The 144,179-nt window shown below is 48.0% G+C and overlaps 3 protein-coding genes across 4 annotated transcripts; 2 read left to right on the top strand and 1 right to left on the bottom strand.

Annotated features, from left to right (window-relative positions):
• The first annotated feature begins 44,054 nt into the window (after positions 1–44,054).
• On the top strand, positions 44,055–61,137 carry LOC116953143 (glycoprotein-N-acetylgalactosamine 3-beta-galactosyltransferase 1-A-like). The gene is made up of 3 exons (XM_032973032.2): positions 44,055–44,489; positions 46,947–47,617; positions 57,832–61,137. Exons 1-3 carry the CDS (start codon positions 44,315–44,317, stop codon positions 57,985–57,987), a joined length of 1,002 nt encoding a protein of 333 aa, XP_032828923.2. The 5' UTR covers positions 44,055–44,314; the 3' UTR covers positions 57,988–61,137.
• Positions 61,138–61,376: 239 nt separating this feature from the next.
• Positions 61,377–76,838, bottom strand: LOC116953093 (uncharacterized). The gene is made up of 3 exons (XM_032972934.2): positions 76,716–76,838; positions 64,861–65,292; positions 61,377–63,400 (listed from the first exon to the last, which is right to left on the bottom strand). The coding sequence occupies exons 1-3, from the start codon at positions 76,757–76,759 to the stop codon at positions 62,521–62,523; spliced, it is 1,356 nt and encodes a 451-aa protein (XP_032828825.2). The 5' UTR covers positions 76,760–76,838; the 3' UTR covers positions 61,377–62,520.
• Positions 76,839–79,982: 3,144 nt separating this feature from the next.
• Positions 79,983–128,201, top strand: RABL6 (RAB, member RAS oncogene family like 6). Of its 2 annotated transcripts, none has more exons than XM_032973335.2 (17): positions 79,983–80,445; positions 85,789–85,953; positions 89,373–89,507; positions 96,450–96,497; positions 99,566–99,618; positions 100,493–100,578; positions 103,215–103,355; positions 103,789–103,894; positions 106,909–107,012; positions 107,706–107,919; positions 109,031–109,163; positions 112,060–112,210; positions 112,642–112,842; positions 114,067–114,382; positions 116,711–116,903; positions 119,195–119,256; positions 120,834–128,201. In XM_032973335.2, the coding sequence occupies exons 2-17, from the start codon at positions 85,821–85,823 to the stop codon at positions 121,098–121,100; spliced, it is 2,343 nt and encodes a 780-aa protein (XP_032829226.2). In that variant the 5' UTR covers positions 79,983–80,445; positions 85,789–85,820; the 3' UTR covers positions 121,101–128,201. The 2 variants fall into 2 exon arrangements, with proteins under 2 accessions (XP_032829226.2, XP_032829225.2); XM_032973334.2 differs by having other exon boundaries at positions 79,986–80,445; positions 85,793–85,953.
• Positions 128,202–144,179: the final 15,978 nt, after the last annotated feature.

Genomic DNA, 144,179 nt, shown 5'->3' with positions numbered 1-144,179 from the left:
CAAGGCAGCTGGGACCATAGTCTCCAAGAAAACAATTGTTAACACACTACGCCGTGAAGGACTGAAATCCTGCAGCGCCCGCAAGGTCCCCTTGCTCAAGAAAGCTCATATACATACCCGTCTGAAGTTTGCCAATGAACATCTGAATGATTCAGAGGACAACTGGGTGAAAGTGTTGTGGTCAGATGAGACCAAAATGGAGCTCTTTGGCATCAATTCAACTCGCCGTGTTTGGAGGAGGAGGAATACTGCCTATTACCCCAAGAACACCATCCCCACCATCAAACATGGAGGTGGAAACATTATGCCTTGGGGGTGTTTTTCTGCTAAGGGGACAGGACAACTTCACCTTGTCAAAGGAACGATGGACGGGGCCATGTACCGTCAAATCTTGGGTGAGAACCTCCTTCCGTCAGCCAGGGCATTGAAAATGGATGGTGGATGGGTATTCCAGCATGACAATGACCCAAAACACACGGCCAAGGCAACAAAGGAGTGGCTCAAGAAGAAGCACATTAAGGTCCTGGAGTGGCCTAGCCAGTTTCCAGACCTTAATCCCATAGAAAATCTGTGGAGGGAGCTGAAGGTTCGAGTTGCCAAACGTCAGCCTCGAAACCTTAATGACTTGGAGAAGATCTGCAAAGAGGAGTGGGACAAAATCCCTCCTGAGATGTGTGCAAAGCTGGTGGCCAACTACAAGAAACGTCTGACCTCTGTGATTGCCAACAAGGGTTTTGCCACCAAGTACTAAGTCATGTTTTGCAGAGGGGTCAAATACTTATTTCCCTCATTAAAATGCAAATAAATGTATACAATTTTTGACATGCGTTTTTCTGGATTTTTGTTGTTGTTATTCTGTCTCTCACTGTTCAAATAAACCTACCATTAACATTATAGACTGATCATTTCTTTGTCAGTGGGCAAACGTACAAAATCAGCAGGGGATCAAATACTTTTTTCCCTCACTGTATCTATTTGGTGTTCGAACATCTTAACACAGAAATATAGGTAAAGACCGATTCTCAAGCAATGGCTTTTGAGTGTTTTATTTAGTTTTTTTCACAATTGGGTGCAGGAGTCAGAGGAGAGGGGAGGAGGCGTCGAGCTCCGTTGGTTTCGCGAGGCCCGGAATGTGCGGGAGGTTGTGGGGCGGGAGGGTCGCTGACGCCGCTCGCGCGAGAGCAGAAGGTGATGAGTCGCGAGTGAGGCGAGTTGGGTCAACACGCGGAGCCGAGGAATCCGGTAATGCGAGAGACGGCCCGCGAGTGTGGCCACGAAGGGTTATGAGCAGCAAGGGCAGCGACAGAGGGAGCGGAAGACAGGGCCAGGTCTCAGGTAGCCCGGGGCCGGTGGCACACACGCACCCCCCGCCCGTGTTCAGTACGTGGGAGGTCAGGCGTGAAAAAAAAGCCTGCCTCGCTCGGCTCTGCTGTTTTTGCCGCTGTCTGTATGTCGCTAGCTTCTCAAGGCGCAACGTCGCCGAGAGAGCGAGACTCAAGCGAGACTCGCTTGACAAGACTTGCTCTTGGTGTCACTCTACAGACTCTGGTGAAGCCGTAAAAAAAACGTCGCTTGGCACATTCCGAGCCGTCACAGGGCAGCGAGCTGGATCCAGCCTCCTCAATTCATACGCCAGGGATCGCTCCCTGAATTTGAATAAAGTTGTGGTGCCACAGCAACGGTGCAACCCCGCCGGCGCTGCCATCCCCTCGAACCCCTCCCCACGAACGCACGCACACCCCCACTACAACAACAACAACCGCCATTCGCCACTAAGTGGCGGTGACGTCACCACGACGCTTGTGCCAGGCCATGTGCACCTTGAGGCCACGTGAAGTGTCGAACGCCTGCTGACAGGAGGTCACGGGGCAGACCCAGGTGCCACGGGTCGACTGACTAAGATGACTGGCTGATGCAAGACCTGCGCCCCCTACTGTGCCAACCTGTGCTTTAGCCACCCGGCGCTCCGCTCGTTGTTGTGAGCGTTGCTCCTCCACCCTCCGTTGTTGTTGGAGGGCGACTGCCTCCAACTGCCCAGTAGCATCCTTCACGAGCCTCCTCCACAGAGGCCGATCTTGACACCGCTGGTACCAGTCATTGGCAAGTCCACTCAGCTCCACGTCCTCCTGTACCACATCACTCCATCTCTTCTCTAGCCCATGCCGCGCCCGATTAGCCCCCTCGATCCGGCCAAACAAAAGCTGTTTCGGCATGCGGTGGCTGGGCATGCGGGCTACATGACCCAGCCAACGCAGCCTTGTCTGCCGGAGGAACTCACTGATGGGACCTTGCCCAGATCTTTCAAAGATTTGTGAGCTCCTCACACAATCCATCCTGGTTAAACCCAGGATGGATTGTAGGCAGGCTAGCCTAAATGTTTCTAACCGGCGAAGATGTTCCATTAGGGGGGTCCACGTTTCGCAAGCGTAGAGAAGGGAGTGAATGCCCGTGGCCGAGAAGACCTGAAGCTTAGTGCAGAGCGGCAGACCAGGTAGCTTCCACACAGCGTTACGCAACCGATGAAAAGATATTGCCGCTCGACTGATTCGGAGTGAGACCTTTGTTGATCAGCCTCCCATTATATCTAAACCAAATGGAGATTCCCCCAGTACAGCTATTGAAGGCTTCACGAACTACGTGGTCAAAATAAATGTTAAATAATGTGGGAGCCAGAGGACATCCCTGTCGCACCCCAAGGTGTACAGGGAATGGCTCTGACTCCCAGCCACGTAGTTTTACCCGGGCCCGCTCACCATCATGAAGGTCCTTAATGATCGTGAGCAGAGGGTCAGGGGACTCCAAAAGCACGAAGAACAACCCAGAGCCCAGGCCTACTGATGGTATAATAGGCCTTGACCAGGTCAATAAAGCAGAGATGTAGGTTTTGTTGGAATTCCCTACACCTCTGCTGTAGCAGACAGACAGAAAATATGGCATCTGTGCAGGACCGCCCTTTCCTGAAATCGCATTGGGGCTCCGCAAGCCTCTCCTCAGCGTGCCTGGCAAGGCGATGTTGAATAATCCTTGCCAGGACCTTTCCCGGCACACTGAGGAGTGAGATGCCCCTGTAGTTGTTACAGTCTGTGCGGTCCCCCTTCTTAAAGAGGGGGACCACCAGGGCATCCTTCCAATCCTGCGGAAGCTGTCGAATGGTCCAGACTGTTGTTATGATGTCATATAGGACAGTCTGTGCACAAACGCCACCCTCCCTCAGCTTTTCGCTTGGGAGATCATCTCTACCCGGTGCCTTTCCTGGTCTCAGACTCCGGATCGCCTTCAGTACTTCCTCAACAGATGGCACCTCAGCCAGCCACTCACAGGGGGTGACTTCTTCCAATATTTGAGGCACTGCAGCCTCAGCAGGGTCATCCCCACTTTGTGCCACGATGTTTTCCTGGCTGAGAGATTTCCCCTCCCCCAGGACCTCAGAAATGCTCAGAAAATTTGCAAACCTGTTCCTGGGGGTCGGAGATTGGATCACCGTTTTTCCCCCTAATGATGGTAATAGGTGTGGCGCTGCAGGTTACTTTTTTGATGGAGTTAAATAGAGATTTGTGATCGTGGGCCACTGAGGCAGACTCCATCTCCTCAGCAACCCGCGACCACCACCAATCCTTGCAGCGCCTCACGGTTCTCCGAACCTCCGAGCGAAGGTTGCGGTAATCCTCCTCATTCTCTGACGTGGGATTCTGTGGCCGATGACAGTGGGCCTGTCGCTTTTCTCAACCATCCTGAACACGTCCTTTGTCAGCCATTGCAGCTGCATGAGTCACAGTCCTAAACCTCGCCCATTTACCTTCGACATCAGGAGGAGTGGGGGACGATGCCAACCCCAGCCGCAAGCGATGATGAAATTCTCGCTTGAAACTTTCATCAGATAACTGAGACCAGGCCACTTTAGGTTGGAATGGGGTCCTGGGTGTACACCCACCACCGGAGTGGAAGAATGGCAGGCGCATCTTACAGATGACTAGTCGATGGTCAGAGGGCAGATCAGCTCTACGGTAGGTCCTGGTGTCAAGGACATGGGCTCGCATCCGCTGGTCTGTCACTATGTAGTCCAGCAGATGTTCTTGCTTGGACCCGGCATGCATCCATGATGTTGTGTGGATGCGCCGATGCCGGAACAGCGTGTTGGTAATTACAAGCCCATGGGCTGCACACTACACACACACACGCACCCACATAGGGTCTCGTGAGGGGGGGGGGTCACCCTAGCGGGGATGTCCCACAGTTTCCCAATGTCAGGAGATTGGCCGACGCCCCCAGGCCAAATTGCATTGCGGCCCCCGTGAATTGGCTTAAAATTGTATGGGCACAACGAAGCTCACCGGGCTAACCGCAATAAGACACTCACAGCACGGGGAAGGGGCCATGGGGGGGGGGGGGATATTACGCGGGCAGTGCAGACGAGGAGGTGGGAGGGAAATTCCTGGACCCACTGCAGATGTGTATTCCGTGGGTGGGGAGAATGGATGCGTAGACAATGAATCGAGGCATAATGGGAAAGCAACGCTCCAGGTAGGGGTGGGGCATCAGTTTATAATCGAAAGGTAGGTGCCCGATTGGCCACGCAGGATTACACCACATAACCCTGGATCTTTGGATTCCGAGGGCATAAAAGGAGGGGGCGGAAAACGTTAAGGGGTTCTCCTCCAGCCGTTGAGCTGCCTGGTTCGACTCCCAGCTGCTTGCAGCATCCAAGAGACGCTGGAGAGTGCTGCTACAACTCGAACCCAGGCAGAGACCTCTCGGATCCTCGTCCCTCTGACTCCCACCGCGTCCGTGCGACACCATGAGTGTGTTTGCGAGGTGAGAAGTGAGGGAACACCCAGGGATTGAATAGGGATAGGATAGGCGCTGCTCGCAGACTATTTACTCCGGGCCGCACAGGGCTTTCTATAGACGCGCCATTAATAAACTTCAGTTCAGAAGATCGGTGTAGTGTGATTTCTGTGTGTGTGGGTGAACTTCGGTGTAGTGTCTGTGATTTTTGAGTGGAGCGACTGCGTGCGGGGCGGGGTGCGTGAGAGAGCGAGTGTGGGGCTGCAGGGTGTCAGCACGGGGTTGGTGTGTGAGGTGCACATCAATTATCATCTATACGACCGTCATTGTTTATTCGGGTTTTCGTTCGAGTGTGTATAAAACGCGCACCTGCTGTGCCACGTGAGTGATTAAGGTGGGGGTCGGGGTGTGCTAAATCCACTTTGTACCGTTTGCGCGTAGATTAACATCTCTATGACCCCGACCGCTCCCGTGCGTGTTTGCACAGCGCGCTTTACGCAGCGCGTTTACACAGTAGAAATAGCCTGAACAGCGAGACGTGCACCCAGGGTCCTGCCGCAGGTCACCTCCTTCTTTTCGTGTAGTATCTGTTTGCACAGCGGATTAAGGCTGATCCACCGGAGGGTAGGTGTGCATATTCATACAGCCGCTGTTTCTTTTTAGTTTACCTTAGCATTGCGGGCACACGAATTAGGGCTTAGCCACTAGGGGGGGGAGGGGCGTGTGCATATTCATATGGCTATTTTTAGCGCTAGCCATGGTGGGAAACGTGCACCTGCCCAGGCACGCGCGTACGTGGGGAATGTGTGGAATAACTCCTAGCGGTGGTGAGCCAGCCACTTAGCCATGTCCCTCAGAGAGGGCGCTGGTGCGGGGGGGCCGATCATTTGATCGGCGAGGGCCCGGCGAGAAGTGGCCGAGGAGGAGGGGGGAGTGGAGGGGGTGGATGTCCCTCCCTGCCCGCTCACATGGAGCGGGGAGGTGGGCATCAGGCCCCACAAAGTCCTCGTGCCGGAGATTCGCTCCATTTGCCGCTCATCGCGGTGGACGGCAACGCATTTATTTAAAAAGTTATGATCTGTCACTTGGGAAGTCAAGCAGCTGCCTAATCCAAGCAAAACACTTTGGCAATGCTCACTGCCATTCATTCTTACCTGGCCTGCGACACTAAAAAGAGTCCAACTGCCAGTTTTATGGGTGTATTTAAATGCAAGTAGTTTACAGCTATAACTGAAGCAGAGTTACGGCTACGATAATTAAACTAAATCGATGCACCTATATCGTAGGATTCTTGGCCTGCCTAGGCTTAGTTTAACCCCAGAGTGCCAACTCGTCCTTCACTTTTGGAAGGGTTCCTCTTACTCCTGCTTTTAGTATTGGCTGAAGGGAAACTACTTCTACAGAAGCATAGCATGTGCAGTTTCGCTGATGCACGTTATTGCTTTACTACGAGCTTTTATTGTGGACACAACAACACTTCCTAGGCTCGGGCTTCGATTCTTGATGCTTGAACTTCTTCTCTCAAACAATTCCTCCCCTTTGCACAATCCCCTTTTATATCCCTCGAGCCCCCTTTCTCAAAGGTTCGCTCACCCCATTTCCCTCAGCCAATCCGCCTTGCCCTCCTTCTCTAATGGTTGTCCACCGTTACCCTGTCAGTCCACCCTAGTCAATTTAACCAATCATCTTTAAGGCCTCCCTGCACTAATGAGAGGCCTTTAACACACATCCTGACCATCCGTTTGCACACGTAGCATGTCAGGTAAGTGGTCTGTGGTTTTTGGTCTTTACACGTGTATCATTCACGATACTGGATTCCATGTTAGGCCAACTTCCAATGTCCACTTTTTTCCTCATGGCGTTCACTGATAGAGGTTGGGGCATTTCAGCTTCACGATCACTCGAGTAGAGATGGGCAGTTGGAAATGTTTCAGTCTGACTCTCCTGTCCTGGCCACCGCCCCTGTGACAGCAGTGGCCTCCTCCAGGTTCACTGACACCATGGAACCATGGGTTCACATTGCAAAGACCGCAGGCCTTGCTTAGGAACGGGTTCATTCACTTGTCCTTCCAACCATGATTAGCACGGCTGGCTACGTATGGTGCGAAAGAAGTTCAACATACACATACATTCCTGTTTATCACATCGATGCCAATGTCTCTCTTTGCATCAGTATGGATGTTGAACTTCTGTATTCACCTCAGACAGGTGCTGTATATCTGTCTATCTATCTAAAATATAAAAAAATACTATACAGGTGTAGTGACATATAATGGGTCACTACGGCGCCTTGCACCAGTTACTGGTAGAGAGGGGAACTGGGAGTGTAGTAGCGCTCCCTGCCAGCAGGGTATGCTATGTCATGGAAAAGGGTCCCTAGGGGGCATGGTTCTGGTGGCTAGCAGAGAGGGGGCATCTGAGGACATAGCAGCCCGATTGGCTGGCAAGGGCACGTGACAGGACAGGGTAAGAATGTGGGCAAAAGGTGACAGAAGGGACACGTGTATGGCCCAGAATCTTCTGGTGAGTTCCAGAAGGGGGCGTGGCCGAGGGCGGAGCCAGGCCAGGTTGGGGGGCATAAAAGGAAGGTCCTGGGGTCTCATCGAGCTGGAATGGAACCCGCCGTGCTACGTCTTCTCCTCGGTCTCCGGTCTTCATGCTCAGCATTGTGGGTCAGGCAGTGTGCCGACTGACCTCACCCGTTTATATAGTTACCCCGTGGTGGTTACTAGCTATGTAGTTACCCCATTGCGGTCGTAGAATGAACGTGTTGCCTCCTGAATTAGTGTGTCTCTCAAGTGAATCCACTACATCTGGCGTCAGAAGTGCTTAAAATAATTATTAGAGACTTCTAGTGTAGCGCGATGCTGACAAGAAAGAAGCTTCTCACCATGGTGTCCTCGGACTAGGAAGACAGCGGGAATGTGATTCCCCAGATAGCCATGGAGAATTTTCAAAAGGCGGCTCTCCCGGCGGAGCAGCGGGAGGAAGTCGACATCTCCGTGCTGCCGTCATCGGAAAGAAGGCGCTGGATGCGCAGTGCCCGCCTTGCTGACTTGTTGTCTGCAGCAGCAGCGCTGGTGGCCGAACTCGACATGGAGGAGCCGGAGGTAGATGCAAGAGTGCCGGAGCCGCGTGTGGATAGCCCCGCCTCTGCTGGTTTCCGCGCGCGGGAAGCAGGACAGCTTCAGCCTGCCTCCCGCCAAATTGTATTTCCCGCCTAACTCGCGGGGGGAAGTGCCATCCCTTAAGAAGCGGCTCCCCTTTGTGAGGGAATTTACAGTCGCAGGGGGTGACTGGGCGGTGTTTCAGCGGCAATTTACCACCATCTGCGACCTGGCTGGATGGACTGAGGTGGAGGCGCTACTGGCATTCCCGACCACCTTGGATCACGACGCCTTGGCGGTATTCTATGCCATCCTGCCCAAGGACAGAGTGACTTTGCCGCAAGCCTTCAGCCAGATGGCGGCCATTTTTGACCCTTTCGAACAAAGCGGTCCTGGGCCTTATGCTAGTGGGAGCGCAAACTATAGTTAGAGGCGACCATGAACCCTTTATCCAGGTGCTGAATGCTGGTCTGGGCGCCACAGTGATACAGGTGGGTACTGTCCTGGCTCAGGCGTCAGCCGCGTGTTGCGAGGCACCCAAAGGGGGGACCGCCCGAATTGAGGCTGCTGTAGAGCGTGGAAGGGGGATAAATAAATCTTGGATGGATGCACTCTGCTTCGGGAGCCCTGATTTATCTAGTGAACAGAGGGCCGAGTTGCGCGCACTTCTCAGATAATTTTCTGATACATCTCCACATTTATATGGGTAGCGCCGCCCCCATTCACCAAAACCCGTATAGATTCAGCCTGAAAAAGAACCATGTTCGACAGGCGGTTGACGAGATCTTGGCTGCGGATATAATTTCCCCGTCTAACGGTCCGTGGAGGGCTCCCATTGTCCTTGTTAAGAAGCAGGATGGGAGTTTTTGCGTGGATTTCCAAAAGCTTAATAAGATTTCCGTGGTGGATGTGTAACCACTCGCATGGATGGACGACTCATTGGACGCCCGATTGGGTGGGCAGTTCTTCTCCACAAAGCGATGATAGTAAGACACAAACCCTGCAAAACTACGCACCTCCCCCACCAATGTGGGGGTTGGCCATATGCGCACGCAAGCAATTTTGTCTGGGTCCGTGGCTATCCCAGATTTGCTAACGATGTGCCTCAGGTACCGAACTGACCTTTGTAAGAGACTACATTTCGCGAAACCTCTTCACGTCCTTATGACAAAGGGTCCATTTGTCATGCTACGTGACGGCCTGGTCAACACTCCCCCCTTCGGTACCCCGATTTTTTGTTGCCGTTCATCCTGGATGCAGACGCCAGCGATACCGGAATTGGCGTGGTATTATCTCAGGTTGTGGATGGGGTGGAGATTGTCACTTTAAGGAAGCCGAGTACTGTCCCCCGCCAGAGCAGTGCTACTGTGTAACATGCCGAGAGTTACTGGCCATCGTTTATTTTGTTCAACAATACCGTCCGTACCTTTATGGTAGAAAGTTCGGGGTACGCACAGACCATACGGCTCTCCAGTATGTACTGTGGGTCGAACAGCCATCCGGGCAGCTCTCCCGGTGGTTGGAGAACCTTCAGGATTACTCGTTTACAGTTTCCTATAGGAAAGATGTTCGCCACTGTAATGCAGATGCGCTGTCACGACTTCGCCAAAGAACCAGTGTGCATGTCTGATCGGTTCCGGGCGTTGTAAACCCGCGGAGACAGGATTATATCACCCTGTTGTGGCGTCGGTGGACGACCTACCCCCCGATATGGCCGACATGTGCGATAGCACTCTTGGCCTACTTCGTGGGAAATAAGTATTTATTGGTGGGGGTGGAGTATCTTTCGCTTTGGCCAGTGGCTTGGCTGCTGCCAGACCAGTCGGCTGCGGCCATCACTGAGGCTTTCTTTCATGGGTATGTGTTGGAAAAGAGGGCCCCAGAACGCCTCCTTACTGAGATTTTTCGTCGAAATTGTTGAAGGAGGTGTGTGATTTGTTGGGCTCTAAGAAGGTTCGGAGTTCACCTTAACACCCCCAGATTGATGGGATGGTGGAACGGTTGCATAGGACCCTGAAATCTATGTTGTGTCAGCAATTTAATGAGGCACAGTCTGACTGGGACTTGCACGTTCCTGGTGTTCTCGCGGCCTATAGAATGGCCCCTCACGCTTCTACTGGGTTCTTGCCGTTTTTACGTATGTACGGGAGGGAACAGGACCCCCCCCCAAAAGAAGTCCAATTGAATATGGAGCTGAATAAGAGGAAGATTGTTATACCGGGCCTTATGCACCTTACGATTAAGTGGTTATCGGAAGCGAGGGAGGTATACCGAGGGAATTCGGCCATGCGGCAAGGTGCTAATGAAAGGCTGGTGGGGCTCCGGGAATCTGGAACCAAATATAAACTGGGGGATAAGGCTTGGCTGCACTTCCCCCAGGGTCCAGTGGGCACATCCCCTAAATTGTATAAACCATGGCAGGGCCCAGTTGAAGTGATTGAGGTAAAAAGGCCACAGGGTGTACTTATCCAGTTTGGTGGCAGGAATTGGTACATACACTCGTCGCGGCGAAAACCGCATTTCCGCCATTACCCAAGGGCCGGGTGTCTGATGCGTTCGACGAGCTGGGGCGTGCCAGAGCGGATGTTGTTTCTTCCGCCCACAGGATCCTAGCACTTTACACCCCTGGAGCCACTGGTTGAGCCAACCGGATGCCAACCGAGGAGAGCGGAGTCGCCGGCACCCACTCCTTCTTCTCCTGTTTTTTCTTCTTCCCGGGAGGGGCCGCGCCCGTTAGGCCATCTTCAAGTCGTCCCCGGGAAATGCTCCTGCCCCACCTGGGGGTCCGGCAATGAGGACCCGTTCAAAGTCCATCCATTTTAAATGATCCTCCTCCAGCGTCATATTTATCCCAACACCGTCTGTCGGAATATCGCATACACGAGCCAGATTGTGTTGCGGGTTGAACTGTGTCCTTACTGTGCTCGTGGGTTGTGGTGTGCTGACGGTTCATGTACATAGTTGGAGGTTGGGGTTATTATGTATGTTCGCGGAATTTTTTCAATAACTTTTCATGGTGTTCCTCAGTAAATGTACATATTGCTCTTGCCGACGGTTACCGTTTATTTCATTGTTACTATTGGAAATTGTTGTTGAGGCAGTTCGTCTTGTTGTTTGAGGTATAGTGGTCAGCCGGGACGGCTGAGTTTTACAAGGGGGGGGGGGGGTGATGTAGTGACATATAATGGGTCACTATGGCACCTCGCGCCAGTTGCTGATAGAGAGGGGAACTGGGAGTGTTGTAGCCCTCCCTCCCAGCAGGGTATGCTATGTCATGGAAAAGGGTTCCTGGGGGGCATGGTTCTGCTGGCTGGCAGAGAGGGGGCATCTGAGGACCTATCAGCCTGGTTGGCTGGCAAGGGCACGTGAAAAGACAGGGAAAGGATGTGGGCCAAAGGTGACAGAAGGGACACGTGGTGTATGGCCCATAATTTTCTGGTGAGTTCCAGAAGGGGAAGTGGCTGAGGGCAGAGCCAGGCCACTCTGGGTGCTTATAAGGGATGTCCCAGGGTCCCATGGAGGCTGTCTGCTGGAATGGAACCCGCCGTGCTACGTCTTCTCCTCGGTCTCCGGTCTTCATGCTCGGCATCGTGGGTCAGGCAGTGTGCCGACTGACCTGACCCATTTATATAGTTACCCCGTGGTGGTTACTGGTTTTGTAGTTATCCCGTTGTGGTTACTGGTTATGTAGTTACCCCGTTGTGGCTGTAGAATAAACGCGTTGCCTCCTGAATTAGTGTGTCTTTCAAGTGAACCCACTACACAGGTGTCACTTGTATAACGCGCGACGTGGGTTCCTGAAAACAGCGTGCAAGTTGAATAGCGGTGTGAAGCCTATCTTCACATAGACATACGCATTATACAGGGGTGTTGCGTTCCCGAAGAAAAGTGTACTAACCTGTTATTTATTTATTTTATCCCTAAATTTACTTAATACGTTCAGATGTAATACTTGATGATACTATTACAAAAATACTTAATATAATAATATAATCGCCCAACATTAACTGTGATTAATATGATGAACGCTGCACTTCCCGTCGTTTTCATGCAGGGGCGCTGTAAACCTACGCACCCCATGCATTAATGACGGAAGCGCAGGGACAGACGTTCGGTTACGTTGAAATCGATCTGCAGACGGCGGTCTTCTCGCACGTCCATCTTTATGTCGCCTTATCTCGATTCCGCAATCCCAACCGAGCCCCCAGCAAGGACATCTACTTAACGACGAGAGAAAATTCACACAAGATGTCGTTTTCAATGAAGTCTAACAGATGTAAAATGATATTTATATATAAACAACTTTCTCTATCTGTCTATGATGAATATGATGAACGCTTGAGAGAGAGAGAACGAGGCGATTCGGTGTTGATTCCCAGAATCGACTTGGCCCCCACCGACACGACTTTGCCATTTGTCTTGCGATGACGACAATTTCCCATTCTCCCCGCATACGTTATCGCAAGGACAGACGTTCCATCACGCTGGTAAACGCACAACTTTATCTATCTTTCTATGATTAATACTAGGTCGTTGGGGGGCGACGCAGGCGCCCCCCAACAACCTAGTACTTAATGAGGAGCTTAATAACAAATAATAATTAAGATTAAAAAGAGTACTGCTTAAAAAGATTGCTTAATAAGGAGTAACTTGAAAAGCTTCTTGAACGCTTCTGCAGGCTGCTTCTACTCAGATCTCGGAGGGCTGCACTCAGTCTATAACGCTGGGCGTAGCCGTGTATGTCTGTGTGGATGTATGTGTGTGTGGATGTATGTGTGTGTGTATGTCTGTGTGGATGTATGTGTGTGTGGATGTATGTGTGGATGTCTGTGTGGATGTATGTGTGTGTGGATGTATGTCTGTGTGGATGTATGTGTGTGGATGTATGTCTGTGTGGATGTCTGTGTAGATGTATGTCTGTGTGGATGTATGTGTGTGTGGATGTCTGTGTAGATGTATGTCTGTGTGGATGTATGTGTGTGGATGTATGTCTGTGTGGATGTCTGTGTAGATGTATGTCTGTGTGGATGTATGTTTGTGTGGATGTATGTGTGTGTGGATGTATGTGTAGATGTATGTCTGTGTGGATGTATGTCTGTGTGGATGTCTGTGTAGATGTATGTCTATGTGGATGTATGTGTGTGTGGATGTCTGTGTAGATGTATGTCTGTGTGGATGTATGTCTGTGTGGATGTATGTGTGTGTGGATGTATGTCTGTGTGGATGTATGTGTGTGTGGATGTCTGTGTAGATGTACAGAGGGAAAAAAGTATTTGATCCCCTGCTGATTTTGTACGTTTGCCCACTGACAAAGAAATGATCAGTCCATAATTTTAATGGTAGGTTTATTTGAACAGTGAGAAACAGAAGAACAACAACAAAATCCAGAAAAACGCATGTCAAAAATGTTACATATTGATTTGCATTTTAATGAGGGAAATAAGTATTTGACCCCTCTGCAAAACATGACTTAGTACTTGGTGGCAAAAACCCTTGTTGGATTGAGAGGAGGTCAAATACTTATTTCCCTTATTAAAATTCCGCATGAAGGACAAAAAACAAAGTCTGACTGTCCCCGTGCTCGAACGAACTGCTCTGTTAGTGGCCCTGAGACGGGGGTGGAAATTCCTCATTCTCATGGCTGGGGCCAGGCTTTCCACGGGGCAATCACTATTTTTCCTTTGTCAAAGTTATTTACAGCACTTCATCTTAACTGAAAGAAAATCAACTTGTACGTTCGTATAAACACTATTTAATGAACAATATCAACCATGGCCTCTTCACTGCTGGATAAAGGCCTCGCCATGCAAAAGATTCATCAAGCTCTTGCGCACGAGGTGATTCCATCACTCCGCCTCATCGGTAGATGTCCTCTTGGGCACATTTCACACGGTGTAGGATATTGAACGTGACCCATGTTAACAAGCATGTCATTACGGTTTGCTTTGTAATGAATTCAATTGAAGTACAGTGCTTAGAAAATGTAGTTGGTAGTGCATCCAAAATTAGGTTAAGTGGTTCTTGCATTGCAATTTGATCATGCTGACGTGAGATTGAGTCCTGGCCACGGCTAACATCAGTGGCCAGCGATAATTGATGCAGCGTTACTCTCCCACCACCGCTGTTCCACGCCATCACATCTGCCCACACTGACCAGCATGGTGAAGTATAGTCAGCCATCCCCATGGGTTGACGCATTTCTATATACTTTTTAATCGCATACAACAAAGACCAATCTACACCGTAGATCTGCTGGGTGTTTCTATTATCATGTGTGGAATGCTGTGGGTGTGCGTATGCATACCAAGGTACAGTGAGGGAAAAAAGTATTTGATCCCCTGCTGATTTTGTACGTTTGCCCACTGACAAAGAAATGGTCAGTCTATAATTTTAATGGTAGGTTTATTTGAAAAGTGAGAGACAGAATAACAACAAAAAAAATCCAGAAAAACGCATGTCAAAAATGTTATAAATTGATTTGCATCAAATACTTATTTCCCTAATTAAAATACAAATCAATTTATAACATTTTTGACATGTGTTTTTCTGGATTTTGTTGTTGTTTTTCTGTCTCTCACTGTTCAAATAAACCTACCATTAAAATTATTGACTGATCATTTCTTTGTCATTGGGCAAACGTACAAAATCAGCAGGGGATCAAATACTTTTTTCCCTCACTGTACGTTGAACCTCTCCTGCACCGTACGTATCTAACTGTGCTCATTGGAGGTGCGGGTGAAGGACAACAAACTCAACACAAAAAGGACTTTTAAAGAAAGGAGTTTTCAACCTGGATGATTTAAAAGTGCATATCTCCAGTGGCTTCTTAATATTGGAAGGAAGAAGAACGTTCCAGACGGCCGCAGAAGTGCGCGTCTGAAAGCGCTGCGCGATGCGGTGACCGTCTTTGCTCGATGGCTATGAACACCTGGGGAATCACTCTGGAGTCAGGAGCTGTGTTTGGATGCCAACTTTAAATCCGATGTCAAGGCATATACTTTTTACCATTTGATGGATATTTTCAAACGGAGATACACTCTGTGAGCTGAGATGCCGTTTCGTGCCGTGGATCTTTCTCGGAGAGATGGCTGTGATGCGATACTTCCTTTTGCTGGCCGCCCCACTTCTGGTTCAAATGCTGTGGGTTCAATCGATCCTTAAATTCACATTGCCGCTTTGATGACTTCCCCTCGTGGTTTATTTAACATCCGCCGTTGGCACTCCATTCTCAGAATTGCAGCCTCAGATCAGCGACTTTTGTAGCTTTTCTTGGCAGTTCCCAGAGGTCATCTGGAATGCGGAGAGGGGTTAGCAAGAGAGGGAACTCCGGTGATCTGCTACCTCCCCCACGCCACTGGACTCGATTCCAGGCCATATCAGGAATGCTGCTGGCACGACACAATCGTTCAAATCTAGTTGAACAAAAATACAAAGTTATTTAAACTATAAACTATTTTTTTTATTTTACCAAGTAATGCCCCACTGAGCTATGTATCTTTTTCAGATGCGATTTGGGCCACAAATGATAGCTGAATGAAGTGGCTAATCACGTGGAGATTAATAGCAGCCAAATACTCTGAACACGTGATGTGATTCTAAATATGAAGAGAAAAAACTGGAGAACCCGGAGAAAAATCCACACGACCAGAACATGCAAATATACAGCAGGGGTCGGGGTTGGGATCGAACCCACGACTCCTGTATACCAGGCGAGGTAGTTAACATCTCGCCACCAGGAAAGCCACACTGAGGTGTGGGACTCGTTTTCAGGAGGGTCTTGATGCAGTGGAGTTCGCATTTTAAAGATATTTTAATCCCATTAATGATGAGCTGTGATTATTATTATACGAGCGTGAGGAAACCGGAGCACCCGGAGAAAACCCCACACCTTGCACGAGGGGGGCAACGCTCTATCACCCCCGTGCAGATTGCAACAGATATCGATTAGTCCACTCGCTATACCGCCTTCTCCTGGCCAGCCAGGCTACGGCACCTCCTCGATACCCACGGGAAGGGAGTTTCCCAACATTTGTGTAATCCACCAACCCTCGCTGCCTACACCACCTCGGAAAGTTTATGACTTCTGACAACAATAACGAAGCAATTAGCCTCATTCGCATTTGTCTCTGCACGTGACGCATTCAAGCATGTTAACACATACCAGAAGAAGGTGGAGCAGAAAATGTGTTCATGAACCCATCTTTGGTGACTCTCGAGTGCCATAGCCCTGGTGCGTGTGGGTTTTCTCGCAGAAACCCTGTTTCCTCCTATAGACAAAGCGTGTGCTAACAATACATTTACGAAATATTCCAAGAAGGCCCAATGAGAAAGCGCGTTTTGAAACTCCTAGACAGGACATCCGTCGTAAAAGGACACTGCAGGATTGTTGTCAGACAGAGAGACAGGCAGACAGAGAGACAGACAGAGAGAGATGATCTGGTTCCGTCTGTAAAAGATGTGATTCCAGACATACAGTACCCTGGTGTCTACAAACTAAGTTGCCTCTGTGGTAGTAGTTACATTGGAGAAATCAAACGCCATTTCTCGGACCGCATTCGTGAACACAAAGCAGACCTTAAACACGGTAGGACCAACACCTCGGCCGTGGCAGATCATTGTTATAATTCAGTAGGCTCACATGACATTGACTTTTCCAAGACAGAGGTTCTTTGTAAGCCATCTGGCTACCATGAGAGATTCGCTCATGAGGCTATCCACATATACAAGCACAGAGACAATTTCAACCGAGAAGATGGATTCTGGCTTAGCAGTCATTGGAAGGATTTGATAAACCATTTCAGGTCTTAATTGATTGTTCACGCTTACGGTGGCTTTCAGACAGCATACATTAATTTTTCGTCTCCCCCCTCCTCTTTTCAGAACATAGATGGACTCGTCCTTCTAAATAAACTGCCAAATCGCTGCGCGTGGCGCTGACGTTTTTATAAATAAAGAAATACACCGTTTAAAAATAAATAAATTAATGCAAACCGACACTTCTTTCAAATGTTTCTTGCCGTTGGTTTTTTCACACCTGATGACGACCGTTTGTGTTATGGTCGAAACGTCGTGAGAATTTTTATTGTTTTTTAGATATTTTATTATTTTATTGTTTCCCTTGAACGTGACTTTACCGAAAGAGCTAAGAATATTCTACAAACGAGTTTCACTGTCAACGTTTAGTGCTGCGACAGCTGTGTGAGCTGGTCGTCTGTGTTCGGCAGACCCAGGACTGGCAGAGCGGTAGGGGTTGATGGCGGTAGGGGTTGATGGTGGTAGGGGTTGCTGCTGGTAGGGGTTGCTGGTGGTAGGGGTTGCTGCTGGTAGGGGTTGCTGGTGGTAGGGGTTGCTGGGGGTAGGAGTTGCTAGTGGTAGGGGTTGCTGGCGGTAGGGGTTGCAGGTGGTAGGGGTTGCTGGTGGTAGGGGTTGCTGCTGGTAGGGGTTGCTGGTGGTAGGGGTTGCTGCTGGTAGGGGTTGCTGGTGGTAAGGGTTGCTGGCGGGAGGGGTTGCTGGTGGTAGGGTCTGCTGGCGGTAGGGGTTGCTGGTGGTAGAGGTTGCTGGCGGTAGGGGTTGCTGGTGGTAGGGTCTGCTGGCGGTAGGGGTTGCTTCTGGTAGGGGTTGCTGGTGGAAGGGGTTGCTGGTGGAAGGGGTTGCTGGTGGTAGGGGTTGCTGGTGGTAGGGGTTGCTGCTGGTAGGGGTTGCTGGTGGTAGGGGTTGCTGCTGGTAGGGGTTGCTGGTGGTAGGGGTTGCTGCTGGTAGGGGTTGCTGGTGGTAGGGGTTGCTGGGGGTAGGAGTTGCTAGTGGTAGGGGTTGCTGGCGGTAGGGGTTGCAGGTGGTAGGGGTTGCTGGTGGTAGGGGTTGCTGCTGGTAGGGGTTGCTGGTGGTAGGGGTTGCTGCTGGTAGGGGTTGCTGGTGGTAAGGGTTGCTGGCGGGAGGGGTTGCTGGTGGTAGGGTCTGCTGGCGGTAGGGGTTGCTGGTGGTAGAGGTTGCTGGCGGTAGGGGTTGCTGGTGGTAGGGTCTGCTGGCGGTAGGGGTTGCTTCTGGTAGGGGTTGCTGGTGGAAGGGGTTGCTGGTGGAAGGGGTTGCTGGTGGTAAGGGTTGCTGGTGGTAGGGTCTGCTGGCGGTAGGGGTTGCTGCTGGTAGGGTTTGCTAGTGGAAGGGGTTTCTGGTGGTAGAGGTTGCCGGTGGTTGGGTCTGGTGGCGGTATGGGCTGCTGGTGGTAGAGGTTGCTGGTAGTAAGGGTTGGTGGCAGTAGGGGTTGCTGGTGGTAAGGGTTGCTGGCGGTAGGGGTTGCTGGTGGTAGGGGATGCTAGCGGTAGGGGTTGCTAGCGGTAGGGGTTGCTGGTGATAGGGGTTGCTGGCGGTAGGGGTTGCTGGCGGTAGCGGTTGCTGGTGGTAAGGGTTGGTGGCAGTAGGGGTTGCTGGTTTTAGTGGTTGATGGTTGTAGGGGTTGCTGGTGGTAAGGGTTGCTGGCGGTAGGGGTTGCAGGTGGTAGGGGTTGCTGGTGGTAGGGGTTGCTGGTGGTAGGGGTTGCTGCTGGTAGGGGTTGCTGGTGGTAGGGGTTGCTGGGGGTAGGAGTTGCTAGTGGTAGGGGTTGCTGGCGGTAGGGGTTGCAGGTGGTAGGGGTTGCTGGTGGTAGGGGTTGCTGCTGGTAGGGGTTGCTGGTGGTAGGGGTTGCTGCTGGTAGGGGTTGCTGGTGGTAAGGGTTGCTGGCGGGAGGGGTTGCTGGTGGTAGGGTCTGCTGGCGGTAGGGGTTGCTGGTGGTAGAGGTTGCTGGCGGTAGGGGTTGCTGGTGGTAGGGTCTGCTGGCGGTAGGGGTTGCTTCTGGTAGGGGTTGCTGGTGGAAGGGGTTGCTGGTGGAAGGGGTTGCTGGTGGTAGGGGTTGCTGGTGGTAGGGGTTGCTGCTGGTAGGGGTTGCTGGTGGTAGGGGTTGCTGCTGGTAGGGGTTGCTGGTGGTAGGGGTTGCTGCTGGTAGGGGTTGCTGGTGGTAGGGGTTGCTGGGGGTAGGAGTTGCTAGTGGTAGGGGTTGCTGGCGGTAGGGGTTGCAGGTGGTAGGGGTTGCTGGTGGTAGGGGTTGCTGCTGGTAGGGGTTGCTGGTGGTAGGGGTTGCTGCTGGTAGGGGTTGCTGGTGGTAAGGGTTGCTGGCGGGAGGGGTTGCTGGTGGTAGGGTCTGCTGGCGGTAGGGGTTGCTGGTGGTAGAGGTTGCTGGCGGTAGGGGTTGCTGGTGGTAGGGTCTGCTGGCGGTAGGGGTTGCTTCTGGTAGGGGTTGCTGGTGGAAGGGGTTGCTGGTGGAAGGGGTTGCTGGTGGTAAGGGTTGCTGGTGGTAGGGTCTGCTGGCGGTAGGGGTTGCTGCTGGTAGGGTTTGCTAGTGGAAGGGGTTTCTGGTGGTAGAGGTTGCCGGTGGTTGGGTCTGGTGGCGGTATGGGCTGCTGGTGGTAGAGGTTGCTGGTAGTAAGGGTTGGTGGCAGTAGGGGTTGCTGGTGGTAAGGGTTGCTGGCGGTAGGGGTTGCTGGTGGTAGGGGATGCTAGCGGTAGGGGTTGCTAGCGGTAGGGGTTGCTGGTGATAGGGGTTGCTGGCGGTAGGGGTTGCTGGCGGTAGCGGTTGCTGGTGGTAAGGGTTGGTGGCAGTAGGGGTTGCTGGTTTTAGTGGTTGATGGTTGTAGGGGTTGCTGGTGGTAAGGGTTGCTGGCGGTAGGGGTTGCAGGTGGTAGGGGTTGCTGGTGGTAGGGGTTGCTGGTGGTAGAGGTTGCTGGCAGTGTATAAAACAGGAACCCGAGGCTTTTGGAGATTGTCTCAGCCACAAGGACGATGAGGAATGCAGCCAAGAACAGGAGACATGGACCATGAGTAAGAGGATTGGGGAAGCGAGAGAGACGATGGCTGTTGCACTGAGATGGCTTCGCTAAATATGGCATGGGCATCCCCTAGGTTCACTCAGCCTAAAATACATGTTGTAATTGGTGCAGCGGTGTTTTCAACATCAGCACTGGGAGAAGACAAATGGGGCTTCAAGCCACCTGCCTTGACATGCATTGTTGACTTAAATAGGCGCTCGCTAACCCAACCCTGAGGTCCACACATAGCTGCGAAATCTTTTTTTGTCTCTGCACAAACAAGCAGAGCACCCCATCCCCAGCCCCCCACCACCCACATCTGGGCCACACAATGGGCACCGCCAAACTGAGCGCCCACCAAACATGGCGTGAGCCACGTGCCCGGGCACCATCCCCGCTCTGGCCGCAGTGCGTGGTGCGGGCGCGCGGGCGGGAGGAGCGGGCGGGAGGAGCGGGCGGGAGGAGCGCGCTCTCTGTCACGGAGTTCGACTCGAACGATCGAGTTTCAGCGAATCCCGAAATACACCGTGCCCCCTCCCTGCCCTCGTTCCAAAGGCTGAGCCATGGGAGTGGAGCGATCCACCAAGAAATGTTTTTCTAAATTTACAGCGGACGTGACACATACCTCTCTAAATAAGACGAACGAGTGGAGCCCATTGGCTAGTAGAGCATCTGCAACACAAACGGGTTCCCAGCGCAGCCTCCAAATGCACAGACTGCGCCGTGTTGCTAAGCCGAAGGGAACGTGAACGTTTTGCCATGGTGGCGAGATGTTAACTTAATCGCCTGTTATACAGGATGCTGTGGGTTCGATCCAGACCCTGACGCCTGTATATTTGGAGTTTGCGTGTGTCTCTCCCCGTGGTCGTGTGAATTTTTCTCCAGGTCCTCCAGATTTTTCCTCCACATTTAGAATGAACAAGCGTTTTAGAGTATTTGGCTGCGATACATTTCCACGTGATGATAAGCCACTTCGTTGAGCTGTCATTTTTGTCCAGGTCACATCCAAAATGAGCTGTATAGCTCAGTGGGACCTTACCTGGTAAAATAAAAAAAATAGTTTTAGTTTACAAAATAATGTATCGATGTAGAGAGTGAGATCGCAATTTACGAATTAAAGCGTTATTTTTACCGGAAATCCTCAGTGAGCCTCTCGGTGGCTTTTCAGGAGGGCACTATTCTAGAGTATGTCAGTCTGTCTATGTTGAACTTCTTTTGCACCGTACGTAGCCAACCGTGCTCATCGGAGGAGCGAAAGAGACGCTGCCGATCGATGCCTTCAGTATTTCAGCATTTGGAGTAAACAAAGTGTCTGCGAGAAGAACCTTGCAAATTATTTTTTCTCCACGCTTATCCAGGGACACCTCACTGAGTCTCCAAATCTTTAGCAGGACGGTCTTGCAAAGGTTTTGTAGTAGAGGGCGATGTTGCTGCCGTGTAATCTCAATGGGGAGTTATTATTTAGCAAATGTATCGGCATTGGGATGTTTGGCCAATACTAGGTACAGTCTGTTTTCCTATAACACTGCGTGTTTTCATAACGTGAATTGGATATAACGTGATTATTAACGTATTAGGGAATACATTTTTTATAACGCGGATGCAAATTGGACATAACACGATCGGGTGAACAAAACGACGTCGCTTGAGTAAGAACGGGCGGTCGAAAGGCTGCCTCGGCGTAGCATAATAACAAGGCGGGATGCTGCTGGATGCTTCTAGATACTACCCATGCGCCTTAGTATTTGTTCAGCCCACGTACGCATCTCACGTGTTATCGAGGACTGTGCTTTATCCCTATATTATTTATTATAACACCATTTTTCCATAACGCGGTGTTTTTCAGGAACGCAACTACAATGTGTTATATGAGAGGAAACCGGACATCCTTGAAGGAGCCAGGTAGAACAGAGGGGATAACTACAAACTCCACGCAAAAAGGCAACCGAGTCGGGAATCAAACCCAGGGCCTTTTTCTGCGAGGCACGTGTGTTCCCATTGCGCCATCCTATTCACAGAATTTGCAGAAAACATGTCTGGCAAATCTGAATCCTAAACATTTGCGTAAAAAATCACTGTAGAGTGTCCTTTTATTCGCGTTGTACTACTTGCCTTGAAGTATACCAACACTCGTTATTGCTTGCAGCATTTGCCCACTGTCAGCCCTAAAGTCTCTTGAAGTTTCTGGAAAAGTTGATTTACCCACGACACAGCATTCCATTTGGACTCAGCGTCTTTCTCAGCCTCTGAGGCATCTATTCAAAAGAAAAATAAGAGCAAAAAAACTTCAGGTCATTTCCCCAAATGTTTGGTGTGGGACACAAACAAATGTAGAAACGTAGGTGTCCATGTGGTACAATCGGATACAGTAGATGTGTAGTGGAGTAATGTGGTGCCACAGCAGCGAAGCTGCTCCGTCGGAGCTCTGCCTGCAACTGTGATGCCGCAGCAGCGAAGCCGTCCTGCCGCCGCCGTGGCCACGACGCCGCCACCTCCGAGTGAAGGGGCCGACGCTGCTCTTCCCTCACCACCGCCCACATGAACACACACACACACCCACATAGAGCCCCGAGGGGAGGTCACCTGGCCAACAAGTTTTCACCCAGAAGCCCTCTCATGGGACCAAACTTCACAGTTTCCTGCGACCAGGAAATTGGGCGACCTCCCCCGAGGCTAATGTGCACCGCGGCGCCGTGACTTGGGTTGTAATTACATGGTCACAACGGGGCTGCTGAGCCACCGCGGATAGAAAACACCCACAACACGCACGGGTCAGCAGGCAGGTAGGGGAGGACGGAGTCACGAACGGCGGGAAAAACAGGGCCGGTCCTCTGATTGGTAGGACAGATGCGCTTGTTTAGAGGGTGAAAAGCGGACGTCTGAGAGAGCACCGGTCCGGGGAGAGTGGTGGGAAATCCGAGCCACCTGATTGGACGGGAGGCCAGCGGATCAGCGCCGATTTATCTTTGATGTAGAGGACAATAAAAAGAGTAGAGAAGGTAGGGAGAGTTAGTTCGTGTTCTACTCAAGCCAGCGCTCGGGGCCGTCGACTTCCCAGCCACTCGAACGTCCATGTGACGAGTCGAAGTGCAGCGAGGATCCGACCCAGCAGCTCCGTACGAGTCAAACCGTGAGTACCCGAGAGTGAGATATTGAGGCCATTGTGAGATTTTCCTAGGAGAGTGATTCCGAAGAGGTTGGACAGAATGGGTCTTAGACCATCGGGAGATAGGTTAGACCTGCCCTGCTGACTCAAAGTGACTCGGGTAATTTAGCCTCGGACTCGCTGAGAATAAACTTTTGGGGATCAATAAACCTTGTCGTGTGGTTTCTGCGAGGGTGGAACGGATGCATGTTTGTGTGTGTCGTTGTACCCTGTGTTTGTGCGTGAGTGTGTATTTACCCACGTGTTTGCGCTCGCCCATGTGTGTAGCTCGTGGTTAGCATGTGCGTGTGATGAACGGCGGCGGACTTGTACAGGGGTATGTGAGATTACTCATACGCCCTTTCGTTTAACTTTAACGTGTGCTTGAGGCTAACGGGCGGCGTACACGCGAGATTATTCGTGCGGCCTTTGTTTAGCGTGTGCGTGCGGTGAACGGGCGGCGTACCCGTGAGATTGTTCATACAGCCCTTTAAATAAATCTCCGAGACAACCTCCCCAATTGGCTGCGCGTGTGCGAGTGACGTCTCTGCCCTCTGATCCCCGACCCTGAGTCCCGCGCACGCGATTGGTGTGTGGCACAGGAGAGGAGCGACGTCGGATTTCGAGTGAGTAGGTGTGAGTGAGTGTGCGCAGACAATGTGTAAATTGATCCCAGGTGGCTAAGCGCCAGCCACGAATCATGTCCCGAGGGGCCGCAGCGAAGAGGGGGGAGTCGGTGAGCAGTAACCCTCCCCAGGACACGGAAGAGGGAAGCAGTGGATCCCAAGTGAGCGAGGAGCCGGGGGTCAGCCTCCCCGACAGTAACGCGTGCGGGGGTTTTAAAACAGTGTGCACGCATGTGTGAGCTGCGGACAGTGAGGTCACATCAGGGCAAACAGGTGCTGCGACAGAAAGCAACGAGAGAGAGACGACCAATTAAGATGCACAGCAGTGATTGGCTGGTTGCAAATGCAGGCGCGGAACAAGCGCCAGGTTGGCGAGAGATTGAGGCGATAGCAGCGGAAGCCACGGGCAAGAGGCGACGGGAGGACGCCAGCTTAGGGCGTTTAATGAGGAGCAGAGGAGTTGAGTTGGTTGGAGTGAAGAGAAGAGTGAATGCAAGAGAAGTCCGGGACCCCGCTCTCCACACCGCGTCCTCTCCAGTGGTAATGGCTGATCCTCCACTGGAGGCAAGGGCGAGGTTGGAGAAGCGAGGGTAGACAGGCTAGCAGTAGAGAGGCTAAGGGAATTCTAAGTGTGAGTGCGCGAAGGCTAGCAGTAAAGAAGCTAGCAGAGTATATAGTGAGAGGCTAGCAGTAGAGAAGCTAGCATAGTGTATAGCGAGAGGCTAGCAGTAGAGAAGCTAGCAGAGTATATAGCGAGAGGCTAGCAGTAGAGAAGCTAGCAGAGTATATAGCGAGAGGCTAGCAGTAGAGAAGCTTGCAGAGTATATAGTGAGAGGCTAGCAGTAGAGAAGATAGCAGAGTATATAGTGAGAGGCTAGCAGTAGAGAAGCTAGCAGAGTACATAGCGAGAGGCTAGCAGTGGAGAAGCTAGCATAATATATAATGAGAAACTAGTAGTGTAGAAGCTAGCAGAGTGCATAGTAATAGGCTAGCAGTGGAGAGGCTAGCAGAGTGTACGGTGGGAAGCTACCAGAGTGTGTAGTGATAGGCTAGCAGCGGAGAGGCTAGCAGAGTGAGAGAGAGCAGGCTAGCAGCGGAGAGGCTAGGAGAGTGAGAGAGCAGGCTAGCAGTGGAGAGGCTAGGAGAGTGAGAGAGAGCAGGCTAGCAGTGGAGAGGCTAGGAGAGTGAGAGTGAGCAGACTAACGAGCGGAGTGAGTGAAGCATGGCAGGCAAGCAGAGCAAGCGAAAGAGTTACAACGGAGATACGTTGTGTTGAACGTGAAGAGTTCTCCTCTTCTGGTTTCTTTCGGTAAAGTCACGTGGAATGGAGATAAAATCATAACAAATATGTTATTATTTTTATAATTTTATTTTATCTCCATTCAACGTGACTTTACCGGAAGAACCCAGAAGATGAATCCCTGCAGTCATGAAAGCTTTAAATCGAAATTTAGTGAGGAGTTCTGTTCGAATAAAGTGACACAGGAGAAAAACAAGAAATTATCCGCGTGAAATAACACCACTACAGATGTAACCCAGTGGTTTTTACCCTGGGGTGCAGGCAATCCCTGGGGGTAAATGATGCCCTTTCTGGGGGTGCGAGGCATGGCCAGATTTTTGTTAGAAGGTAAATAATCTAATCACAAATTAAGCACGGGCACACAAGTACAACTACTTTGTTTCATCAAACCCTATGTATTTATTTAAATTATTTTTGACTTAAAGCTTTCGTGACTGCAGGAATTAATATTCTTGGGTCTTTCGGTAAAGTCATGTAGATAGGTTCAAAGAAAATAACAAAAAAATAACAAAAAACTATGACGTTTCAATCGCAACACAAGAGGTCGTCTTCAGGAAAAGGGGGGTTAGCTTCCAAGGCAAACTGTTTACAAGGGTTTGAAATGGGCGTAGCCCAAATGTCAGGAGCCAATGATAATGTAAGTGGTGGGCAGCCAACCCGATGGTGATTGGTTTTCCACCAATCAAAGGGCTGCCAGGTGAAAATTAGCATATTAAAGAGAGATTAGCATCATAGGACCTCCTTTGCCAGTGTAGTGTTGTAATTACGGACGAATAAACTTCTTTATGAGACACTCTGGTTATTGTCTTCCGACACGGTCCCTAACATACAAGGGGTATACGGTCCCCTTACCCGATACCTAAGGAGGTATGGCCTCCAGACTTGGCGGGACCTACTCATGGGTTACCCGCTAACCTAACGTCCTCCGGCTGGACCTAGGGGAGGCTAACTGACCCGACCACTTGGGTCTGTGGGTCCTGACCACTGGTTACACTGAGCCTCAGCCCTTAGAAGGGCTGCAAGGCTTGGTTCCAGGGTCCTATCTATCTTCAGCCCGGGCTTCGTGTGGAGAGAGAACAGAGCCAGAGCTCTCAGCGCTCTGGCTTTTATACATGTTCGTGGCTGTCTCCGTCCAAGCCACGCCCCTTCTTGGAACCTTCTTATTGGCCCTCACGATCCGTCGTTTCGATGCGCTTTCACCTCTATCAGACCCCGGGAATTTTCCTAGCAGGAACTGCCGTTTGGATCCGCTCTCACTTCTGTTTGCCCCCGGGAATTTCCCTAGCAGGAACTGCTATTTGGATCCGCTCTCACCTCTGTTTGACCCCGGGAATTTCCCTAGCAGGAACTGCCGTTTGGATCTGCGCTCACCTGTGTTTGACCCCAGGAATTTCCCTAGCAGGAACTGCCGTTTGGATCTGCTCTCACCTCTGTTTGACCCCGGGAATTTCCCTAGCAGGAACTGCCGTTTGGATCCGCTCTCACCTCTGTTTGACACCCAGTGGTACTGCAGATTACTGAATGGTGAGTGGCGATCACCTCTACACCAGTACCAAAATATGATAATATGTTTTTCCCCTTTTTTGGAAACAAAACAAGTGTTAAGATGGTAAAACAACTGAAAACCTTTTACAAGGACTCATGTGTGCATTAACCACAATGCTTGTGGTCGGAATGCAAAAGAAATACTCTGATAATATATGCATTGTCCTTAAAACTGATTGGTCCACACCAGAGACAGCTTTCTTTTGAGCCTCGTCTCAAACGGTTTGAGACCAGAGGACGCCAAACGGCGTACAGCTCAAAGACAATGCACTATCAAAGTAATGAGAGCTCGGGGTGAGCATCTACATCATGTTTGCATTCTGACCACAAGCATTGTGGTTAATGCAGACATGATTCCTTGTAAAAGGTTTCAGTTTGGTGTTTTAACACCTTAACACCTGTTTTGTTGCCAGAAAAAAGTGGAAAAACCTATTATCAGAGATTAGCATGTGAATGGCAGATCGCAGTGTCGCAACCAAAAGGTCGGCGTGCGAAGTGACTGTGAAAGCGCAATATTGAAATGGGCGTAAAGCACAACTAACATCGGATGGTGGTAGGATGGGAACATCATAGCCAATTATGACTTAAACAGGTTGATAACGTCCTTCCAATGATTGCTCAGTTTGTACCCATCTTCTCGGTTGAAATTGTGTCTGTGTCTATATATATGGATGGCTTCATGAACGAATCTTTGTTGATAGCCAGTGAGCTTGCAAAGTACCTTCGTCTTAGAGAAATCAATTTTGTGTGACCCCACCACATTAAAACAATGATCAGCCACGGCCGAAGTATTGGTCCTAACGTGTTTCAGATCTGCCTTATGTTCACGAACATGGTCCGAGACATGTCTCTTAGTTTCCCCAATGTAACTACTGCCGCAGACACAGATTAGTTTGTAGACGCCGGGGTATTGCATGTCAGGGATCACATTCTTCACAGATGGGATCAGATCACGAATTTTATGTACTGTGTTCAATCGAACCTGGATCTTGTGTTTGCTCATGATTTTGGAAATCTTTTTAGTGACCCCTGGTATGTATGGCAGGGTGATGGTTTTGATTGGGTCCTCAGATGGTTCTTTCTCAATGGTTGGGGTGATAGCTTTACGGATTGTGTTGTCTGAATATCCATTCATCTTGAGAGCTTGGTGTACGTGTTCCAGTTCACCACTTCAATTACCAATGGCTGCTGACATTTGGGCTTAGCCCATTTCAAACCCTTATAAACAGTTTGCCTTGGAAGCTAACCCCCCTTTTCCTGAAGAAGACCGCTTGTGTTGCGATCGAAACGTCGTAGTTTTTTTGTTATTTTCTTTGAACCTATCTACGTGACTTTATTGAAAGACCCAAGAATATGTATATTTTTTACGATTGAGAACCAAAGGGGTGCAATGCTGCAGTAAAGGGTTAAGAGCCAATGGTTGTAATCGGAATTGCGCGAAACATCCCCGATGCTGTAACATTCGCTAAAAACCACTCGATTGGGACTACATACAGCAGCAGCATCGCCCTCTCTCCTGTCAAAGCGTGGCAGGACGATCCTGAAAAAAAAGAGTCTTGAGACTCGGCGAGGCTTTCCTCGAGAAATGAGCGTAATCGTAGTGATTGAATGTATATACGATGACAAACATATAATTCTTATGACATCATATTTGATTTGGCGCCCTTCAAAACCTCCGCACGTCGACTCTGCACTGAAGATTCCTTTCAAAAACAAAACACGAAGACATTTTTACTAAACACGAACACATTAACTTGGAGTAAATGGTTTGGGTTTGGGGCACATTGAATTTACATTGTGGGTCCATGCTTATACCATTATTCCGGCAAACGTGGGCATACGTAGATGGGTGGTCAGTGCAGAGGCGGATCTATCAACCTTACAAGGTTGAGAGGAGAGGTCCTGACATTTCAATCTTTTAAATAGAGCCCTTGCATTAATAACATACAAATGTAATATATTATCAGTGGTAAATATCTCAAGCCATATTTCGCACCCTCCTCCCTGTGAGGAGCATTCCAGCCTCGACGTTCATCTCCCGTTTACAGCCCTGCGGAGCCGCCAGCGTGGAATTTCCACATTCCTATGGCGGGGAGGGTGAGTCTATTCATAGAACCCCTTGTTGACTTACACCACAAAGCGATGCCCATAATATCGACGAGCCACCTGGCACAGCCTTCTCTCGAATGTGTGCCAAATATAATCGTTCTCTCCCTTCTAGAACACGACGCGAATTTGTACAAGCCCCCCCGCAACACTCATGCCCTCGCTCACTCAGGACTGTCCATGTTTTTGACGCCATAGAATATTGCGTTGGCGAGTTGTGCGTCACCAAGGCTGTGTCGGTTTCACCTGCCGCAGACCACGCATCCGGCCGGGTGGCTCCGCGGCAGAGCAGCGGCTCGCAATCGACAGGTTGAGAGTTCACATCCTGGTCGGGGGTTTATCTCAGCCCATCGTCCCATCGGGGGTCAATAGAGTAGGTAGCACTTTTGTGGGGAAGTCGTTACTAGTGCCGTATGGACAGACTGAGCCCCGCCATGGAAATGTGGATTTTTCACCACTGGCTTAATGTTCATTTGAGAACATTTACTTTCACTGGATTCGTCCAGTAGCAAAATAACAAAGCAGACAATTCGCATCCTTCCAAAATCTGTCCCTACAAAAAAGACTTTAAATGTTTTTTACACATTCCATCAGGCACGCGGCCTTCTGAGAGTATGTAATTTCAGCAACACTCATTCAACACATCACTCTTAAGCGGTTTCGTATTGCAGTATCTCATCAGCAAAGTCAGGCTCGCTTGAATGAATTGTGGTGAACTGTGAGATGGGGCGCCGCGGTGGCGAGATGTTAACTCCCTCGCCTGGTATGCAGGAGGTCGTGGATTCGATCCCGACCCTGATGCCTGCTGTATATTTGAAGTTTGCATGTCTCTCTTTCTGTGGTCGCGTGGATTTATCCCTTTCCCTCCACATTCAGAAATATGAGTTCAGAGTAATTGGCTGCTATAAATTTCCACAAGTCACATCATTTGTGGCCAGGTCGCTTCTGAAAAAGAGCATTACAGCATAGCTCAGTGGGCCTTCTTACCTGGTAAGCACAACTAGTTTTATAGTTGAGAATTCCACGGTGTTAACATATAAGGCAAAGGGCCTTCAGTGTGTCGGGTGGCCAGTCCGTGGGATTACGTGCCACTGGGTGTCACTAGTGGTTACAAGAGGCACACGCGATACCTGTACAGGGCCGTCTTTGTGTTACGCGAAACGCACGCTTGTATACACACGCACACCGTCCGCGGAGGTGACCGGATGCTCACGTGAGCCACTCCACCATTATCCGTTGTGCTGCGTGCGTCGGATGCCACGGTGAATTGACGAAAGCAGTGGAATCAAGTGCGCAAATAAGCGTGAAGAGTTGCGCTGGGAGACACAGCATGGAGAGGCACGCGGATCATATTCCAGACGCGAATTTGAGAAATCGATTTGATTGTTGAGATGAATGAGCAGAAATTGCGCAGGACGCGTGACTCTGCACAGGGATGGGCGTCGGCGATACTGGAAATGGAGTGGCAGCGATGAGGTCGGCTCATGCGCAAGAGCGACACGAATTGTGGTGGCATCGCAACACCCATCAGGGATGTTGACGGTAGGAGGCTTCCTCCAGCGGTTGATAGACCACGGCTATTGCTGGGTTCAGTGCGCTCCGTGGATTGATTATAACCCCGCTGTTGCTGCTGCTGCCCAGGTGGGTGACAAATAACACTCGCGGCAAGCATCCAGGTGAGTCTCTCCGTGAGTACCCAGGTGAGTCTCACCGTGAACACACAGGTGAGTCTCACCGTGAGCATACAGGTGAGTCTCACCGTGAGCATACAGGTGAGTCTCCCATTTAGCACCCAGTTGAGTATCCCCATGAACGCCCAGGTGAGTCTTGCCGTGAGCGTCCAGGTGAGCTCCCCGTGATTGCCCAGGTGAGTCTCCCCGTAAGCACCCAGGTGAGACTCCCCGTGAGCACCCAGGTGAGTCTCCCCGTGAGCGCAATGGTGAGTCTCCCCATGACCGCTCAAGTGAGTCTCGCCGTGAGGACCCAGGTGAGCCTCTCCGTGATCACCCAGATAAGTCTCCCTTAATCACCCAGGTGAGTCTCCCCTTCAGCACCCAGGTGAGGCTCCCCTTGAGCGCCGAGGTGAATCTCCCCGTGAGCACCCACGTGAGTCCTCTCCGTGAGTGCCCAGGTGAGTCAGTGAGCACCCAGGTGAATCTCCCTGTGAGCACCCAGGTGAGATTCCCTGTGAACGCCCTAGTGAGGCTCCCCGTGAGCACCCACGTGAGTCCTCTCCGTGAGGGCCCAGGTGAGCCTCTCCGTGAGCGCCTTGGTGAGTTTCCCTGTGAACACGCAGGTGAGTCTCCCCGTGAGCACCCACGTCAGTCCTCTCCTTGAGTGACCAGGTGAGTCTCCCCGTGAGCGCCCACGTGAGTTATCTCCGTGAGTGCCCAGGTAAATCTCCCCGTGAACACGCAGGTGAGTCTCCCCGTGAGCACCCAGATGAGTCTCCCCGTGAGCACGCAGGTGAGTCTCCCCGTGAGCACGCAGGTGAGTCTCCCCGTGAGCACGCAGGTGAGGCTCCTCGTGAGCGTGCAGGTGAGTCTTGCCGTGAGCATCCAGGTGAGTCGTCGGGGAGGGCTTTAGGAAACCAACAACTCGTAAATTACATTGTGCGTCTTTAGAGGGAGGCGACGTTTCGGTCAAAAAACCTTCTTCAAAGCATATGAAAAATGGCCCATTTACCCGACACGCTGTCTTTCATATATTTCATAGCACACAAAGAATGTTCCTTTAAGGCTACAGTGCGGCTACTGACCGTCAATCTAGCAGCAGCACCAAACAATGTACACCCAACCAAGTGACTCGCGAGCACAGACTGCTGACGAGCACGAGAAGAATGTAAGCCGCGTGGCCTGGCATGCGAACGGGTGGGGTGCGAGAGCCGTGCGTGTGTGGCTGCGCTTGAGTGAGTGCACCACAGCGGCGAGCTGTTAGCTACCTCGCCTGGTGTACGGGATGTCGTGGGTTCTATCCCAACCCTGACGCGTGCTGTATATTCGGAGTGTGCATGTTATCCCCGTTTTTACTTAAATAATAATAATATAGCAGTAGTCTGAGTGCACATGTCTGGACCAAACTGTGCTTACAGTTCTGGCATATCTGTGAACGCGCACCCCGTGACTTGGTTGAACAAAATTATTTCCTCCCATTAAATGGGTATTGAAGGGGTTCGTCTGTGAGCCAGTGGTGGAAACTAAACTATTTTTAATATTTTACCAGGTACGGGCCAATGAGCTATGTAGCTTAACACGTAGGCTTTCGCGACCAATATTGTTCATAATAAAGTTTTTTGGGTTAGATCGCGTTATTTATAAATGTGTCGTAACCCTCCACCACCCGACACGGCCATATACACATACTAATTAACGGATTACTAACATAGCATATAATCACTAACACACATTACAACTAATTACTAATCTACAACTCATTACTAATCATAACCAATGACTGATTACTAATCGATTATATAATTACAATACCCCCCCCCTCCGCCTATAATCACTGCACCTGATATGAGTTAAATGATGACGTCACCCTGCTGCTCTATATAAAACCCAGAGCAAGCGAGGGCTTTACCGTTCTGGCGAATTGCCCGATGATGCTGGATGTATTTACCAGCGAAACGTCGTACTCAAACTGTAAATGTTGTGGATTCACTCTTCAACACACCGGTGGGTATAAGTAGTGACTTATGTGTCTTTTGTCAACGTGACACTTTTTTGCTGATTGGCCGTGTCGGGTGATGGAGGGTTACGACACATTTATAAATAACGCGATCTAACCCAAAAACCTTTATTATGAGCTATGTAGCTCTTTTCAGAAGCCACCTGGCCACAAATGATAGCCCAAAGGAGTGGCGCATCACGTGGAAACGTACAGCAGCCAAAAACTCTCAAAGCCTGTTCAGGAATGTGGAGGGAAAAATACCGGAGGACCCGGAGAAAAATCCACGCTACCATGGGGAGAACATGCAAACTCCAAATAAATTCGACATTCCTACGGTGGGGACAAGTTCACCCATAGGGCAGTCCACTGTTGACTTCCTCCACAGAGTGTTACTCATTTTATCGACGACGCGGTCGTGAACTTAGCTCAGCTGTCCGAGCAAGAACTATGGTCAAATGATAATTACAGGAATGACGTGAACTCGTAACGAGTCGTCGCCACACGCTAGTGGCTCACTCGTAGAGAGGACGACTCAGGGGTGCAGCCATGCGGTGATGAGCCGGCGCCATATGCCCAAGCTCTGCTGTTCTATACAGTGAGAGAAAAAATTATTTGATCCCCTGCTGATTTTGTACGTTTGCCCACTGACAAAGAAATGATCAGTCTATAATTTTAATGGTAGGTTTACTTGAACAGTGAGAGACAGAATAACAACAACAAAATCCAGAAAAAACGCATGTCAAACTTGTTATAAATTAATTTGCATTTTAATGAAGGAAATAAGTTTTTGACCCCTCTGCAAAACATGACTTAGTACTTGGTGGCAAAACCCTTGTTGGCAATCACAGAGGTCAGACGTTTCTTGTAGTTGGCCACCAGGTTTGCACACATCTCAGGAGGGATTTTGTCCCACTCCTCTTTGCAGATTTTCTCCAAGTCATTAAGGTTTCGAGGCTGACGTTTGGCAACTCGAACCTTCAGCTCCCTCCACAGATTTTCTATGGGATTAAGGTCTGGAGACTGGCTAGGCCACTCCAGGACCTTAATGTGCTTCTTCTTGAGCCACTCCTTTGTTGCCTTGGCCGTGTGGTTTGGGTCATTGTCATGCTGGAATACCCATCCACGACCCATTTTCAATGCCTTGGCTGAGGGAAGGAGGTTCTCACCCAAGATTTGACGGTACATGGCCCCGTCCATCGTCCCTTTGATAAGGTGAAGTTGTCCTGTCCCCTTAGCAGAAAAACACCCCCAAAGCATAATGTTTCCACCTCCATGTTTGACGGTGGGGATGGTGTTCTTGGGGTCATAGGCAGTATCCCTCCTCCTCCAAACACGGCGAGTTGAATTGATGCCAAAAAGCTCCATTTTGGTCTCATCTGACCACAACACTTTCACCTAGTTGTCCTCTGAATCATTCAGATGTTCATTGGCAAACTTCAGACGGGTATGTATATGGGCTTTCTTGAGCAAGGGGACCTTGCGGGCACTGCAGGATTTCAGTCCTTCACGGCGTAGTGTGTTAACAATTGTTTTCTTGGAGACTATGGTCCCAGCTGCCTTGAGATCATTGACAAGATCCTCCCGTGTAGTTCTAGGCTAATTCATCACCGTTCTCATGATCATTGCAACTCCACGAGGTGAGATATTGCATGGAGCCCCAGGCCGAGGGAGATTGACAGTTATTTTGTGTTTCTTCCATTTGTGAATAATCGCACCAACTGTTGTCACCTTCTCAGCAAGCTGCTTGGCAATGGTCTTGTAGCCCATTCCAGCCTTGTGTAGATCTACAATCTTGTCCCTGACATCCTTGGAGAGCTCTTTGGTCTTGACCAGACATGGGCAAAGTACGGCCCCCGGCCCGTATACGGCCCGTTGGGCTTTTTAATCTGGCCCGCCGAACTTATCCAAATATTATTATTAAAATAAATTTTACCTTTCTCCTGTAATGCCCCCATTTCCCCATTAGATGGCGCACTTTGACCGGGAGTTACGGCATGTTTTTGTATTGTTCATGTTCGTGCAATTTATTATATTGCCTTGCAAATAAATGCTTTGCTACCAGTTAAAGGCCAAATCCTTTCATGTAATAATTTTTACACGTCATTTATATTAGTTCACACAAACACTCCATCCATCTGTTCCTGGCCCGGCCCCTCTGTCAAATTTTAGAACCCATTGTGGCCCGCGAGTCAAAAAATTTGCCCACCCCTGGTCTTGACCATGGTGGAGAGTTTGGAATCTGATTGATTGATTGCTTCTGTGGACAAGTGTCTTTTATACAGGTAACAAGCTGAGATTAGGAGCACTCCCTTTAAGAGTGTTCTACTAATCTCAGCTCGTTACCTGTATAAAAGATACCTGGGAGCCAGACATCTTTCTGATTGAGAGGGGGTCAAATACTTATTTCCCTCATTAAAATGCAAATCAATTTATAACATTTTTGACATGCGTCTTTCTGGATTTTTTGGTTATTCTGTCTCTCACTGTTCAAATAAACCTAGCATTAAAATTATAGACTGATCATTTCTTTGTCAGTAGGCAAACGTACAAAATCAGCAGGGGATCAAATACTTATTTCCCTCACTCTATATATTACGATGTTTCCAGTCAATTGTTGAGCGCGCGTACGAGTGGAAGAAAACCAGAGCACGCGGTAAAAGCCCACGCGTGCGAGGAGACAACACTCGATCCCAGGGTTCGGCAACCAAAATAAAAAGAGCCGGTTTTTTTTCTAATTCGGTAAAAAAAAATCCTCAATATGCACTGTGTGGTGCATAACGTCACGAAGCAGTCCTTAAAGAGCCTCATGCGGCTCCGGAGCCGTAGGCTGCCGACCCCTGGTCTATCTCATACAGATGTGTTTTGCTGTACCGCACTTTCTACAATGACCCGCAACGCATTGATAGGGCTTCATTCAGCAGTAGACTGGCCCACACGTGTCCATGTACTCGTAAAGGCACCGCTGTAATGCCCAGGGCCAACCTTGGCAGTGGGTAACGTACTGCGAGACAGCGCCCCCCTCCCATTCTTCCCTCGCGCGGCCAGGACCCGCATCGCCGGTAAAAAAGTGAGAACCCAAAAAACCCCAAATCGTTTATCAGCCTTTTAACATGCTCCCCGGGGCTTGCAGTGTTTCCATCATAGACCAAAGCCAAACGTATTTCTCAAGTCAGCCTACAGGATAGGTCTACCATCATCAAACACCGCGGCGCACCCTGTGATGAAGTTCAACTCGGCACACGACGAATCAGTTCCGGCCACCCTCCCCCCCACGCAACTGGATGCAAAACTGTGTTTTGTTTGCGACTCGCTCACTCGGAGAAAAAAAAACTGTATCCAGCACTGCTGCATCCAGCTGCTTCGGTGTCGATCACGGTTAACACGGTTGAATTAAAATCCGGAGCTCGCCGGTTCGATCATATCTTACCGGCCTCGCAGTTGACACAATTAGTTTAAGTTGGTCAAATAATTCCCCCCCCCCTGCCCGCGCCTGTGACCACACCGCAGTCGAGATGGTGGACGCACAGTCGGATCGGCAAGTTGCGTGTGGTGGGAATAAAATTGTGGGTCCGCCCACCTCTTTCAAGAACGTCTGGTCGACGCGGAAAAGTAGGCCAAATACCCATCGAGAGAAACTCTCTTGAGCTCCCTCCATTGGGGTGGGGGGGGAAGCCTTTCCACCATGAGTGGCGAGAGAGAACAATTGTAACTCTTTTTATTTCGCCAGGTAAGGCAAACTGAGATGTGCACCTTTTTTTCAGAAATGATTTGGTCATCACAAATGATAGCTCAACGGAATGGCTTGTCACGTGGATGTATATAGCAAGCAAATTATCTAAAGGCGTGTTTGTAAATGTGGAGGGAAAAACCGGAGGACCAGGAAAAAAATTCACGCGACCACGAGGTGACAGACAGACACACGTCAGGGTCCGGATCGAACCGCACCCTCAACCTTTATTGGTAACCAAAATGTCACGACTGAGCGACAGGTGGAACCGGAGTGGATGTGGGGGCAGCAGCAGCAACAGGTGACCGCAACCTTTGAGATGGTGATTTGGCCCATTAATGCGCTGCAGATCGGAAGAACGATAATCCAATGTAAATGTCACGGAGTCATTCTCGTGCTCACCAGAACTAAGCTTTCTCACAATGCCATGTACTGCATCAGAGACATTTCATAGTTTAACTTTTACTATAGCACGGTTGGTTACGTACGGTGCGAAAGAAGTTCAACATACGTATAATATAAACTAGCAGCCCGCACGTCCTTCGGACGTGACCGTCCGTCTCTCCCTCCAGCCAGCCAGCGAGCAAAACTTTGATTGCAAATGTACTGTGGCATGGTTTTCGATGGAGTTTCACGGGCACCCTGCGTGGACTTCAGAGCGGATGGGGTGGCGAGGAGTGACGTCATCACGCACGAGCCCGGCGCCGTCGTGCCGTGCGGGTGACGTCATCGCGCTGATGTGCGCTGTGACGTCACCGCCGCTCACCTGCCCGCGCGCCTGGAATCCAGCCAAAGCAGGTCAACAATGAGGCCAGCAACAATAGGGGCATACAGTAATGATAAGTTTATTTAGTAGTATCCTTTGTGATATTTGAAAGGTGTGTTTGTTACCCAATAGCTACTGCAGTATTAAGTAACTATTCATATGCCGATTTAACAACGTAGAAATATTTTTTTAAAAATCCAATACTTATCAGACCCCATGGTGTAAAGTGCAGACTCCAACTCTTATTATCCACTCTCTATATATGTTGCTATTAAGGACCATTGCCCGAAACGTCGCTTATTGTATTATTTTGAACGGCCGCAGTGTCATTGACGAGAGTGCTGTAGGGTTCCGTGATACTGACACCGCGTTCGTACAGAGAGTGTAGCCTGAACAGACTGTTGGGGCAAGTGCTGTGAGCGAGTAGCAGCACAAACAAATGCCGGGTGGCTGGCCATCACCACGCCCGGCCGCCTTTGTCTCCCTAGAGTGACGATGTTTTTACACAGCCCCACCAGGTAATCATTTGAGGCCGAGTCGACCTAGAAGGAGGCCCAGGACCGGCTGACACAATCGTCACTGCTGTTGGTTGTGATCGGGAGTCGAACTTGGGTCGCCGGGTTCTCGTCGCGCAGCGCGCTAACCGCTACTACACTACCGCTCCCCCACCTACACACAACAGGACTGTAGAGTATATCCACAGTTTATATGAATAGCCATAGTGATCGCAACTGTCATGGCATCACACACAGCCGCCTTGAGCTGCTGCACAACCACAAACTCCGCTTTAAATTGGGCCTCATCCACCGCAGCAGGGGTCACGGAGTGAGGGCAGCAGGGGTCGCGGGGTCTGGGTAGCAGGGGTCACGGAGTGAGGGCAGCGGGGGTCACGGAGTGAGGGCAGCAGGGGTCGCGGCGTCAGGGTAGCAGAGGTCATGGCGTGAGGGCAGCGGGGGTCACGGTGTGAGGGCAGCGGGGGTCATGGCATGAGGGCAGCGGGGGTCACGGAGTGAGGGCAGCGCTAGACGGGCACAGACGCGGGCTCGCCATCAGCACCCTCGTAGTGACCACCACGTGCACAGCCACCATGGTTACCTCCGATTAGCTCGGTTAGCTACTTAAGGTACGGAAGAAGTTCAACAGACTCTACATACGTACGTTACTCTTCCCGTGAACTCTACGCACCGATGCTTCGTTCACCCACGTTGTGGACTTGGTCTACCACAGACTGTTTCTTGTCACGCGTTCACTCCCGACTATAACGACGTTGACAGTGCTGTTTTCTGCTGGCCGCTTAACTGTTGGACTTTTTTTGGCTTCTTGTACTTCAGGAAGCGCGTTTAATCAACTGAACCCACGGAGAGCAATTTTCGTCGATTTCCTCCGCAGCTCATTCAAGTGGCACAGCCGTGATTCATGAACTCTCAACAACCGGTTGGATCCCACCCCCCCGTCAACGTGACATTTGAGAAGGCGAATCGAGCAAATGGGAGAGAGGGAGAGACAACAAAGTGAGATTCGGACGGGCTCCACAGCACAGAGGCAGTTTCGACGCAAGAGGTCAACCGCGGAAACGTTTGATTTTAATAGGTGTTTTGCATAGGGGTTTGTTTTTGCCTTGTACGGGTAATCGCATGAAAAGAAAGACAAACCAGTAAAACCGGTTGGCCGAACCTTTAGACGTGTCACTCCAGATGAATACTCACCATGACGTGCTCATCGTATTCTAAACTGAGACACGAAGGGAGCTGTCGCAAAGGTCACCCCGCTGCACTTGCAGCCCAGAGTACGTAGGTTCGATCCCGTGTCTGGTTCCAGCAATTGAAGCAACGGTGTACATTCCGCTCGTTGCATTCACGAGGAATATCCCACTCGGATTCTATTACCGGGCCCTGACTTTAGGAAAGACGGTTACCGTTTTGACAACCACGGCGGAATCCAGAAACAACCACCTTTTAACAAACACATTATTGGTGATGTAACTGCTTTGGCAATTTCGCAAAAGCGCAACTTTCACAAATTGAACACATTTGCCAATAACGCGGTGGCCTTAGCCGTTTAAGTAACAACAGCGGGGAAGAACAGACCCTGTCGACTCGAGGACTGAGGTTGGCCAAACCCGAGCTCACCCTCGATGACTTTATCCTTCAGTGGACGCCGATACAACCAGACCAGTGGTGTGACCATGGCTACACGCGTGGGCCCTTAGCTATGCCAATCTGTTGGTATAAACTTTAGAATAACGCATTTCCACCAGCACACAGGCACCAGACCTGGCTTTTTTGTGTGGAAGATATCGATTGCTGCATTGGCATTGTCTCTTGCTCCTAAGATGAACTCAATGCCTTCATTCAGTTTGTCTTTTGTTATTAACAAAGTGACTTTAATTGCCAAATGGAAATTGTGAACAGTCTCTCTTTACTGGACATCAGACTGTCCCATTGAAGGTGATAATCGAGCCACAGCTGTGTCATGCAAACCAACAGGTTCACACTGCTTGCTGCCTGCTCTATGCATCGTCGCACCCCGCCCACACCAAGAGGGCATTCAAACACCGTCACGGTTTCTCCACCTGCGTTGCTTGTACAGCAACGATGAATATAGTCACGAAGCCAAAGAGGCACTCTTCACTGCACGTAAACACCCTGATGAAAAGAAGCAGTGGACAGGGCCTAGCATCGGGCCTCCTCGGTGGAGCATGAAACAGCTGTGCAACCGGTCGACCGCAGACACAGGACGCGGTGACAGTTGTTCTGACATTGCCACCCCGCAAACCTGGCTATCGAAAAGATTAGCCTCAACAATTTTCCAATCTTAAGGAGCTCCGCGAAAGTATTCCAGCAGGCGGGATGAGTACTTCCATCTCCCGAAGGAGTGTGGACAGACCACAAATAGTCGCGAGTGCTCACGGCTACTGCGGCAGCGTAAGGTAACGCTGCATCAAGGACCATACATGCTCTATCTACTGCTATCGGGCTGTGTAGGTAACCACACAAAGCGGAGTGCTCTATCTACTGCTACCGGATTGTGTAGGTGCCCACACAAAGCGGAGTGCTCTCTCTACTACTGCGGTGTGGAAGGAGCCGCACCGAAAGCCACGAGGGTGCGACCTGCCACTCGGCTGTGCAGAAAGGAGACCTCGGGCCACGAGTGTTCTATCCACTGCTGGAGTGGGAGACTCCACACCGAGGCCTCCACGCCTGCTGCACTCACCGGAGTGAGGAGCTGTGGTTGTGTGCGCGCGCTGCCAGGGACTTTGGCGTCACGGTCACAGTTTAGTCCGCACCGCAACGGGCAACCACGAGGCTGGCTCACAGGAGAGTTTGGGACGCAAGGCAGCGCATGCTGCGCTGTTCGCGAAATTGTACTCCGCGCGACTCAGTGGGCACGAGCCCATTTTGCTGTAAACCATTGTTCAGTTATTGCATCACGTGTCATATATATATTCATGTTTGTGTTGATTAATTGAATTCACGAAAGTTGGTGACTTCATTGCCAGTTCATCACCAGACGTGTATTCACTCTGACCTTGCTGAAGGTCAAACGGTAGGCTGGTGCGATAAAGTCCACGTCACGCAAGACCCTTACTCAGACGTGGTGTTGACCAACTTGCCGCCTGCTATAAATTGACTGTCGTACGTGAATCCGCATTGATAACGGATTCACAGAAACTCGCTGAGGCTCAGGAGCTTTGTGGTGCCACGACCACGAAGCAACTCTGCAAACGCGGCAATCCCCTCCCGGCCCCCACACTAAACACACACCCACATACAGCGCACCCACGTAGTGTCCTGACGGGGGGGGGGGGTTGCTTGGCACATCGGGTTTTAATCCAAAGGGCCCCTAGAGGGAGAGTCCCACGGTTTCCCAGTGCCAGGAGATTGGCCGACCCTCACAGGACAAATTACATTGCTGTGCCCCTAAATTGGCTTAAGATTTATGGGCGCAGAACGAAAAGGTTCACTGGGCCAACCGCAATGAGTTACTCATGACACTGGAAGGGGCGGAGGGTGGAATATTAGGCCGGAAGGGCAGACCAGTGGGTTAGAATTAATGAGCACGGGAGGGCAATGGGTGAGGGTCCGCAGCAGCAGCAGACCCCGTGGCCCTCCATGTAGACGGCGCAGGTGAGCGCGCAATTGGCTGCGTGGTACAATGACACCCTGGGCCTTTGAAGTTTAGAGAATAAAGATAGGTGCCCCGGGACGGTGAGTTAAGTTGTCTTCAACCTCCGGGCAATCCGGGGTCCCTCACTGCCGTCGTGCCTCCTCGAACCGCTCGTAGCATCCGTGTGATGCCAGCGAGTGCTGCTACGAGGCAGTGATAAGCGAGGGTTTCGCTCGTCATTCTCCCTCCGACTCTCACAGCGTCCGTGGGACACCATGAGTACAGCTATGAGGTACGTGGTAGAGCGTTTGTGTAACTGGGGTCATAGGCAGTTAGGCTAGGCTCTCCTCGCGAAATATTCCCCCTTCAGGTCGCGGGTATTTGCGCCGTTAATAAACTCTAGTGTAGGGTATTTGCACCAGAATATTGGTGTAGCGTGATTTCTGTGTGAGGGCAGAACCTCGGCGTAGCATCTGTGATCTGTGTGTGGCGCGTCTGCGTGGAGAGACGGTGTGCCCGGCGTGAGCGCGAGTGCAGGTCTGCAGCGAGGGGATTCGTGTGAGTGTGCACGTGAGGTGCGTGTACTGCAGCACACAGAGCCGCCGTCGTTTGTCGTTTGCGCGTGCTTGTGCTCGCGTGCGTGTTTACACAGCGCGCTTTATGCAGTGCGTTTACACCACAGTAGAAATAGCGTTAACGGTGAAGCGTGCCCCATAGCCCTGTCCCAGCCGTTCCTTTCCCGCGAGCATTAGCCTCTGTTTGCACAGCGGATTAAGGGTTATCCACGGTGGGGGTGCATATTCATACCGCCGCCGTTCCTTTTGGCTGGCGCCAGGTCTTTGAGGAAACAACGCGCTTGCAGGGGCGTGCGCATGCACGCCTCCGTGTTCGTTCGTGTGTGGTAGGGTACGTGTGCGTGGGGGAGATAACCCTAGGTGGTGGTGAGCCAGCCGAGTAGCGATGTCCCTCAGAGAGGGCGTTGGCGTGGAGGGGTCGATCACTCGATCGGCGGGGGCCCGGCCGCCTGGGGAATAGAGGGGGTGGACGTCACACCCCGCACGCTCACAGGGAGCAGAGAGGCGGACGTCGGCCCCCACAGCTTCAACCTCCCGAATCGCATCACAATCAACTCGCCACATCTTCATCTCTGGTGGGAACGAGACGAGAAGGTGACATCTGCCTCGCATTCAAGATGAATACCGCTCAGCCGCCACGGCTGAATGGACACCTCACCCTCACTAACCATGTAGCTTTATTACTGAGCGCGAGATAAACCTTATCCATTTGTTCTGTAGTAATGACGCAGAGGCAGGTCTTCAAGTAAGTGCTTGCGCCGGTTTATTAACAAGGGTTGGTGACAACTTCCACCAGAGGTAGGTGCCCTACACTCGGTCCTTCACGTGGACCCTCGGTTTTGTCTGTCCCTAGCCTCGGCTATCTCTTGGGCTCTCTCACTCGAGTCGGATCGGGGGTTCAGCCAACACCGACCGACCGACCGGGGAGAGCGGCACCTTCCACGACTACCGCCGGCTTCTCTCCACACTCGCTGAGCTCTATCCCTGGCTGTCTCTTCAACCGCTCTCCATCCCGGGCTCCCACAACGACCCCGCTTTCGTCACACTGCCCCCCTTAAGTACCCCGAGGTGACATGACGTTATCGCACCGCACAGCACGTATGGGGCCGTCTATAAATGACGTCACGCGATTTTATACGATTTTTTTTACCCCCCCTTTGTCACACGGCGTCACAAAAAGTAAGACCCCCCCTGAATTATGACGTCCCAAAGCTCTGCCCCCCCCCCCAAATAATATATAAAACATGCTTCAAATCGCTTTAAACTATTGTCATTGTAGTGCGTATTTAATGTGGCACCGCACTCTGATGTTGTAGGAGAAAACATTTATTAAAAAGTATATTTAAGTAGAACGTGCTGTCTATATTTATTTAAAGTTGCGCATTTTGATGTGACGTCACATTTCTCAAACCCCCCAAGTGCGTGACGTCATTTATGGACGGCCCCTATGACGTCACGTCTCCATACTACTCTACACATTTGTAAGGGATCTGCGAGCCACCCTCACGCACCATGCAGACACGACATCTCCGCTCTCACGACACCACGCACCAATCATTTTGCACAGTCACACAAAGTCACTTTAATATGTTTTCTTGTTCATGTTTTTTGTTTGTTGCGGTTGCACCCGATTCAAGAGCCGAATGGCTCACAGGGCTATACCAAATAAATGAAAACTGCAAAAAAATCACACGCGCGGGAATGCGCGGTACGGGGGTCAGGGGTTAAAGGGCAGTGACGTCACCCGCGCCAGGCGTGCCCGCCGCGGCTGTGTATTGGGAGCGGAGATGGAGGGGTTAAATGGGGCTGTGGGACCGTGTTCGGGGTTGGTCTTGGAACCAGTGTTGCGTGCCTTGGTGCAACAAAGTGCTTTAACCATTCTACGACTCCTCTTCACATGTATAGAGTCGTATATACGGGCGACCTCCTGGGACACATTTGTTTTGTCGGTAACATTGGACGGCAAAGGATAAAAGACACTCAAATAAACCTAGTTTTAGATGGGTTGTATGTACTGTACGTTAAACTTATTTCGCACTGTACGTAGCCACCGCGCTAACCAGAGGTGCGGGGGAAGGACAACAAACTAAAACCACAAAGCAGGTCTAAAGAAATTAGTTTTCAATCGCGATGATTTAAACGTTTGAGATACATTCCTCTACCTTGCCGGCAAGGAATGTAAATATTTGAAAGTTCCTTTGGTCCTTCAGAGCCTCTTGGATTCAATTGAAATAATTATTGATCCCAGGAATGGTCCCCACCCGTTGGACAATGCTGCCCGTGGTTAGAGTGACGTTGATAATTAAAGACCACACTCCCACATGTGTAAGCAACATATTACAATTCTACTTTTAATACAAATCAGTTTATGCAGTAATACATGTTTGATTATTTAAAGGGTTTGTATGTTACTAGCTACTGTTTAAATAACACATTACTACACCAATTTTAACAACTTCATCAGAAAATACCAAAACATGTAATTCTTACCATGGGCCCATGGTGTAAATTGCAGTCTGCAACTTTAATCTGCTTTATCTCTCTGGCCTCTCTACATGTTATGAAGAATGGCCCTTACTTCGTATGTACGTTGAACCGTCTTTCGCACCGTACGTAGCCAACAGTGCCAATCGGAGGTACGAAACAGCGCCTCTTACAATTCTACTCACGAACGTGCCCAATGGTTTGTTGTTTGTTACCCCGTACTCATTTTTTTTAATAAACCTTCTCATCTCAACTGTAAGCGTGATTGATGGCATTTGACGATTCCGTCAAAGCAAGTCGCGGATCGCCCGAAGCGCGACCTCCTCCAGCGCGCCGCAGAGGAGGCGCCGCCTCCGCGCGTGCGACGGAGCGGGGAAGGATCAGGGAGGGAGGCGATCGTGCTTGCTGCTACTGCTGCTTTGATACGCTGCTATTGCCGCTGCTGTTGCCGCTCCTGCTACTGTTGCTGCTGCTGCTACTGTTGCTACTGCTATTACTACTGCTGCTGCTGCCGCCGCTCTCGCCCTGTTGAGCCATGTGCGCGCGGGACGCCCGCAGACGCTCCTGGCTGTTGCTCGCCCTCGGCTGGCTCGGCGGATTCTCCTGCTGCTACTTCTTCTCCGTGCACACGAAGAGGTGGCGGCACGCGCAGGCGGACGGCCGTCGCGGCGGACCCCTGGGCCACAGCCTGGAGGCGTCGAGCCGCTACGGTGAGCGACAAAGATGATTCGCTCGCCCGCAACGACCACTGCTGGACATCACAGCTCACCATGGCTCGGGCAATCAAAAACGCCGCAGTCGGTCTCATCGTAGAGGGTAACTCTGGAATAAACGATGACTAATTATACTTTCAAAGGTGTTGGGAGAGTAAACTCACGACATTTACGCTTCGAGTAACTCTGGCTTGTCCGCCCAATGTGGCCTACGTGTTAAACATGATAGCTGTAATTACTGGCGAAACGTCGTATTCGAAGTGTAAATGTTGTGGGTTTACTCTCCAACACACGGGTGTGCTGAACTAGTAACTAATTGGCGCGTTTTGTTTCCGTGACAAACCTTACTCAGGCTGTGTCGGGTAGTGGCGGGTTTGACGACACATTTGCTACTACTACGTGTTAAAAAAGACTTGAATTGGTGTGTGTGTGGGGTGCCTACCTACAATCACCATCTACGAACACATCCTGTTGTTTACACTTACATTTATTTACACTTGTTTACACTTCCAACTATATTCGAAGCTTTCGTGACTGCAGGAATTACTCTTTGGTTCTTTCGGTAAAGTCACGGGGAAAGAAATAAAATAATAGAATACGACGTTTCGATTGCAACACAGGCAACCATCATCAGGTACAAATGAATGAGAAAACAAATATAGTAAACTTGGAAATATAATGCAATACAACACAGAGAGTCGGCGAACACACCAGTCAACACCCTACACCTGGTGGATTGCGTTCTTCCAAAGATTGCTAAATTTGAGACAAAACATAGATACGGAGACAGACAGACATGCATACAAGCAGAGAGACTCACACAGAGACAGAGACACACACACATAGGCACACAGAAAGAAGTCTTTGTGTCGAGGCCTTAGAGAGGGGGGTGGGGCAGAGGGGGAGTTTAAATTAAATATTTATTTCTACGTACACTTACATTTGTCTACACTGTTGTTCACACTTGCCTACACACATTTTTTTCACCCACTTTCTCGTTTATGAATCTAGACTTCTCAATCTGAGCAGTGAACATTTTTTTCCCCCAGCAAATCAGGATAGTGTGGGTTGCAGTCACTCGAGGATGAACGGGGTTCTCAAGTGGAGTGTGCCCATCGTCTGAGCACAGTCGATGTTGATTGGGGAAATTTTAATCAAATAAACTATTTTTTATTTTACCAGATAAGGCCCACTGAGCTGTATAGCTATTTTTCAGAAGCGACCTGGCTCAAGCGACCGATCACAAATGATAGCTCAACGAAGTGGCTTATCATGTGGAATTGTGTAGTGTCAACGATTCAGAGACAGAGTTTCTAGGAGGCACTTTCTTTATTAACAACTTCCACGGTCTCGTCCACACACTCTCCACAGTAGCTTAGCCTAGCCTGTACACAACACTAGCCGTCTAACACTGATGGCGCTAACTGAGATAGCCAGCTACTATCCTTCGTAGCGCAATATCTAGCGGAGACGTTTAGCGACGACGGCGACGAGACGACAGAAACGACAAGACGAGTCCACTCCCAGAACCGGCAGCCTCGAGCCCCCACTCTCGGCTCCTTTTATGCCTGGCTCCGCCCTGACCGCGCTTCCCTTCTCGAACCCGCGAGCAGGTTCCAGGGGCCTCCAGATAGGGTCCTCCGTGAACCTTGCCCTAGTTCCTCTGCTCTGCCAACACACCCCGGCACGCCCTCACCGGCGTGTGTACTGTCTGTCCACTAGTTGCCTCTGCTGTCCACCAGCCAGCGCTATTACACTATAAATGTATAGCAGCCAAATACTCTAAATGCAAGTTTCTTAATGTAGAGGGAAAACCCACTACTACCATATAAACTGCTTCTTCGATTTACATCCAATATATTTGTCGTCGCACCTTTCAGGAACGCATCCCCAACAAACCGGGGCATTACTGTGTGTGTATATATATAAACCTTTACTTTGAAATGCAATAGATACTTTTTGCGGGGAATATTAAGTGTCCTAGTTTGGACATGAGCCTATTGAAGAGACTACAGAAGTAGCTGTGCAGTGTTACCTTCCAAGGCCGTGGCGTCCCCTGCTTGCTGTGAGAGTAACCGAATGAACGATGCCGCGTCTCACGAGGCAATAGAAACACTCATTGAATGCAATTGATGGTGTTACATATTTAACTTCGTGAATGTCATGTTGGATGTTTACAATACTTCCTTAATTCAGTAGAGGTCAACTGTCGGAGTGATGGCTCACGAACACGCGCATGCATTATTGAGCAGTAGAGCCTGGGGTCATGTCAGTCTGTGTCTGTTGCCAACTGGAATGGTTCTAGTTCCCTGCAGCATTGTCTGCTGCAGCTATAGACGTTGGCCTCGTGAGTTGATGGGAAATTCACAACTTTGAATCCGCACGGCGATAAACGAAGGCTTAAAATCACGTTGCGCGTGGACTTACACGCACGATGTCTTTCTCTGTTCGCAGGCCTAGACAACTCCACCGCGGAAGCGCTGAGCAAGAGAGTGCGCCTGCTGTGCTGGGTCATGGTCGATCCGAAGAGCGCCCCGGAGAAGATCCCGCACATCAAGGCATCGTGGGCCAAGCGCTGCGATGTGGCGCTCTTCATGAGCTCCCAGGCGGATGATGTCTACGGCACCATCGGCTTGCGGACGGAAGACGCCGCGGGCGGCAACCAATACTACAGAACCATTGACGCCTTCAAGTACGTTCACCGGCACCACCTCCGCGACGTTGACTGGGTGCTCAAGGCCGAAGATGACACCTTCATCGTCGTTGAGAACCTGAAGCTCCTGCTATCCAATTACTCAGCGGAGCAGCCCATCTTCTTCGGACGGAGATTCAAGTACTTCGTGAAGCAGGGCTACATGAGCGGGGGCAGTGGCTACGTGCTGAGCAGGCGTGCGGTGTCCAAGCTCGTGGAGGCCGTCGAGATGAAGGCGTGCGACGACGAGGCGAAGGCGGAAGACGTGGGCATCGCTGCATGCTTGGAAAAGATCGGGGTGGTGGCAGGGGAGTCCAGGGACCTGCTGGAGAGAGAGGCGTTCCACGGCGTGTTCCCGGAACAGCTGCTCACCTACGAGCAAGTTGGCCAACCTTTCTGGTACAGAGACTACTCATATCATCCGCTGAAGCTGGTGAGTCATGCACCGCTATTGTAATGGTGAACGAAAGGGTTACTGAACTCATAGCGATAATCATTGTCGATAAATCTTGTTCTTTCATATGTTGTGTTGCAGTGATAGTCAACTGACTTTTGTAACGGTAACAAAGATCACATATGTGTATGTATGTTGAACTTATTTTGCACCGTACATAATCAGAGGTGCGGGGGAATGAGAAAAAATATATACACACATTTAGCAGTTCTAAAGAAATTCGTTTTCAATCTAGATTTAAAAGTTAATTGTTCCTAATATCGAAAGAGCTTTCCAGATGGCCACAGAAGAGCAACTGAAAACGCACGATACTGTGACCGTCTTTGTTCGATCGTTATAAAGCAATATCTTGTTTTTTGGCCATTCAACAGTGTTGGTAGTTAAGCTGGTGGATCGTCTTGGTGCCGCCGCCTGATGGTTTGTTCCACTCTACAGTAGGAGGTGAAACCGTCTTTTATTTTATCCTTAGAAGATGAGTGAATCAGCCGTGCAATATCCGGAGTTTACGGAGCAGCGAGAGGCCAGGAAGCGGTTTGGTTGAGTCGCCCGACGAGGTCTTTTTTAACCACCTGTATGTCCCGCCATTCCGTACGCCATTGTTGTCGAAAAGGTGGCACACTGATCATTTTTCCAGTCAATAGTTTGAGTTGCTGACTAGAAATGGCGACGGGATTTAATGCGACCAAAAATGGTGACAGGCTTTTAGGTGACCAGAAATAGTGATGGGATTTTAGGCGACCAGAATTGGTGATGGGATTTTAGGCAACCAGAAATGATGGGATTTTATTTCGACCACATATGCTGACATGCTTTGAGGCAACCAGAAATGTTGACGGGTTTTTTTGTCAACCTGAATTGGTGACGGGATTTTAGGTGAGCAGAAATTGTCACGGGAATTTAGGCAACCAAAAATGGTGACAGGATTTTGTGACCAGAAATGGTGACGGGATTTTATGCGACCAAAAATGGTGACAGGCTTTTAGGTGACCAGAAAGTGATGGAATTTTAGGCGACCAGAATTGGTGACGGGATTTTGGGCAACCTGAATTGGTGACGGGATTTTAGGCAACCAGAAATGATGGGATTTTATGCGACCACATATGCTGACATGCTTTGAAGCAACCAGAAATGTTGACGGGTTTTTTTGTCAACCTGAATTGGTGATGGGATTTTAGGCGAGCAGAAATTGTCACGGGAATTTAGGCAACCAAAAATGGTGACAGGATTTTGTGACGAGAAATGGTGACGGGATTTTACACTAGAGAAATGGTGACGGGATTTAGGCGAGCAAAAATGGTGATGGGTTTTTTGGCGACTTGGATTGGTGACGGGATTTTGTGACCAGAAATGGTGATGGAATTTTATGCGACGAGAAATGGTTATGGGATTTTAGATGACCAGAAATAGTGACGGGATTTTAGGCGACCAGAATTGATGGGATTTTAGGTGACCAGAATTGGCGACAGTATTTTAGGCGACCAAAAATGGTTATGGGATTTTAGGCGACCAGAAATGGTGACGGGATTTTAGGCGACCAGAAATGATGGGATTTTATGCGACCAAATATGCTGACAGGCTGAGGCAACCAGAAATGGTGACGGGATTTTAAGCGAGCAGAAATTGTGACGGGATTTTAGGCGAGCAGAATTTGTGACGGGATTTTAGGCGAGCAGAAATTGTGACGGGAATTTAGGCAACCAGAAATGGTGACAGGATTTTGTGACCAGAAATGGTGACGGGATTTTACACTAGAGAAATGGTGATGGGATTTAGGCGAGCAGAAATGGTGATGGTTTTTTTGGCGACCTGAATTGGTGACGGGATTTTAGGCGAGCAGAAATGGTGACGGGAATTTAGATGACCAGAAATGGTGATGGAATTTTATGCGACCAGAAATGGTGACGGGATTTGAGGCGACCAGAATTGGTGACGGGATTTTAGGCAACCAGAAATGATGGGATTTTATACGACCAAATATGGTGACAGGCTTTGAGGCAACCAGAAATGGTGACGGGTTTTTTGGCGACCTGAATTGGTGACGGGATTTTAGGAGAGCAGAAACGGTGACGGGATTTTAGGCGAGCAGAAATGGTGACAGGATTTTGTGACCAGAAATGGTGATGGAATTTTATGCGACCAGAAATGGTTATGGGATTTTAGATGACCAGAAATGGTTATGAGATTTGAGGCAACCAGAATTGGTGACGGGATTTGAGGCAACCAGAATTGGTGATGGGATTTGAGGCGACCAGAATTGGTGATGGGATTTTAGGCAACTAAAAATGGTGACAGGATTTTAGGCGACCAGAATTGGTGATGGGATTTTAGGTGACCAGAATTGGTGACGGGATTTTAGGCGAGCAGAAATTGTGACGGGATTGTAGGCAACCAGAAATGGTGACAGGATTTTAGATGACCAGAAATAGTGACGGGATTTTAGGCGACCAGAATTGATGGGATTTTAGGTGACCAGAATTGGCGACAGTATTTTAGGCGACCAAAAATGGTTATGGGATTTTAGGCGACCAGAAATGGTGACGGGATTTTAGGCGACCAGAAATGATGGGATTTTATGCGACCAAATATGCTGACAGGCTGAGGCAACCAGAAATGGTGACGGGATTTTAAGCGAGCAGAAATTGTGACGGGATTTTAGGCGAGCAGAATTTGTGACGGGATTTTAGGCGAGCAGAAATTGTGACGGGAATTTAGGCAACCAGAAATGGTGACAGGATTTTGTGACCAGAAATGGTGACGGGATTTTACACTAGAGAAATGGTGATGGGATTTAGGCGAGCAGAAATGGTGATGGTTTTTTTGGCGACCTGAATTGGTGACGGGATTTTAGGCGAGCAGAAATGGTGACGGGAATTTAGATGACCAGAAATGGTGATGGAATTTTATGCGACCAGAAATGGTGACGGGATTTGAGGCGACCAGAATTGGTGACGGGATTTTAGGCAACCAGAAATGATGGGATTTTATACGACCAAATATGGTGACAGGCTTTGAGGCAACCAGAAATGGTGACGGGTTTTTTGGCGACCTGAATTGGTGACGGGATTTTAGGAGAGCAGAAACGGTGACGGGATTTTAGGCGAGCAGAAATGGTGACAGGATTTTGTGACCAGAAATGGTGATGGAATTTTATGCGACCAGAAATGGTTATGGGATTTTAGATGACCAGAAATGGTTATGAGATTTGAGGCAACCAGAATTGGTGACGGGATTTGAGGCAACCAGAATTGGTGATGGGATTTGAGGCGACCAGAATTGGTGATGGGATTTTAGGCAACTAAAAATGGTGACAGGATTTTAGGCGACCAGAATTGGTGATGGGATTTTAGGTGACCAGAATTGGTGATGGGATTTTAGGCGAGCAGAAATTGTGACGGGATTGTAGGCAACCAGAAATGGTGACAGGATTTTGTGACCAAAAATGGTGACGGGATTTTATGCAACCAGAAATGGTTATGGGATTTTAGATGACCAGAAATGGTCATGGAATTTTAGATGACCAGAAATGGTGACAAGATTTTAGCCAACCAGAATTGGTGACGGGATTTTAGGCAACCAGAAATGACAGGATTTTGTGACCAAAAATGGTGACGGGATTTTATGCGACCAGAAATGGTTATGGGATTTTAGATGACCAGAAATGGTTATGGGATTTTAGATGACCAGAAATGGTGAAAGGATTTGAGGCAACCAGAATTGGTGACGGGATTTGAGGCGACCAGAATTGGTGACGGGATTTTATTCAACCATAAATGGTCACAGAATTTTAGGTGACCAGAAATGACGGAATCTTAGGCAACCAGAAATGATGGCATTTTATGCGACCAAATATGCTGACAGGCTTTGAGGCAACCAGGAATGGTGACGGGTATTGAGGCAACCAGAAATGGTGACGGGATTTTAAGCGAGCAGAAATTGACGGGATTTTAGGCGAGCAGAAATTGTGACGGGAATTTAGGCAACCAGAAATGGTGACGGGATTTTATGCGACCAAAAATGGTGATGGGATTTTACGCGACAAAAATAGTGACAGGATTTTAGGCGACCAGAATTGGTCACGGGATTTTAGGCGACCTGAATTGGTGACGGGATTTTAGGTGACCAGAAATGTTGATGGGATTTTAGGCAACCAGAAATGATGGGATTTTACACGACCAAATATGCTGACAGGCTTTGAGGCACCCAGAAATGGTGATGGGTTTTTTGGCGACCTGAATTGGTGACGGGATTTTATGCGACCAAAAATGGTGATGGGATTTTACGCGACAAAAATAGTGACAGGATTTTAGGCGACCAGAATTGGTCACGGGATTTTAGGCGACCTGAATTGGTGACGAGATTTTAGGTGACCAGAAATGTTGATGGGATTTTAGGCAACCAGAAATGATGGGATTTTACACGACCAAATATGCTGACAGGCTTTTAGGCACCCAGAAATGGTGATGGGTTTTTTGGCGACCTGAATTGGTGACGGGATTTTATGCGACCACAAATGGTGATGGGATTTTAGGCAACCAGAAATGGTGACAGGATTTTGTGACCAGAAATGGTGATGGAATTTTATGCGACCAGAAATGGTTATGGGATTTTAGATGACCAGAAATGGTGACAGGATTTTAGATGACCAGAATTGGTGACGGGATTTAAGGCGACCAGAATTGGTGACGGGATTTGAGGTGACCAGAATTGGTGACGGGATTTTAGGCGACTAGAATTGGTGACAGTATATTAGGCGACGAAAAAAGGTTAAGGGATTTTAGGCGAGCAGAAATGGTGACTAAGATTTTAGGCGAGCAGAAATGGCGACGGGATTTAATGCGACCAAAAATGGTGACAGGCTTTTAGGTGACCAGAAATAGTGATGGGATTTTAGGCGACCAGAATTGGTGATGGGATTTTAGGCAACCAGAAATGATGGGATTTTATTTCGACCACATATGCTGACATGCTTTGAGGCAACCAGAAATGTTGACGGGTTTTTTTGTCAACCTGAATTGGTGACGGGATTTTAGGTGAGCAGAAATTGTCACGGGAATTTAGGCAACCAAAAATGGTGACAGGATTTTGTGACCAGAAATGGTGACGGGATTTTATGCGACCAAAAATGGTGACAGGCTTTTAGGTGACCAGAAAGTGATGGAATTTTAGGCGACCAGAATTGGTGACGGGATTTTGGGCAACCTGAATTGGTGACGGGATTTTAGGCAACCAGAAATGATGGGATTTTATGCGACCACATATGCTGACATGCTTTGAAGCAACCAGAAATGTTGACGGGTTTTTTTGTCAACCTGAATTGGTGATGGGATTTTAGGCGAGCAGAAATTGTCACGGGAATTTAGGCAACCAAAAATGGTGACAGGATTTTGTGACGAGAAATGGTGACGGGATTTTACACTAGAGAAATGGTGACGGGATTTAGGCGAGCAAAAATGGTGATGGGTTTTTTGGCGACTTGGATTGGTGACGGGATTTTGTGACCAGAAATGGTGATGGAATTTTATGCGACTAGAAATGGTTATGGGATTTTAGATGACCAGAAATAGTGACGGGATTTTAGGCGACCAGAATTGATGGGATTTTAGGTGACCAGAATTGGCGACAGTATTTTAGGCGACCAAAAATGGTTATGGGATTTTAGGCGACCAGAAATGGTGACGGGATTTTAGGCGACCAGAAATGATGGGATTTTATGCGACCAAATATGCTGACAGGCTGAGGCAACCAGAAATGGTGACGGGATTTTAAGCGAGCAGAAATTGTGACGGGATTTTAGGCGAGCAGAATTTGTGACGGGATTTTAGGCGAGCAGAAATTGTGATGGGAATTTAGGCAACCAGAAATGGTGACAGGATTTTGTGACCAGAAATGGTGACGGGATTTTACACTAGAGAAATGGTGATGGGATTTAGGCGAGCAGAAATGGTGATGGTTTTTTTGGCGACCTGAATTGGTGACGGGATTTTAGGCGAGCAGAAATGGTGACGGGAATTTAGATGACCAGAAATGGTGATGGAATTTTATGCGACCAGAAATGGTGACGGGATTTGAGGCGACCAGAATTGGTGACGGGATTTTAGGCAACCAGAAATGATGGGATTTTATACGACCAAATATGGTGACAGGCTTTGAGGCAACCAGAAATGGTGACGGGTTTTTTGGCGACCTGAATTGGTGACGGGATTTTAGGAGAGCAGAAACGGTGACGGGATTTTAGGCGAGCAGAAATGGTGACAGGATTTTGTGACCAGAAATGGTGATGGAATTTTATGCGACCAGAAATGGTTATGGGATTTTAGATGACCAGAAATGGTTATGAGATTTGAGGCAACCAGAATTGGTGACAGGATTTGAGGCGACCAGAATTGGTGATGGGATTTTAGGCAACCTAAAATGGTGGGATTTTACGCGACCAGAATTGGTGATGGGATTTTAGGCAACTAAAAATGGTGACAGGATTTTAGGCGACCAGAATTGGTGACGGGATTTTAGGTGACCAGAATTGGTGACGGGATTTTAGGCGAGCAGAAATTGTGACGGGATTGTAGGCAACCAGAAATGGTGACAGGATTTTGTGACCAAAAATGGTGACGGGATTTTATGCGACCAGAAATGGTTATGGGATTTTAGATGACCAGAAATGGTTATGGAATTTTAGATGACCAGAAATGGTGACAAGATTTGAGCCAACCAGAATTGGTGACGGGATTTTAGGCAACCAGAAATGACAGGATTTTGTGACCAAAAATGGTGACGGGATTTTATGCGACCAGAAATGGTTATGGGATTTTAGATGACCAGAAATGGTTATGGGATTTTAGATGACCAGAAATGGTGACAGGATTTGAGGCAACCAGAATTGGTGACGGGATTTGAGGCGACCAGAATTGGTGACGGGATTCGACCATAAATGGTCACAGAATTTTAGGTGACCAGAAATGACGGAATCTTAGGCAACCAGAAATGATGGCATTTTATGCGACCAAATATGCTGACAGGCTTTGAGGCAACCAGGAATGGTGACGGGTATTGAGGCAACCAGAAATGGTGACGGGATTTTAAGCGAGCAGAAATTGACGGGATTTTAGGCGAGCAGAAATTGTGACGGGAATTTAGGCAACCAGAAATGGTGATGGGATTTTATGCGACCAAAAATGGTGATGGGATTTTACGCGACAAAAATAGTGACAGGATTTTAGGCGACCAGAATTGGTCACGGGATTTTAGGCGACCTGAATTGGTGACGGGATTTTAGGCAACCAGAAATGATGGGATTTTACACGACCAAATATGCTGACAGGCTTTGAGGCACCCAGAAATGGTGATGGGTTTTTTGGCGACCTGAATTGGTGACGGGATTTTATGCGACCAAAAATGGTGATGGGATTTTACGCGACAAAAATAGTGACAGGATTTTAGGCGACCAGAATTGGTCACGGGATTTTAGGCGACCTGAATTGGTGACGAGATTTTAGGTGACCAGAAATGTTGATGGGATTTTACACGATCAAATATGCTGACAGGCTTTGAGGCACCCAGAAATGGTGATGGGTTTTTTGGCGACCTGAATTGGTGACGGGATTTTATGCGACCACAAATGGTGATGGGATTTTAGGCAACCAGAAATGGTGACAGGATTTTGTGACCAGAAATGGTGATGGAATTTTATGCGACCAGAAATGGTTATGGGATTTTAGATGACCAGAAATGGTGACAGGATTTTAGATGACCAGAATTGGTGACGGGATTTAAGGCGACCAGAATTGGTGACGGGATTTGAGGCGACCAGAATTGGTGACGGGATTTTAGGCGACTAGAATTGGTGACAGTATATTAGGCGACGAAAAAAGGTTAAGGGATTTTAGGCGAGCAGAAATGGTGACTAAGATTTTAGGCGAGCAGAAATGGCGACGGGATTTTAGGCGACCATAAATGGTGAATGGATTTTAGGCGACCAGAAATGGTGATGGGATTTTAGGCGACTACAATGAGGGCGGCGAAGATCGTCACAAATCGTGGGTTTCCATATCACCTTTTTGCCGCCTCTTGGCGCAAACGTGGAGCGACGATGTTTGACCACACAGAAAGCCACGTTGCTGTGCGTCGATTGGCGGGCCCCCGCGATGGTTTGCGACACATCCAGAGTTTAGTTCGTGCGTTGCCACCCCACAATGGCATGCAAAATGTGGCCGTCTAAAGCAGTGCTTCTCAACCGGGGGCATGCGGGGGGGGTACATGGCAGTGTTCCAGGGGGTGCTTGAAGTGATGCATTCAATTATTTAATACGTGAGTCATTGGTGAATAATCATGTATGAATCTGCCAATATAACTGCAATAAAATTTTAATACATATGGTAACCTAGACCGATATAAAAGAGCTTTCTCAACTCACTGATCGTCAACAAAGTTGCTTCTAAGAGTAACCAACAAGCGTGGACAAATTGCGTCATGCATGCTGAGCGTCCATTGAATTTTGTATTCGCTTACAGTTACTTAGCTAGTTAGGATACCTCACAAAATAGACCATTGGTTAAAATATTGATGTTCATTATTCATACATTTACTTATCATGTATGAATAATTAACATACTCGGTTAAAACACAATTTAACGAGGGGGGGGTACAGCAGTAGCCCAACAAGGTTGAGAAGCACCACCTTTCAGGACTGGAGCGATTGCTCCCCAGAGTGGACAGTGTCTGTCCTCGATTTGACCTTGGCAATCATCCTCCGGAGACGTTCTTGTCAAGTTAGGATCCAGCCAAGGGCGATGACGAGGTCCGTCGGGTGTCGGTTTGTGACCTCGGTTCGTTCCAACTCATACTTTTAGGGATGTCTGTGCGCACCAACTGCTTAGGTGGAAGGTTGACGATCATATTTTTGTGTTTTTGGTTGGGAGAGAAGTGAAAAAAGATTCCAATGTTGTGAGAACTTCATTCTGGGTGGCCTTGAGGTCTGGCAGATTGAGATCGGTGCTTCGGGCAGCCGATGTCCGATCAGTGGCCGACACAGATGAGCACGAGAACACGACAGGCAGGTCACGGTCGTGTACCCGTTGACTAGTGACGGTGCAAGCACGGACTCTTGCGGGTCGAGGGGCGGCTGGATGGGTTCCCTACGTAAGCGGTTCTTAACCTGGGGTGCATGCATCCAATAGGGGTGCGAGATGCCCTTTTTGGGGGTACGAGAAATGCCAGATTTTTTTAGAAGGTAAATCACCTAAACAACTATTTTGTTTCATCAAACCCTACGTATTTATTCACAATGTAATTTTTTTTTACGATCGAGAATCAAAGGGGTGCAAGGCTGCAGTAATGTTGAATAACCACTGCAATGAGGACACCAAACCTGCGGCGGTTCGTAAGCAGCGCAAGCAGTGACTTCGCATCGAGTGCTTCTTGATCAGAGGGAAAGCGTTGGAATGGGGAACATTGGGGAGGAGAGGCCATGGAGGACGGTGAAAACAGCGAGTGATCTTCAGTAGGTCGGGAATTAGATTGGGAGATAGATCTGAGGGTTGGAATTCTGTCATTCATTTGCCAAGTTGTCGAGTATTCGATTTGCATTGGATTTGTCATCATATACTCACGCGGACAATGTTGATAGCTACTGCGGTGATGCATGGAAAGACAATCAGGGAAAATGTATGTTATTCGGAAGTAAGATTAACTTGAATATTGGCAAAACAAAACCAAAGTGACTAATTATTTCCTCTTATTTCTGACAATAAAAGTTTAAATAATTGGAAATCTGTACATTGATACTACTGCATGGTGTTTTTTTTGTCACAAATACAACCTCATAGGCCACGATTTTTTTGTATTTAAACAGGTAAGCGCCACTTAGCAATGTAGCTCTTTTTCATAAGCGACCTGGCCACAAACGATAGCTCAACGAAGTGACTTACCATGTGGAAATGTATAGTAGCCAAATACTCTAAACGCACGTTGATTCTAAATGGAGGGAAAACCAGAAGTACCTGAGAAAAATACACGCGACCACGGGGGGAGATACACACGCAAACTCAAAATATACAGCAGGCGTCCGGGTCGAGGTTGAACCCACGACCTCATGCATACCAGGCGAGGTAGTTAACATCTCCTAGCCACCGTGGCGCCCTTACATCGCGAGAACCGCCGTTTGACTGTGTTCCGCCGCGCCTCCCCGTGGCTCGCAGGGTCCCGACTGCTGCTCGGACTTCTCCATCTCGTTCCACTTCATGGCGCCGGAGTGGATGTACGCATTCGAGTACTTCGCCTACCACCTGCGCCCATACGGCTACCAGCATCGCCCCACGCCCATTCGCAGAGATTATTTGTGGGACTCGTATTAAGAACTCTTTATGTGAAAGTAATCCGTGATCAAGCGGCGGAACTGCTTTTTGTGTTTAGTTTGTTTTCCTTTCCACCGCGCACCTCCGATTAGCGCGGTTGGCTACATACGATGTGAAAGAAGATCAACATACATACATACACACATAAAGACCCATACACCCATATGCAGACCCATAGTCTCACACAGAGACCCATAGACTCACACAGACACCCATAGACTCACAGAGACCCATACATCGAAAATCATTTCTTTAGAGCTTATTTTTGTGTTTAGTTTGTTGTCCTTTGCCCACACCTCTGATTCGTTTGGTTGGCTATGTACAGTGCAAAAAAAGTTCAACATACATACGTTGATTGCATACATTGAAAATACAGATTTGGGACGTCATCTTTTTCACCGCAGACCAAATCCGGACATGTTTCTCAGTCAGCATGGGGTCTACCAACACTGTGCAGTATTCTTCAATAACGTTAAACACAATACCGGTACCAGATCTCAGCACAAATCAATTCTTGCCACCTGAACTGAGACACCAATTCCCCCACTGCCAGCCAGGTGGCAAGCCTACAAACAAAACCCTAAATACAGCGGAACAATTAAAATCGGTTTTGTGGCGGTGGGGTAAAAGCGAAATTGTAGCTCGGCGAAGTAACTTTTGAAAAAACTATTTTTACAAAAGACTGAAATTGTTATCAGATGTAGTTTCACTGCCTCAATTTAACACACAGAGGACAGTCAGGGGCATTAATTGGGGACTTCGTTAGCAGCGGGCGGTTGCGTGGAGGGAGCCAATTTTTGCTACTGTGCGGTGGCATCAGAAAGTCACCAAACTGCCATATGACAAAACGCGCAGGCGTAGAGAGCCGTGGCCTTGCACGAACATTACGTTAACACCAAGCAGGGAGTGGCGGCACACGGACCCTCCACCCTGCAGTTTGGAGGCAACGGTTGGTGGATCATGCAGAGATTTTGTTGAGTTTCCAAAACTGGCAGGAGTTGCAAGGTGGCAAGTGGGTTGACGAAGCAATCTTTGCAGGCGATTTAGTGTTGTCCCCCGGTATGCGGAGGGTTTTAGGGCACCGCAGGTTCCTTCAACATGCAAACAACATTCCTGAATAGCTGCCAAATGTCACGATGCAGAACCCTCCTGAACAACAGCATTGGGACTCACCGATGCATTTCTGGATGAATAAATGACATCGTGATTCGGGTACAAAACCTACAAGAGCACGCCCAGTGTATAACTCAGATGCACAAGGGAATCAAGGACTTGTCATGTTCTCAGCCGAATATTAATGATGAATTCTTAAAGAGATGTAGAGATGTGCCTCCGAGGTGAGAGCGCCGAGCCGAAGTTGTGGAGCTCCCGGGTCAAAATACGGTTTACAGCCACCTGTGATTAAAGCACGTTCTCAAGTTGCGTCCCATGCTCTCAGCCCAGTCAACAATGGAAGCATAAAAAAGCCATCGTGTTAAAAACATATTTTGAACTAATTTAGATAAATTCCAGCCACGAGATCACAATTTTATTTTACTGTCGTGCAATGAACAACACCATAGCAGCGTATGGGAAAATGCAATCCCGTGGGTGAGCGGGGTGAAGTAGCTGCTACCTGCAGGGTTTAGAGGGGCTTGTGGGCACGACCCTCACTGGGGGTCGCGCCACTCTGCAAGCGTGTGAAAAGCATTGTTGCCTGACGTGATGCCAGTAAGCAAGCAGGGAATAAAACTTGGAAAAAATGAACAACGCTTGCATGCACTTAGGGAGGTTAGTTAAGTATATACCGAGGTTTTACTGTGACGTTGCCATTGCACTGCATCTGTGGGCGCCAACGCATATAGAACCGTGTGTTACGCAGCACTTGTTTGGAAAACGCTTGTGGTGTAAGGGCTCTAAATAACGCATCAACCTCGATTATCTTTTTAATTAAGAATATTTTACAAAGTACTTCGGTGTGCAAGCATTTTGGCAGCTTTGAAATCGCAAATATTTGCTGCAGCAAAAGACAAATTACTTCAAACCAAACGACCGTACTTGCCGAAGACAAATCAGGGGAATGCCTGCCGACAATCACCACAGGACGCATCGGCCATCGCTTTAAGGCATCCAGTTGCCCTTGGAAACACTAACACAGACTTCTCAACACGTAGCAGCAGCAGCCGCAGTAGCAGAACGCAATGACGTCCTGTGAACGGATCGTCCACTCCCACCAATTTTTAGAATGTATACGATTGTTTCCGATGACGTTTGTCGACTACGTTCCGGAACGTTCGGCGACCAATGGGGGAATCCATCCAGTGGAGGCTGTCGGAAGACGAGTCCACGCGATCGTCTGCCACGGTCAGCATTTCCGCAGACGTCCAGAAATACACTCCACACGTTCAAAACCCAAACATCCGCACCTCTTAGCTTTGACATTCCTCCTCCTCGAAGACACTGCTGGTGCAACCATGAACCATGTCAGAACATCAAGAGGCCGAGGAGCACATCTCCTTCATGAATGGAAAGACAAGCCACAGTCATGCGATCGTGGCCATGCAACCCAAACTACTGAACCATACAGTAAACCCACTGTGGTCTGTGCTGCTTCAATCGAGGAGGAACAGCAGCAAAACGACACAAACTCTCTCTCTTGAAGCCCTCTCTTGGCTAGCAAACCTCGACGCTGGCATTCAGCTCCTGAACACATTGCTGCTGCCATCGTGCGACAGAAACTGGCGTGTCATTGGGGATGGATACAAGAGGCGTTGCAGGATGCTACTGGTTACGCTTAGGATCACCTCGTTGACCTGCAGCTCAAAGCAAGCCAATGCAAACACCTTTATACTGCCGATTGGCACCTCGCTTTTAAAACAGAACTTAGTAAAAGCCAAGAGGTTCTCCATTAACCATACAATTTTGCGAAGGGGTCAATTACTTGGAACAAATGTTCCTTCCATGCACTAAGATGAAATGCTGCTTTGCCAACAGCGCCAGATTTCCGACAATTGCGAAGTAGGGGCGCATTCTGTGGACAAAGTTAATGTGAAAAGCAATCGTGTGAAAATGGAAACGCAAGGAAATATAAAATGTCAAATTTCCCATGTCTCTGTAAAAGCTGCGCGTTATGGATGGACTGTTGTAACGGTATTAAAAGTGAATTTTAAAGGTGCGACTGAAGACTGTCTTCATGTACATGTTTGTAATCGCTATTTGATGATGTACCAGACTGTGTTGGTGATAGCGAGTTATGTTATGTTGAAAACCAAGGTGAAACGATCACAACCACACCTCAGTCGCATCCACCCTGCCATCAGATCTGCACAAATTGCAGGCAAAGCCTGGCCTCCTGGGCCCATGCTTACAGAACCGCGATGCTGCTGTGCAATAAACGCAATCCACCGGCATCAAACTTCGTACGTTTATTTACATACAATGCTACAATATCCAGCAAGCTCTCAAGATTAACTCAGTTTATATACTGTACAATAAAGCCACATAAATTCAGTATAGAAAAACTGGACACTGCAAAACACGAAATAGCCTATAACATACTCTATATTACATTTCAGTGCTTCCAAACATTTTCCAAATGTATCAATTATAGCTTTAGACTTGCTAGCATTCGATGTTTTTAATTGTATTGATTTTTTTTGGCATGAAAACATTAAACGAGTTGTTATTTTAGATTAACATGTGCCGATATCTCTTGTATTGATCTAAAATATAATAGATATCACAGTACACAAATGTTACTAAACTGACACCACAAAACTTAATGTTGAATGCTAGCAAGTGTAACAATAACATCCATTTGTTCATAAACAGTGCAGCATAAAAAGAGCAAAAAAACTACATTCTTATTTTCCATTGCACATGTGATTAGTCTTATAAAATACTTCGCGTAAGTTTCTCGACTGGTCAGTTCAAAACCATAGCAAATAAATACAGTACGAAAAAACCACACCACAGAAAGGCCTCAAGGGTGCACAGCGTCCTACACTGAGCAATGGAATATTGCAACAGGTTTTGCTTGTAAATAATGAGCACTACACAAGTCACCATTGCAGACTGCAAAGCTTTGCGTAGCTCCCATAGACGTAACGGTACTTATACACTGAAACACTGAACTGTAAAATATGCAGAGTACACCGTAACCTCCTACAAAGCAACGTGTCACACGACTGTCTTAGACGGGCTGTGTACATAGGCTGACGGATAAACATTGCCGGTTACTGATTTTGCCACTGAGCACTGGTTATATGGAAGAGAGTGGCACACTGGCACGTAACTTAGTAACAGAGGTGTCTATGCCCTTTTCTCACTACTAAATGCAAAGACCACAATAATAGACGGTATTGCGGGAGAAGACAAGAGTCTATTGTTCGTGGAAGCGTGTGCGTGGAGAGCTCTATTATCGGATATGTGTTCTCATACAGGAAGAAACAACCGGGCAGCACATTCTGGGATAGGCAATCTTAGCAGCAGGTCCCTTTTAAAGGTTACAGTTCTCAAGTTATGATTAATGAGTGTGGGTTCTCTCACGTCGCGTTACGCACTTCTGGTCTCCGCCGATCGTCCTTGGTCCAACTGCGAGGGCGAGGAGCTGCTGTCGGGAACGGCCACTGCCGATTCGGACGGTTGTTCCTTCAGCTTGTTTCCATCTGCGGGCTTCCTGATGAGCGCCTCCGACCGGACCGGTGCATTAGAGGAGACAAAAACTATCTTCGGTTTGGGCTCTTCCCGTTTCTTGGGCTTGTCCACAGAGTTGCCCTTAGACCGCTGCTTGTAAAATTTAAAGTTGACCTTCGGTTGCCTGTCCTCAGGTTCACCGATTTGAGGCCTCACTTCTGCGGCGCTTCCCACAGTTGCCGACTGAGGCGCCGTGTATTTGATGACGGTGGGCACTTCTTTTATAACCGGCAAACCCACTGAGAGATTCGCGACCTCCACTGTTTTCTTTTCCTCGGAGGCGGGCAGCTCAAACTTGGCCTTCTTCGGAGGTGGCCGAGGGGGCAGCGAAGCCTCCGCGCCCAGTTTGGGTTTGCGACCGCGCTTCCTCTTCGCCAGCATGAGCTCTCCTGCGGCGAGCACGGCGGCGCTCGGGGGAGGAACGCTCCCAACTCCGGTGTGCCCCTGCGCCGGAGGGTCAATGGCTGGCTGGCTGGGTGGTCTGCCTGGCAAGCCTCTACCCCGTCCCAACCCTCCAGTCACCTTGCCCCGGCCCCTTCCTCTGCCCCGACCATGCCCTCTTGTTGGCCCTGCGGCCTTCGGGGATCTGGGCATGCGTGGATAGCGGTTGCCTCTCCCGTCGGACCTGCCTCGTCCTCCCACCGTGAAGTCAAAGTCTTCGGGCTTCAGGATCCCCTCCCCTACCTTACCGAAGTAGACCCGGAGCTCGGCATGTGATCGAAACTGCTTTCCCTCCGGGCTGAAAGACACAGAAGGCATGTGTACGAGTTACACAAGGGGACCAGTGTTACTAGACTTAAACAAATACATTTAAACAAACGTATCCTAAATAATAACTCAACATTTTATTTGTACCAATGTTTCAGCTAACTTTTTAATTTATGGTATAGAAGGATCTCTTAAGAAAAAAGTAGAGAAAAATTTGAATATTTTAAACTCAATCATCCCCATTAGGTTTTTTTTCCAAGTTTTCAGTTTTAATTGTCATTTGTTTAAAACGTGCACTGGAACATTTTGTAAAAAAAAAAATATTGCAACTTTTTGTCAGTGCCAGTGTTTCTCAAACTTTCAAAATCCAGCACCATCATCCGCCAGTGTAAAACTCTGTGGCGAGAGCGAGTTCCAAGCCCGTTACAATCAGTGCTTTTCCTGAGCCAAGATCCAATGCAGTCCACGAGAAAACGTACAAGATAGAGATATCAAATACAAGCCCACACATTTTACTTGCATACGACACTGCCCTCTGTTGAACATGCGGCAACATAGCAGGCTAACTCAGTCCCACTCACACGAAGTGTAAGTTTAGTATTTTGTGTCCGTTTCAACATTATTGTGGATCATTAGGCTATAATAGAGTAGCGGTGCTAACATTTGTGCCTCGCAGCTAGATGGACCTGAGTTCGATTCCCGACTCGGCCACCTTTCTGCGTGGAGTTTCTATGTCTTCTCCATCTGTTCTGCATGGGTTTCCTCTGGGTTCTCCAATTTCCTCCCAAAACAAAAAACACACAATGTAACCAGGATTGGTCAAACATCCGAATGCTGAAAAAATACCCGAAAATTACTTTATTGGGATCGCACAGCAGCAACATTGCCCCGATACTGAAAAAACTTGGCAGGACCCTCCTGAAAAAAGTATTGAGACTTTGTGAGGTTTTCCTTGGAAAACAAGCATAACAATAATAATTAAAACAATCTGTACAATATAACCATGCTAACCTACTGCCACGTTTTGTTCCTGGGCTGTTAAGAGTCAAGACATGTGTGTATATATGAAGAACTTAAAATGCGATTTACTCCTGTATATACGTACCTAAGTTGTGTGTTGTCTGACACGCGTTTGAAGTTTTCTAATTGTCCTATTTGCCAAGCTCTTATACTAACCTTGCTCAATTCAAGAAACATGTTAACTTGTATTTCTTATCTACAAACTCTGATATCAAGGTTTTTTGGTGCCATTTATCATGAGGGCAATTTCTCTGCAACAGTATTAAAAATAACACTTACTTAAAAGGATTTCACTTTTTGGCTGCATCCATAAGCTCAGTCATGGAAAAACAAAGTCGGCCATGACTCGCTGCTGCTGCGTTTGAGGCTGCACGTGGTAAGACATGAGCGGGCCAGAGCGCCACGGCCATGGGGATTCCTTCCCGCGACGTCCGCCGCTTTCTCAGACGGTTCGCGTGGGCATGCACGCACCTGAATATGTAGACGTCGTATTTTCCCGCAGACCTCCCAGATTTCCTCTGCTTGAGCTTGCGGAGCCAGCCCGCCGGGAGCGACGGGTCGTCGTGCATGGGGGGTGCCGGGCCCCTGCTCGCCCGTTTCTGCTTCTCCTGCGGAGCCTCCGAGACCACGCCCCGGACAAGGCCGTCGCCGGCCACGTCGCCGCCGGCGTCCCTCGACTGGGCGTCGTTCCTCCTCTCCAGCGCGCTCGCCGCGTCGCCTTTCCCCTCCATGCTCGCATCACCCTTCCCCTCCGTGCTCGGCGTCGGTGGCATCGGCGTCGGTGGCATCGGCGTCGGTGGCATCGGCACCGGCGGCTCGCTTTCGCTCACCGCGTTCTCCTTAACACCTTCCTCCTGTCTCTTGTTTTTTACATTCTCGTGGTCCGAAGTCACCATTTTCTCACTAAAGAGAGCAGAATTGTGTACATTTGCACAAATTCATTTCACATACAGATTCATCAGAATCAGAATATTTATTCATACTGGAGGAATCCGATGACCTAAAAAGCTCTTTTTCACAGATGTCCAGTCGGGGCGGATAAGAACGTTACAACAACAGTACAAAAACATGATTGCAGTACAAAGTACAAGAAAGGTAAACATCACCAAACACATACAAACAAAACGAAACCATCCCCATACTACCAGGCAAAGCTCACTGAGGTCATCCTCGCAGCAGCGGTGTGTGGCTGCTGATCATCGAACAAAGACGGTCACCGCATCGCACGTTTTCAGATGCGCTTCTGCAGCCATCTGGAACGCTCTTCCTTACAATATTAGGAAGCCGTTGGAGCTTTGCACTTTTAAATAGTCTAGATTGACAAACTAATTTCTTTGGCACTGCTTGTTGTTTAGCTTGTTGTCCTTCCCCGCACCTCCGATTAGCACAAGTGGCTGTGTGTGGTGCGAAAGAAGCTCAACATACATATAAATGCTTTCTGGGGCTAAATGGTTGCAATGTGTTGGACACGGTCCCTCGAGGGCCAACCGCCACAAGGCAATATATGACTCAGATGACGTTCCTGTTTCACACACTGCCTTGCTCTTTACTGTTAAATTTCTCACATTTTGTGCTGACAATATGGAACCAACACACTTAGCAAATATTTTTCACTCTTTTAAAAATTCCCCCTCCAACAGCATACACAGAAGTACAGCAGGTTATATGCATGCAGAATCTTTGATAAATCTTGTCAATGCCAGTATCCACAAATATAAATGAAAAATCAATTTAATATACAGTTGTGCCTTACGAGTCGAGCCGAGCAAACTGGGGGAGACATCACGGCAAATGCGCGCGCGGACATGCACAGCGGAGCCACGCAGACTTTTATCTGCTAATCTGTGCTGGAAACAGTAGAGTAGGCGGATAAAACTGCGCCACATGATGCCAATCGGTGAGCCATCCGTCCAGGCACGACCTCGTGGGGAAATTCAGCCACAACCCACGGGACTGCACACACGGTTAACTTTCAGATTTTATGAGATTTCACCTGACAAGATACATCGCATTGTAAACACCACGGGGACAATACACAGTCATTCGCAATCGGGTGTTTTTGGTCGCAATGAAGCACACGATTTACCCGTGGCTGTCTAAAACTGTGCTGTCCCAGCTCCATGGACCTCGAGGTAGCTGAAGTGACTATCCAAGGGGGGTTTAAAATAATGAAATCAAAAAGCATGAGCTAGAGAAGAGCCATAAAAGCCGATATTGTATACATGTAAAAGCTTCTCAATAAAATGCAGGGTTAGCGCTGGCAGATGCACTCACGGCCCCCTCGAGTTGGTGCGGCATCATGCAACCCCGCATCAGCGTCCACGTGTAAGCAGTGTTTCCACATTAACGGCAAACCCAACACTGCTGCCTCTGCCGGGCCAGAGTAAACAAGAGCCTGAGAACCCCTGGTCTAAGTTGTAACCCCCCCCCCCGTGCCAAACACTGCTCTATGTGGTGATGAGAACAGTGAATGACAATGCTGGGCGTATGATGGCAATATTAAAGTCGTGGTCGAAAAAAGCAGGAGAGGTACCACTGAGTGTGGTGGTAGTGTTGTCGCCTGTAACTTCAGACAGGGCTTTTGAATCGTGCAGTGGGGAGTAGGAGTTCTACGGTTAGCGCACTGCACTACGAACCCGGCAACCCGATTCGATTGCCGCTCACGCCCAATACCAATGACCTGAATCTGTCCTGGATCTCCCCTAGGTCGACTCAGCCTCAAATGAGTACCTGGTGTGATGTGTAAACATCGCCACTGGGGAGACAAAGGCGGCCGGGTGTAGTGCTGGCCAACCACCCCCTCGTGTACCATGTCAGCTTTCGTAGGTGCTCGCTAACAGCACTTGCCCCAGCAGTCTGCTAATAGGCTATACGGGTGTCTTTGTCCACGAGATGCTTGCACGGCAAAGATTGAGATGCCACCGACTGCCTCGCGTCCCTCTCCCGCCCCGTACCACGGTATCAGTCAATGATACTGTACTTCTGGGTACAGTATACCTGCAAAGGGCCAAAACTAACCCCCGCGATAGCTAAATTGGCATACAAAGAAGTTGCCCGCAATAGGTAGAAATCGCAAAAGATAAACCTGCGAGATTCAAGGGTTTTCTTTGGTTCTTTCGGTAAAGTCACGTAGAATGAGAATAAAATAATAAATTGATCAAATAAAATAACACAATAATATTCTCACGACGTTTCGGCCACAACACAAGCGGCCTTCATCAGGTGAAGGGACGAGACTGTCTGGTAGGACAGCGCTGGAGTGAAAGAGCCACGTTCAGATCACGACCTTTAAGCTGTGTGAGAGGAAACAAAGCGCCTTGACAAAGGAATTAGCATATAATTTAGCATTGAAATGGCTGAGTGATTAGCTTGTGACTGGTCACAGAAATAGCTATGTTAAAAGTTAAAGCATACACATCCGCAGAGGCACCCCTTGACAAAGGAATTAGCATAGAATTTAGCATTGAAATAGCTACACATCCGCAGAGGCACCCCTTGACAAAGGAATTAACATAGAATTTAGCATTGAAATAGCTGAGTGATTAGCTTGTAACTGGTCACAGAAATAGCTACGTTGAAGTCAGAGCATACACATTCACCGAGGCACTTAGTACAAATCAAACAGGAGAATTTAGCATTGAAATAACTAGGCGAATTTAGCATTGAAATAACTGAGTGATTAGCTAGTGACTGGTCACAGAAATGACTATGTTGAAGTCAAGGCCTACACATCTGAGCTATTCACAGTACTATATAGTGAACCAATAAAAAAAACTAAAATATAAATTACCTTAATGTTATCAATAAACTCTATATTCTCCAATCAGCTAAGCTACCAACAATAAGTCGTTATATATCACAATGCTATATGGCGAAAAAATGGGTGGATTCTTACCCTCAACTTTAGCACCACGGATAGCTACGGGCCCCATTCAGACGGACGAGTTCATCCATGGTCGGAACAGAGGAGGGGGAGAGAGACAGCTGCGAGGCACTATTATACTCCATGTTGTAAACCATACCATTAACCGTGGTGTGAGAGGTATTAAGAGTCAATGCTGGCGAAAGAGCTGCGGTCTGAAGGTCATCGTAAAATACAATTAATTAAGAACAGAAATGGTTTAAAACATCTTTCCAATGGTTACTAAGCCAGAATCCATCTTCTCGGTTGAAATTGTCTCTGTGCTTGTATGAGGCCATTCACATATACAAGCGCAGAGACAATTTCAACCGAGAAGATGGATTCTGGCTTAGTAACCATTGGAAAGATGTTTTAAACCATTTCTGTTCTTAATTAAATGTATTTTACGATGACCTTCAGACCGCAGCTCTTTCGCCAGCATTGACTCTTAATACCTCTCACACCACGGTTAATGGTATGGTTTACAACATGGAGTATAATAGTGCCTCGCAGCTGTCTCTCTCCCCCTCCTCTGTTCCGACCATGGATGAACTCGTCCGTCTGAATGGGGCCCGTAGCTATCCGTGGTGCTAAAGTTGAGAGTAAGAATCCACCCATTTTTTCGCCATATAGCATTGTGATATATAACGACTTATTGTTGGTAGCTTAGCTGATTGGAGAATATAGAGTTTATTGATAACATTAAGGTCATTTATATTTTAGTTTTTTATTGGTTCACTATATAGTACTGTGAATAGCTCAGATGTGTAGGCCTTGACTTCAACATAGTCATTTCTGTGACCAGTCACTAGCTAATCACTCAGTTATTTCAATGCTAAATTCGCCTAGTTATTTCAATGCTAAATTCTCCTGTTTGATTTGTACTAAGTGCCTCGGTGAATGTGTATGCTCTGACTTCAACGTAGCTATTTCTGTGACCAGTTACAAGCTAATCACTCAGCTATTTCAATGCTAAATTCTATGTTAATTCCTTTGTCAAGGGGTGCCTCTGCGGATGTGTAGCTATTTCAATGCTAAATTCTATGCTAATTCCTTTGTCAAGGGGTGCCTCTGCGGATGTGTATGCTTTAACTTTTAACATAGCTATTTCTGTGACCAGTCACAAGCTAATCACTCAGCCATTTCAATGCTAAATTATATGCTAATTCCTTTGTCAAGGCGCTTTGTTTCCTCTCACACAGCTTAAAGGTCGTGATCTGAACGTGGCTCTTTCACTCCAGCGCTGTCCTACCAGACAGTCTCGTCCCTTCACCTGATGAAGGCCGCTTGTGTTGTGGCCGAAACGTCGTGAGAATATTATTGTGTTATTTTATTTTATCAATTTATTATTTTATTCTCATTCTACGTGACTTTACCGAAAGAACCAAAGAAGATGAATCATTGCAGTCACGAAAGCTTTAAATCGAAATTCAAGGGTCTCCTGTACAATAAGAATGGAATGATTTGTGAAAATATTTCGAATTGCAATCCAATTCAAAGAGGCGCTGTAGTTTATTTGCAGACTTTTTGTCAAAAATTGTGTTCACGAACCCAGGGCAAGTGTTGATGATACATAAGGATTATATTTTATAATCATATGTCATTTCATTATGACTATGCTTGCTTCCCGAGGAAAGCCCCACCAAGTGCCAAAACTTTTCCAGAAGGGTCCTGCCACGTTTTCACAAAAGGGGGCAACGTTGCTATGTATGATACTAATAAAATGAAAGTATTATAATCCGAAACGAGTATTCTGCTGGTATTTTTTGGCATTGGAATGATTGGCCAACACAAGTTACACAATGTTTTTGTTTAGGTATGGGAGGAAACAGGAGAACCCTGAGCAAACCCGTATATAAAGGGGGACAACATAGAAACTTCATGTATGTATGTATGTAAGTTGAATTTATTTAGCACCATATACGTAGCCAAACGGGCTAATCAGAAGGCACCCGCGTGGTGATCCGAACCGAGGGCCATATTGCTGGGGAACAAGCGTTTGCGTTGTGCCACCCTGTGAAACGTTTAATGTGTTGATAATGTTGGGCATTACGTACGCCAGTACACTCTTGCTCGCCCATTTGTTTTGGTTGCATGGATTCCTATTGATATACACACATTTTCTACACTGTCATTTTACTGCTTGAATTTCTCACTTGTCGCTTGCAAAATAAACAAATTCCATCAAATGTCAGCTGTTTATAAATGAATTTTGTTAATTCACGGTTGGTCGCTATATATATACTTCTAAATGTATTTTAAGTCTCTCTCGTGAAGAATGCATACACGTAGACTTGTTCACGTGTGTGTGCGCACGCATGTTTGAATGACAATTAACTAAGGCATTATAGGAAAAAATCAGTTTGGAGTCATCCAAATCACCCTCGCTTTAGAGTACATTCACAAGATCATTGGTACTCGACTGCAACAATCACATTTAAATGAGCTTACGTTACATTATAAAATGAAATAAATCACTATTCAGCCCTGCATTCTCAGCTTCTATTCAGTGAGGTGTCCACCGACCAAATGGAATAAGGCCAACCACATCATAAATCACGTGTGGCGATAACATTAAATAAGTTATAGATCGTTACTATGCCACAAACTGTATACATAGCACTATGCTGTTACACAGCACCACGCAGTATGTGAATTACAGCACTGTACATACAATAACCGCCATTCACCACTAAGTGCCGGTGAGGTCACCACGGCACTTGTGCCATGCTCGGTGCACTTTGAGGCCATGTGAAGTGTGGAAGGCCCGCTTGGCAGGAGGTCACGTAACAGACTCAGCCAGGTGCCACACAGCTTGTGAACTATAGCACTTTACATAAATACAACACAGTTTGTGCGTGTACTATAGAACTATACTCACGGTAATACACTTACATTGCACGTCAGAAAGCTGTTACCATCCTCTCGACGAATGGACAATGAATAATTACCACACAGCTCCAACCATGGACACACAGCAACACCACTGCCTGCTTGGATCAGTCGCTGGCAGCCATTCAGATCACCACCAAGTTACCCCTCAAAGCCGTCCACTGCAGAGGCTGGGCCTTGCCTTCAACCTGCCCTTATCCTGCCACTTCAGTTGGAAGTCTGAATTATCCACCCATTTCATATTCTTTGGGTCTTTCGGTAAATACTCTTTGGTTCTATTGGGTAAAGTCACGTAGGTGAAAATAAAATAACAAAAAATCACGACGTTTCGGCCACAACACAAGTGGCCTTCATCAGGTGAAGGGACGAGACTGTCTGGAGGACAGCGCTGTCACGAAGATAGGTTCAAAGAAAATAACAAAAAACCACGACGCTTCGTCATCCTGATGACGACCGCTTGTGGTGGGATCGAAACGTCATCAGGATGACGACCGCTTGTGGTGGGATCGAAACGTCATCAGGATGACGACCGCTTGTGGTGGGATCGAAACGTCATCAGGATGACGACCGCTTGTGTTGCGATCGAAACGTCGTAGTTTTTGTAATTTTCTTTTAACCTATCTACGTGACTTTACCTAAAGACCCAAAGAATATAAATTCCTGCAGTCACGAAAGCTTTAAGTCTAGATTTATCCACCCATTGTGACAAGCAATAAAGAGACATGAAGACAGACAAGACTCAGAGGAATAGAAACATAGAGGCACAGAGAGATACAAGTACACATTTACACAATGAGGGGCAACAGAAAGACAGGAAGGTTACAAGATAAATGGTGATACACCGACGGGGGCATAAAGAGCGAGAGAGAAAAAGAGGTCAAAAGGGAAATGGTGAGACATGCCACTGACACACAGAGACAGGCATAACCAGGGACACAAAAGCTAGAGGGACATGGAGAAAAACACAGCAACAGAGACAAATGGAAAGATGGAGTGACACAATGAGCGACAAGATAAACAAGATAGACAAATATAGACGTGTGTGGCAGGGGTGGACACAAACAGCACATCAAACAGCACATCGTAGCAAGAGGGGAGAGATGACTTATTGGGGTTCAATGTCAAGTCCTAGGGCTTCCCCTTTGTTGTGACCTCTTGGAACCCAATCAAGTGCCTGTCTAAGTAACTACCCTCGTGTTTCCGAGCACAAACCACCCACCATATTCATCACTTGTCATCTTAAATTGGGTACCCAAAATACTTAATTTTCCTTAACTAGCGTTATAAAATTCCTAGCATCCTCAGGCCTTATACTATATCACAACTGTGCTGAAGCACACTGGAGTTGTTTTAATGACACTCTATGTGTGCTGCATTGTGTTATTTTCTAAACTGGCCTTTAATGTCTTTCAAAAGCCATCCTGCAATAAAAATATAAATAAATGTCCCTTAAAATATATACAAATTTAATCTAAAATGTAATCCTAAACTCATCCTCTGTGTGTGTACTTTCTCCCATAACCACAGTACCGCTGGGATCCAGCGTGTTTCGCTTATGACTGTTAAACCCCTCTCGTTTGTTAGTTGTGCAATTCCACTTAGAGAACCCCCTACTCGTTCTCCGTCATGTTGACGTTCTTGTCTTTGTGCTGTTGCTGTGCTCACTCACCACAGATCTCCCTCGCTAGGTAACTGGACGACAGGCTAAATGGGACCATTCGTGTAATCAATAAAATAAACAAATCGCCAAGTACAGAATAGGGTAAGACTGTAGAATACATATATAAAATGTACTCCGAATACCCAGTAAGCCGTACTGCAGTGCTATTAATAGTACTCCACCAGGACAGCACAAAGTGATGTCCAATAATACACAATGTTGGACTACTGCACACTGTGTAAATGTTTCCAATACTCTACTTCATACAGAGTATTAAAAATACAAGATAACATACACAATATTAGTACTATACAAGCGTTGGAAAGTATACTATACGCTGTCATAGAATAACATGACAATAAATCTGGCATATTATAACGTACAACTAGAGTATTTACCCTATGCTATTAAATGTAAGTGCCGAATGGAACGCATATTCAAATCTATATACTCGCCAATGCACATAATAGTTCCCTAACAGAATTGAATTTACCATCTTCTGGGTTCTTTCGGTAATGCTAATAAAAATACAAATGTAGCTATGTATGAAGTACGATATATTTATACATAATGAAAATATTTTTGGTGGTGTACTATATAATGTAACAAAGTGCATCTTGCAAAATAAAAAGCAGTAATATATTTTTGAGCTGGATGATATGTTCGGTCGTTTATATTTATTTGTTCACAACCTCAGCAAACTGGCTGTAATTTTCCTAAGGTTACATTAAAATGTACTTGATTTTGAAACAGTAAAATGTAATAAATATTGATTGTAACCAACCTAAGCGCGTTAATATGACGAATATGTGTAAAAGTAAAAACTTCAATGAATTTAAATTTTAGTTTTCATTAAATCTCTCCGCTTGATTAACCATCCAATTGATATTCTAAGGAATGAAAGGTTTTGTTATTTTCTTATTTTTTTAGCAATTATTAAGGAGTGATGGTGCAATGGTTTGTACACTGCGTTATGAACCCGGTAACCCGAGTTCACTTTCGGTCACAGTAAACATCAGTGTGGTGACCGATAACACAACTGGCTCCCTTCTGACCATACTTCACCATATAGGGTGATGAATTCTGGTCAAACAACCGCCACGACAAACACGGCATGGAGAGGTCTTCATCCAGCAGTAGACTGGGAAAAGACTGACATTTATTCTTCTTTTTATATATATACTTTTATAGGTACTGCAGTGAAGAAGTCCACGTGGGATTTTAGTCTTTTAGGCAGAATTTAGTTTTTACATTCCATTAATTTCACCTAATTAAAATAACAATCATTGCATTTTCATTTATTACGTACAACTTTTTAACATTTTTATTATTTAAACGAAAATGACAACAACAATGTTAGTGCTAAAGTGTCTTCCCCACAGGAAGCGATGGCACGGTTTTTGGCGCAATCAACACCCCAACCTAGGTTAGAGTCTTGGATTTTTCAGATTATTCTTCAAATGTGGAACACATCCCTAACACATTCCAATATATCATATTCAACCATAAATGTTTAACTATACACAGTAATTTAACGCAAGTTGATATACACACACAGCACCATATCTCAGAACAATACAGTATATCATTTATGCACAGTAATATTAAATATATCACATTATAAATAACTACAATTTATACCGTATGTGGCGCTACATTATATGTACATGGCATTTCAATACCCTCACACAGATTCACAAAATACTGTATAACACTAATTTCATAACGTATACCATGTAACTTCAGGTCTCCCTCGTAAGACTTCTCACGATAGGTTCTTAGCTGGTTATTACGTTTTTGCAAGTCGTAAGCACTGGAGATTACACAAAAGGTGCATTATATTAATCTATATCACTACACACTGGGGCTATATCGACGCAATCTTTTACAGTACAATATCAAATATCTCGACATGTCGATTGTCGCTAAATCAGTTTGCCATAACTTAACAGTTTATTTCACAATGTTCAGTAAAAATAAATGACTTAAAGGTTGCAGTTTACTCGACTTAAGCCTGCCACGAGTCTTTGTTATCATTACAATCTACAACGCACATCCTGTCCAAATAAACGTAATTACAAGAACGAATAAATAAAGACGTGCAATCTCCATGCCATCAATTACTCTGGAAAGCAGTGTGTAAATTATGTATTTAATCCATAATATGGGTTTATTGGGATAGATCGCGTAAATATATAAATGTGACGTTAAATCCGCCACCACCCGACACAGCCAATTAGTGAGGGTTGTTGTTACGTAAACAGAACATGCCAATTCATCACTAGTACAGCACACTGGTGTTGGAGTCAGATTGTAAATGTTGTGGCTTGGCTCTTCAACACACCGGTGTGCTGTACTTGTGATTAATTATGTTCTGTTTACGTGACAACCCTCGCGAGTTGGCTGTGTCGGGTGGTGGCGGGTAAACGACACGTTTATATATTTACGCGATCTAACCGAAAACAACCTGTATTATGGAAATTGGTCGCGAAAGCCTACGTGTTAAGCATGTATTTAATATTGACAGCTATATATGTATGGATTAATGACTATGTTCATTTAATGTCAGGAAAATTTTATTTTTGATAAATCACAACAATTTTGTGTGGCTCTTCCTATTGTACGATGTATTGTGGGTATCGACATATTGCGGTAACCCAACTACAAAGTAATGCGTAAACATAGATGTGAAATGTAATTCATCTAACTGTGCAATTACACGCAAAACGAATTCCAAAATGGTTTACATCGCATTAAAACCAGCTGGGATCAAACTTCCAAACGCCCTCCGTGGCCTGTGAAGTTATAATTCAGAAATCTGTGGTGAGTGCCCCCGGAATTATGCAAGTGACCTGCATTGCCCCCGGAGAGGATGCAGTGGCCTGCATTGCTCCTGCTTCCGCAGATTTCCCCCCCCGTTTCAGATATATACCGCAAATATTAATTTCAGATTGAATCACACGTATACAGTACTTTAATGTATTGACATGTCGAGAACATTCTCGTCGGAGCGTACAATAATTGTAAGAGGTCACGCCGGTTTGGGGAGGCCTTCATTCATCAGTAGATTGAGCATGGTCTTTGACAGCAAAATAATGCGATCCTTCCCAAAAATGCTGCCGGGGTACATTGCATACCTATATCATTCAATCCACATGAGCACCAAATATAAAGTACTGCAAACAAATAAATGCAGACATTAATTATATATTTTAAAGTGTTCGCTACGTAAGTATACATACGTCTCCCTCACGTTACAGTCGTGCTATACTAACGATTGTGTCCAGTATGTACACCGTATACCCAGTTATACTGTATGCATAGCACTGTCACGTATACTGTATGTGTAGTCCTGTAGTGTACTGCACTACTGGACCGTTACAAAGAGCACAGCTGACGCAACACTATGTATAGCGGTACTGTGCCTACACAGTACACATTACGGCAGTACCGCTATTGCAGTCTACATGTTTTTACTGTACAGTACACATTGCAACTGTACTGTAAACGTACAGTGTACACTTGCGCAAGTTGCCCGACATTTATAAATAAAGCGACGGGCCGCAGCGTGCCCGCCTAGCGCAACTTCGGGCGCGTTTAGGCCGCGAGGGCCCGCGCTCGGGGCAAGCGGTCACGCTAGCAGTGGAGCAGCGGCACGATGGCGGGCGAGGAGGAGGAGGAAGAGACGGTGGAAAGAAGACGAGCTGCGCAGTAGCCTAGGCCGAGGCGGTGCCTTGCTTCCCGCCTCACACACTCCTCTGCCCCGCGCTCACACGCGCGGGCTGCGAGGTGGGGTGCAAGGGGAGCGCGATGCGAGAGAGAAGGGGAGAGAGATGCGCGGGGAGGAGAAGCGGAAGCCGCTCAGTCCCTCACCTCAACTTAGTTTCGCGGGCGGACGCAGCCGCCACCGCCGCCATCTTCGGCCTATTCAGCTGTCGGGGCCTCGGGAGAGCAGGGAATTGGGGGCAGGGCTAGGCAGGGCGGAGCCTGCGGAGAGGGCGGAGGGGCCTGTGCGAGGGGCGTGGCCTGTGAGGAGGGGGGGCGGGGTCCGGATTGGCTGCACGAGGCTCCTCACTCAACTCAAGTCAGTTCGAGCGTCATTATCCGCAGGTCTACACTGTTTACAGCAGTGGCTCTTAACCTTAAATGCCATTTCTGGGGGTTGAAGACATGGCCAGATTTTTTTTCGAAGGTAAATAATCGAAACAAAAATTAAGCACGAACACGTAAGTACAACTACTTAAATCCTGACTTAAAGCTTTCGTGACTGCAGGAATAAAAATATCACGACGTTTCGATCGCAACACACTGGTGGACGGGGGTCGCTGGGCGATCACGTGGTCTAAAAGAGCTCTCGGGAGCCTTCGAGAAAGAGCTCGAGAGATCTGGAAGGTGGGCGGGGCGAAGGGCGGAGCCAGCCCCAGCCCAGGGGCATATAACGGGGGCCCCGTGAGGAGCTCGAGGTTCTTCGTGTGCTGGTGTGAAGAAGATCCACGTCGGGGAGAAGCCTCTAGCCACGCGGTCTGGGACCCAGCTCGTGGTCCGGGCCGGGATAGCGAACCGTGTCTAGTTCTGCCGTAGCATGGTGAGATGGGCATTCGAGACCCGAGTATAGATTGTGTGATGTTATGTTAAAATTGTGTAATAAATAATGTTGCTCCCAAGACAACGTCTGCGACTTAGTTGGACTCACTACAAATGTAAGAGAACCACCGCAACGGTGGATGTGCTAGTGAGACATTCAGCCCATTGATTGTGTGGAGCCCAAGGGTAAGCGGGCGGGGCTAGAGATGGTATTTGCATGTAAATGTAAGATCAGAGGGCGCCCTGAGGCTGTGGAGGTAGCCATTGTATTATGAGAGATTAGCATGTCAATGTAAGAGAGCCACCGCAACGGTGGATGTGCTAGTGAGACATTCAGCCTGTTGAAAAAATGAGGCACCGCCACATCGATGGAAAGGAGCATCGGTGGCTGTGCTAGTGAGACATCCAGCCTGTCAATGCAAAGACATCCAACCTGGCAATGCAACTCAGAGAGTCGGAAATAACAGCTAACATAGGCAGGTAGGATGGAAACATCATAGCCAGTTATGACTTAAACTGGTTAATAACGTCCTTCCAATGATTGCTCAGTTGTACCCATCTTCTCGGTCGACATTGTGTCTGTGTTTAAATATCTGGATGGTTTCATGAACGAATCTTTGTTGATAGCCAGTAGGTTTGCAGAGTACCTTCGTCTTGGAAAAATAAATTTCGTGTGTGCCCACAGTGTTAAAACAATGATCAGCCACGGCTGAGGTATTGGTCCTGCTGTGTTTCAGATCTGCCTTATGTTCACGAACACGGTCCGAGACATGTCGCTTAGTTTCCCCAATGTAACTACTGCCGCAGCCACAGCTTAGTTTGCAGACACAGGGATATTGCATGTCAGGGATCACATCCTTCACAGATGGGATCAGATCACGAATTTTATGTACTGTGTTAAATCAAACCTGGATCTTGTGTTTGCTCATGATTTTGGAAATCGTTTTGGTAACCCCTGCTATGTATGGCAAGGTGATGGTTTTGATTGGGTCCTCAGATGGTTCTTTCCCAACGGTTGGGGTGATAGCTTTACGGATTGTGTAGTCCGAATATCCATTCATCTTGAGGGCTTGGTGTACGTGCTCCAGTTCACTGGCTAGGTAGTGATGGTCGGAAATACAACAAGCCCTATGGTGTAGAGTTTTGATGAGTGAATTCTTCTGGGCTGGATGGTGGTGGGAGTCAGGTTTTAGGTAAGCATCCGTATGGGTGGCTTTCCTGTAGACAGAGTGTCCCAATGAGCCATCAGGTCTCTTTTTGATTAAAACATCCAAGAATGGTAACTTGCCATCCTTTTCCACCTCCATGGTGAATTTGATGGCTGGGTGTATGGAATTGATTTGGTTGAGGAATTAGCCCCGTGCTGGTAGGCCATGTGGCCAGATGACGAACGTGTCTTCTACGTATCTCTTCCACAAGGAAGGACGTAGGATGGATGCCTGGATGGCATCTGTCTCAAATTTCTCCCTGAAAATATTGGATACAACTGGAGACAAGGGAGAACCCATTGGGGTACCTTCAAATTGTTTGTAGAATGTTCCGTTCCAGGTGAAGTAAGTGTTGACGAGGCAGTGTCTAACCAGGGCCGGTACATCAGCTTTCAGGCCTCGTTGGACCAAATCTTCAATGATTGCAATGGTGTCAGGCACAGGAATTTTGGTAAACAAAGATACCACATCGAAACTGGCAAGCAAGTCACCTGAAGATAGTGAGATGTCCTTAATTAGAGATACCAAGTGATCTGAGTTAAGTGCCGCTGAGGTGGTCTTGCCAGTGAATGGATCTAAGGTCTCAGAAATCGAGCCAGTTTGTAGGTGGGTGAGTCAATGGTGGAGACGATAGGACGGAGTGATGTGAGTGAGCTGGCAATGCCACACCTTGAGCCAGCAGGGTGAATTCCATGTTCATATGGCGGGGATAGTTCGCTGGGTGCTGGAGTGAGCTGCAATGCCACCCCTTGGGCCAGCAGGGTGAATTTCACGTTCATATGGCAGGGATAGTTTGCTGGGTGATGGAGTGAGCTGCAATGCTACACTTTGAGCCAGCAGGGTGATTTACACGGTTCCATGGTGGGGATAGTTCATGGATGCCGGAGGCCTACAGGTGGGGGGGGGGCTAGAGGGTGATCACGTGTCGTGGAAGAACTCTCGAGAGGGATGGAGAGGGAGCTAGAATGCTCGAGAAGGTGGGCGGGGCCAAGGGCGGAGCGGCCCCGACCCGCAGGGGATATGAGATGGGTCCCTGAGAGGGACCGTAGTCGCTGCATTCTACAAGCTGAAGCTCCACATCTACAAGCTGGAAGCTCTACGTCCTACGAGGCATCAACACGTGGTCGGAGACCCGAGTGAGGGTCTGACCCTTCGTAGCTGCAACTCCTACACATTGAGTCGTTAGCTGGGTGGTCACCACCCTAGGCTGTATCTGGCGAAGGGGCAGTTACCCCTTTGTGTTAGCGGGTTTATGTTACAATAAAAGTGTTGCCTCTAAAGAACAACGTCTGCGACTCAGTTGGACTCACTACACAAGGATGAAAACTTAAAATATATGAATTGCTTCGAACAATCAAACATAGAACTGTTAAGTTAAATAAATAAAGTTATAATAATAAAAAATAAAACAATTCCAAATTGCGATTTCTATTTGAAATCGATTAATCATTCAGCCCTATGCTGCAGGCACCGGAGCGAGCTGCAATGCCATCATCGCCTGGACCAGCGTCGTCTGTGCTCCCGTGCCACGTGGCTGAGAATGGCTGCACCACTTCCGTCCGAGCGCCCTCTGACCCCGACGGTGGAGACGTCACCACGGGGCGACTCGCGTGGCGACTGGAGGGGCTCGGATCGCTCTCGGCTCGCGTCTCCCTCCCCGTATCTCTCCTCGCGTCCCTCCTGAGCGTCTCCCTCCCTTACCCTGCCTATCCTTCCTCTCCTCGCTCTCTCGCGCCCTCCGCTCTCGCCGCTCTTCCGCCTCGCGTAGAGCTCCTCCCGCTGTGAGCGAGGGGCGAGCGGCGGCGATTGAGGTGAGGAGGCCTCCTGCTGCTGTCACTCGCACACGGCGGCGGCGGCGTCGTCTTCATCATCATCAACAGCCATGGTTTCTATCCACTGCTGGATCACGGCATCTATCTCTCCCCTAGGTCGCAACGCCACCCCCTCTGACGAGCTTGGCAATGCAATAATACCGACTCGGCCATAGCAGGCGGTCGCTGTGGTACAGCTGTTCTCAGTATCGCTGCTGTTTTCTGAGACGCGTGAAAATTATTGGTGCATTCGGATAATGGCTAATCGTGATCGAGTAGTAATTAGTCCTAGCCATAGTCAATCACTAATCAGCACTATACAATAGTAACCATTACTCTATTATATCAACAATAGCGTCGCTATATAAGGATACGAGAGTATTGCTATTTCCTCTACTACAGTATAATATCTTAAACTCAAAACAGTCATCATGATCACGACAATAACACCACCACAGACTGAGGGGAGGATGATTACGACAGTATATTAATAACAATACCGGTCACGATCACAATTACACAAGCACAGATCGACTGTGGCGACCATACCATCTGCAGTGCTATTATACTTATACTAATTATAATAGTATTACTGCTGCAAACATTGAGACGCGATGGTTATTACGACAGAACGATAATAATAATGCTGTTCATCATGATACAGGAGAGGCGATGTCAGTAATTACATGAAGTGTCAGCACGAGACTACTGCTGCTGCTACATCTGACGGAAACCAAAGAGGCGATCACTCGCAACCTTGATAACATTGTAATAATAACTACCATTGCAAACTAACAAAAAGACGTGAGGTTGACTACTTCTCTACCACTAATCGTAGCGACGAGATTTTACTACGAAGGTACTCATTGGAGAGGAGGCGAGATGCACGCACCACAACGAGCCTGCGGTGAAACGAGATAAGTCCATTGACGTTACTGATGGACAGAATCCCAGATTGTCAGACGCGGGCGCCGGCCCTCGACGCGCGCGCCGGCCCTCGGCTAATTGATCACGGGAAGTGATCGCCAGGCCGGTGCGATGCAAGCCGTACGCCATCACAGTCATATTGCTCATTGCAGGGCATAACCAAGACGGTAAACATCAGACACCTCGGGGAGCAGGTGGCTTATTTATACTAAGTCCTAGAGGAAGAAACGTATTGATGTAAGCACTTAAAATAATGCATTGACTATTCGAATAATGAATAGTGGATTTCAAGTGGGGGGGGGGGGGGGCTATAAAGTCAACTAATCTGAAATCCGAAAATAATGTTACTTGTTTATTTAAGAAAATCCATACTGAGTCTTAGCACTCATTTTCAGGATGGTCCTACTTTGTCTTTTTTCATTTTAAAATGTTTTCACCAAATTCATGAGTGTTCGTACACGTGGGAGGGAACTGGAGCATCCAGAGATGAGCCACACACATAAACACCACGTCGAGTAAGCGGAGAGACGTACAATTGGTTGGAGATGCCAGACAAAATATTAAATCCAGGAAAACCTTGCCCAACGCGGTTTTATCAGTGTGTGCTTTGGCTAGACGCGGTTTGCCTCGTGAGATATGTTTTCCGGAATACGTGGGGTGATGTTTTGGCCCCTACGCGGTTTGACGCTGCTATTATTCTCATCTCCGCGTCAGTAAATAGTGCCGTGAGGGTGCTGCATCCGTCGCAAGGTGTGAATGAATTGATTGTGAGAACGATGTATTCACCATGTATGTTTTTTGCGTGTGTTTTTTTGCGTGATAATGCAACGTATACTCGACACGCTCACGCACAGCGCAAATTTTCACATATCGCCGCACGCATCCAGCCATCCAGTCGTTGAGGACGTCATACGGACGCCTAGATGAGTGATCGAGGTATCCAGACAGACGCCAAACTAATACAGGAGCTGAACTTTATTGCAACTGCAGGTTAGTGCAGTTGCAAGTTATTGCAGCCCTGCTTGAAAGGTGGGAAGGCGCGCTTAGCGGCATTGCTAGGCGACAGGGCTGTAAAACCAATGGACATATGCGATCGTTTTAACATGAACAAATACAACTTGGCCACCAATCGTTATGGACGAAAAAATAATTTACCTTCATTATGTGGATTATATTTTAAACAATAATTGGTGATTCTGCATTGGCAATGGTGCACAAAGTACAATTACCACAGATACTCAACACATTCGTCAATAACAAAGTCTGGCCTTAAAGAAAAACATGTACAGTGGGCGATGTTTCGGACTATGGCTATCCTTCTGTTGACTTTGCCCAAAATCTCGTCTAATGTACTTTTCTTTTAAGGCCAGAGTGTTACTTGCGAATGCGTTGAGTTTTTTTGTTGGCTGCATTTTGCAGCGAGAAAAGGAAAAGCTCCTGGACCAGATGATATAACTGTGGACGTAATTAATGTTCAGGAGCAGTTTGTGGAACACAATTAGCTGATATATTTTCGAAATGTTTATATTGAAATTATTTGCAGAACAACTCTTTTCTGCAGTGATTTGGGGGACTAATATCACGGACACTTATCCACGGAGCTATCTGCGATTTTACTCTTTTCCGTGGGGTAAAATATCGTGGATAATAGGATGCAATTTCCGCTCGACTCCCCTTCGCCGCAGAAAAGGCACATGAATTAGAAAGCAGCTTCACTACTCATTTTGGGTAAAATTGCGGATGTTGGGAAGAAATATGGGCACGGACCATAAGCGTTTTTGCTGACCCTACAGCTGCCACAGTTAATAGGAGTTGTGGTTAATAAGGCTGTGGATAAGAGGAGTTCTGTACTTCAATCATAAAATGATGCCTTAATGATTCTATCCAAACAGTGCAACGGACTTGAATTCGGATGGAGGTGGAGGTGTGTGTTAGTCCTACTTGCTCGGGTCTCAGAGCACCATCACACTCAGTCCAAATACACACTTTCCTTATCCCCTTTACTGTTACCCAGAATCTCTTTGATATAGCATCGCAATAAACTCACCAAAGTTTTATCACAGGGCACGGGGGCTTCTATCTCACGCCGAACTTTGCCATTCTCTCTCGTCAAGGGACATGAACCTTCACGCAAACTCCGACCATCCTCGCAGCAGCTTTTAGCTTGCCATCAGAAGCACTTCTGTGGCCGTCTAGAACGATATTACGATATTAGGAAGCCACTGTGCACTTTTAAATCTCAATAGAAAACTCATTTCTTTAGAACTGCTTGTGTTTAGTTTGTTGCCCCCCCCCCCACCTCTGATTGGCACGGTTGGGCTACGTACAGTTTGAAAGAAGTTCAACAAACCCACATGGCGCATTGGGGGTCCATGAGTGCCACCTAACTCAGGGACGGCCCCGCGTGGGTTGTGGGTCATGACGTGGCCTCGCCCGCCCTGGCGACAGCCCCGAGGTTGTCACATTGCAGTAGACTGGGAACAGGCGTTTGACTCGGTGGAAATTAGTGCTGCCAAACAGGCGCTTGCAAAATCAATGGCTCACTTAACATTTACAGAAATGTTGCAGCTATTCTGAGATTGCCTGAACAAGTAGAAAAAAAAACATGTTAGAAGTAAGTTGGACTCATGGGACGTGGTTATGGGAAGTGCAATTAGAATATTATTTTCTGAACATTGGATTGGATAAAAAAAGGCATACATTTAATAGGAAAAAATATCAATGATCTCATTTGCTGGTGAAATTGTTATGATTGCAATGCTAGTAAATTCATTCCAGAATTAGATTGAATAATTTATTAAAGAATGCTGCAAGGTTGGCCTCAAGATAAATAATTGCAATGCTGAAGTTACGTATAACAAAATCGATAGACATTTCCTGATATCTTTTCAGATGCTTCTGGAAAAACACCAGAGTACTATGTATGTTGAACTTCTTTTGCACCATATGTAGCCAACCATGCTAATTGGTGTATGCGTTTCGAGGGCAAATGCTGAAGGCAAATTGGTATCAAAGTGATTGAATGAAGACATCGATAAGAGCAGGCGTGAAGGGCTTTTGGAAAATTGAACTGAATAATGAAAGTGGCACGCTAAAGATGCACAGGATGCTGAATGGGCTGACTGCAGTATAATATTAGACTGGTGATGTTAAAGCCATTAAGTAATGACATTCATTCAGTGGCTAAACATGAGCCTCATTGAGAACTAAACACTTATTTTATAGTTTTAATTAACAATCATAGTGAACCAATAAAAATGAATTGACTACTATAATGAGCCAATAATATCTGTGTCCCGCACGTGACGTCACTCCACGTCGGCCAGCCCCCCTCATTAATTCTCATGAACAGGTGACGTCCTCCACATGGACCCCCCCCCCCCCCCGTCATTAATAATCATGAGCGGGTGACATCACTCCACATCGAACAGCCCCCCCACATTAATAATCATGAAGAGGTGATGTCTTCTAAATGGACCCCCCCCCCCTCCATTCATATTAATTAGCGGCTGATGTCACTCCACATGGGGGTGCGAGGCGCCTCCTCCCCCCTCCTCAGCGTCAACTTACAACCCTCACTACAAAGGCAGAACCCTAACGTCACGCGATCTCCGTAACGCTATTGAGACATAGAAAGCGCTTGTGTTGTGGCCGAAAACGTCGTGATTTTTGTTATTTAATTTTTTTACCTACGTGACTTTACCCAATAGAACCAAAGAGTATGGATCCTTGCAGTCACGAAAGCTTTAAATCTAGAAGGGATTATAACCTTTAAATGAAATAAGTCTGTCACCGTGGCCTTGCAAATTGCACACGAATTGATGCAATGAATATCACGTCGCGGTCTGCTTTTCGCTTGCAAGTTTCATATTTACTGAAATACACCCGTCCTTGGACGGGCAAAAGGCGCGTGATTAATGATTGTTCAGTCTTTATTGAGATCAAAATAAGCCAGCATTCTAATAAATACAAATATGTTATGCCATAATTTCCTAATCACATGCCCATTTAAGCGGTACTTAGCACCTCTTTACAGGACTGAGCCAGTGGTCAAAATGCCACATTCCTATGACGACCAATCTATCCATAGGACAAGCACCTTTGATTTATCTACAAAGTGATATTCAATTTAAACGACCCCGGAGGGATGATAGGTCGAGTCAACCCACAAGCACGATCTGAACTCGCAACTTTCTGATTTTGAGCCGTTTGCTCTGCTGCCGAGCCACTGGCTATCGTGTAGACAATGCACCATGCCTTACGGGCCATGTCGCTGACCATGCCAGAGCCTGTGCCCGTACGTGGTTGTCGCTAGTGCGACCACGCCGGCGTGACTGATACTAAACGAAATGGGCCCTGAACACCTGCATGGCCGTGCTAATTGGCACGTGGTGTCCTGTCGGCGTGTGTTGTCAGCCAGGCAGTGACGTCGCCTCGCCACGGTGAAGATGTTCTCCGCGTGGAAAAAGCTTCTGGGCTCGGAGCAGGGAGGAGGGGCGCGCGACCGAGGCACCCCTGCTGGCATCCAGTCCATGGGGCAGGCCTTGCAGCGCAAGTTCGCCAAGGGAGTGCAGTACAACAGTAAGTCAAGGCCCACTCGCCTGCGCTTTGGGAGGGCCCGGGCTCGCCGATCGAGGCTCCCGCGTGCGTGCGTGTGTGAGGGTGTAGCGTGCGGAGCGTGACCGTCTCGTGGCTGGTGATGTGGGCAGGGTGTCTGCTGGTGGCCATCCCTCTTCCCTGCTGCGATACCCCACAGAACCTCATTTGCTTCCCACACTTGGAAGCATAGGAGCCAGTGTGTGCTGCCACTCTGTTAACCGGTGGTGGAAATGTGAATTAAGAAGAGCAGCTCATGACACTTGTTTGTGCTGCAGTAACCCACATTCAGTGCCGTGTCCCCTCTGCAGAAACGTCCTAGTATAGGAATAGCAACTGCCCCGGTATACGTGTGTGGTGTTGAGAAGTGCTGGCATGGTGTACCGTCGTGTACTGGCACATTTCCACCACTGCTACTTTTAATAATGTGTTGAGCAAAGCACCTGAACAGTTCTTGCAGATACCAATATCTGCTCATAATAAAGGTTTTATGGGTTAGATTGCGTAAATATAAATGTGTCATTTACCCACCACCACCACCACCTAACAACCATTTAGAAAGGTTTTGGAATGTAAACAAAACGTGCCAATTAGTTATTAATCTTGATTTGAAGCTTTCGTGATTGCAGGAATCCATACTCTTTGGTTCTTTCTGTAAAGTCACGTAGGTATAAAATAAAATAAATCACGACGTTTCGGGCGCAACACAAGCGTCCGTCATCAGGTAGGAAAGCATGGTCTGCTGCTGAGGCAGACTGTTTTAAAAGTTTTGAAATGGGTGTAGCCCCAGGGTCATAAAGAAGTTGCCGGGGCTATTGATGTTAATGTGAGAATATTAGCATGTAACTGTAAGATAGGAAAGTGGCCTCCTAGACAAGGGCACGGAAGTGGCTATGTTAATGTGAATGCAAAATGGAAGAGTGGTGCAAATCAAAGGCATCAGTGCAACCCAAAGGGTGCAATCCAAAGGACTTGTGAGCATGAGAGTGCAATCCGAAGGCATGAGAGTGCAATTTCTCAGTTTGTACCCATCCTCTCAGTTGAAGTTGTGTCTCTGTTTATATATCTGGATGGCTTCATGCAAACCTACCGGCTACCTTCAAAGATGTGTTCATGAAGTCATCCAGATATATAAACACAGACACAACTTCAACCGAGAGGATGGGTACAAAACTGAACAATCGTTGGAAGGACGTTATTAACCAGGTAAAGTCTTAACTGACTGTGATGTTTCCATCCAACCTGCCTATGTCAGCTGTTATTTCTGACTCTCTGTCTCTCTCTATATGCCTCTCTTTTAGATCTCTCATTCTCACATGCCCTTTGGATTGCACCCTTTGGGTTGCACGGGTTGCACTCATGCCTTTGGATTGCACCACTCTTCGATTTTACATTCACATGAACATAGCCACTTCCGTGTCCTCGTCTAGGAGGCCGCTTTGGATTGCACCACTTTTCGATTTCACATTAACATGCTGATCTCTCACATTAACATAGCCACTTCCGTGCCCTCATCGAGGAGACCGCTCTCCTATCTTTACAGTTAGTTACTAGTTCAGCACACAGGTGTGTTGGAGAGGAAAACGACTTAGAGAGGGGACTTTGGGGAAAAAAATGCATCTGATAATTTGGAAAATATGGTAATAATGGGGGAAGTGCCAATGTAGAAGCAATAAAGTTGTTGACTATACCTGGTGTGGATGAAGTTATTAAAATATAATATCACATGCTCAGTGGATTGTAATACCGACTCACAACTTTTTCTTTGAGACAACTTTTTTCCTTGTATTTTAATATGGAGAATGTGGTAGTTGGCATCTTACTTTTTTTTATAGATTTGTGCTAAAGTTTTCCCCACTGTAAAATGTTTAATCGCTCTCTCATATTTTAAGAGCATTTTTTGTCTTTTCTAAAACTAACATTTCTCCAACGTTACTTACAATGGTTGCTCACCACGTAAATAATTGGCCTATTCATTTTATCAAGAGAGGCAGTTGGTCATATACGAAACTAAACTTTTTATTTTACCATGTATAGCCCACTGAGCAATATCGCTGACAACAAATAATAGATCAATGAAGTGGCTTATCATGCGGACATATGCAGCAGCCAAATACTCTAAATGCAGGTTTCTAAATGTGGAGGGGAAAAATCGGACGACCCGGAGAAAAATCCACGTTGGAACAAGCTGCGTTTGGGCTGCTCGTTGAAATTTCACATTTCTCGGTTGGCCAGTCTCTCTGTAGGACACCCACAGATGTCCAGTAGAGCTGTATAACTCATTGGATTCCTCCAGTTTAAATACATATTCTGATTCTGAGTTTCCACAAAGTTGCACTTGTGTTATCCATACTGGTGGGATAACGGGGCTGAGACTGTGAACCCGCTACCTTCCCGTTGTTGGTCAAGCACTGCCACAGCATCACTGTTGTATAAATCCAGAACATAAATACGATTGAATAATAAGTTAATTTGATATTGCGGCATTCACGAACACTGCATCACAAAATGCCGATCATTGCAGACCACGATTTAACATCAAAAGGAGGAAGGAGAGAACCTATGAAGGCAAGTACCGGTACACGAGGGGGTGGGTGGCCAACACCATGCCCGGCCAACTTTGTCACCCTAGTCGTCGCGATGTTTACACACCGCACCAGGCACTAATTTGAGGCTAAGTCGACCTAGGGGAGGCCCAGGATCGGTTGAGATAATTGTCACTGGTGTTGACCGTCGCCAGGTTCGTGACGCAGCGCGCTGACTACTACACTACCGTTCCCCACAGACACACGCATTCACAGACACAGAAAAAGAGACACACACAAACATGGAGAGACGCAACAACAGAGACATACAAAGGTGTATGTGTTAAAGCACACAAGTCTCTCAACTCATGTACTCTACATGTTTGTGACTAGCGACATGTCCTGTCCCAGCCCACTTCCATCTCTGTGTCTCTGTCATTGTCTTTTTCTCTCCATTTTAGCATCTCCACATCTCTTTGTCTTTACCTGTCTCTTTGTCTCCATGTCTGTGTGTCTGTTCGTATGTTCCTGTCTTTTTGCATGGCTGTCTCTGTGTGTACGCATGTCTCTGCGTTTCTGCGAGTGTATTGGACTTGGTTAACTTTGAAACAGGTGGAAGGAAGCAATGGTGATGTGTGGTGGCATCTGTGGCATTGGCCATGCTATATATGTACGTAGCCAACCGTGCTAACCGGAGGTGTTATTTGTGCACCACTTTCAATACAGCACCACCAGAAAAATGCGATTAACTACTGCCGACTAGAGACGGGTCTGTCGGGTCTATATAACATATCGTGACCTCTTGACCTCGGCTTTGCAGGTTGCCGTGATAAGCAGCTTGCCCAGTGTCCGACACTGTTGCTGTCTGTCTTTGCACAGTGAAAATCATAATCCGTGGCGACCGGAACACGGGCAAGACAACGCTGTGGCACCGTCTCCAGGGCAAGCGCTTCCAGGAGGAGTACATTCCCACGCAGGAGATCCAGGCTGCCAGCATCCAGTGGAACTACAAAGGTTTCTCTCGTAGTCAGACGCGGCTCCCAACACACACACACACATCCTGTTAGGTCTACGTACGCTTAATAAAAATAGCTATTACCTACAAATTAGTTCTGCTGTCAAAGCTTTTTTCATTTGAATGGATGGCATTGTGATTATATGGCCATCGTAATTTTGTGACAGCGTGTGCAGCATAAGTGTTAAAGATCACGCAGCTTTATGGATTATAAATATCAGTGGCGGGCTTTTGCCGAGTGAACTTCGGTTGAAAAAGTTCAAGCCATCATTAGCGTGACATACACATGTGCGGAACGCAATTCTGTGTCAATAATCGTCGTCGTGTCAAGATGAATGTTGTAGAGTATCGCGACGACGACATTGTGGCAAACCCTGTGCTCTCAGAGTAAGGACGGCAGGAGGCATGGCCCTTGTGTGTTCTGCTGAGTCATGCTGCTGATGAGAAATAACAAAAACTCAGCACTTTCACCAATACAAGTAGACCCTTTGACACTTTGTTATGCGCTGCAAAGAACGTTTATTGTTCTCTCATTAGAGCCACAGTGTTCTAGATGAGTCCATTTAGTTTTTGTTATTTGTACTTGTGCACCGCTTTCAATACAGTACCACCAGAAACATGTGATTAACCAACGCTAAGAAGTGACCGGTCTTTTTTGAATTAATCCAACCTATAACATTCTCACCGAGACAGTTAAAGGAAATACATTTAATGCTGGTTAATTTTTTTTTTAAATCACTTCCAACTGTAAGTTTCAGCATAAGCTTGGGTGGAGATATTAAAGTGTCAGCGCCAATGTAAGGGATGATAATCCATACAGGCAGCATCATCCTTGCCTGTAAACATCCGGCAGTTCCCGAGGACTGTTTCAAGCAAGTCCGCTGATGAAACACTGAATGTCGAAATTGGTAGAGAGTATCGAGATGAATTTGTCATCATGTCTTTAGCGTAAACGGGGGGTAGCACTTGTGTCTCACAGCCAGAGGGACCTGGCTTCGATGTCCGACTCGGCCACCTTCCAGTGTGTACGAGTTTGCACATTCTCTCCGTGTCCTGTGTGGGTTTTTTCTGGGTTCTCCAGTTCGGCAATAAAAAAAACCTCAAAAGACAATAAACTAGAATGCACCCAGTATCGGCTAAACACCCCAATGCTGAAAAATTGCCTGCAAATTACAGGTATCCCTCTGTTTACAAAAGGGATGCGTTCTTCAAAAAATCACGCGTAGAACTACATTTAGTTAATCTTTTCCTATTAATTTAGTGTAGTGGTTGATTTCACTCAGACAACTTTTGTCTTTCTTCCAACACCACTTTATTTACAGTTCTCCACATGTCCTCAATGCTCCACAGTTCCCTTGTTGCCACAGCTCGCTCGCCGTGCTTCACTCGACTCGCTCGCCGCCTTTGTCTCTCCAATCTCCACTTCTCCGTCAGCTCCGATGTCTCTGTGCTTCCCCCACTGCTAACTGCTCCGCCTCTGCTCTTCGCTCTCCGCTATCACCATGCTCTCTCCACTGCTAACTGCTTCGTCTCTGCTCTCCGCTATCACTGTGCTCTCTCCACTGCTAACTGCTTGGCCTCTGTTCTTCGCTCTCCGCTATCACCATGCTCTCTCCACTGCTAACTGCTTCGTCTCTGTTCTTCGCTCTCCGCTATCACTGTGCTCTCTCCACTGCTAACTGCTTCGTCTCTGCTCTCCGCTCTCTGCTATCACTGTGCTCTCTCCTCTGCTAACTGCTTCGTCTCTGCTCTCCGCTCTCCGCTATCACTGTGCTCTCTCCACTGCTAACTGCTTCGTCTCTGCTGTCCGCTCTCTGCTATGACCATGCTCTCTCCACTGCTAACTGCTTCGTCTCTCCAGCTGCTCCACGTCTTGCCTCGTCCAGCCCCCAACTCCAACTCCCCGTTTCTCCTCATGTCCCCCAATTTATCCCCGCTATCATTACACCCCAATTAATTAACCCGCGTCCCAACGACGATCCTCGTGCCCGTGCACCTGTTACCTCGCCAGACTTCAAGACGCCACCTCAGCCCTGACAACAACACCAGCCAATCACAGCTGTCCTTGGCTCCCCCAGCTTAATTGACCCAATCGTTACCTCATCGTCCCAATATGACCCCCTACTGTCCTGCTCCCGCGCAAACTCACCAATTACCCCCATGCGCCTATTTATTCCACTACATCACCCCCCCCCCCCCCCCCCCCATGATGACAAAAATCTAGCCGTCCCGGCTACGACCATACTTCGACTTCCGGGTAGTCGAGCACAACAAGGACATAATAACAACAACCACGCATCACAGAAACATATATGTACAACAGCCGTACGAGCCATAAAAGTCAATAGAAAGTTCTTCATCGGGAGCAAGTTCCAGCAGCCAGTCTTCAACGAGTTCGCGTGGCCAAGCCCCCAGGGGAGGCGAGCACGTGCTCCCTGGAGGCCCTGGGGGAATCTGAAAAAGGCCCAAAAAGGGCACAGCCCTTCCCCCGGAGTTGGGCAACAGGATGCGCAGGAGCGACGCACGGGTGCTCCACTCCCCCCTTCAAGCCCACATCCAGTCAGCACAACCGGCGACTCCAAGGGCGGCAGGCGCAGGAATCCTGTGATGAGAGAAACCAACCCTCCTGAGGCATCACTCGACGAACACTCGCCTCGACTCGTCGGACACAACAGTCACCCGTCCCAGGGAAGTGGAGATGATCAATTCCACCCGGTGGAAGGAACCAAAATACATATTCTACAATCAACCCAAAATCACACAAATACCCATGCACACACAAAATGGCGGCTGCATGCTTGGACGGCAATGCCGCAATCCCCGCGCACCCACATATCTCCGCGGTTCTCCCCGCACTCCCAACCCAGTATACTCCTCTGGGAATCATAACAGACAATGCATTTCGCACCCTCCGACGCCTCTGCGCATCGCCGCCGTTCATCGCACGAATTGGCCGTAGCGGGGGAATTTTAAACCAGTGTTTCTCCAAGACTCGCGTTGCCGCAATCAGCTGCCCCAACCGAGTTGAGAAGACACATCGTTCACCCACTGCACAACATGCACCCTGACAACTGAGGGATACATCTCCAGCCCACTGTTTCAACGCACCTCGGAGTGTCTCGAACTCCGGGCCGCCAGGGCGAGCCTACAGCTCCATCGTATAGCTTCAGACGCACCACGGAGAGCCTCAACCTCCGGGCCGACAGGTCAAACCATCATCCATAGCATGACGGGACCACACTCCCATGTTAGACAATCAACACTTACTGGGCCATCCTGGTCAGGATCTGCACCCCAAGAGATTTGACAGCTAGCACAATACCAAATCAATGGCAGCATGTCGCCATCTCCAATGTCGAACAGGCACGCACAAATTGCGACGATCCCAAATACCCAACGGTCACCACAATACACTTCACATCCCGCATCAGTACCCATTATGTCTGATACTCGCATTGCAGCACACAGCTGTACCAACCGAGTTGAGAGCAAAACAACTATACACAATCCCACGATTCGCGGAATGAGGTAATACAGTACACGCAGCATATACAGTCCGATACAGTCTATACCTTGGCAACAATAACGATCAAAGTTTCTCACAGTCACACATAACCAATCATAAGCGAAGCTCCATATAGTATATACAATAACAATCGCGAATCATTAACACGGCAACCCACAGGATGTTTAAAGTGCCTCGGGACACTCGACACACACGAATTAATCATTAACAGCCCCATCAGATAACACTCCCGATGCCGTAACCACACACGAGCACAGACATTGCGTTCATCCTACATTCACACAGCCAGAAACCCTGTTCAGCAGCCCAGCGAGCAACAAAAACCCACACGCAAAAACAACAACCCGGCGCGCGCAAGATGGGTGAGGTGTGTGTTTAGGGCCGGGTGCGTTGTGTCACGACTCGCCTGAGAGGCTGTGAGGAACTCGAAGCTTGGATGGTGAGCACGGCATCCTTTTGCGACAGGATGCTACCAAGACGGCTGAACATCTCCCTCCACAGGCGTTGAGAATGGCGGGAACGGCGTTTCGGCGGGAACCGCGTCCTGGCCGGCCGCCACGATGGCGGTCGCGCGCGCACGATGCGCACAATTTTCCCGCCCCGGCACCCGCATTAGCGGCGGCGGCATTCTCTCTCCTCCGGCGCTCTCCCTCTCGATGGCGGCGAGGCAGCCGCGTGATGTGTGTCCTGCTGCCCCGCCTGCAGCGCCGCGGGAGGTGCGGCTCCGCCGTCGGCGTTTCCCGGCGGCACGGGAACGGCAGCGGGCTGGCTTAGCCCCGTCGGCAACTGCTTCGTCTCTGCTCTCCGCTCTTCGCTATCACTGTGCTCTCTCCACTGCTAACTGCTTTGTCTCTGCTCTCCGCTCTCCGCTATCACCATGCTCTCTCCACTGCTAACTGCTTCGTCTCTCCAGCTGCTCCACGTCTTGCCTCGTCCAGCCCCCGACTCGAACTCCCGTTTCTCCTCACGTCCCCCAATTTATCCCCGCTATGATTACACCCCAATTAATTAACCCGCGTCCCAACGACGCTCCTCGTGCCCGTGCACCTGTTACCTCGCCAGACTTCAAGACGCCACCTCAGCCCTGACAACAACACCAGCCAATCACAGCCGTCCTTGGCTCCCCCAGCTTAATTGGCCCAATCGTTACCTCATCGTCCCAATATGACCCCCTACTGTCCTGCTCCCGTGCAAACTCACCAATTACCCCCATGCGCCTATTTATTCCACTACATCAGTACCAAAAATGAGGGATGTGTATTGGAGAGTCATTCCAATTCTACCCTTAACCTAAAAATATGTACCTATATCTCGTTTCACAATACAATAATAAAATAACATAAATATTAAAACTATTGAATAGTAATTAACAAAAGTTATTTACTCTTTCAGGGAAAATCTTGATTTGAAGCTGTCGTGACTGCAGAAATCCATACTCTTTGGTTCTTTCGGTAAAGTCACGTAGGTAGAAAAAATAATAGATCACGACGTTTCGATCGCAACACAAGCAATCGTCATCAGGTGGGACAACCACAGCAAGAAAAAACTGCTGAAGTAGGCGAGAGATCTGCGGTGGCACGACGTTATATAGTAGGTCTCGGCAGTAGGGGGGAGAGAGAAGTGGGGGCGGGGAGGCAGGGCAGAAAGTGGACCCCACAGCAGTACCCGGGTCACTGGAGTAGAGATCGCAGAGAGATGCACAGAGAGAGCGAAAGACACACAGAGAGTCGGAAATGACAGCTGACATAGACAGGATGGAAACATCCCAGTCAGTTAAGACTTGACCAGGTTAATAACGTCCTTCCATTGATTGCTCAGTTAGTATCCATCTTCTCGGTTGAAGTTGTGTCTGTGTTTATATATCTGGATGGTTTCATGAACAAATCTCTGATAATAGCCGGTGGGTTTGCAGACTGCAGGAATTCATATTCTATGGTTCTTTTGGTAAAGTCACTTTACCAAAAGAACCATAGAATATCATCTAGTTTGACAACTAATTTCTTTGGAACAGTTTTTTTTTATATTTGGTTTGCTGTCTTTCCCCCTCACCTTCGATTAGGATGGTTGGCTACCTACTGTGCGAAATATGTTCAACACGCATACATTAAATTTTGATTTAAAGCTTTCGTGACTGCAGTGATTCATGTTCTTGGTGCTTTCGGTAAAGTCACGTTGAAGGGAAACAATAAATAATAAAATATATATAAAACAATAAAATTCTCACGACGTTTCGACTGTAACACAAGCAGTCATCATCAGGTGTGAAAACCAACGGCAAGAACATTTGAAAGAAGTGGCGGTTTGTATTTATTTATTTTTAAACGTTAGCACCACGGATAGCGATTTGACAGTTTGTATTCGTGAACACAAAGCAGACCTTAAACACGGTAGGACCAACACCTCGGCCGTGGCAGATCACTGTTATAATTCAGTAGGCTCACATGACATTGACTTCTCCAAGACAGAGGTTCTTTGCAAGCCATCTGGCTACCATGAGAGATTCGTTCATGAGGCTATCCACATAAACAAACACAGAGACAATTTCAACCGAGAAGATGGATTCTGGCTTAGCAGTCATTGGAAGGATTTGATAAACCATTTGGGGTCTTAATTGATTGTTCACGCTTACGGTGGCTTTCAGACAGCATACATTAATTTTTCGTCTCCCCTCTCCTCTTTTCCGAACATAGATGGACTCGTCCATCTAAACAAACTGTCAAATCGCTATCCGTGGTGCTAACGTTTAAAAATAAATAAATACAAACCGCCACTTCTTTCAAATGTTCTTGCCGTTGGTTTTCACACCTAATGATGACTGCTTGTGTTGCGGTCGAAACGTCGTGAGAATTTAATTGTTTTATATATATTTTATTATTTTATTGTTTCCCTTCAACGTGACTTTACCGAAAGAACCAAGAATATGCATACACTATATCAGGGGTGGGTACCTTTTTTCGGCCAAGGGCCATTTGGATATTTATATAACATCATTCGCGGGCCATACAAAATTATCAACTTAAAAATGAGCCTGTTATAGTTGGTCAAACATTTAATTAACTCACCCCTAATGTGATGTCTGGAACTGCTTCTCTTTGGTGAGGCGTGCGATGATGTTAGCCGGTATTGATGATGTTGCTACTCGCAACTGTTTTTCCAGGTTTGCTCCTAGATTTATTGAATTTCGAGTCCCGCCTGCGGTTGCCTTGACAGGGACAGACCAAATTGTTTCGCGGGCCTTACGTTCCCCACCCCTGCACTACATCAATGAGATTATTTCATTTTTTTTCAGTCTGCATGGTGGATGTAAACATTTGTATATATGAGCTTCTTCAGTACGAATGAAATGCTACGGAACATTATGCACCCATGTCCCCATCATTATGTTTAACGCTTCTACTTGCTTCCTTTTGCGCAGCTACGGACGATGTTGTCAAGGTGGAGGTTTGGGATGTCGTTGATAAAGGCAAGTGGCAGACAAAGCAATATGTACTTACCTCTTACCACGTATTTACAACAATACATGAGCATACGATACACCTTGCCTGATTTGTGTCTCCACAATCAAATGTAAAATATTTTTTTATAATAATTGCCATTTATAAGGCGTAATTCATCCAAGGACCTCAGTGCGCCATGCACGAAGTTGGGAAATATAAATAGTGCAGAGTCCACTGGTCATACATGGGAAGTGTAGGCCAAGGCGAAACAGGTGAGTCTTTAGAGAAGACCGAAACAAAGTGTGTGACCTCGCCTGTCAGACCTCAGGTGGCAGGGCGTTCTGTAGTCTTGGCGCAGTGCATGCAAAGGCTCGGTCACCCCAGGTACAGAGTCTGCACATGGAGCAGATGTAAATTAGCGGATCGTAGAGGTCGTGACGGCACGTACATCCCATTAGCCACACAGCCTTCTGAGGGTGAACGTTTTTTTTGAGCAGCATTGGTTTAACTCAAACAAACTCGTAAAAATAATGATGCCTTGCAATAGGTATCTCTTTCGCGTTTGAACATCTTAATACCTTTTATATTGCCAGAAAGGGTAAAGCCTATTCTTATGTTTTCATCATTTCGATTCTGGCAAAAAGGTCCCATAGATAAAACTGTGGTAAGTCTGATCGTAAAGAGAAGGCTATTGGAGGCAGGAGTGCCATCTGTATTACTGTGTAGATCACAGAGCTGGACGCTGACTCGGCAGCTCGAGCCAATAAGTTGTTGGCATTTGAGGCCAGCTGTGTCGAGGTGAATGCTATGAATTCCGTGGCACGACAGGATACGCAATGCAGAAGCCTAGAAGATAGCGTGTCATGTGAGTGTTTTAGATATAGTTATGCACAACCAGTTGTGTTGGGTGGAATTAGTGCTTGATGGATAAGGGCCGATTGCCGAGACAGGCATTGAAGTGATCGTCACGAATCGGGCGATGGTTTCGAGATGTTATCTCCCTCGCCTTTTTGGAGTTTGTGTGTCTCCCCATGGTCTCGTGGTTTTTTCTCCAAGTCCTCCGGTTTTTTCCCTCCACATTTAGAATCAACGTCACACTCGTTTAGAATATTTGGCTGCTATATATTTCCATGCGATAAGCCACTTTGTTGAGCTATCATTTGTGGCCAGGTTGCGTCTGAAAAAGAGCTACATAGCTCAGTGGGCCTTAAATGGTAAAATAAAACATAGTTTATTATTGTTATTTATTAAAATAAAAAAGAGCAGATGGTGGGACACTGGTCAGGGCACATGTTGCATGTCGTTTACGCGTTTCCTGTGCTCCAGCTGCGGGATCTGGCGAGGGTAGAGAGCGTTAGCAGTTAGGTACGGCGGCATCATGGCTTTGGCCATGATGAAAACTCGATACCCTAGACCGGTTTCGACATTCAGTGTCTGATCAGCGGGTTTGCTTGAACCAGTATTCGCGAATTGCCAGATGTTTAAAGGCAAGGACGATGCTGCCTGTATGGAATTTCATCCCTTATGTCGGTGCTGACGCTGAATCTGAAGAACCAGCATTGCGAAGGTGGAATATCTCCTGAATTTTTCATCAGGAGTCTTTAAACAGTGCTGCCTTTGGGGGACTTTGCACAGATGTAGCTGCTGCGGCACAAAGAACCAAACATGAGACCCTTTTGTTGGTTTGAACATTGCGACGTTGCTTTCTTGCCCGCGGGTTTTGAACTTGTCACTGATCTCTGCGCATGTCCATCGTTCTTTTGCCTCCCCTATTGGTTCCGTTTCTTACTCTCGCTTCCGACTGATTGCCTTTTTTTATTTTTTTCTCTTTGTCCACGTCGCCTGCCCTTCTCTTTGTCACGTCGCCTGCCCTTTCCTTGTCGACGGTGCCTGTTCTTCTATTTTTCCATGTCTCCTGCCCTTCTCTTTGCCCACGTCTCCTGCCCATCTCTTTGCCCACATCGCCTGCCCTTCTCCTAGTCCACGTCGCCTGCCCTTCTTGTCCACGTCGCCTGCCCTTCTCCTTGTCCACGTCGCCTGCCCTTCTCTTTGTCTGTCTCCTGCCCTTCTCTTTGTCTATGTTGCATGCCCTTCTCTTTGTTCACGTCGCCTGCCCTTCTCTTTGTCTGTCTCCTGCCCTTCTCTTTGTCTATGTTGCATGCCCTTCTCTTTGTTCACGTCGCCTGCCCTTATCTTTGTCTGTCTCCTGCCCTTCTCTTTGTCTGTCTCCTGCATTTCTTTTTGTCTATGTCTCCTGCCCTTCTCTTTGTCTATGTCTCCTGTCCTTCTCTTTGTCTGTGTCGCCTGCCCTTCTCTTTGTCTATGTTGCCTGCCCTTCTATTTGTTCAAGTAGCCTGCCCCTTGTTTTCTGCTGCCTGTCGCGTCTCACCACTCTACCCCTTTGTTCATCCCTCACTTTGATGCTCAGGACGACGCTTTGTCTTGGGAGGAAGTCTCGGCAAGTCCGAGCTTTTAGTGCGCCTACTTTGTTTTAACGCTGTTGCCTTTGTTGTTTTGGTCAACAAGACTCCACACCTGGTCTCTTGGTTTATCACCGAGTTCAAAAAAATAATCTTTGCAGGGTTGCAAACTTTCCCCTCCCAACCTTCGTGGGCGCTGTATACCCGCGTGTTTCGTCCTTTTTCCGCCCCTCCGATTAGCAGGGTTGGCTACATACAGTGCGAAAGAAGTTCAAAGTGCATGCGTGCATTCGTAATTTAAACCGTACTAATTCAAGTGTGAATTAGTTGCAAGCAAAAACTGGTAATATTGTAATTGAGTTGTTTATTCGCATACACGTGCGAACCCATCTGTGCTTTTACTGTAAACCTGTGCGAGATGCTGTGCTGCTTGGGGGGAGTACCGCGGTGCGTGACGCTGTGTTGGGGTGAGTACCGCGGTGCGTGACGCGGTGTTGGGGTGAGCACCGCGGTGCTTGATGCTGTGTTGGGGTGAGCACCGCGGTGCGTGATGCTGTGTTGGGGTGAGCACCGCGGTGCGTGACGCTGTGTTGTGGTGAGCACCGCAGTGCATGATGCGGTGTTGTCGTGTGAACCGCGGTGCGTGATGCTGTGTTGCGTGCTGTGCGTGGCAGGGAGGAGCAGGAAGAAAGGGGACTCCCTGAAGCTGGAAAACGAGCCCCAGGAGGTAAGGAAGGCTGCACCCCGGTACTTCCGCTCTCACCGCCGTTAACGGGGCGTGTCAATACTGAAATGTGTCTGTGGTGTTTGGTTCAATGTATGTGGTTTGTTGAACTTTTTTCGCACCGTACGTAGCCAACCGTGCTAATCGGAGGTGCGGGATAAGGACAACAAACAGGACACAACGCGTGCGTTGAGCAGCAAGCGCAGGCGTCTCATCGTAGCAGGTGGAAAGAGCAGTCACTTCGGCGGGAGGGTTTTTGTAACAATGCAGACCGCTCAAGGTCGAACACGAAACTGTCAACGTTGAAGTTACACCAGCGATGTCTCGGGGCCTCTATTCGAAGTGGGCTGATTGTTTAACGTCTGCTGCTGTAGTTTCAACAAGAACGAATGAGCGGCCAGCATGGGTGGCTCCACAAGTAACGATAAAACCGCTCTGTCTGTACGGGTGATGAGTGGCATCAGGGAGATGGCTATCCTGCAGGAGCGTCTGTGGCCATGACGACATAATATTTTCACTAGTGAGTCAGGCTCTGAGGGCTTTGGAAGCTTGATGGAATGTGAGTCGAAGTGGTTGAAGCATCGAGAGAAGTTTTATGACCTGCAGTGTGCTGGTTGAATGAGTGGGTGGGTGTGTGAGTGAGTTTGTGAGTGTGTTGTTGTGACCCACAGTGTGGTGTTTGAACAAAGCATTGATGAGATGAAATTGTTCGGTCGACTGAATTCCTCAACACGGGTGGAGGAATCAATGAAAGTCGAAGTTCACGGGAATATCAACCATGGTAGTAGCGATAGAAGAGTGACTTGGAGGTAACTAACTGCCGGCTATCGAGCTCTTGCAGAGAAGGGTCGCTGACGATGCGTGTGTGTTCCTGCAGGATGAGCTCGCGCTGGACGCCGAGTGCATTGATGTTTACAAGAACTGCCACGGCGTCATCATGATGTTTGACATCACCAAGCAGTGGTAAGCGAGCGCGTTTCGTTCCTTCCGTCGTGCCAGCACGGGCCGTCGCTCGCGCTGGTGCGCAACCCCGACAGCGCTGCTGAGGATTCAAACCCCCAAATAGCAGCCAGAGTTGGCACGACCAAATTAAAATGCCTAATACGACAAAAAAAGACAAAGATCCCCCCGTATAGCCTTAACAGACTGTTGGGGCAAGTGCTGTTAGCGTGCACCTATACAGTCCGGCATGGCACACGAGGGGGTGGGTGGCCAACACCACGCCCGGCCGCCTTTGTCTCCCTAGTGGTGATGCTTATACACCGGACCAGGTACTCATTTGAGGATGAGTCGACCAAGGGGAGGGCCGGGACCGGTTCAAATAATCGTCACTGATTGTTGGCCGCAAGCGGGAATCGAACCCGGATTGCCGGGTTCGTAATGCAGCGCGCTAACCGCTACTCTAAGACACACACACACACGCATCTTATTATAGAGCTGTGCTCTGTCCTGGTGAGTACACGACGGAGCTTACGGACAAGAGTTGATATTTTTCTGTCAAATATGTTGCGCGTGTTTTAGCAGTGGAGCACTACTAACCTGACGATAGCGTCGCGGTGCAGACCGTGTCACAGTGAACTGCCTTGGACTGCCTTGCCTGCTGGCAAGCGCACGTGTGCTTCCACATCGGCTGTAGAGGGGTTTAGGAATGAATAGCGAGAAGGTGGTAACAGTTCATCCGCCTCGGGGGACTGGATTGTCAGCATTTGGGGTGTTTGAGTGTCGGCACAACGGGTGACGAAGTGCCGTGGTGTGTGGGTGCGTGGGTGTGTCGTGGTGTGAGTGGGTGCGGGAGTGAGTGCCAAGGTCTCACTCCGAATCAGTCGAGCGGCAAATCTTTTCATCGGTTGCGTAACGCTGTGTGGAAGCTACCTGGTCTGTCGCTCCGCACGAAGCTTCAGGTCTTCTGGGCCACGGTCATTCCCTCCCTTCTCTACGCTTGTGAAACGTGGACCTCCCTAATGGAGCATCTTCGCCGGTTAGAAACATTTAGGCTGGCCTGCCTACGATCCATCCTGGGTTTAACCAGGCTGGATTGTGTGAGGAGCTCACAAATCTTTGAAAGATCTGGGCAAAGTCCTATCGGTGAGCTCCTCCGGCAGGCAAGGCTGCGTTGGCTGGGTCATGTAGTCCGCGTTGGCTGGGTCATGTAGTCCGCATGCAAAGCCACCGCATGCCTAAACAGCTTTTGTTCGGCCGGATAGAGGGGGCTCAACGGGTGCGGCACGGGCTAGAGAAGAGATGGAGTGATGTGGTACAGGAGGACGTGGAGCTGAGTGGACTTGCCGATGACTGGTATCAGCGGTGTCAAGATCGGCCTCTGTGGAGGAGGCTCGTGAAGGACGCTACTGGGCAGTTGGAGGCAGTCGCCCTCAAACAACAACGGAGGGCGGAGGAGCGGCGCTCACAACAACGAACGGAGCGCCGGGTGGCTAAAGCACAGCAAGTTGGCACGGTAGGGGGCACAGGTGGTGCATCAACCGGCCATCTTGGTCATCTCAGTCAGTCGACCCGTGACACCTGGGTCTGCCCCGTGACCTCCTGCCAGCGGTCGTTCGACACTTCACTTGGCCTCAAGGTGCACATGGCCTGGCACAAGCGTCGTGGTGACGTCACCGCCACTTAGTGGCGAATGGCGGTTGTTGTTGTTGTTGAATGTGTTGTGGTGTGAGCGGGTGCGTGGGTCCATAGTCGTGTGGGTGTGTTGTGGTGTGTAGGTGCGTTGGTGTGTGGGTGTGTCGTGGTGTGAATGAGTCCTTGCCGTAGTATGTGTGAGTGAGTGTCGTGTTGTGAGTGCGTGTGTTGTGGGTGTGAGTGAGTGGGCGAGTGAGTGAGTTGTGTGGTGTCTGCGATTGTGGTGGGGTCAGTTAATTCCATGGTCTGAGTGGTGAGATGGTAAGTACCTGGCCTGGTATACAGGAGGTTGTCGGTTCGATCCCGACCCTGACATCTGCTGTATATTTGGAGTTTGCGTGTCTCTCTCTCCACGGTCGTGTGTATTTTTCTCCGAGTCACTGTTTTCCCTCCACATTTAGAATTTAACGTGGCTGCTATACATTTGCACGTGATGATGAGCCACTTCGTTGAGCTATCATTTGTGATAGCCAGGTCGCTTCTGAAAAAGAGCTATACAGCTCAGTAGGCCTTACCTGGTAACAAAAATAGTTTAGTTTAACCATGCGATAAGCTGCTGTTGCACCATTGTGTGGCTCTCTTGGCCCGGTAGCCCCGCCGCTTGGAAAAGACAGAGGCGTCGTGTGCCCATCGTGTGGCCCTCGAGTGGCCCTCAAGTGGCCCGCGTGTGGCCCGCGTGTGGCTCTCATGTGGCCCTCGAGTGCCCTCATGTACCGTCCTTTTCTACTTCCTTGATGATTGCGTCCAGCTCCTGCTTGGTCGGGGTTTAGCCGAGCAGCTTCATCACCTTGAGTTTTATAGTTGAGAGTTTTGTAGTTGTTTTGTGAGCAAGTGGGCGAGTGAACGAGTCGTCATGGTGCGCGTGGCCATGCGACCTCTGTGGTGCGAGTTAATGCCGCGGAGTGAGCGAGTGGGGTTTGGCGAGCGCGTGAGTTGCGTGATGCCGTGGCCGTGGGGCGGTGCAGGACCTACAGCTACGTGGAGCGGGAACTGTGCCGCGTGCCGTTGCACGTGCCGGTGATTGTGCTGGGGAACCACCGCGACATGGGGGAGCACCGTGTCGTGCTGCCCGACGACGTGCGCAGCCTCTTCGAGGGCCTCGACCGGTGAGCGGCCACTGCTTGCTCCTCACCTTGCTCGCCTCGCTCCTCACTTGACACACCTCGCTCGCCTCAGACGGCTTACCGCTCAACTCACCAACCTCACTCACTCGCACGGCTCACCGCTCACCTCGCCCACTCACATGGCTTACCGCTCACCTCGCCCACTCGCACGGCTCACCAGTCACCTCGCTCACTCACACGGCTCACCGCTCGCCTCGTTCACGCACACGGTTCACCGCGCTCACCACACTCACCTCCTCGGTCACCTTGCTCAGCTCGTCACGCACACAGCACACCGCTCACCTCGCTCATCTTGTTTACGCACATGGCTCACCGCCCACCTCGCTCACCTTGCTCACCTCGCTTATGCACGCGGCTCGCCAATTACCTCGCTTGTGCCGCCGCTCTCTCCCTCTTCCCCCCATGTCTTCCCCAGGCCTCCGGGTGCCTCCTACGTAAACTACGGGGAATCATCCATGAAGAACGGCTTTGGGCTCAAGTTCCTGCACAAGTTCTTCAACATCCCCTTCCTGCAGCTGCAGGTTAGGGTCCCAGTTGAGGCATCCTGGCCACCGGCCTGGTTCGTTGTTCCAAGTCGGCATGCCTTTGGCCTGGTTTGCTGTTCCAATTTGGAACACTTTCTTCCTGGTTTACTGTTCCAATCCGGTAGGTCGCTGGCCTGGTTCGCTGTTCTAATCCGGTAAGTCGCTGGCCTGGTTCACTGTTCCAATCCGGTAGGTCGCTGGCCTGGTCCGTTGTTCCAATCCGGTAGGTCGCTGGCCTGGTCCGTTCCAATCCGGTAGGTCACCGGCCTAGTTCACTGTTCCAAACCGGCAGATCGCTGGCCTGGTTCGCTGATGCAATCCGGTAGGTCGCCGGCCTGGTTCACTTTTACAATCCGGTAGGTCGCTGGCCTGGTCCGTTGTTCCAATCCGATAGGTCATCGGCCTAGTTCTCTGTTCCAATCCGGTATGTCGCTGGCCTGGTTCGCTGTTCCAATCCGGTTGGTCGCTGGCCTGGATCACTGTTCCAATCCGGTTGGTTGCTGGCCTAATTCACTGTTCCAATCCAGTAGGTCGCTGGCCTGGTTTGCTGTTCTGATCTGGCAGGCCTTCAGCCTGGTTCGCTGTTCCAATCGTCAGCGCCTTGCTATGAAAACTTACCACGACCCTCCTGGGGAGACAAGTGTAATAAGCCTGCGGGGCAGCCAGGTGCCTTTAAGGTGCAGTACAGCAAGTAGATTACTGAAAGATTGAGTGTTGTCCACTTGCATCTATGGGACCCTTTGCCATTATATACCGGTAACTGCTCAACCCGAGCACCTCCAATTTGCACGGTTGGCTATGTACGATGGGAAAGAAGTTCAACATACGTACAACATACATACAACATACATAATAGCTTTGACATTTACATCGTCTTCATGCTGTTCACATTTTCCATTCTCTGGTCTAATGCAGGTGGTGAGACAAGGCCATAAAGGAGGCTGTCTCTGGTGTAGGCAAATCAGTTTCAAAGACAATGCATACATTATCAGACCATTTTTTTTGTTTGTTTTTCCACAAGTGTGTATGGTTAATATAGACTAGTTGGCCTTGTAATAGGTGTCTATTTTGGTGTTTGAATATCTTAACACCTGTATTCTTGCCAGAAAGGCTAAAGCCTGCTCTTTCATCAGGGTTTTTTTTTATGGGAATTCCAGTTCACCTGCAGAATAATGCTGCAGGAAATGACAATTTGACAAACATGCCCAGGCAAGGTATTTTGCTTGAACCTCTCCCGAGTGAGTAGACAATGATACACGTGAACCCGCAGGGTCTTGCTCTGACTGCAAGGTTGTGTCACGGGGTTGTGTCACACGATGTGTTATTGTTATTCTTATGCTTATTCACCCAGAAAAGCATCACTTTTTGTCTCAAGACTGTTTTTCAGGTGGGTCCTACCAACTTTTCCCAGCAGAGGGCGATGTTGCTGCTGCGTGTAATCCCAATTGAGTAATTTGGAGGTAAACTTTCAGCATTGGTGTGTTTCACCAATTACATTGTATAGTTTATTTAGCTGCAGGAGTAAACCAGAGAACCTCGTGGAAATCCATACAGAACATGGGGAGAACATACCAAAGCTCAAAACTAAACTAAACTATTTTAATTTTACCAGGTAAGGCCCACTGAGCTACATTTCTTTTTTTCAGAAGCGAATTGACCACAAATGATAGCGCAATGAAGTGGCTTATCATGTGGAAATTGATAGCTTCCAAATACTCTTAAACGCACGTTTCTAAATGTTGACGGAAAAACCGGAATACCCGAAGAAAAATCCATGTGACCATGGGGAGAACTTCTCGCCACCGTGGCATACAGAAAGGTCCTCGAGTCAGGAATCGAACCCTGGTGCTTCTTGCTGCGAGTCACAAGTGTTATCCACTCTGCCACCCTGCCGCCCATGAGAACACCATGTTGTCACGGTGTTTTCATGTGTAGTGTATGTGTATTTGTGTTGTGCCACGTGTGTGTCTTTACGTACGTGTCTGTAAGCTTTATATGTTTACGTTCCGGATTGTGTGTATTAATGTTTGTACAGAGTGAGGAGTGGTAGTTTGCCTTACAGGCTCCCTCACTTTACTGAGATCTTTCTATGAGGTTTCCATAGCTGGAATGGACAATCGTCTTGCCTGCGATGTGGCGTTGCACTGCGGTTTACACGCAGCGAGTACAGACATAAATAATTAGGGTACTGTAGTTGTAGCTTCATGAAAACTGCAGAGTGCATCGCTAAAGCGTGCGGCATCTCCAAGCGATCGTCATGGCTACGGACCGCGGTAAGAAAACACTGGGGGCGACATCAGGACAATGCGAGTGATCGCAGCGATGATGCCCAAGGCACAGAGGGCAACGTTAATAATAAATGCGGCCTTGGGTTCTCCGACCGGCTACTGCTAGAGCAGTTACACGGTCCAGGTGCGTCACTGAGCTGTGGCAGACACGGCAGGCTCACGTCTCGCTGCCCCTGCTCTGGAGCCAGCGACTCTGCTCCTGCTGCCGCTGCCACGACCGCCGCCCGTAGAGAAGGCTCGGGTAGCGTCGTGAGTACACGTGGGGGTGGCTCGCACGCTAAGTGGCTCAGGGAGTGTGCACCCTGCGCGTGGCGTATGTGTGGGTGCCCTTTTGAAGTCGTCGGCGCTGTGTTTGGGGGGCACTGGTAGTGGCAGTGCAGCGGTAACAGCAAGAAGGGCCTTGGTTCGATTCTCCACTCTGGCACCTTTGCCGTGCAGGGTTTGTATGTTTATCCACCTGTTCTTCGTGGGTTTCCTCCGTGTTCTTCGTTATCTTCCCACAACTAAAAAAACAAAAAGACTATTACTGGTATTGACCAAACATCCTAATGCTGAAAAATTTCCTGCAAATTACTCTATTAGCACTACACGTAGCAACATCACCCCCAGCTGTGAAACTTGGCAAGACCATCATGAAAAGAGCCTTGAGACTCAGCGAGGCTTTTATAGATAAACAAGCTTCATAAATAATAATTGTACGTGCATGTGTGCCTGTATTCCCAGCGGGAGACGCTGCTGAGGCAGCTGGAGACAAACCAATTGGACATGGATGCCACCATGGAGGAGCTGTCTGTGCACGATCAGTCGGAGGAGCAGAACTACGAAATGTGAGCCAATTGCTGCTGCCACGCACAAAACAAACAACGATCCACTGTGTAGCCTTAACAGACTGTTGGGGCAAGTGCTGTTAGCGAGCACCTATGAAGGCCGGCACGGCACACGAGGGGGTGGGTGGGCAGCTCCAAGCCCGGCCGCCTTTTTCTCCCCAGTTGTGATGTTTATACACCACACCAGGTCCTCATTTGAGGCTGAGTCGACCAAGGGGAGGACCAGGACCGGTTCAGATAATTGTCACTGATGTTGGTCGTGAGTAGGAATCGAACTCGGGTCGCCGGGTTCGTAGTGCGACTTGCTAACTGCTACACCACCGCTCACAATTTATTGCTGGCACACACACACACATAGCTGCACAACAACAACAAACCGCCGTTTGCCACTAAGTGGCGGTGGCATTACCATGGCATTTGTGCCAGGCTATGTGCACTTTGAGGCCACGTGAAGTGTGGAAGGTCTGCTGTTAGGTCGTGAGACAGATCCAGTTGCCATGGATTGATTGACTAAGATGGCTGGGTCAGATGTGCACCACCTTGTGCTCCCCACTGCTTCGGGAAGCCATCCTTTAGCAGTGGATTGACCATGATTGATGATGAGGATGACTGACGACATATTTTGTATGTTGTACTTCTTTCGCACCGTACGTCGCCGACCGTGCTAATCGTGCGGCGCTGTGCCCATCGCAGCTTCTTGGAGCTGCTGGAGGTGAAGGGCAGCGTCCGCGGAGCGCAGAGTCCCGTGCTGCCCAACGGCGGCGGCGGGGGCAGCAGCAGCGAGAGCCCCACGCCGTCGGCGCCCAGCCCCGTGCCCTCGGTCTCCTCCCGGCCCTCTCCAACCCCACCCGCAGCCCCCGCCCCGCCTGCCCAACCCTCCTCTCCTCGGGCCTCCGCCCAACCCGACGTGAGCCACCCACGAGAGCACGGGGGGGGGGGGGCGCGGGGGGGGGGTAATGGGGTGACGGGGAGGGTGACGCCTCGCATGCTGGAACCCCCTTGTCGGTGACGCGACCATTGTCAGAAGACCCGGCGCCGGTGGCTCTGGGCGGCAGAGCGAGCCACTCGCAGCCACATAATCTGTCTCCAGCAGATAAAAGGGGCAACCGCTTCGTGGGAAAGTTTGACAGTGGTTGTCCTATCGATAGAATTATATGTGTGTTGAAATTATTTCACGCCGTACGTAGCCAACCTCACTGTAGATTTGTCCCCACCATAGGAATATCAAACACTGCAGCTCATCATTGTCCCTCGTGTTTACAAGGGAGACTTGTGCTGTTTTACGTTGTTGCTTTTGTAATTACGGTGAACCAGTTTCTGGCAAATTCGTCCTGGTCTATTGAGTTCGCGCCTGGTTAGACAAAATCAACAACAATTAAATCAACAAAATGTGTCTCACGGTGTGCGCCCTTAACCGAAGGGACCACCATGGTCATCCCAATATAGTCTCGGTATTTACAAAAAACGTGTGTTACCTAGTACATTTGTGGCAATTAAATACTACAATGGGATAGAAGCAATACATAAATTCTGCCCTCAGCCACCTGTGTAACTGCCTCGGAATTTCACTCGTCGTCGTTGGTGCAGCAGGGTGTGGCTTCCCACGCCGTGTTTTCCCTGCACCCAGTGCTTGAGGAAATCGTCGGAGTTGCGATGCAGCAACTGCTGCTGTCTGAGCCCTTCTAGCACAGTCGAAAAACTCGTTCTCTCAGTGCTTCGCCCCGCCCCGTTTATGTGTTGAGCGGTGAGCCTTCCTCACCGCCGCACTGCCTTTTATTTGCACGCACGCTGGCACATTGGGACACTGGTCGAGAGAGCGAGCTCGCTGGCATTTGTGCACGGTTCTGCTCCCCCCTCTTAGCCGTGCGGGTCATGCCCCGTCAGGTCAAGTTTCACGACGGATCGTTCCCTCGGCATCGGCTTTACAGTTTTTTGTTCCCAGGCTGTTGCTGTTGAGACGATGGAAGGCTTCTGACTTTGCGAATTCACCCCCCCCCCACCTCACTGCGCTCCTCTAGGCTGCGGGAGCCCCCACTGCTCCTCCTGGGCCCCCCCAGGCTGAGCAGCCCATGGCCGCCCCCCCACAGAGGAGGGGCTTCATGGCGCGATTCTTTGGGTCGTCGACCCCCGATCCTGCAGCCGCAAAACCAGGTTCGTCGAGCGTGGAGTTCCCCCGGGGTGCTGGGGTTACTCCGGGGTCCACGAGCGCAGCTCATGATGCTGCCAACCAGAATTTACATCATCGTTTATATCAGCAGCAGCATCGTCACAAGCAACGGCGGCGTCATCGTCAGCAGTAGCAGTGTCTCTGTTGTTTAGTTAGTTGTCCTTCCCCCGCACCTCCGGTTAACATGTTTGTCTACATACGGTGTGCAAAAAGTTCAACATGCATACATTACAACATTGTCACCAGCAGCATCAGCAGCAATAACAGTATCACCGTCACCATCATAAATTTTGCACATTTGAAAATTGAGAATGAAGCTCGGCTTACACGAATCTCTGTCTCTCTTCTTATTTGACTTCAGGTGCTGTCGAATGAAATGAGGGTTGGAAAACATCCACTATTATTTGTATGTTATACAAAGATGTTTCCTATTTATTATTTGGTTTTGAGTGTATTTTCCCAAGTTTCCTTTCATTAATGTGTCCACATTCATATATTTATTTCCCGTTTGAAGTCGTATTATTCGCCTGCTGAGAGAAAGGGAGGCTTCCATTTCGCTGCCACGCGGTAAAACTGTAGCCGATCAAAAGCAAGGTTTTATTCTCCACTTGTAAGGATTGGAACCGTTAGCTCGTGATCCAGGTGTTCTGCTGTTGCGGTGGTGGCGGTGGTGGTAGGGATGGGATGGTTGTGATGTGATGACACTTGTGCTTGAGGTGGCTTTGCAAAAGATACTGAGATTTTTTATTTGGAGCGACAGATATGGGGCGGAGTCGAATTTTCTGCGTACTTATGTCGTTACATATACAGTGAGGGAAAAAAGTATTTGATACCCTGCTGATTTTGTACGTTTGCCCATTGACAAAGAAATTATCAGTCTATAATTTTAATGGTAGGTTTATTTGAACAGTGAGAGACAGAATAACAACAAAAATATCCAGAAAAACGCATGTCAAAAATGTTATAAAGTGATTTGCATTTTAATGAGGGAAATAAGTATTTGACCCCCTCTCAATCAGAAAGATTTCTGGTTCCCAGGTGTCTTTTATACAGGTAACAAGCTGAGATTAGGAGCACACTCTTAAAGGGAGTGGTCCTAATCTCAGCTTGTTACCTGTATAAAAGACACCTGTCCACAGAAGCAATCAATCAATCAGATTCCAAACTCTCCACCATGGCCGAGACCAAAGAGCTCTCCAAGGATGTCAGGGACAAGATTGTAGACCCACACAAGGCTGGAATGGGCTACAAGACCATTGCCAAGCAGCTTGGTGAGAAGGTGACAACAGTTGGTGCGATTATTCGCAAATGGAAGAAACACAAAAGAATTGTAAATCTCCCTCGGCCTGGGGCTCCATGCAAGATCTCACCTCGTGGAGTTGCAATGATCATGAGAATGGTGAGGAATCAGCCCAGAACTACACGGGAGGATCTTGTCAATGATCTCAAGGCAGCTGGGACCATAGTCACCAATAAAACAATTGGTAACACACTACGCCGTGAAGGACTGAAATCCTGCAGCGCCCGCAAGGTCCCCTTGCTCAAGAAAGCACATATACATGCCGTCTGAAGTTTGCCAATGAACATCTGAATGATTCAGAGGACAACTGGGTGAAAGTGTTGTGGTCAGATGAGACCAAAATGTAGCTCTTTGGCATCAACTCAACTCGCCATGTTTGGAGGAGGAGGAATGCTGCCTATGACCCCAAGAACACCATCCCCACCGTCAAACATGGAGGTGGAAACATTATGCTTTGGGGATGTTTTTTTGCTAAGGGGACATGATAACTTCACCGCATCAAAGGGACGATGGACAGGGCCATGTACCGTCAAATCTTGGGTGAGAACCTCCTTCCCTCAGCCAGGGCATTGAAAATGGGTCGTGGATGGGTATTCCAGCATGACAATGACCCAAAACACACGGCCAAGGCAACAAAGGAGTGGCTCAAGAAAAAGCACATTAAGGTACTGGAGTGGCCTAGCCAGTCTCCAGACCTTAATCCCATAGAAAATCTGTGGAGGGAGCTGAAGGTTCGAGTTGCCAAACGTCAGCCTCAAAACCTTAATGACTTGGAGAAGATCTGCAAAGAGGAGTGGGACAAAATCCCTCCTGAGATGTGTGCAAACCTGGTGGCCAACTACAAGAAACGTCTGACCTCTGTGATTGCCAACAAGGGTTTTGCCACCAAGTACTAAGTCATGTTTTGCAGAGGGGTCAAGTACTTATTTCCCTCATTAAAATGCAAATCAATTTATAACATTTTTGAAATGCGTTTTTCTGGATTTTTTTGTTGTTATTCTGTCTCTCACTGTTCAAATAAACCTACCATTAAAATTATAGACTGATGATTTCTTTGTTAGTGGGCAAATGTACAAAATCAGCAGGGGATCAAATACTTTTTTCCCTCACTGTATTCTCCACAATGACGCTAAAGCTTATTCTATATTACCTACGGTATTGTACAGTTTTGCATCGAACCAGGACTCATATCTAACAGGGAGGTTCCTTGCCTGAAAACACATGGAATTTCCCTGGCATTGGTTCAAGAAAATCTGACGACTGCCAATGAGACGCTGAATGTTGAATGCGGTCCAGTGTTTTTCTTGTAATGTACTGAAGTTGCTGGAATTATGCACTCCCAGAAGCCTGGTATTCCTGATGGGATGTGTAAACTTTTATCTTTTTATTTGGAAGGACATAGATGGGAAGGAGCCGCGTTGCCCCCTTGTTTACGCTGTCTCTGTGTTTGGCTGCTGCTGTGGCTACTGCGGTGGTGGTGGTTGCGGTGGTGGTTGCGGTTGTGGTGACTGCGGTGGTGGTTGCGATGGTGGTTGCGGTGGTGTTGGTTGCGGTGGTGGTCGTTGTGGTGGTGGTGGTAGAGGTGGAGGTGGACACGGCCGCGAGTCGCCCCGCCGTGCAGAGCGTGGACGAGTTCGCCCCCGAGGGAACGCTCGACCGCAGCTTCCTGGAGGACGTCCTGGACAGGGGTCCCGCTCGGCCTCCAGTCCGCGCCGCCGAGGACAGCGACAGGTACGAGACCCCAAACTCCTGGACCCCCGAGACCCCGGGCCCAGAGACCCCGGACCCCCGAGACCCCGGGCCCCGGGAGTTCATGTGAGCCACCTCCCATGGCGTAGCGGGATGAGAACCGCATCAATTATGGACTAAATGTCCGGTTGTGGCTAATGAATAACGAGCTTGTGTTTTGCCACAATCATCTGAATCCATTAGGCAGACAGCCCTAAGAACCTAATTTTTTTTTCAATTGGTCATGAAGCATAGCCGTGTCTTTGTTTGCTTGTTGTGCAGTACCTACGATTGTCTCCGCACTTTTGTTCTACGCCGCGAGCCCTGCTTTGCTATGTGCCGCAAGCGTGACGATGCGCCGTGGTGTGCCGTGTGGTGCCGTTCAATGCCGTGTGGTGCCTTGTGTGCCCGTGTGTGCTGCCCTGCGGACGCAGTAATGGCGAGGGAGGAAACCCCATGGTCGCCTCCTTCCAGGACGAGTTGGACCCCGAGGACGAGGCCCCCGTGAGCCGCGCGGCAGTCTCCCTGAAGCCTCCCCGCGCCCCCGAGCCGCTCTCCAGCGACGAGGATGGCGCCCCTCCTGCCGCCGTCACCGTCATGGCCGACTGGGACATCTCATCAGAGGAGGAAACACGGTCGGGTCGTCCGCAGATTACTGATAACGTTTCTTTCTGAAGTGCCACAGTATGACGACTTCCATGCACGAGACGTCCACGTCACAGAATAATCGCCATGCTTCATATAGTCGGTGCCGAACATCTGCCAGTTCGCCAGCATCAGTTTGAGCAAGCTTGACTACTGACACAAAATGCTGAAACTGGTATATAATTCGCTTGTGGTGAATAAATGCTGCTGAAATTACGCATTCCCAGAAGGCTGTGCAGCCGATGGGATGTGTAACTTTTATTTTTTATGCGGAGGGGCAGATATGCGTAAGAGGCATGTGTCCTATTTTCTGTATATCGGCGAGCGTGTGCGGTGTACGTGCACACAAGGGGGAGCTACTCGGTTGTAATCAGGGTGGCCACCAACTGCTGCTCCCTCTCCCTTTTGCGTGGTCCAAGTAAAAATTGCAAGTTGTGTATTCTCTCCCCCTGATCTGCATGGGTTTCCTTCGGGTTCTCTGGTTTCTTCCAATAGCTAAAAAAAAGCCATACACCGTAACCGGTATTGGCAAAAAATATTCCAATGTGTGATCTCCACTGCAAATGACTCAGTGGGGATCACACACACAGCAGCAACATCGCCCCCTACTGTGAAACATGGCAGGACCCTCCCGATAGAGACGAGACTTAGTGAGGTTGGTGTTAGCTGTGGCTGGGAATCTAACTGGAGTTGCCAGATTCGTTGTGCAGTGTGCCCAACCAGCCTCTCCACTCCACTGTTCTCATGCCGCGCTGTGGTCTAAATTCTAATCGGAGGGCACTTCAGGGCTCAGGTCACTCCTACCTAAGGTGAGAAGATACATACAATATACAGATGGAAGAGCCTCGGGTATCTGTGCAACAACCACCTGAAGGAGCTTCCCGAGCGCAATTCGTCCGCAGAGTCGGAACGTCTGACCGTGTCAGTTATCTGCACAGGCATTTAGCCGTCTGCGAGGAGCCGCGACATAAACTCTAAATGGCCTGTAGGGGGCTCCCGACTCCCTCCCCAGCGGTGCTGTGGGGCCACTGGGACGGTTGAGGGGATTGTGGGGGAGTGGGGGGCGGCAAGAGAAAGGCCTCGGTAATTTCGGTATTGGAGCACGGGACAAAACGGAAGAATCATTCCGGAGAGATAAATTTTGAAGCCATAATTGGTGTTTGACGTAGAGGCTTTGTGTGATACGTGACTTGGGTCGTGTTGTCTGACTACAGGCCTGCCAAGCCTCCGCACAAGGCGCACGGCAAGGGCCACGGTGCCAAGGCAGGCGGCAACGCGCCACCCTCGGCCGCCGCCACCGCCCTGGGCGCGGCGGCAGAGAGGGGGCACGCCGCCGGCAGCCCGACCATGGGAGGGCTGCCTTCCTCGGAAAAGGCCTCGGGCAAGACCGGGGGCCCGGTGTGGGTGGACAAGGCCCCCGGGGAGGAGGGCGAAGAGGAGAGCGAGACGGAAGGGCCCATTGCTCAGCAGATGCTCTCCTTTGTCCTGGATGATCCCGACTTTGAGTCAGACGAGCCGGAGAAGAGCAAGGTGAGCGTCGCACTGTGGGTGGCCTCCTCGCCACACCTCGGACTGCGTAGCGTTTGACAGGTGCCCATGGGATACATAGGAGAGAGATGCCCCACGGTGCCGTTATTGACGTTTCGCATCGGCACCTGAATGAGGGTCCAGCATCGCCGCCTCGTGTGAGAGTGGTGATGTATGACGGCGGTTGCGAGACTTGAGGGCAGGGTATGCGAGTCACGCAAAGATGGAGTCACTTTGGAATTATGGGATTCGAATACCATTCCTGCAAGAATGGCAGAGCACTCATCACCGGTAACCAGGCTGCGATGGACTCGCTGTACTTGAAGCCCGGGTTGAACCCAGCTTTGCTGCATCGCAGGTCCAAGCTGATGACTGCTACAAAGAGTATTTGGCTGCCGATATAAATTTTGCACTTGGTAAGCCACTTCGTTGAGCTACCATTTGTGTCCAGCTCGCTTCTGAAAAAGTTCCATATAGCTCATTCGGGCCTTACCTGGTAAAATAAAATAGTTTAGTTTTAGACTCCCGCGGTTCCGGCTCGGTTCTCCAGCATGGATGTTCCGAGCCTCCTGGCCACACGGCTGCTTCCTCATGTGGATTCGTAACCGGGAGAACTCCAGTTATCTGAGACACCCACCTCTACATGGCAACATGGTGGTGCCTTTAGGGGACTGCAGCATGTAGCCTCTGACCTATCGGGTGAAATGTAGGATGCATCCCTCCCTACTCGTATGTTTCCCTTAGGTTTGGAATACATTTAAAATGTAAAGAGAAAAGGTCAAAACATCTCAAGCGGAGCCCTCGTGAGAGTGGATTGGAGACTGCTTAGCCGTCTCGGATAACTCAAGATCTCCCGGATTACGAATCCATGTGAGGAAGCAGCCGAGTGGCCCAGGAGGCTCGGAATATCCGTAGATGATTCCTGCAGGAATTGTGATTTTTGTGTGGGCCCATTCCCTGTAAATATCTTCGTTCGAATGCATTGTCTTCCAACAGAGATTGTGGCATTTAGGACAGGCATCACCGCTAAAATAAATGTGGATTTATGTATGATCCAGCACTCAAATACAGGGTGTTCTAAAGAGATGGACCCGATTTTAAATAGCTATATCTCTGCAACCACGAACCGCCCATGAATGAAACTCTTACCACTTGGAAGGGCGGGGCATAGAGTTTCAAATGATCACCGCTCGATGCCTCTCCCAGCGCACAAACAGCCCCTAGCCTCAGTCATTCACAAGATGGTAACCCCGCAACACAAGGGGCGTTTTGCGTTCTGCAGTTCAGCAAGACTGAATCTGTAATTGCGGTGCAGCGTGCGTTTCAACAGCGTTTTGGCATTGATCCGCCAATGTCAAAGAGCATTCGTCGTTGGTACCGACAATTTGAGGAAGCAGGCTGCTGATGTAAGGGGAAGAGCACAGGGCGACCACGCACCTCAGAGGAAAACGTGAGAAGAGAGGCGTTTGGGAAGAATTCAACTATAGTCTCGATGTTGTCCGTACAGCAGGTGGAGGGCACATAGAGCATTTATAAAATGGTTAGTAAAACTTAATAACTCAATAAACCATTTGTAACTTTTTGTGTAATTGTAACATGTTGCCATTGTGAAATATACTGCTTTGAAATTGGGTCCATTTTTTTCAAACACCCTCTGTTTTACTCCAGTCACTTGCTCACTGGTGGTCGGTCACCTCCCCATCACTCTTCTATCACTACTACCATCGTTGCTGTTCCTGTGAACGTCACTCATTGATTCCTCCACCCATGTTGAGGACTTGGTCTGCCAGATGCTTTCGTCTACATCCACACTGTTCAACCACCCACAACAATTCACTCGCTCACTAACTCATCCACTTACCCACTCACCCAACCACTTGCCCAACCACCCAACCACTGCTTCTTCCCTCCTCCCATCACTTTTCCCAAGCGATCGCAATAACCTTGCTCAATTCAATTAACATCTCTCATCTGTCACAACTTCGATGATAGTCACTGTTTGTTGCTGGCCATGTGACGTTTTGGGTCTTTGGACCTGTGCTCCGCAACTGTGTTGAAAATCAAATTGTCCAATGGAATGCCCATAAACTTCAGTGGCAATTCCAGTATCTCCATTGAAATTAATCGGGAGTCTGGGCAATTCCAACAGCTGCCTCCAGATGTCAGGCTTAGAGGGATTCCTGATTCCGTACACTCTAATGATTCTACGATTGCAACAATCTCACGATTCACATGAGAAATCTCATTCGATTCCCGACGTGGGCTCGCGATTGCAAGCTCGGGTTTCCCCGCTCATCGCCCCCACACGGTCGCGTTCACTCCTCTGCCCAGGAGCTCTTCCCAGTCCGGGAGGACGTGTCGGACCTCTCCGATGATGATGCGGCGGCTCCTACCGCTGTCGCCGCTGCCGCCGCTTCTGCGGTGCCGCGTCGTGCTGCGGGGAGTCTGCCTGCTGCGCCTCCCGTCGGGAAGCTCTCCCTGGATTTCGTTCCGCCGGCCCCGTTTACTCTGCTGAGCGATGACGGTAAACCGCCATTTGACTTTGTAGGAACCAACGCAGATCCACGCAGAGCATAACGCCGGTTTTACACCCAGGATGCTTTCCTGAAAACCAGAACGTAAATCGAAAATACTTAAATCAAAGCATTTTTGGTGAATCGTAACATGGTTACAGTACCAACTACAAGTACTACTACTAGTAGGTACTACTACTAGAGATGGCATGGTAGATCGTAATGTGGTACAGAACTTTCTAGTACTACTAGTAGTAGGTACTCTACTAGAGATGGGTTGGTGGATCGTAACGTGGTACAGTACCTAAACAAATGATACCCAGTAACCCATTGTGAATAAATTATGTAAAACCATCGGTGTGGAACGTAAGTGTATATTATTGATTTAAGATATATTATCTTGTCTATTATACGATTCCTATTATTAGTTGTTTATCATATGAAAAAAAGTTTACACTTGTATAAAAAATATTCACAAAAAATACGGTACGTGGGGAATAAAAATATCTATAGTGTACACGTGAAAGGGACTATAGCCAGTCAGGGACGCTAATGCTTGGGTGCCATCTTGACGCCTCAATGTGTAGCCAAGGTACATACAAATGTGGGGGCGCAGTTGGCTACGTACGGTCCGAAATAACATCAACATACGTATAAGTACGTAAATCTCGAGCACGCTATGGCGAGGTACACGGTACTTTAAACGGGATTGGGTATCAATAAGTTGAGTACGCTTTTGCGAAAGTACGTAAAGCAGGAGGGTGTATATCTGGGTGTTACTGTGTTCAAATTGTCCTCTCAGAAGCATGTGTTGAGATGAAGCAATTTCCATGAGGAACCCTCACAGAAAGAAGTGCATCACCCTGTGTTAGAGAATGGCCTTTTTGAAGATGATATCACAGAAATACCTTGCTGACCTCTTCATTCACCTCTCGGCCATACCCAGGGTGGGTGGGGTGGCACAGCGGTAGCGTGCGAGGTTCACCGTTCAAATCCGGCAGGCCGCCTTGGTTAATACATCTCATTTGCAAGGGTGTCCAGGGTATTGATTTACACATACATAGCAAACACGTGACGACACATGTCCCAACTTTTAAAATCTGTAATTGAAACGGTTTGCATCAATAAAATGAACATCGCAGCCAGTCAAACACGTGATTAAATACAGAAGTAATTCAATGGCGCACACCGCTGGATCATATAGAAAGCACTGTAGCTGGAACGGTTGCAGATGCAGTGGAAGTGGATTTTAATTAGACATTTAAATAAGGTGAGATTGGCGGCATCATATCCGGATGTGTTCGGGAAATCGTTCTATCTGAAGCCGCTCTGTGTCTGAGCCTGCTTGGGTTTATTCTTTGGGGACAGTTCCAATTTTTATGAGATTATTCGGACCGATTTATCGGTGACTGGGCTTAATTGTTTACTGGACTGAAAACATCAATCTGAACTATTATTACAAACTAAACAACTCTGTTATTTTACCAGGTAAGGCCCACTGAGCTCTCTAGCTCTTTTTCAGAAGCGACCTGACTACAAATGATAGCTCAACTAAGTGGCTTATCATGTGGAAATTTATAGCACCCAAATACTCTAAATGCATGTTTCTAAATATGGAGGAACTAACCGGAGGACTCGGGAGAAAAATCCACGCGACCACGGGGAGAACATGCAAACTCCAAATATAGAGCAGGCGTCAGGATCTGGGATTGAAGCCACTACCTCCTGCATACCAGGCAAGGAGGTAGTTAATATCTCGTCACCGCAGCGCCCCAATCACTTGACTTGAGAGGTTAACTCGGAGTGAATGCCCCATTTCAAACCCGCAGAGCCAACAGTGCCGGCTCAGTGCCGAGACAGCCCTCTGCACCACGCAGCCACTGCCTCCGTCCACTGCCCAAAGGCCCAGGGAGACCGTTCTGTCGGTCTCTTCAGTCTGTCAGTCTGGCGGTCTGCCGCCCAAAGGTGGAATGTTAAAGAGGGTTCCTTCTCAGAAATGTATCTAAATACTGAACGAATTTGCTCACCATGGTGAACGTGTTTGCAGCAACATTTCCAGACGTGTAAACAGCTGTAAAATCACAATGAGCCTTTAAAATGTACTCCTGCTTTGTGCTGTGACCCGGACATCGTTTTCTCACAGTTAACCCTGCTTTGTGCCGTGACCCGGACATCGTTTTCTCACAGTTAACCCTGCCTTGTGCTGTGACCCCATCACGGCTTCTCACAGTTAACCCTGCCTTGTGCTGTGACCTTGTCATGGCTTCTCACAGATAACCCTGCCTTGTGCTGTGACCCACAGATAAACCTGGCAGTGATTTGTCCAAAGAGAAAAAGAAGAAGAAAAAGAAAGAAAAGGAGAAGGTGAGTGGACGATGACAACTCCCACGTCCAGTCAACAATTCCAACGACTGCCGCATAGCAAACAATAAATGCGCAGACCATCGCCTTCCCACATCTGCATCTCCACGTCCAACAGTCGCACAGCCCATCGGCCGCACGGCCTTCTGGCAGTGACTTTTTTTCTCTCGACACCATTAGTTTAATACAACCTGCATCTGGATGACCACTTTCGGCATTCAGTGTCTCACCGGCAGCCAGGCTTGCTTGAACCAATGCTGGTGAACTGCCAAGTGTTTTATAGGTAAGGACCTGCCCTGCGAGATGTGGTCCTCGTACGACGTAGAGCTTAACAACGCACAACACAATGACCCCCCCGTGTCATCGTGGAGTGTATATGTAACGTAATTTTGTGCAATGTATATCAGAATATTTGTGATTCACATTTCACAACGTACGGTCGATATTCAGTTGGAACACAACCGGGTAGCTATATTTTTTTATTGCATTGCGACAATATTTAATGAAAGTATACAAAGTAATTTTACGCTGTTGCAGAAGACAAAATGTGTATCATTAAGTGCCCTCCATCACCTGACACAGCCAAACAAATTAATTTGTCGCAAGTTGTCCAACGCACTCAAATTGTTGATTGTTTCAGATCACGAGTAAACAGAAGGACAATTCTCGCAAATAAATCGAACGGTTAGATGGGATGTCTCACTTGAAACCACGTCATGTGTCATCAGGACAAGGTCCAGAAAGTGGAAGCAGGGTCTTCTTATAGCCACAGGTTTGGTTAGATCAGCTTGCAGCCCTGCAGATTGGACGTATAGCTGACCACACACAAGCTAAATTAAGACTAAACTATTTTTTATTTATCAAGTAAGGCCCACTGAGCTACATAGCTCTTTTTCAGAAGCGACCTGGCCACAAATGATAGCTCAACTTTGCGGCTTATAATATGGAAATTTATAGCAGTTAAATACTCTAAACGCATGTTTCTAAATGTGGAGGGAAAACCGGGAGGACCCTGAGAAAAATGCACACGACCACGGGGAGAGCATGCAAAATCCAAATATATAGGCGTCAGGGTCGGGCTTGAATCCATGATCTCCTGTATACCAGGCGGGGGAATTGACATCTCGCCACCACGGCGCCCTAATGATCTCTGCATGATCCTTAACCCTGCCTCCAAAGCGATTCCTGTTTTGGTTATGTTGGGATTTGCATTGGCGTTTATAGCATTTGTAATGAAGCCTCTCACCACCATGAAAAATTGTGAATTAGATTGCGATCAGAAGGTTCATTCTTGACTCATGAACCCAGTTAATAACCACCAGAAAACTGAATAAAACAATCACGCATTCAGCTGCTCAGTCAGGCATTCGCCCTGGAGTCTAAAGGAGTCACATAACCTCTGCATTAACCCGCGTAACCTCAGCCTTTTATATTTTTGGCCATTGCTGCTCCAGTAGTCTGCTGTGTTGTGCACCGAGATCTATGGGGCCCACACAGCCTATAGGATCAAGCAGATTGCCTCGCATACAACGCGCTCGTCCCAACGGGCACTGTGTCCCCCCCCCCGCCATGTGCGCCAGGAGGAGGAGCGGCCGGACAAGTCGAGGAGCAAACACAAGAAGCACAAGGAGAAGGAGCGTGACAAGGAGGAGGTTGGGGGAGGAGGAGGTGGCGATGAAAAGGAGAAGAGGAGGAAGAAAAAGAAGAAGGGTGCGGGTGCCAGTGGCGGTGGTGCTGGTGGTGGTGTCGGTGGGAGCGACCTGAACGCGCTCGAAGCTTTCCTGGGGGGCGACCCGGCCACGGGGGGCGACCCGGCCGCAGGTGGCGGGGACTACGAGGAACTGTAGGGACTGTGCCACGTGCGCCCCCCCCCCCCGCCGCGCTCATCCGGAGGAACCACCCCGCGTGCCGTCCGGCCACGCTGGGCCACGCTGGGCGCCCCAATCACGGCAGCAGCACCACTGCCCCCTGTCGGACTTTCGTGATGGCGTTACGGGGGTGTGTTGAGGGGGGGTGGGGGCGGTGTGGGGGGGGGTGCCGTTGCAAAATGGCACGAGTTATCGGTCCCTCTGGAGCTGATCATATTCCTCGGCAAGGGCCTGGTTTTTAAATGCACCACGGCAGAATCAGAATCTCTATCCTGGAGAAATTCGATGGGCTATGAAGCTTCTTTTTTTCACAGACGTCCAGACAAAGCGTGACGCCGTCTGGAGCGCAGGTATCACGGACGCACGATTGCAGACGGGCGCAGGGCCGGCATGCAGCCACGCCGTGAACCCTTGGCCCTGGATCCCCACCACGGGACAACCCATTTGGGAACGTCTTGAGTGTTATTTTATTGATGATGAGCAGCATCTCCACGCTGCCGGTGCATCGCAACACTGGGAGTTTGCTGCTGCTGTCTGCACTCCCCATTGGTGTGTGTGCACATTGCACGGAACACAAATCATCACAGGTTCCATTGAAGAGCCAGGGTTTGGCCTGGGCCCCATGCGTTAGATGCTATGTCCACGATGTGTACCGTCTTATTTAGCAATAGCTAGTGGAAACGGAAACATTTTGTCTGACGCTTTAATGGCATTAGTTTGAAGTCTTCACTTCGTTCTGGAGATCCAAACTGAGATATCACATCAAGCTGGTAACAAGATAATCACTCGAAGGTGATTCTTACTACAATGTACAGAGTTATGTTTGAATAATGAGAGACGGCTGCTAGAGCTGGTTTTATTTTAAACGTTGGATTTGCTTGCATCTTGAGTTCCATTCCGTTTGTGTAAAAAAAAAATAGGCAATGCAATTTTTGTGTAATTAGTCCTGTAAAAATGTAACACAAAATAGCACAGAAATACACTGCACAGTCTGAAAATGTATAAACAAATGCCGACATGCATACATACTCATGAACGACAACTACCAGACTCCCTGGTAACAGTTCTCAAGGTGTGATTCTCAACTATATTTTAATGCAACTGGTAAAGTTATAGCACACACATACTTTGCATAATTATTTGTTTTGATAGAGTGCCCTCTGTTACATCGGGGCATCTTGAAGCGCTGTATACGCGAAAAGCAGCTTGTGTGTGCGTACGTACGTTGAACTTCTTTCGCACTATCGCAAGTAGCCAACCGTGCTGAAGAATAACAAACTAAACACATGAAAGCTCGCATCACATCTCATCTCAGATAATTAAAATGTGGCAGCTTGTCCCTGTGTGATACTAGATGCGAAAAAGTTGTTCAAGTTCAAGGTGGCTCGTCTTTTAAGTGAGCATCTGCCAGTGGGGGGGGGGGGTGCGATGATCGATGATTGCCACGTGTGTAGTCCCAACTGAGTAATTGTGGGGTAAAATGTTTCGAATTCAGCAGATTTAGGGCACCGCGTCAGTGGCGCACAACGGCCGGTCTCGTGACTGATGGCGTGGGATCTTTTAGGGTCCACTGGGAAGCAGACGGAGCGCAGTCTACGACCAACTCATCCGCGGTATTAACCAAGGTGGCCTGCCGGTCTCGAAACCACAAACCTCTTCAACGAGTGGCAAACGTCCTGTCGCTGAGCGGTGTAACTGGCTGTATACAGCATGAATAGATGCAGGCTGACGAAAGCTGCCTGGGGAGAATTATTGAACAGGATCCTTGAGCATTGAGCGCAATGTTCTCCAGTGGGACACTATCAATTGTAAATAAACGCTTATGATAATTAATTTTCACTGCTTCCCACGGGGTGAAAATGGGGCTCGGGTTTAGGGAGCTTCATGATCGTCTTGACTCAACTGCCTGCCCATAACGACAAGAGGGAGCTGCTACCTTGCAAAAGAATTCCCTTCCGTGCGGGAAGGTTAAACGGGCGTGCTGAGCGCAGAGTGAAGTCCAGTGGTGATTCTGGGTTCTTTGAGAAATGTTTACAGTGAAAGCAAGATATTTTTAATGGGCGTTGGTAACTCGCGAACGTGACGCCTTTCAAGGATCTCGCGAAATTAATTACAGTCTCACCGATTTGGCCACAAAAAATTCATCGGCCAACTCCTCTGGAGTGTCCCATCTGATTGCTGTGATAGTCTGTCGTCCTATCTTACTACAAGAGAATCTACCATCGATTACATGTTTTTAAAGTGGCTACTCAAGTCATCATCATCCGCTCATTAGATTCACAGTGTTCAGACGCTGTTGCGGGTAGGCAGTGTTGAACTTTGATGTTGCTCCCAGCTGAGGCGTAATGAGGTTGAGACACTTTACACAAGCCGTGTGTTTTTTTGCCGGTGCAAGTTGCCTGCTTCCAGAGGAGGGGATCCACTCTCGTTTCCTCGCGGTCGAATTCCAAGAGTGTTTTGTTTGTACCAGGCGAGAGCCACGGTTGGCGAGGTGTTAACTACCTCGCCTGGTATAAAGGAAGTTGTGGATTCGATCCCGACCCTGACGCCTGTATATTTGGAGTTTGCATGTTCTCCCCGTGGTTGCGTGGATTTTTCTCCGGGTCCTCCAGTTTTTCCCTCCACATTTGGAATCAACATGCGTTTATAGAGTATTTGGCTGCTATACATTTACACGTGATAAGCCACTTCGTTGAGCTATCATTTGTGACAGGTCGCTTCTGAAAAAGAGCTACATTGCCCAGTGCGCCTTAACCTGGTAAAAAATAAAAAAAAATGTTTAGTTTCGTTTTAGCCCAAGAGACCAGGAGAGTTCTCGGTTACAAGCGTTCAGTCGAGACTTTATTATTTGGGCGTGCCTCTATCCAGGAAAGCCTCGCTGAGCCTCGTGTGGCTTTTTCCGGGAGGTCCTGGCGAGTTTTTCATAGGAAGCGATGATTGCTTCCGTATAATCCCGAATGGGTCATATTCTGTTAATGTTTTGATTTGCGTGCACGTGTGTGTTTGTGTGTGGTGTTTCGTTATCGTTTGCACTCACTTCGTAAGCCTAATTAACTTGCACATCACAAACATTGGGAAGGTTATTTTAACACATAGGCTTTCGCGGCCGATATTATCCATGATGAAGGTTTTTTGAGTTAGATAAAGTCAAATATCAATGCGGCTTACAAGTGAAGACATCACATTTACCCCTCTATTTAAGACCGAAACAGGAGGATTTCTACAATTCTGGCTGTCGCCTATTAATGCTGGTTGTAATTACCGGCGAAGCGTCGTACTCAAATTGTCAATGTTTGTGGGTTTACTCTCCAACACGCCAGTGTGCTGAAGTAGTAACTAATTGGCACGTTTTGTTTACGTGACAAACTTTACTAATTGGCTGTGCCGGGCAGTGGTGGGTGTAACGCCACATCTACCGTGATCTAACCCAAAAAAAACCTCCGTCGTGGATTGGGGAAGGTTCGCTGCCCTTATTTTTGAATCGTGCAGTCACTTTGCTTGCGTATGGGATGTCTACTGACAATGTACGTACGCATAGGAAACGGGGGGGTGAAGACTCGATAATAATTCGTCTTTGTGGCATGCAAACACGGGCACTTTGCACATAACGGTGCGGGACCTACTTACTGTACTGTTTCGCACGGGCGGCACCTTGTTTCCCTGGTAGCCGGGTTCTCGTGCGCACGCTCGGTGGTTAGGTCTGCACCTCATCCACGATCCTTCCTCCGTGGCGCTGGATCGCAGACGACGACCACCACCGTCACCACGCCTGGCAATATTATAACTCGTAACCTCAACGGTCGCTCTACGTGCACGCTGTTGCTTGACGCACGCGGACGGGGCTTAAAGCAAACATAAGTGTCCGCAACCGCTTTCACGTCCTCAGTCTTTTATGATTTCTAACCAATGCCTTGTCGCAAGCAGGAATCGCGTCGCAAAACCAAACGGTTTGCCTTGTGCTTGCGTGCCGTTTTTATTGGCCGCTCGGATCATTGCAAGTTCACGGAAAGGAAAATGATGAAAGTGAATTTCTGTCGTTCAGAAGCGCCACACGAACTGACGTTGAGTGGTGCTTGCAGTCGCTGTTGGACGTGCTGCGTTGCGCTGCTGGGACTGCGGTGCGCGTTGTCCGCACAGCTCTGCGTTTCACTCGGCTTGTATGTATGTATGTTGAACTTCTTTCGCACCGTACATAGCCAATCGTGCTAATAGGAGGTGCAGGGGAAGAATGAGAAACTAAACATTAAAAGCATTTTTAAAGAAATTAGTTTTCAACATAGATGATATAAAAGTGCAAAGCTCCAATGGCTTCCTAACATGGGAAGGAAGAGCGTTCCAGACGGCCGCAGAAGCGCATCCGCGCGCGATGCGTCGACCGTCCTTGTTCGATGTCTCGCCAAAAGCCGCTGGTGCTGCGAGGATGAGCGGAGTTGGCGTGATGATGGTTTGAGGCTTGCCGCGCGCATCGTGTTCCTGTCCCGAGTCACGTTCCCCTTTTAGCCGTCGCGCTCCCCCCACCCCGATCGATCGCCCGTCGCGTCGCCTCAGGCCCCGAGGGATGAAGGGTCTCGGCTCCGGGTAGCCTCTGTTGCTCCGATGAGATTTTTAGTTTCCTCCGTGCGCGCGGTTGAACAAGCATTCGGGTGAACACTTGAGTTTGAGGAGACGGAGAAATAAGCTCCAAGGAAATAACACACACGGATTTGGCCGACAAGCATCTTAAGATGACGTAGACGTACTGATATGATGTGGATGGATTATAGGGTTGGGGTCACCAGTAACATTAAACGCGATGTACGTTACGATGTGGAAACCACACAAACCGAGTGTAAATATTGATACAAACAATTACGCTGCTGGTTTCCACATGCAAGCGTTTCAATATTCCCACGTTACAGCGGTAATGGGCAATAGCGCGACCTTTAGCAGAGGTTAATATTTACCAGCGTTTCCATTTCACGTGCGTTTTAATTATCTGTGTGGCAGAACAAGGGAGACGATGTATATTTAAATGTAACGTTATCTGTGGAAACATGAGTGTCTTGAAAACATGAAGTCATCGGGGGTTATCTTCATTGTGTCGAAAGCAAAAGCATTAACCCACCATTAGGAGAAGCTAATAACATTGGACAGGGCCGTCTGCTCGGCAATGAGCAGCGACTGATTGTGCGCAACTAATGTTGAGAATGGGAGCTAAGGGATGGGACGATGCAATGAGAGAGCGAGTGATGAAAGGGGAGGGTGCTCCCAAACAGGGTACATCGCAACTGCAAGAGTCACCGGCGGTCACAGGCTCGGGGTTTCAGGCGCGCCGTGTTCTGCACTTGTATGTACGCACGTATGTATGTTGAACTTCTGTCACACCGTAAGTAGCCAACCGTGCTAATCGGAGGTGCGGGGGAAGGACGACAGTAGTGTTTTTTTGGGGTTTGATCGCTTTAATGTAAATGTGTTGTTAAACCTTCCACCAACCGACACAGCCAAATTAGTAAGGGTTGGCACGTAAGTGAAACATGCCAATCTTGATTTGAAGCTTTCGTGACTGCAGGAATCCATACTCTTTGGTTCTTTCGGTAAAGTCACGTAGATATAAAATAAAATAAATCACGACGTTTCGATTGCAACACAAGTAATCATCATCAGGTGGGAAAACCACTTCAGCAAAAAAAATTGTTGCTGTGGTTTTTACACCTGATGATGATTGCGTGTGTTGCAATCGAAACGTATTTTTTTTCATACCTACGTGACTACCGAAAGAACCATAGAGTATGAAACATGCCAATTGGTTACTAGTTCAGAACACGGGCGTATTGGAGAGTAAACCCACAATATTTACAATTCGAGTACTGGTGGTGGCAGATTCAACGACGCATTTATATGTATGCAATCTAGCCTAAAAAAAACCCCATCTGCTTTGGACGGTATTGGTTGCGAAAGCCTACTCCGTGTTAAGGAGGACAAAATAACTAAAACATAAAAAGGCAACTCTAAAAGACACGTGTCGCTCGCGGAGGCGTTGGACTGACTCGCTGGGGGCGTGGCCGCGTCTGCGTCGTCCTTTCGCGCTGACGAGATACGCGTTGCTTCCCCAGCAAGGGGCCCCTCACCCACAGCTCAGCATCGGACGGCGGGGGGTTCCGTTACCCCGGGCGAGCCACCGGGATCTTGGCAGCGGCCCGTCGCCAGCCGTAGCAGCGAACCACCGCCAGGCGCGCTGCTCAGACCATTTACGGGGGGTGAACGACGAATACAATATTGGAATTGCCTTTGACAGAGCAACAATTGAATATAAGACAAACTCCCAAAGAGCTACATCATGGGACCTCCTTTGCCAGTACCAAAATATGAAAATATTGTTTCCCCTTTTTAGGGCTTCCCATTTTTTCTGGCAATAAAACAGGTGTTAAGGTGTTAAACCACCAAACTGAAACCTTTTAGAAGGAATCATGTATGCATTAACCACAATACTTGTGGTCAGAATGCAAACAAAAAACATACTGATAATATATGCATTGTCTTTGAAACCGATTGGTCCACACCAGAGACAGCTTTCTTTTGAGCGTAGTCTCAAATGGTGTTAGACCAGAGGACGACAAACTTTTGGTGTTTCAGTTTGGTGTTTTAACATCTTGACACCTGTTCTGTTCACAGATTAAAAGGGAAAACCTATTCTCATCCCAAAGATCTTTTAAAGTGTGGCGACTTGACTCTTCGCGATGCTGACTGAGGGAGCGTTTGACGACGCACGCGGTTACCGGCGGCTGTAAATAATGCAACTGCTAAAGCCGTTTTTATTAAGGTCCCCATGCCCCTTTTGAGTCATTTTAATTCCCCACTTGGAGCTTTGGGTTTTTTTTTCATTTTTATTCCACTGTTGAACTTTCGATGTCGTGAGCAGTTTCGGCATCACTCGTGTTGTTTCCACCGCAGACAACACTTCTATGCAACTGCAGTTGTAAACGCGATGTCTGAAGTATCTGGGTTCCACGTTCACTCATCCATTCATTAGTTTACGTTGTGAGTATGGAAATTAACGTTGATGTCACCGTTGAAATAAAAAAATGTGTTTAGGGGACCATGGTCGTGCGTTCCGTGTGTTGATTCCTGTGCTCTTCCATTGAGTCCATACTCATCGTGGGCCAGGTGCTGCTGACTTGTGGGTCTGCGCTGCTCTTGTTGGTAACGCTACAGACTTGGTGTTCGCCCTTTGTGCCATCACCTGGCTCACCCTACCCCACCGTCTACCCTCCGCCATTCTCACGCACAGAACGTGGATTATTACAGCGCAGGACCGTGAGAAGTGACGGGGCTCGGGGAGGCCTTAATCCAACAGTGGATTGACCGTGCCTGATGATGACGAATTATGTACATGCTGCTGTGCATTGTACGAATGATCCGAAGCGCGCACGTCTGCTATTTAACCGCACGCAAGTATTTTTCAGATGAACGCTTCGGTATCTTGTGGGGTCCTCCCCACTAGCGCACCTGCAGTGGGGCGCTGTTGTTGCCTTCTTCAGATGGTGCGTGCGTGCCGAGACGATCCAAGAAGAGAACACCTTAACCAAAGTGTGCAACACCCCCACTCCCCTCCCCTGCCCCCCGGCGAGAGTGGTTTGATGAGAAGTTCACTATCGCTTACAAAATAAATAAATACAAAAGAATCACGCGCTGCTTAGGAATTAAAGTTGATTATTTTCCCAGGAAAACTGCCTCCTCGCGTCTCTGTGGGAAGGAGAGGCCCGCGATAGGGTTATTAAGTGCAGGCTAGCGCAGCACTATTTAGTAAATGGTTAATTGCACAAACAGCAGGGGGGGGGAGGCGTCGTCCGGAATGTTTTTCCCCCGCCTCTTGAGTGCCTTGAGGAAGTGTTTTTTTTCCGCAGCACCCGATTGTTCAATTTGTGTCGAGTCTCCCCGCGCTAACGCGCCCGTTTGGGGCACCACCCTGGGGGGGTTGGTGGCTGGGAACCCGAAATGCCCCCCCACACTTTAGGTGACGCGGCGCTCTGCCGCGGGCCAACTGAGGGCCTTCCCCTGGCCGGTCCCTCCGCGTGGACGACTTCACTCGGAACTCAACTCTTGAGAGTGTTGTCGTTTGCTCCGCTTGTTCACCCACGAAACTCCCAGCTGAATCTTGGATGACTTCTTTTTTAGGAGGGTCCTGCCAAGTTAGGGGCGCCGCGGTGGCGAGATGTTAATTGCCTCGCCTAGTATACAGGAGGTCGTGGGTTTGATCCCGACCCTGATGCCTGCTATATATTTGGAGTTCGCGTGTCTCGTGGCTGCGTGGATTTTTCTCTGGGTCCTCCGGTTTTCCCCTCCACATTTATGAACATGCATTTAGAGTATGTGGCTGCTATAAATTTCCACTCGATAAGACACTTTGTTGAGCTATTATTTGTGATCAGGTCGCTTCTGAAAAAACTGTATAACTCAGTGGGCCTTAACTGGTCAAATAAAATAAAAAAAATAGTTTTAAGTTTTAATTTACAGAGTCGGGGCGATGCTGCTGCTGTGTAATTCTAGTTGAGTAATTTGCAGGTAATTGCTCAGCATTGGGATGTTTGGCCAGTGCCCATTACATTGTTTGTGGGTTGTATAGCTATGGTAGAGAACCTGGAGGAAACCACGCAGAACAGGGTGGGTAGGGAGGATCATATAGACTCCACACAGAGAAGCGCCCGAGTCGGGAATCGAACGCAGAGAGCTTGCTGTGAAGCGAGACAGTGGGGTTGTTCTGCACTGCCCTCTGCTGACAACACTGCCCCGCAGGCGCCTCGAGCTCCTGGTTTAGGCAGCGCGTTCTTATTTAATCAGATCATCATTATCCAGGCTGAGTTCTTCTTGGCTTGCGACATCTCGCGAGATCAGGCGCGTGCACGTGGACGAGGAGAAGGTGAGCCCGGAATGTGGAATGGAAGTCGCACCTCCCGTGGGTGACTGGTCACGGGTTTCGTGACCCGCGAAGGAGACGCGCGAGTCACGGGCACGCGCGCGCAGCTGTGTTTGTCGGGCAATTAAAAGGGCGCGCTCGGAGGAGGAGATTGATTTATGGCGGCACCAGCGGCTCGTGGGCAGGACGACCTAGTTCTGTATTGCCCTTCGTGTCCTAATAGAGGTATCGTTATCCAGCAACCTCCCCCTCGTTACAGCAGTGCGCGCCTCCGATGCGTCCCCAGCTCTTAATTGGAGCCCGCGAGTGTAGTCCCGGACTGTTGTCCCCGTGCTCGCCAAGCTGATTTATCTCGCCCTGCTCCAGCAGGCCGCCGTAAATAATTCCACTGGGCGTTCGTGCCACGCGGGGAGTCTAGACGGGCAGGGCCGGGTTGACGAGGTGGCCATGGCTGGGGCGGTTGTGAGGTTGTGAGTGGTGAAGATGAGGGGTGGGGGGGATTGCCGCCAGGCCACCGCTCCCAGCTTTTGTCGACGTTGTATGGACCGTGCCCCGTGACTCTCGTCGACTTGCATTGATTCAACTCCCGTGGCCACGTAGCGCCTTGAGATGGGATATCTCGTTTACACGGGGTGTATCAGCTGGCAAGGGCATTGCGAAGACACAGACATACTCGCACGTAAGACGCCTTTACCTACAGTGCAAACTTTTATGTCAAGATGCCCTCGATTGTCACCATTACTCTCACTCGTGTGGAGTGCAAGCGACTTTAATTCCTCACCGCCAAGTAGCTCACAAAAGCAACATGGCCTCTGCTACTAGACTTTGACTTGTACCATATAATCGAGAAGAACCTGGATCTTGTGTTTGGTCATGATTTTGGAAATATTTTGGTGACCCCTGCTATGTATGGCAAGGTAATGGTTTTGATTGGGTCCTCAGATGGTTCTCTTTTAACGGTTGGGGTGACAGCTTTACAGATTGTGCAGGTCGAATATTCATTCATCTTGAGGGCTTGGTGTACGTGCTCCAGTTCACTGTCTCGGTGGTGATGGTCGGAAATGCAACGAGCCCTAAGGTGTAGAGTTTTTATGAGTAAATTCTTCTGGGCTGGATGGTAGTGGGAGTCAGGCTTTAGATAGGCATCTGTGTGGGTGGCTTTCCTGTAGACAGAGTGGGTGTATGGAATTGATGTGGTTGAGAAATTGGTTCAGTGCTGGCAGGCCATGTGGCCAGATGGCGAACGTGTCATCTACGTATATCTTCCACAAGGAAGGACGTAGGGTGGATGTCTGGATGGCATCTGTCTCAAATTGCTCTATGAAAACATTCGCTACCACTGGCGACAAGGGAGAACTCATTGGGGTACCCTCATTTTGTTTGTAGAATGTACCATTCCAGGTGAAGTAAGTGTTGGTAAGGCAGTGTCTCACCAGGGCCAGTACATCAGCATTATGTCCTTGTTAGACCAAATCTTTAATGATTGCAATGGTGTCAGGCACATGAACTTTGGTAAACAAAGAAACTGCATAGAAACTAAATTTTGATTTAAAGCTTTCGTGACTGCAGTAATTCATATTCTTAGTTTTTTCGGTAAAGTCACGTTGAAGAGAAACAACAAAATAACAAAATATATATAAAACAATAAAAAATTCTCACGACGTTTCGACCATAACTCAAACGGTCATCATCAGGTGTGTCGGTTTGCATAAATGTATTTTTAAAACGGCATATTTATTTATTTCTTTATAAAAAACGTTTGCGTCACGCGCAGCGATTGGCAGTTCTCTCATCAAGACTCTGTATCATAGAGCCCAATGCATATCCGACCAGGAACACATAAGCAGTGAACTCAAGCACGTACACCAAGCTCTTAGGGCTAATGGTTACTCCGACTATACAATCCGCAAAGCTATCACTCAAACCATGAAGAAGAACCCTCTTGAGGAGCCTTTCAAAACCATCACTTTACCCTACATTGCTGGGATCACAAAAAAGATCTCCAAAATCTTGAATAAACACAAGATCCAGGTCCGTTTCAACACATTACATAAAATCCGTGATCTGGTTCCGTCTGTAAAAGATGTGATTCCGGACATACAATACCCTGGTGTCTACAAACTAAGTTGCCTCTGTGGTAGTAGTTACATTGGAGAAACCAAACGCCATATCTCGGACCGCATTCGTGAACATAAAGCAGACCTTAAACACGGTAGGACCAACACCTCGGCCGTAGCAGATCATTGTTCTAATTCAGTAGGCTCACATGCCATTGACTTTTCCAAGACGGAGGTTCTTTGTAAGCCATCTGGCTTCCATGAGAGATTCGTTCATGAGGCTATCCACATATACAAACACAGAGACAATTTCAACCGAGAAGATGGATTCTATCTTAGCAATCATTGGAAAGATTTGATAAATCATTTCAGTTCTTGATTGATTGTTCACGCTTACAGTGGCTTTCAGACAGCATACATTATAAAAAAAAAAAATTCGTCTCCCCCCTCCTCTTTTCAAAAAATAGATGGACTAGTCCTGGGCAAACTGCCAATCGCTGCGCGTGACGCAAACGTTTTTTAAAAATAAATAAATAAATATGCCGTTTTAAAAATAAATTTATGCAAACCGACACACCTGATGATGACCGTTTGAGTTATGGTCGAAACGTCGTGAGAATTTTTTATTGTTTTATATATATTTTGTTATTTTGTTGTTTCTCTTCAACGTGACTTTACCGAAAAAACTAAGAATATGCATAGAAACTGATAAGCAAATCACCTGGAGATAGTGAAATGTCTTTAATTGGTGATACCAAGTGAGGTGAATTAAGTACAGCTGAGGTGGTCTTGCCAGTGAATGGAAGCAAGGTCTCAGACAGAAATCGGGCCAGTTTGTAGGTGGGTGAGTCAATGGTGGAGACGATAGGACGGAGTGGTGTACCTTCTTTATGGATTTTTGGAAAGCCATAAAATATGGGTGGTCTAGCAGCAGAGGGTTTTAGAGAGAGCCACTTGGTTGTTTCGATTAAAGATGTCGAATCAGTGATGATATTGTTGGTTTTCGTAACCAGGCAGTTGGTAGGATCTCTATTGATTTTGGTATAGCTGCCATCATTTCAGTAGGGTCCTGAATTTTGTTACTGTATGTGGTTTTATCCATGATGACAGTGGCATTGGCTACCTTCACAGCCTCAGGGTGCCCTCCGATCTTACATTTACATGCAAAATACCATCTCTAACCCCGCCCACTTACCCTTGGGCTGCACCCATCTCAGGTCTATATAACATGTTTCAGCAGCTCTCTCGCTGTATTTTTTCACCTGAAGATGCTTGCTTGTGTTGCGATTGAAACATCGTGATTTTTATTTATTTATTTTTCGATCTACGTGACTTTACAGAAAGACCGAAAGAGTATGAATTCCTGCAGTTACGACAGCATTAAGTGAAGATTTTACTGCCTCGATGGGGAGGGTTTCCACACAACTATTAGATCTTTTAACGGACTTCGAGACAAGAAGGCTCATCTGATCGAGTCGCTCACTTTTCTGAAGAGATGCCGCGACACCAAGATAATACCGATCGCCTTTACACTCACATCTGCTGCTGTCACTTCTCCTAATGCTAAACGGATTTTGTTCAGTGCCGGCCTAGCCCTGGTCTCAGAGAGAATAAGATTGTTCCGATTTGAACTAGACAATTTAGACAAGACTCTCTTGCAATCACACTTAGCATTGAAAGAAAAAAATGTCTACATCTGATTGGGACCATGTAGATAACATGACAGCCTCTTCAGCCGCCTCAATGTCAACTAAATGCAAAGAGAACCTGACCTCCAATTTCAGCCTCCTGTCTAGGAAGAAGTCAGATCCACACATTAAAAAGTTACACTTTGATAAGATTGTTATCAATCAGAGTAACAGCCCAATTTCCGACAGCCTAAAATCGGTACGAGCTAAAGGGTTGAATTTTGCAGTCACCCCTAAACGCATCCCAGTTGATAATATCATTGCCCAGATCGACGTAGCCCTTAAAGGTTTGGGATACATTCCTGCAGACGTGGCGAGATCGGAAATTGCTGCAATCCTCAAAAACGCTAAGAAACCTATTAGCAACATCAGCAAGGATGATCGCTTTGAGCTTGCTCAACTAAAAAAGAGCTATGACATCGTCATCCTCTCAGCCGACAAGGGCAATGCCACTGTCATCATGGATCAAACCACATACAGTAACAAAATTCAGGACCTACTGAATGATGGCAGCTATACCCAAATAAATAGAGATCCTACCAACTGCCTGGTTACGACAACCAACAAGATCATCACTGATTCGACATCTTTAATCGAACCAACCAAGCGGCTCTCTCTAAAACCCTCTGCTGCTAGACCACTCAGATTTTATGGCTTACCAAAAATCCATAAAGAAACTTGATTTGGAGCTTTCGTGGCTGCAGGAATTACTCTTTGGTTCTTTCGGTAAATGTCACGTAGAAAGCTCCAAATCAAGTTTGAACCACCTCTCTGTGTGGTTCTGTGTTGGCTCTCTCTACTTGTGTGTCTGTCTTTGTTTCTCCGTGTGTGTGTCTTGTCTCTCTCTCAAATTTCACACTTAACTTCTAATTTAACAATCTTTGGAATAATGTAATCAACCAGGCTATGCGTTAATTGTGTGTTGACCGACTCTGTGTTGCATTGCATTACATTTCAAAATTTTACTAAGTTTGTTTGATTAAGTGTGTTTTCTTTCTCTCTGTGTCCTCGTGTTGTCGCTCTAGTATTCCCTGCAGTCACGAAAGCTCCAAATATCTTATTGACATGCTAATTTCTCTACTCTCCCCTCCATCTCTCTGCCCCTCTCTATATTTAAGGCCACGACACAGGCGTTATTTCTCTGTTAGCCTATGTCTGTCTCTCTCTGTGTGTCTCTGTGTTATCTCTCTCTGCTTATGTGGTTGTCTATGTGTCTCCGTGTCTGTGTTTTGTCTCTCTCTCAAATTTAGCAATATTTGGAAGGACGTAATCAACCAGGTAGGGTGTTGACTTATGTTAGCCGACTCTCTGTGTTGTATTGCATTATATTTCTACGTTTACTAGGTTTCCATACTGGTGGTTCTTTCGGTAAAGTCACGTAGGTATAAAATAAAATAAATCACGACGTTTCGGGTGCAACACAAGCGTCCGTCATCAGGTGGGAAAGAATGGTCTGCTGCTGAGGCAGACTGTTTTAAAAGGTTTGAAATGGGTGTAGCCCAAGGGTTATAAAGAAGTGGCCGGGGCTAGTGATGTTAATGTGAGAAATTAGCATGTAACTGTAAGATAGGAGAGTGGCCTCCTCGACGAGGGCACGGAAGTGACTATGTTAATGTGAGAGATTAGCATGATGTTAATGTGATAAATTAGCATGTAACTGTAAGATAGGAGGAGAGCTGCCTCCTCGACGAGGGAGTGCAACTCAACGGGTGTAATCCAAAGGGCCTGTGAGTATGAGAGTGCAATCCAAAAGCCATGTGAGCATGAGAGTGCAATCCAAAGGCATGAGAGTGCAATGCAATGGACATGTGAGCATGAGAGATCTAAGAGAGAGGCATAGAGAGAGAGACACAGAGAGTCGGAAATAACAGCTGACATAGGCAGGTAGGATGGAAACATCACAGTCAGTTAAGACTTTATCTGGTTAATAACGTCCTTCCAATGATTGGTCAGTTTTGACCCATCCTCTCGGTTGAAGTTGTGTCTGTGTTTATATATCTGGATGGCTTCAAGAACAAATCTCTGAAGGTAGCCGGTAGGTTTGCAGAGTACCTCCGTCTTGGGTTGCACTCCCTCGTCGATCAGGCTGCTCTCCTCCTGTCTTACAGTTACATGCTAATTTCTCACATTAACATCATGCCAATCTCTCACATTAACATATCCACTTCCGTGCCCTCGTCGAGGAGGCCGCTCTCCTTCTATCTTACAGTTACATGCTAATTCCTCACATTAACATCACTAGCCCCGGCCACTTCTTTATGACCCTTGGGGCTACACCCATTTCAAACCTTTTAAAAGTCTGCCTCAGCAGCAGACCATGTTTTCCCACCTGATGATGGACGCTTGTGTTGCGCCCGAAACGTCGTGATTTATTTTATTTTATACCTACGTGACTTTACTGAAAGAACCAAAGAGTATGGATTCCTGCAGTCACGAAAGCTTCAAATGGAGATTAAACTGCCTCTACGGGGAGGGTTTTCACACATCTGTTAGAGCTATTAACAGACTGTGAGACAAGAAGGCTCACCTGATCAAATCACCAACCTTTCTCAAGAGATGCCGCGATAACAAGGTAATACCGATCGCATTTACACTCACATCTGCTGCTGTCAATTCTCCGAACACTAAACGGATCTTGTTCAAAGCTAGCCTATTGCTAATCTCAGAGAGAATATTATTGCTCCGATTTGAACTTGATAATTTAGACAAGACTCTCTTACAATCACACTTAAAATTAATAGATAAAATGTCCACACCTGATTGGGACCATGTAGGTAACATGTCAGTCGCTTCTGCTACTTCAATTTCAACCAAATGTAAAGTTAAGTTGATCGTTAAATTCAACCTCCTGTCAAAAAAGAAACCAGAGCCACACGTTAAAAAGTTAGATGTTAACAAGATTGTCATCAATCAGAGTAACATCCCAATTTCCTATAGCCTAAAAACGGAACTAGCTAAAGGGTTGAATTTCGCAGTCACCCCTAAACATATCCCAGTGGATGATATAATCGCCCAGGTCGACGTAGCCCTCAAAGGCTTGGGACACATCCCGGCAGACGTTGCTGGATCTAAAAATCGCTGCTATCCTCAAAAACGCTAAGAAATCCATTAGCAACATCAGCAAGGACGAGCGTTTTGAACTCTCTAAATAAAAAAAAAACAGAGATGATATTGTCATGCTCTCAGCCGACAAGGGCAATGCCACTGTCATCATGGATAAAACCACTTACAAAAACCAAATTCAGGACCTTCTTAATGATGGCAGCTATACCAAAATCAACAAAGATCCCACCAACTGCCTAGCTACAAAAAACAATAATATCATCACTAAATCGACTTCTCTAATCGATCAGACCAAGCAGATCTCCCTAAAACCTTCAGCTGCTAGACCACCCACATTTTATGGCCTTCCAAAAATCCACAAAGTAGGTACCCCACTCCGTCCTATCGTCTCCACTATTAACTCACCCACCTACAAACTGGCCCGGTTTCTGTCTGAGACCCTGCTTCCTTTCACGAGCAAGTCCACCTCAGCTGTACTTAACTCAGCTCACTTGGTTTCTCTAATCAAGAACATCTCACTGTCTCCGGATGATTTGCTTGTCAGTTTCGAGGTAGTCTCTGTGTTCACCAATGTACCTGTACTTGACACCATTGCCATTATTGAAGACTTGGTCCAACAACGACTGCATCCAGATGTACCAATTTTGGTAAGGCACTGTCTTACCAACACATACTTCACCTGGAATGGTACATTCTACAAACAAAATGAGTGTACCCCAATGGGTTCTCCCTTATCGCCGGTGGTAGCGAATGTTTTCATGTAGAAATTTGAAACAGATGCCATCCAGACATCTATCCTATGTCCTTCCTTGTGGAAGAGATACGTAGATGACACGTTCGTCATCTGGCCACATGGCCTGCCAGCAATGAACCAATATCTCAACCACATCAATTCCATACACCCGTCTATCAAATTCACCATGGAAGTGAAAAAAGATGGCAAGCTACCATTCCTGGAAGTATTGATCGAGAAGAGACCTGATGGCTCGTTGGGACACTATCTACAGGAAAGCCACCCACACAGATGCCTTTCTAAAGCCTGACTCCCACCACCATCCAGCCCAGAATAATTCCCTCATAAAACACTACACCATAGTGCATGTTGCATCTCCGACCAGCACCACCTAGCCAGTGAGTTGGAGCACGAACACCAAGCCCTCAGGATGAACGGATACTCTGACCGTACAATCCGCAAAGCTGTCTCCCTAGCCATGCGGTGACAACTTTCTGAGGATCCAACCAAAACCATCACTTTACCTTACATAGCAGGGGTTACCAAAATATTTCCAAAATCTTAAACACAAGATTCAGGTTCGTTTCAACACAGTACACAAAATCAGTGATTTAATCCCATCTGTAAAGGATATGACGCCTGACATGCAATACCCTGGTGTCTACAAACTGATTTGTGGTTGCAGCAGCAGCAGTTAGATTGGGGAAACGAAACGACATGTCTCGGACTGCATTCGTGAACACAAGGCAGATCTGAAACACGGTAGGACCAATACCTCTACCGTTGCTGATCATTGTTGTTTTAACGCTGTGGGCTCACACGAAATTATTTTTCCAAGACGAAGGTACTCTGCAAACCCACCGGCTATTATCAGAGATTTCTTCATGAAGCCATCCACATATATAAACACAGACACAATTTCAACCGAGAAGATGGGTACAAACTGAGCAATCATTGGAAGGACGTTATTAACCAGTTTAAGTCATACCTGGCTCTGATGTTTCCATCCTACCTGCCTATGTCAGCTGTTATTTCCGACACTCTGAGTTGCATTGCCAGGTTGGAGGTATTTGCATTGATAGGCTGGATGTCTCACTAGCACAGTGTTGTATACGGCCCTTTTTCCACAATTAATATCCATAAGAATATTTACCGATATATACATAGATATTTTTGGGGACAAATATTAATTAATAAAACACGTAAGCCAGTCGCAGCAGGAAAACCAGATGTCGATCATAAACAAAGCCATAAATAAAGAAATAATAAACTCGAGGCGAGGATGTTAACAGCTATCTGCGAAGATCTCCAGATGAACAAGTGTTTGATGTGCCCTAAGGAAGGGTCACCCAGAGGCGAACCCCTCAGGAGGGTAGACACGAGGATGCCAACGGGTGAAACCATTTTCCCCTTATTTGCCATTAAAACAACGGTTAAAAAAAAATGCAATAACAAGAATAAGCTAAAATTAGCGGTCCTCACGCTCACTCCAATTAAGACCAGGCCACCAGATACATCAGTGAATCATTACCCAATTATTAAATTCGATATAAAATTATTTTCACCTTTAATATGTTACTGTTAAATCACAAGCTTACAGACGGAAATGCCGAGTCACGTCAAAGGCTTTCGAGAAGGAATGATGCGAACGGGCAAACTTACTAAACGAGTTCAACAATATTCCAAGAGACTCCCGAGCGTTTTTGTCTCTCTCGCAGCGCCGGAGAAGCAGGAATTACACCTTATCACAAGGGGCCATCTGGAGCGAGCCAGCCGGGTTTAATGAGAAAACACTCCCCACCCCACAACCACTGGCGGCAACCAGGCCAGCAGGTTTTAAGTTATAGAAATTGCAATACACAATTCACACATAACATTACTAATAACGTGTTCACCTTAAACGATATTCCATTATAGAACCTTACAGAACCAAGGGATATGCCACAGACAATCAAGAAACGGACCTCTTAAACTCAGGATAAATATTCTTTTTCCTTATAACTCCATCATAACAATGCGAATCTCGGTAACCCGAGAGGTGTCGGAGGACAGAGTTACAAATCACGAGCCTTGGTGAACATAAGACCAAATGGTATTTGAGAAACATTAAACCGAAAGCAGCCAGAGAGAGAGGGACTCCCGACCGCCTTTGTCTCTCCCGCAGAGCGCGAGAAAGGAATTTCACGCCAGAGCAAGGAGATTATTATCGCAAGGGCCATATGCACACACACGCGGGCTTAATAATGGCCCCACCCCACCCCGCAACCACGAGCAGCAAAGCCAGGCGAGCAAGTTTTTAAGTTAAAATAAATCGCAATACATTTATATGATAAGACACACAGAATGACGAAAATTAATAAAAAATAAATAAGAGCCAAGATAACGGGGTGGATCAAACTGGTTGAATATAAAATCGAAATGATATTTGAGCGATGTTAACTCAAGGTATAGAGAGATAGGAAAGATCCCGGCCGCCTTTGTCTCTCCCCGCAGCACGTGATAAGAATATGCATACGCTCGAGAGGAAGCATCTTCACTTGAAAATAAAATCAAATACCCGGAATCATAGATGCAGATGCGAATGGTACGATACCAACTGTGATGATCAATGTTAAACCCTAAAAATCTTAACCATTTCTTTGTGCGTCGGAAACTTGTACAAAAGGGGGGGGGGGGGGGGAACCCGCCCTTCCCTCCGGATGGATAGCGTAGACAGACAGACGCCTTCGAGATGAATCGAAGCATCTATTTCCCTTGATGGTTTATGGCTTGAGGAAGACCCGAACAGAACCATGTTATAAAGGACACACACACAAACATACACACTGACACACGAACCCTCACCACCGACACACAAACAGATCAAAGGTAGCTCCGCCTCGTGAAGAGGAGCTCAGGGGAGAAATTTTGGCATAAAAAGAGAGTGTTCCAGCATTGAATTCAACTCATAAGCCCGCGGGGCCAGCTCAACAGGAGAAGACTCATCTCACCAGAAGACCAGCCACCACCGACGCAGAAGAAGCCTCTACAAAATCGCCAGATTGGCGACACGCTGCCCGCTGTTGGTGACCAGCGCAACTACGAGCGAATCGTGAGCCTGCAATCTACAACCGCGCCGCCGACGGCGCACCAGCGTGCCAGCTGGTCGCAGACGTACTGCGAGCATCATCTACCGACGGAGGGGGCGCCCACGGCAAGCAACTTCACCAACAACCACGCCGCTGCGAGCGGGCGAGCTTCTAGCGCCATCTACCGACGACTATCGCAACTACAACAACGTATCAACTGGTCAACTCGTCAACCGACGTCAACCGAGTCCGAATCAACTACTGAAAGGAGAATCAACTATACGTATAATGCATTGCCCTCACCACACAACAACCAGGCGTCTGCTTGACGCAAATAATTAATTCCGAACTTTGAACCAACTCTCCACAATCCATATCACTCAACACACATGCAAGTCATTAACAAAAGCCTAAACATCAAGTCAGTAAACCATCCGTGACTGTGAGAGCATCGCAACGACCGAGTGAACAATCCGTCGTTTATAAGAGTGTTCGTAATTTTCCTCGTTAATATTTTGTTGGGGCTGTACTTCTAATCGCATAAGTTACCAAATGATCCATCAATACGGATTAATTATTGGCACCTTCAACGGAGCGCCGCTCACGGAGGGTGAATAGCGTGTTCAACCGGTTTCCCTGTCAGGGATCTGGCCACAATGAATTAAAAGATTGGTCCAAGATAAGAATCTCAAAGGGAAACATTGCAGCCATTTTAGTTACGTGGATACGGTCACTTGGGAGTATTTGAGTCTTGATTTAAAGCTTTCGTGACTGCAGTAATTCATATTCTTAGTTTTTTCGGTAAAGTCACGTTGAAGAGAAACAACAAAATAATAAAATATATAAAACAATGAAAAATTCTCACGACGTTTCGACCATAACTCAAACGGTCATCTTCAGGTGTGTTGGTTTGCATACATTTATTTTTAAACGGCGCATTTATTTATTTATAAAAAAACGTTAGCGTCACGCGCAGCGATTTGGCAGTTTACCCAGGACTAGTCCATCTATATTTTGAAAAGAGGAGGGGGGAGACGAAATTTTTTATAATGTATGCTGTCTGAAAGCCACTGTAAGCGTGAACAATCAATTAAGAACTGAAATGGTTTATCAAATCTTTCCAATGATTGCTAAGATAGAATCCATCTTCTCGGTTGAAATTGTCTCTGTGCTTGTATATGTGGATAGCCTCATGAACGAATCTCTCATGGAAGCCAGATGGCTTACAAAGAACCTCTGTCTTGGAAAAGTCAATGGCATGTGAGCCTACTGAATTAGAACAATGATCTGCTACGGCCGAGGTGTTGGTCCTACCGTGTTTAAGGTCTGCTTTGTGTTCACGAATGCGGTCCGACACATGGCGTTTGGTTTATCCAATGTAACTACTACCACAGAGGCAACTTAGTTTGTAGACACCAGGATATTGTATGTCCGGAATCACATCTTTTACAGACGGAACCAGATCACGGATTTTATGTAATGTGTTGAAACGGACCTGGATCTTGTGTTTATTCAAGATTTTGGAGATCTTTTTTGTGATCCCAGCAATGTAGGGTAAAGTGATGGTTTTGAAAGGCTCCTCAAGAGGGTTCTTCTTCATGGTTTGAGTGATAGCTTTGCGGATTGTATAGTCGGAGTAAACATTAGCCCTAAGAGCTTGGTGTACGTGCTTGAGTTCACTGCTTATGTGTTCCTGGTCGGATATGCATTGGGCTCTATGATACAGAGTCTTGATGAGAGAATTATTCTGTGATGGATGGTGGTGGGAATCCGGTTTCAGATAAGCATCCGTATGGGTAGCTTTCCTGTAGACAGAGTGGCTCATTGAACCATCAGGTCTCTTTTTAATTAGGACATCCAAAAAAGGTATCTTGCCATCTATTTCGACTTCCATGGTAAATCTGATGGCTGGGTGTATGGAATTGATGTGGTCGAAGAATTGGTCTAGAGCAGGCCGGCCATGTGGCCAGATGACAAAAGTGTCATCCACGTACCTCTTCCATAAGGTTGGGCACAGAGTGTCAGTCTGGATGGCGTCAGTCTCAAATTTCTCCATGAAAATGTTAGCTATAACTGGAGAAAGGGGGGAGCCCATTGGGGTGCCCTCAGTTTGTTTGTAGAAAGTTCCATTCCAAGTGAAGTATGTATTGGTTAAACAGTGTCTCACCAGGGGGGGTACCTCAGTGTTTAGTCCTTGATGAACCAAGTCTTCAATGATTGCAATGGTGTCAGGTACAGGAACCTTGGTTAATAAGGAAACTACATCAAAACTGACAAGCAGGTCGTCTGGGGACAGGGAAATACCCTTGATTGTCGATACCAGGTGAGTAGAATTTTGTACCGCAGAGGTGGTCTTTCCAGTGAAAGGACGCAGGATTTCAGACAAAAAACGAGCTAGTTTGTAGGTGGGGGAGCTGATAGTAGAGACTATGGGACGAAGAGGTGTATCAACTTTATGTATTTTTGGTAAGCCGTATAATCTTGGTGGCCTGGCAGCAGAAGGTTTCAACGAAAACTGTTTAGATTGATCAATTAATGCGGTTGAATCAGACATTATTTTGTTGGTTTGTGTGACGAGGATTCCCACCACCATCCATCACAGAAGAATTCTCTCATCAAGACTCTGTATCATAGAGCCCAATGCATATCCGACCAGGAACACATAAGCAGTGAACTCAAGCACGTACACCAAGCTCTTAGGGCTAATGGTTACTCCGACTATACAATCCGCAAAGCTATCACTCAAACCATGAAGAAGAACCCTCTTGAGGAGCCTTTCAAAACCATCACTTTACCCTACATTGCTGGGATCACAAAAAAGATCTCCAAAATCTTGAATAAACACAAGATCCAGGTCCGTTTCAACACATTACATAAAATCCGTGATCTGGTTCCGTCTGTAAAAGATGTGATTCCGGACATACAATACCCTGGTGTCTACAAACTAAGTTGCCTCTGTGGTAGTAGTTACATTGGAGAAACCAAACGCCATGTGTCGGACCGCATTCGTGAACACAAAGCAGACCTTAAACACGGTAGGACCAACACCTCGGCCGTAGCAGATCATTGTTCTAATTCAGTAGGCTCACATGCCATTGACTTTTCCAAGACAGAGGTTCTTTGTAAGCCATCTGGCTTCCATGAGAGATTCGTTCATGAGGCTATCCACATATACAAGCACAGAGACAATTTCAACCGAGAAGATGGATTCTATCTTAGCAATCATTGGAAAGATTTGATAAACCATTTCAGTTCTTAATTGATTGTTCACGCTTACAGTGGCTTTCAGACAGCATACATTATAAAAAATTTCGTCTCCCCCCTCCTCTTTTCAAAATATAGATGGACTAGTCCTGGGTAAACTGCCAAATCGCTGCGCGTGACGCTAACGTTTTTTTATAAATAAATAAATGCGCCGTTTAAAAATAAATGTATGCAAACCAACACACCTGAAGATGACCGTTTGAGTTATGGTCGAAACGTCGTGAGAATTTTTCATTGTTTTATATATTTTATTATTTTGTTGTTTCTCTTCAACGTGACTTTACCGAAAAAA

The sequence above is a fragment of the Petromyzon marinus genome, chromosome 50 (assembly GCF_048934315.1).
Source record: "Petromyzon marinus isolate PM22_M1 ecotype Great Lakes invasive population chromosome 50, UKy_Petmar_22M1.pri1.0, whole genome shotgun sequence".
Taxonomy (NCBI): domain Eukaryota; kingdom Metazoa; phylum Chordata; class Hyperoartia; order Petromyzontiformes; family Petromyzontidae; genus Petromyzon; species Petromyzon marinus.
Note: the sequence above shows the minus strand (reverse complement) of the source record. Positions and strands in the feature narration are given on the sequence as shown.

What these genes read in the sequence shown, in the direction of transcription:
- LOC116953143 (XM_032973032.2), top strand. Translation starts at nt 44,315, where the DNA reads ATGTGCGCGCGGGACGCCCGCAGACGCTCCTGGCTGTTGCTCGCCCTC. An exon ending in GGAGGCGTCGAGCCGCTACG is followed by an intron (nt 44,490 to 46,946) that starts GTGAGCGACAAA and finishes CTCTGTTCGCAG; the next exon opens with GCCTAGACAACTCCACCGCG. An exon ending in CATATCATCCGCTGAAGCTG is followed by an intron (nt 47,618 to 57,831) that starts GTGAGTCATGCA and finishes CGTGGCTCGCAG; the next exon opens with GGTCCCGACTGCTGCTCGGA.
- LOC116953093 (XM_032972934.2), bottom strand. Translation starts at nt 76,759, where the DNA reads ATGGCGGCGGTGGCGGCTGCGTCCGCCCGCGAAACTAAGTTGAG. An exon ending in GCCCGCGAAACTAAGTTGAG is followed by an intron (nt 65,293 to 76,715) that starts GTGAGGGACTGA and finishes TGCTCTCTTTAG; the next exon opens with TGAGAAAATGGTGACTTCGG. An exon ending in TACGACGTCTACATATTCAG is followed by an intron (nt 63,401 to 64,860) that starts GTGCGTGCATGC and finishes TGTGTCTTTCAG; the next exon opens with CCCGGAGGGAAAGCAGTTTC.
- RABL6 (XM_032973335.2), top strand. Translation starts at nt 85,821, where the DNA reads ATGTTCTCCGCGTGGAAAAAGCTTCTGGGCTCGGAGCAGGGAGGAGGG. An exon ending in CAAGGGAGTGCAGTACAACA is followed by an intron (nt 85,954 to 89,372) that starts GTAAGTCAAGGC and finishes GTCTTTGCACAG; the next exon opens with TGAAAATCATAATCCGTGGC. An exon ending in AAAAGAAAGAAAAGGAGAAG is followed by an intron (nt 119,257 to 120,833) that starts GTGAGTGGACGA and finishes CATGTGCGCCAG; the next exon opens with GAGGAGGAGCGGCCGGACAA.